The sequence below is a fragment of the Lampetra planeri genome, chromosome 25 (assembly GCF_965212315.1).
Source record: "Lampetra planeri chromosome 25, kcLamPlan1.2.h2, whole genome shotgun sequence".
In the NCBI taxonomy this organism is placed as follows: Eukaryota; Metazoa; Chordata; class Hyperoartia; order Petromyzontiformes; family Petromyzontidae; genus Lampetra; species Lampetra planeri.
The window spans coordinates 9,382,460-9,526,638 of NC_136131.1; the positions used below are offsets into that span (position 1 = coordinate 9,382,460).

General features: G+C 50.9%; 5 protein-coding genes and 2 long non-coding RNA genes across 7 annotated transcripts; 2 read left to right on the forward strand and 5 right to left on the reverse strand.

Moving 5' to 3' along the window:
- Positions 1-466: 466 nt before the first annotated feature.
- On the reverse strand, positions 467-4,896 carry LOC144727533 (uncharacterized). The gene is made up of 2 exons (XR_013587413.1): positions 4,607-4,896; positions 467-1,451 (listed from the first exon to the last, which is right to left on the reverse strand). It is a non-coding gene; the product is annotated as an uncharacterized LOC144727533 (long non-coding RNA).
- Positions 4,897-6,726: 1,830 nt separating this feature from the next.
- On the reverse strand, positions 6,727-19,906 carry UBR7 (ubiquitin protein ligase E3 component n-recognin 7). The gene is made up of 11 exons (XM_078606255.1): positions 19,641-19,906; positions 18,042-18,175; positions 16,401-16,461; positions 15,722-15,817; positions 15,279-15,332; positions 14,558-14,663; positions 13,680-13,795; positions 13,073-13,321; positions 11,333-11,540; positions 9,911-9,972; positions 6,727-9,227 (listed from the first exon to the last, which is right to left on the reverse strand). Exons 1-11 carry the CDS (start codon positions 19,857-19,859, stop codon positions 9,129-9,131), a joined length of 1,404 nt encoding a protein of 467 aa, XP_078462381.1. The 5' UTR covers positions 19,860-19,906; the 3' UTR covers positions 6,727-9,128.
- Positions 19,907-20,764: 858 nt separating this feature from the next.
- On the forward strand, positions 20,765-23,115 carry LOC144727429 (uncharacterized). The gene is made up of 2 exons (XM_078606256.1): positions 20,765-21,017; positions 22,241-23,115. The coding sequence occupies exons 1-2, from the start codon at positions 20,813-20,815 to the stop codon at positions 22,447-22,449; spliced, it is 414 nt and encodes a 137-aa protein (XP_078462382.1). The 5' UTR covers positions 20,765-20,812; the 3' UTR covers positions 22,450-23,115.
- Positions 23,116-23,598: 483 nt separating this feature from the next.
- LOC144727516 (uncharacterized) lies at positions 23,599-35,355 on the reverse strand. The gene is made up of 4 exons (XM_078606391.1): positions 35,344-35,355; positions 34,970-35,066; positions 32,588-33,957; positions 23,599-30,991 (listed from the first exon to the last, which is right to left on the reverse strand). Exons 1-4 carry the CDS (start codon positions 35,353-35,355, stop codon positions 30,911-30,913), a joined length of 1,560 nt encoding a protein of 519 aa, XP_078462517.1. The 3' UTR covers positions 23,599-30,910.
- A 7,225-nt stretch (positions 35,356-42,580) lies between these two features.
- Positions 42,581-43,391, reverse strand: LOC144727430 (uncharacterized). The gene is made up of 2 exons (XR_013587381.1): positions 43,027-43,391; positions 42,581-42,733 (listed from the first exon to the last, which is right to left on the reverse strand). It is a non-coding gene; the product is annotated as an uncharacterized LOC144727430 (long non-coding RNA).
- Positions 43,392-51,745: 8,354 nt separating this feature from the next.
- LOC144727431 (fasciculation and elongation protein zeta-2-like) lies at positions 51,746-98,383 on the reverse strand. Its single transcript, XM_078606258.1, has 9 exons — positions 97,565-98,383; positions 77,607-77,715; positions 70,130-70,246; positions 68,832-68,991; positions 58,284-58,552; positions 56,419-56,499; positions 54,862-54,937; positions 54,358-54,423; positions 51,746-51,818 (listed from the first exon to the last, which is right to left on the reverse strand). The coding sequence occupies exons 1-9, from the start codon at positions 98,254-98,256 to the stop codon at positions 51,802-51,804; spliced, it is 1,587 nt and encodes a 528-aa protein (XP_078462384.1). The 5' UTR covers positions 98,257-98,383; the 3' UTR covers positions 51,746-51,801.
- A 5,592-nt stretch (positions 98,384-103,975) lies between these two features.
- LOC144727432 (retinol dehydrogenase 12-like) lies at positions 103,976-116,073 on the forward strand. The gene is made up of 7 exons (XM_078606259.1): positions 103,976-104,266; positions 107,567-107,685; positions 109,284-109,439; positions 110,952-111,056; positions 111,722-111,934; positions 113,539-113,728; positions 115,385-116,073. The coding sequence occupies exons 1-7, from the start codon at positions 104,193-104,195 to the stop codon at positions 115,485-115,487; spliced, it is 960 nt and encodes a 319-aa protein (XP_078462385.1). The 5' UTR covers positions 103,976-104,192; the 3' UTR covers positions 115,488-116,073.
- Positions 116,074-144,179: the final 28,106 nt, after the last annotated feature.

A 144,179-nucleotide genomic window follows, 5' to 3' on the forward strand; every position in this document is an offset into this window, starting at 1 on the left:
CCTCCGAAACGTCGTGATTTTTATTTTATTTTTATTTTACTTTTATTAATTTAAATAAAAAATGTTTACCTACGTGACTTTACCGAAACACCTAAGAATATCTCCCCTAGATTACCTATAATCATCCTTAAGTGAGTACCCGATCGCGTGTGTGAACATCAGCACTGGGGAGAGAGCGTAATCCTCTATGCCACACCACCCGACTCCCCCCCCCCCCCCCCGTGTTGGCCTTAATAGGCACTCGCGAACTTCAGTATGTGAAAGGCTCAATGGGGGGGTGAACTTTGACCTGGGCTCCCTCCTTTGGGCTGCGACTCGGCCGTTCAGTGTCGACCATCAGCAAGTAGTATCCCCTGGAGCGACGTTGTCATCTTGCAACGGTTGCTTCTCTGATGAATTGCGTCTGCTAAACAAAACAAATCAGTGTAGACGAGTGTGTGATAGCAGTGACAACACACGCGCGCTGTGTCGTGCAAACTGTCAATTTGTTTTTAATGCGGTCACAATTCTGACACATATCAAGCATTTTTTGGGGGGGATCCACAAGGTCCAGACATCGAACATAGAAACATCGGGTTCATCTGCTCCCCACTCGCGTCAACCCACGACTGCCTGCACCTGGGGCACGACAACAACCTCACAAAGCCACATCGCCACCCACACGCAACTCCCGACCATCACGCCGTCACGCTGCGATTAATCCACACACATCATCATCAGCATCATCATCATCATCGCACGTGCCTATTAACCATCACGCAGTCACGCGATGATGCAAACCCCACACGTGTATTCACACTTGCCCCTCTTACTTTGGCAAGAGCATTCGACTTTTGCTGTTCTTGCAACACGACGATGATCCTGGACAACGCGCGGAGATCTGAACACCTCCTCCCATCGACCAACTCGCACTGACCAGCGGGGCGAAGTCTGCTCAAACTACCCCCGTGGCCCACACGGCGCTACTGAGGCCTTCATCCGGCAGTGCATTTGACAAAGGGCTGCACTTTTTCCTTAATTACATCTCGGCCGTGCTAAAGTAACGACCACGTGGAAGAACATTGACACGGACATTATTGTTGCACCCGGCACACCAAATCAAGCATACACCTCGCTACGGCTGCTGCTCGCTAGTCACCTACCCCAGTCTATCCGGAAAAAAAACATCGGTGAGATATGAATGAAGCCTTGGTTAATGTGGTTAATAGGACGCAGTGGCGTGAACTGAACGCTGATGGGGGGTCTCCTCCTCCAAGCTACTGCAACCTCCCCCTCCTCCCCCTCTTCCTCCTCCTCCTCCGTGTCTCTTGACCGGGTCTCCCAGAGGCGTCTTCTCTCTCTCTCTGGGCTTCTCTCTACTCCTTGCCGCGGTAGACGCGCAGGTGCGTTAGAATCCATCCGGACGGGCCCGTGATGGTGAGGACGAACGCGCCCAGCGCCAACACGGTATCCTGCACACGCGCGCAAAGACAAAGATCCCCCCCCACCTCTCAGTGTAGCCTTAACAGACTGTCGGGGCAAGTGCTGTTAGCGAGGAGCAGCACCTATGAAGGCCGACACGGTGGCACACGATGGGGTGGGTGGCCAACAAACACGTTTACACACCGCACCAGGTACTCTTTTGAGATACTCCTTCAATCGGTATGCCCCTCGTATGTGGAGCTCCCGGCCGCGCGGCGCTGATGTTACGTGAGCGCAGACTGAGTGCCCTACATCACACGCCGTTGTCTGTGCAGACTAAACACAAATACAACGGATGCCTGCCGTCCCCCGCCGCGCGCAATGACTCCGCGAGACGCACCGAGCGTGCTACAACATTCTAAATACCGTCCGCGCGGTTCGTGTTGTACGAGTTATCCTATACGGAGCGCTGCAAGTGTCCGTCCGGCACGGTGCGGTGAAAGGCGTCGCTGCAATGCCAGTGCCACGATGCACACGCGGGTGTCGAGGCGATGTGTTGCGCAACGCACGCAGAGACCCTGATGTGAAAATCACACAAATGGATAAAGAGGTGGATACGACATCATCAGTGTGCGAGTGAGTGCCATTTGAAACCATTGGGTAGTTTGACAGCAGCAGTACGACGATGATGATGTGATGATGTGATGGTGCTGTGATGATGATGATGGGGGTGTTTTCACTATTTGTGTGTCGTCGATACGAGTGAGTGCCATTTGAAACCATTGGGTAGTTTGACAGCAGCAGTACGACGATGATGATGTGATGATGTGATGGTGCTGTGATGATGATGATGGGGGTGTTTTCACTATTTGTGTGTCGTCGATACGAGTGAGTGCCATTTGAAACCATTGGGTAGTTTGACAGCAGCAGCACGACGATGATGATGTGATGATGTGATGGTGATGTGATGATGTGATGATGATGATGATGTGATGGTGATGATGATGATGGGGGTGTTTTCACTATCTGTGTATCGTCGATGGTGGTTGTACGTCAGGGGCCCGCGGGCCTCACAATGAAGAACCCTGGGATAAAGAGTTTCCTTCCCACGGGGATGGGGGGGTGGGGGTTTGACCATACTTCACCACGCTGGTCAGTTCGGGTAGGTAAAGAGGCGAGGTGGTGGGGCAGGGGGCGGTCGGAGGGAGAGGAAGACCCGATTTTAAAATCCGATATAATTCGCCGCTGATTTTGGTCATGGTCGGGAATACGGGAATCGAATTTGAATTCGGGTCACCGCCGGGTGTATCTAGCGCAGTGCGCTAACCGCTGCGCCACCCCTCCCCCCGCGCCGACATTATGTAACCTTCAGACGATTACGTCGCTTGAAGTGTCCGCCGCATTTTATGGTGATCTGACTCACGCATTGGCTGGTTACGTGGAACATGCGTTTTGAAACATTTTAACGACATTAAATAGCGGTTCTAGATTTGAAGCTTTCGTGACTGCAATGATTCATATTGTTAGGTTTTTTCGGTAAAGTCACGGAAGTAAAAAAATAATTAATGAAAGTAAAATAAAAAATAAAATAAAAATCACGACGTTTCGGAGGCAACACAAGCTTCCGTCTTCAGGTGGAACCGTCACAGCACGATAGCTGCATTTTACCTACGTGACTTTACACGTAAAAACCTAAGAATAGTAAATAGCGGCTTTAAAAGTTCAGAGTAAAATACGCGAATGAACTCAAACACAACGTACGATTGTGCGGTACAGTCTAGAATAACTGCGCTTCGTTGTGAATTCGCTATTGTGCGTGAGCTGGCAAATGGGTCTGTCTCATCGAGGAAACATCGAGCTGCTGTGCGTAACACGCAGAGCGTGTTGTATCACGGGGCGAGGCGGTGGGTAGAGAGGCGTGTGACGGACGCATTGGTGAACGCACTGCGCCTATCCCTGAACCCGGCCCACCTGAGTTGGAGTCCCGAGCAGGATTACCGACAGTGGGCCAACGAAATCTGCACACCGATATCACCAATCCGCGTGGGCCCAGCGTGGTGAAGTATGGTCAATCGACCCCCACGACTGACTGGCACGGCGAAGGGGAAGCCCTCCATCCAGCAGTGGATGAACGCGCCTCGAGTGTGAGCTGGAGGCGGCCTTTGTTTGCGAGCGCCTATTAATGCCGCAGTTCAAATCGCAGCTACACAACGCGAGAAGGGACAGGGATCCCTCGTGTGAAGTCTGTCGACTGTCGGGGCGGGGTGTGCCTCTCGACGTGTTCACTCCGACACGGGGGCCACTTGCGCGGCTGCGTGGTCGCCGCAATGACCCCGGCGCCGATGTTCGCACACCGAGAAAAGTGCTCGTTTGCTTTTGAGGCTAAGTCTACGTAGAGGGGGGGGAAGGTCCGGTAGCGATTCGCGTGTACCGTGTGTACAACTCGCGGCTGATGTTAGCCCTCCCTGGACGCGAATTCGACTGCGGCTCGCCGGGTTGGTGGCGGAGCAGTGCGCTCGCTACGCTAGGGACCTTCACGACGCGAGCAGCACTCAGTGGCACTCACCTCACCGCGGCGTTTGTGCCAGGCTAGGTGCGCAAAACCAGCTAAGATCCCCCGTGTGGCCTCAACATACTGAAGGTCGGTAGGCACACGATGGGGGTGGGGGGGGGTGGTGACCAGCACCACGCCGGGCCGCCTTTGTCTCCCGAGTGGCGATGTTTTATACACCGCACCAGGTAATCATTTGATGCTGAGTCGACCTAGAGGAGACCCCGGACAGGTTCAGATATTCGTCACTGGTGTTGGTCGTGAGCGGGAACCGAGTTGGTAGCGCAGCGCCTTAACAAAAAAAATAAGGACAAAGATCCCCCGTATAGCCTTCACAGACTGTTGGGGCAAGTGCTGTTAGCGAGCACCTATGAAGTCCGGTACGGCACACGAGGGGGTGGGTGGCCAACACCACGCCCGACCGCCTTTGTCTCCCTAGTGGCGGTTGTGCACTCACCGCACCAGGTACTCATTTGAGGCTGAGTCGACCTAGGGAAGGTCCCAGGACCGGTTGGGATAATCGTCACTGGTGTTGGTCGTGAGTGGGAATCAAACTCGGGCAGCCCGGTTCGTAGCGTAGCGTGGCGCTAACCGCCGCACCTCCGCTCCCAACAGCGCGCTAACATCACACAAACACACACACACAGTACTTACCACAACTCCGATCTTCACCTCTGCGGGTCTCGAATGAATGGCGGCACGGGGGGCCGCGACTCGAGACGGACCCTGCAAAGCTGCCCGGAGCATCGCTCCCTGCGCCCGACGAAGAAGAGCCATGGCCGCGTGAGTGACGCCGACCCTGGGAAGAGGACGCGAACCGTGAGCGTGGAGGGCGAGATGAGGAGGAGCAGGAGGACTAGGAGCTGGGCACAGCGAGTGACAGCGAGCCGGCTTCTGGAGTCACGGAGTCGCTCAGCCACCGAGTCGCGCACTTTGACGCACAGAGTGACGATTGGATGGCCGCTCGGGGCCAATGAGGCTCCGCGCGTGTCGGGGATGGCGGAATATTTGGTTGCGACCCGCAGGATATTTGATAACGAACGATCGAGGTCACTTATGTAACCGTGCAGCGGTGTCTCAAACGAGACTCACGAATGATGACGACGCTGCTGCTGCTGCTGCTGCTTGAGACGATGAGCCTTCTGATGCGGATGACGATACTAATTCCGATGAGGATGTTTTTGATGACAATCGCTGTTGATGCTTTGTAATTGTACGACGGCGATGATGTTTACCCAATTAGAAACGAATGGCTTTGGTCGGTAGCCCAATGACTCCGTGCGCGAGAATGATGGCTTTGGTGGCGACGACCCACGGAATATTAATAATGAATGATGGTCACTTACGTAACCAAGTCTCCAACGAGACTGAACAGGGATGGCGTTCATAAAACTGACGCTGCTGCGGATTTTGATTACTGATGCTTCTGGTGATTACCCACGGCGCTAAGGATACCGACGATGCTACGACTACTTTCGATGACGATTCTCCCGATGACATTTGATGGAGATACCTTCGATTGTTTGCTGACGTTGCTAGAGGCTGCTGGCTGCTGCTGACTTGAACGCAATTACTGTTGGTGTTCGCTAGGGGTCATCGATAGACTCGCGCGAGACGTCTCGCGGACAACAAACACATTCCTGCTGCGGAGGGAGCTGGTAGGAACGTTGGGTTGCTCGGTCAACGGCCAGGGTCAACGGCGGCGTGGTGTATTCCGCAAATATGCCAGACTGTGAGGGCGGGCACAAGCCGGCGTGAGTAGGTTAAACGTTGAGTTTTATAAGGGCACCACGGGGTGACCAGCCCCTCCCCTCCTACTCCCAACCTCTCCACCCAGACCCTCCCCACCCAGCCCCTCACCTCCCCACCCAGCCCCTTCCTCCCCACCCAGCCCCTCCCTCCTCTCTCCACCCAGCCGCACCCCTCCCATTTTTGGATGCACGACGGACAGACGGACACAATAATTCCCTGTGGGCTGGTGTAACCAGGTTCCTACCAGTATAAAAATGTCTACAGCGCTCTTATGCATCCAGCAATGCCGAGACTCGGGTGATGATTGTGACGTATGATTTGTGTTGTTGCCTATGACGTTTATGAGTATGTATTTGCGGATGTTACGACTGCTGCTGCTTCTTCCGATGACCTTGATTTCTGTGACCATCACAGAGGTGCTATAAATTACTCGCGAAACACTAAAGCCATATTGTTTGCTTTCAAATATTATACTTAACAAAAAATGTTATGATTCTTCGGCATTCAATCCAGCTGTACTGCCTTTCATGGAACTTATCCACTCATTATGAATCAATACATCTATATCGTAAAAGCCCGGCGTTCCGTTTATCCGTTAACTAAATCATACCAGCCTTTCAGAAGACCCGATTAAAAAAGTCGTAGAAGGTGGAACCCCCCCACGAGAAGCGGGGTAAGAAGTTGATACAAGGTTTACAACAATTGTAGACCAAACGCCCCCCACCAACTTTTTTCACTCCCCCAAAAATAAAGTTTTGTCAGCATACATACCTACACAGCCGACATACAATCGAGTCCAGATTTATTTTGTAGGAAGGAGCTAGAATAAGGCCACCGAAATACGAGTGTACGAAAAATTATAAATTCCTGTTCCATATGCACATCACAATGAACAGAAAATGACCATTTAACCCCCCCCCCCCCCGCTCACTGTATTCTAAATTATAAAAGCATACAAAAGCAAATAACCAAGTCTGAAATATTGTCACTTGAAAGATAATCAAGGGATAGAAATATTTGACGAGGCGTAACATTTTATTTCAACTGCATGTTAATAACCACGCATTTACAAGAATCATAAGAGGCAACATTTATCTCACTACACATCGGCTCCAACGTAATCATAAATCCAAAGAAGAAAAATGCACGCGAACTCTTAAACACTACTAAAGATAACACTTGTTGTCCTGTTTTAAAAAAAGAAAAACTCTCAAATAACGCAATTAAAACGCATTTACTCACAAACAGAAGCGTGTAGAAAAGTACACAGCGTACGGCAAAAAGCTTTCACACACGCCCGTCGTTACTGGCGAGTGCCTACATTTGACACTCCAATGCCACATCTTTCATGACCACTTTAACTCGACGGGGAATGCCAGCAGCAAGGCTCACCCTACCTATATACATGTCCTTAGACTCTACCATTACAATTAGATTTTTGCAAATTCAATTTGCCTAAAATTCCAGCTCTTGAGAATAAAAAAAAATTGGTTTGACACGTGACCAACACCCTTCCAATGGAATATAATAGTTGTGGTCCTGTTGCGGATGAGGCCTTGAGCAGACTTCAGTTAATTCTGCAACCCCACCCATCAAGTGGCCATTCTCTTACACAAGGTGGTGCATTGGTGTCCCGGGAGAGGTTCAAGAGGGCAAATTTCGTTTTTTTTCTCGCAGGTGAATTTTGCCAAATTTTAAGTGCAGAATATTTTTGTTATAATTATGGATATTTTCGTGCAGTCATTTGTGACCGGGTTGGGGGGACTCACCAACTCTTCTTATGCTTGAGGACCTATTAAAATGACAGGCAACTTAAAGATTGGACTCACACCCAGCACTTCAGCAGTGCCGTTGGCTCAGGTGCCTCTGACGCCCCGAAACCACCTTGGCCACCACTTGGATTCGCGCACAGACTCTTCCCGTGAACACCAGGATAGGGACACGCGCGTCAGTTCTGCGTGCGTGCATTACCGACACAACGTGGGTGGGATGGAGTTGGTCCGTTGGTGCACGTGGCCTACACTAAACTCGCACCGCAGACGCAAAAAAAAGCAATAAACATTTCCGACAAATAAAATTACAAATCGAAAGGGAATATAACGCGATGATAACGGATGCGAGCGTGTGCTGTTGTTGCGCTAACCTACAAGTCTGCGTTCGGGCGATGCAGGTCTCACGATAAACGCTTGTGTCGGTGGATCACATTCCCGTTTGGGAAATGTCACGCCCCTTACAAACCCCGGCGGCTGCTGCGTGGCAGACGACGTGAAAACAACGCGGCCGCGTGAACTTCACGTCCAAAGGTGTGCTGCGACACATTAAAACGCACGTAAACTTTGGACAGGCCAAGCAACTTTGCGGCAAGAGAATCGCGCAGCAATGCAACTGAAGCGGGGGGGTAAACCCTCAACAAAGCTCGTGACAAATATTCAAAACTCGCTTAACTTCTCTACGAATGCGACCTACCTAACGTAGTTGCCGTGAAGGCATCCCTTGAAGCGCATTACGTTGTGAAAAAATGCGATCGCATCGTCGGTGTTATTTACCGACACGCCAACGGCTGAACTGGAACACAACCCTTTCAGTTTGTCAAGCCGAATGATTTTCCCCGCAGCACAAACCGCGTGCGAGATTGAGCGGGGATGTGAAAAAAGAAGCTCCTCTTTCGATGGAAACTACTACCTAATTTGCGGATCGCCATCACTCGCTTATCCTCGCTATACAAATTCACGTTCTGTACTTGTTTTCGACATCACGCAGCAGAAGCACATTCAAGAGCGTAACAGATTAACATTCGCACATGAACATCGTACGGTCGCTGTGAAAAAAAGTAAAAAACTTTAAAATCATCTTAGCGGAAACTCAAGAGAGCGGGCGAAGAGATGAGATATCAGAAATCTTAAGCCTCGTTTCCGTACGGGCGAACGGCAGTGAACATTTTTTTTTACAAAACAACTCCGCAGACTCCTTAATTCGCATCCCAATTTTAGCGGAAGCGCTTCCCCGAACACAGGTAAATGATTCGCGTGCATTTCTTTTGCCCTCCGCACGCCGCGAGCGTCTTCGGGAACTCCCAAGCGAGTGGGCCAAAATATTGGGACACCGCGTGGAACGGCACGCCGCACGACCGGAACGCACGTTGTCGGAGCACCGGCTCTGAGAGAATCGGCCTCCGACGCGTGACACGAGCGGGATGAGCGGAGAAAGTGCTGGCCAGCTGGCTTGCCGGCTTGCTGGTCCGCTTGCCGGTAAGCTCGCCGGCCGCAAAGCCCGCCGGCCGGTCGGTGAGCTTGACGGCCGGTAGGCTCCCCGGCCGGCAAACTTGCCAGCCGGCAAACTAGCCGGCCGGCTGGTTCGCTGGCTGGTTGACTTGCGCGTACGTGAGCGCGGTGACGGTGCGCGCGCCGGGGGCTTAATGGAGTCTTCATTTGCAGTGGTATGCCATGTGGTTGCTCTCGCTCCTCCGTCGCTTGCGAGACTGCATGCTCTGGAAAAACTCCGTGATGTCCTCTTTCTTCACCACCTGAGGGTGCAATGATTGCAGATCAATTAAGCACAGTTGGCTACGAATGGTGCGAAAGAAATTCAACATACAACGTAAAACGAAAGACTTTTTTCCTCCTGATGACGATCGCTTGTGTTGCGATCGAAACGTCGTAGTTTTTTGTTATTTTCTTTGAACCTATCTACGTGACTTTACCGAAAGACCCAAAGAATATGAATTCCTGCAGTCACGAAAACTTTTAAGTCAAGAAAGACACACTTCGGCACGCTCCCAGTGTAGCTGTAACAGGAATGAGGTCGCTCTATCACGAAAAAACCCACCCAAATTACAGCACTTAATTCGGAGGCTATAATCGCTACAAGCCTGCCCCTGTGCGGAATGGCTTCTTGGAAACTCGTGATTACTTGTGGCTTCCAACATCGCCAATAATAAACACGGCGGTTCCCGGTCGCCACTTGAGGAAGGTTGTTCAAGTCCGTCGGGACGAGGCCCCCTTCTGTGGCGGTCGGTGAAGTTGAGCCGCGCCGCGTGTGAACAGCCGAGGCACCACGCTGTGTAGCAGCACACCGAGCTGAACATATTCCTGCTAACGGCGCTTGAATATGTTCGTTTATAAATAAGTTCCTGTAACATTATTCCACGCAGCGGTGCAAATGAGCGTGCATGCAAGCAGGCGAGAAGACGCGCTGGTGGGGCTTTACCTTCCCCTCGTCGGCGAAGTGCTTCAGGTAGTCCATGAGTTCCGTCTTCAGGTCGTTGTACTCTGGAGGTGATAACGCGTCGCAGCCGCGTCAGTCACGGCGTCGCAGCCGCGGACACATCCCCGACGTTTTTCACGACAATCACTACCGCCCTCGTCGTCATCATCATCACAATGACCAATCGGCTGCTGGACGAAGGCGTCGCCATTTCTCACGGTCCTACGACGCAACAATTGTGACGTTCTAACCCGACACGACTGGACCATCTGTGAAAAAAGAGCTTTAAATCTCATCGGATTCCACCCTCCGCCTGCTCGAGAGCCGATTTCATCCCTCCATCTCCGCAGCGGTCGTAACCTGTCGGGTGCCATCGTCCTTTCTAGTGACACACCTTGCAGAAACCCACTTTGTAGTGTTAACAGTAACAACGATGTCTATAATCTGCATGTTCATAAATCTATGCTCCTGTTTCTAGTCTTTCGTGTAATCCTGCCTTGTCTCTCAAAGTGACCAGGCACGGTTACTCGTCAGCTCTAGTTACACTCCAGGGACGCAGAGTGTTAGGTTGTTAAGCCAATAAAATATTACAGGACTACACTGGCAGTGTGGCCTATGTGCTGAATAAACGCAAGCCTATGAAGTATGCTAAACGGAACAAATTTGTATTTTTTATTTTACCGGGTAATGCCCACTGAGCTCTTTTTCAGAAGCGACCTGGCAATCACAAATTATAGCTCAATGAAGCGGTTTATCCTGGGGAAATGTATAGCAGCCAAATACTTTAAACGCGTGACGTTAATTCTAAATGTGAAGGGAAAACCGGAGGACCCAGATAAAAATCCACGCGACCATAAGGAGAAACACGAATACTCCAAATATACAGCAGGCGTCAGGGTCGGGATCGAACCCGCGACCTTGTGGATAACAGGCGAGGTCGTTAACATCTCGCCACCGTGGCGCCCACACACGTTTCGGTTTTAAAAACGAGTTAATCACTTGGCCAATTGACGGGGTGCGGCTGCCCCCCAAGGTTACGTGAAATCCATATTGAGCCCTCAGTAAGGAAGAGGGTTCCCCCCACCCCCATCCGCCGTGCTTTAACAAAAAAACAAGATTAGAACGATCAGAGGGGGGAGCAAGGGTGAAGAGGAGAGGGGCAGGCGGAGGAGGAAAGAGAAGTAAAAGGCGGATGAGGAGCAAGAAGTGGAGGAGGACCAGAAGGAGGAGCAGAAGAAGAGAGAGTGGACGGATGAGGAAGAGGAGCAGCAAAATGACGGAGGAGGTACAAGAGCAGGAGACGAAGATAAGGAGGTGTTGGGAGAAGGAGCAAGAGCGACTGGGAGCAAGGAGCAGTAGCAGGAGGAGAACGTCAGGAGGAGGAGCGAAAGGAGGATTGGGATGAATCCAAGGAGCAGGAGGTACCGCTGATGAGCTCCACTTGCTGCACGCGGTTCATGGTGCCCAGCGCCGCCATGAGGGGGTCCCCGCCCCCCGCGCTCGACCCGGCCGCCCTGCCCCCCCCTCCTCCACCGCCGACGCTGTCCGCCCCGAGCTTCCCGCGCGCCTCGTACGCCTGCACCGTGTCCGCCTCGTCCAGGAGAAAGCGCACGCCCAGCTCGTCGTACATCGCCTGTCGACGACGACGCGCAGTTTAACACGAAAATCAAGTTCGTATTTCGCGGGTGTGCTTTGTCATAATGTAATCTATACATCTTATAGATATAAAACCATCGTGCTGGGAGAATGCGACGGCTCGCGTGAACGTGGTGAGCTCTTCTGTTGACCCGCCGATGCACGAGCGTCGTTCGCACCTCCGTTTAGCGCGGTTGGCGTTCAACACACACGCATACGTGGCCGAGGCCACGTCTTTAACTTTCTTTGTCAATCAAACTACTCCCCACGACGTGAGGGTCATCGGCGGTAGGTGCAGTAGACTTCACAAGGCTGGTTCTGCGCGGGTTGGTAGCCACGTCAGCCCCAAAAGTACTCCAGAAACTCGTTTGTGCATGGAGTGGCCGGATAACCCATAAAGGTGACAGCCCCACCCACTCTATCCCGGCCTCCGTCATCAACCCACCGGCTAAGAAAATACACGATGAATCACACATCCAGCAACGCTTGCCGCGGAGGAATTCTAAAATACCCTTTTTTTTTTATATGGGTTGAGGCAGTAAGTGAACGGAACGGCTGCAACGCAGCGTCCATGACAAATGAATCCGTCAAGTGTCTAATTACAGCACCGCATCCAATGGCAAGAGAAAATAATATAATCTCTCCTGCACATGAGCGATGGTGAGGGTTGGTGCTTGCGCTACGCAAGGCAATATATTAGAGCAAAGCAAAGCAGCTTACAAGGTCCCACCATTCCATCAGGGAACGGTGCAGTAATGTTCTCATACTGTACAAATACCCCCAGAGCCGTACCGGTCAGTTTAACCTGATCCTCAACTGCATTTTATATATATAAATACGCACGCAGATATAAATCCTCGTTTGGAATCAAGGGCACAGTGTGTGCCTATTAAGGATCATATCCAAGTGGTGTTTATTTGTGGAGATATTATAGACGAAGCTGCGCTTATTTTGGCTGCTATGTCCAGCAGCAGAAACAAATAAATGTTTTATTAATTTCTTCTGAACGCTGTGACATATTTTGAGTGAAACGTTTGGACGGCCCAGGTTTGTACATGACACGACATGAACTAATGGAAACTAAACACAGCCCCTTTGTCAATCCACTGCTGGATGAAGGCCTCCCCACGATGGTGAACTGAAAAGAGCAACAGAATTTGTTTAGATATCAACTTCGATGTTAGCCATCACTGGAAATCGAACTTGGGTCATCAGGCGTGGCTCTGTCTATCTTTCAGTCATGGCTCACGGTGCTGCCTCGGGAGCTCCCACCTGCCCTGGTTTTCCCAGCATTGTCCTCTTTTTGAGACGGCTCTCCTGGTAAATGTGTCAGTCTAGCGGTCATTTACAAACTCCCGTTTGCCGTCAATACCGTAATGATAATACACCGCCTCAAGACGATGCATCAACACGAGCTTCTCCCTTCTTCCGCTACCGCGAGATATCCCTCTTTCCATCAAGCGTCCGCGTTTGCCTGTCCATCTCGAGAGGTGGCAACTCCGGCGCTGCCAGGCCACGTTTGGCACTCGCCTTGCACGACGCGCAAGAGCACAGCTTGCAGCGCCACTGCTGCGGCCAGAACGTGGCGGCGGCGCCGCCGGGCGGCTGGCTAGTGGGGACCGCCCCGGCGCGCAGCTCCGACAGCAGGCAGGGGGGACGTCGCTCCGCCGCGCCGGTCCCGTTCTCCCCGGGCGACGGGGCGCCGTCGCGAGACTCCTCCTTCGGCACCGCCGCCGCCGCCTCGCTCTCCTCGTTCCTGTCTTCGTCGCCGGGCGACGGCTGAGCAAAGCGATAGAACGAGCGCCCTCGTAAAGCACAAGAGATGTCGCGACGGGTGTCTGCGCGCGAATACGCGCGCGAGCACGGCCCTTGCTGTCTATCCACTGCCGGACAAGGGTCTCCACTCGCCGTGAGGGTCGTGGGTCGGGGGGGGGGGGTTACGAGACGTTACGTTAGTCTGTGGGCCTCTACGCAATTGTATGGGTTTCATGGTGAGTCAGGCCGGGTCCATCTTATTCACGACACGTGAAAATCCAGTTTATCAATCACAGGCGGCCGAAACCTGAATTCGAACCCAGGTCTCTCAGTTGCTCCGACGGCCGAGCCGCCCGCCCACCTCTGTCCGCACCATCATTACCTTGACGCCGTCTTCGCGGGCGACCCCGCTCGGGGAGGTCACCTCGGCGCTGGACCTGCACGGGGAATCGTCGACGACCAGCGAGCCTTCGTGCTCCTCGTTGACGAGCTTCACCACTGCAGGTCGGGTGGGGCCAAGAGGACGAGAGATCGAGAAGAGAAGGCTGCACGCCGCACTCAATGCGAACACGTCCAATTAGAGTTGATCATCGATTATGCGGCGCGCGATCATTCGGCTTCCAACACTATCCGGCGATCCCGGGGCCTAGCCGGCAAAACCGCTCCAAAGGCCGTAGCCAGTCCAGCAATAAATATCACGTGACAAAAAAAAGTAGCAATGCTTGATGTCAGTGTTAAATATTATATACAATACATACAACTTAAACAATTAAAATACTGCAAGCATATACATCGCCCCATGCAGTCTGGTACAGTAAATACCGTAACTTTTCACAAGATATTTATTTTTTTCTATTTGTATTTTCACTCATGCCAATTTTACATCGCAAACAAATTGCAAACACCTAAAAACATGTCATACAAGTATGTGCACAAGTAAGCTATTTTAATTAATGTGATTATCCAGCGTTTTTGAAAATCCGGCGCCCCATCCCCCCACCAAAGCCGCCGGATAAATCGATGATCGACTGTAAACTGAAAATGTATTAAATGCCACTAAAAATGTACAGGCAGAGTTACGCGGATGTAGGTCTCCCCAAGACGTCGCCATCCTCTCTTTCACCGAGGGTCTCGCAATGCAACGATCCATCTAGTTTCTGCGCGCGAGCCAATCTCGTCACTCCATTTCCGCGCCCCCCCTGCGAGCCCCGGTGCCGCTGCACCGCCCGCACGGTCGGCCCTCGCGAGTGACGGTGTCACCTGCGGACGGGACGGCGTAGGCCCACAGGAAGGAGCAGCGCGCCATGCAGCCCCCGCACACCATCTCGTGGTACTCCACGCTCTCCGGCGCCTCCACGCCCAGGTGCTGGGCGAACACGGAGAGAGGTGCGTCCCGACCAGCAGTTTAAGTTTCGTTTTACGAAACGAACGACGAACGTGTTAAGTCAATGGAGCGTTTTCGAATACGTTAGCCGTTCGTAAATTGAAAACTCATTTATAAAGTGATGAGAAAAATCTAATTTATTTCCGCCCCCCCCTCCCCCGCATCTCCGATTAGCACAGTTGGCTACGTACGGTTCAACATACAAAGACGGCTTTGAATGGACGAAAATCATCAAGCGCGACGATGACTATGCATGTTTTGCCAACGATCTAAGCGTGATTGAACATGTCAGGGCAAATAAGTCTCAAGAAAGAGGCAGAGTAAGATAATTTACTCACATTATTGGAGACTTAGGTACAGTGAGGAAGATCAAACGAGATATTTGGCTTGATAAGTATCCACAAAGTCGACTCGACGAACGAAATCCGCAAAGATTACAAATAGAATTCCACAGGCTGTCGTTGACTTGACCAAGATGAAAAAAACCGATGTATTTTACTAAATGAACACTGATCCCAACACATGTGTGTAGTTCTGTGGTTCATGGAGATGTGGTTAAATGTGCCATGGAGAACAAGGTCTGCATCCTGTACTTACCCGCCCGTGTAACCAGTCCTCGCATATGATGCACTGGATCATTTCATCAGGAGTCTACGTGGACAAAAGGTTCCAACAAAATTTTCACCACAGTTATATTCATGCCTTCGACTAAAAAATGAAATGTTACCGGAACAGGAAATACAAAGAACATACGATTAACCAAACGAGTGAATCACATTTTTTTTTCTTTATAACAACAGTTTGCATTGTCTCCGGGAGTGTGGGGTGTGACAGGGTTGGATGGTATGTTAGCCGACGGTCTGGTCTGTATGAACGCTGGCTGTTTGATTGCTTGGATGATGTGTGTGTGTATATGTTGGTTGATCATTGGAGATGCAGCTACGGCCAGGTTAGGCTGATCCGAGGGAGAATGCCGACCGAGTGAAGGACATCAGTTAGGTCCCGTGAAGAAGATTTGCTACCCTTTTAATCACTCTCACCTTGTCGTCCGGATCAGGGTAGGGCTTCTTGCAGGTGCAGTACAACCCAAAGAAGTTGTGGTTGTATTTGTTACCAGGATTCGATGCCTCTTTGTCCTGTATGCCATTCACAGTTAAAAGCCAAAGCCAAAGAGATCACAAAAATGTTAGCGAAAGCAAAACTTATAACTTGATGATATATATACCCAAATAAAATTCACATGTAATCAATCGCCTGATGAGGGCCGCCCCAGGCATTGCGGGTTATTTGACTATAATTCACCACACTGCTCAGTGTGGGTTGGTGAAGGTAGGAAGCATAGACGTTATATCATAGTACAGTACCACTATGGATTCTGCTGCAGTGCCTTCTGCTGACAACGTAGACCTGCAACAGCCGACAACGCCTGTTTCATACACGGTGGTCACCCATCCACCTCCGATGAGCAAGGTTGGCTACGTACGGTGTGAAAAAAGTTCAACATACACACATGCAATGTCCATGCTTAATGCCGCTTGGTTTCTGACATCCGACAAGATCAGCTACATTCTGTGCGATTTGGTAACAGGAATAGGAATAAAATAACCCATTATTACGCCATCCCAATTTAGGTTTTTGGCTGCGCTAAAATTTGACCGGCATCCACCCACCGGCACTGAAGCAAAAAACACAAGTGCCCCGCAGCACGCTGCAACTTACGGGCAAAAGTTTGCAGGCAACGCCAGGGAATCGAGCGTTGCCGCAGTCACAGCGGAAATTTCTGAAAAACAAAAAGGCACACGTGGCACGGCTCGCCTTACGCACGGCGCGCACACACAGTACAGTAGTGGTGGGGTTAGAAATGTGTTTTTGTTAAACGATGACTGGGCAGGCAAATTGTTAGCCGATGTGCAGTGCACTGCAAAAAAAAAGTAGTTTTCCCATCCCTCCTCCCCCCCCCCCCCGGTACAAAAATCAAGGGACTTTGTTAGCAGCGGTGCACAAGTACAAACCAACAAAAACGTCACCACTTTTGTCAACACCGTAGCCTCATCGCATAAATGCAGAATACAGAGGTGAGCTTCTCACAAAACTCTTTGAGGGTGGGAGCAGTGGTGCAGTGGTTTCTGCCTTCCGCAACGAACCTGGCCTTCATCCAGTAGCAAATTGATCACAGGTGATGATACATGCAGAATTAATCATTATAAAGAGTTTCCATGGATTTGGTGGCTGTCTGCAGTAAACATAACCATGGGATGGAATTCCATGCGATGGAGGCAGAAGCAGAGACGGTGCGAGCCACCCATGAAGTGGAGTCTAACTATGACAATCCCACTCACTGATTTTACAAATCCATTAAAGCTTTCATCCGCATGACCCATGGCCTATCCACTACTGGATGAAGGCCTCCCGATTCCGTCACCATCCCTCAAAGTTCTGCGATGGCACAATCCATCTCACTCCTGCACTTCAACCAAATCGGATCTGAATTTGTATTTATACTGGAGGAATCCGACGAGCTACAAAGCAATTTTTTCACAGATGCCCAGTAAAACTAACCTCCTTGCTCAATCTCTACAGCGTATGTGTGTATGTTGAACTTCTTTCACACTGTACGTAGCCAACCATGCTAAACGGAGGCGCGGTGGCTGCCTGCAATAAAGACAACCGCAGGTCGTCCTATCAGACACACAAACTCTTTTCCTTCTACTGCGAATTACCATCGGTCATGTCTGCCGACCACCATCCCTTCTAGCGATCAGACCCATTCGAGCCCAGTTAACTTTTGTAAAACAATCAATCCCTGTGCTGCTCCTTGGTCTCTGTGTAACTGCAAGCGTGCGTATCTCCCATGTTTCTTTGCACACTTTTCAGTGTTTGTCCCATTTTTTCTATTTGTCAGTATATCGACGTTTTCTAATCCACTGCAGTGCTGCTATCCACGCGTCTCCGATCAACAATAGATCACTCTCCGCCACCGCAGGGTAGGTGAGACGTGATTGCACCGGCGGTGCGGTTCCGTGTGGTGAGCCGAGATGCGGTGTGGTGAGATGTGGTGTGGTGAGATGCGGTGTGGTGAGGTGAGATGCGGTGTGGTGAGATGCGCCGGCGAGGGGCGGTGCGGTGAGGTGAGATGCGGTGCGGTGAGATGCGGTGTGGTGAGGTGCGGTGTGGTTAGGTGCGGTGAGGTGAGATGCGGTGTGGTGAGATGCGGTGCGGTGAGATGCGGTGTGGTGAGGTGCGGTGTGGTGAGATGCGGCACTGAGGGGCCGGCGAGGGGCGGTGCGGTGCGGGCGAGGCGAGGTTGGAGGTGCGGTGCGAGGCGAGGTTAGAGGTGCAGGAGGGTGTGGTGTGGCCCACCTCTTGGTGTAGAGCTCGTACAGGTCGTGACCCTCGTGACACGTGTAGCTGCACGCCAGGCAGATTGCGGCCGGCTCCCCGCCACGTGGCGTGCAGGAGCTGCACGCGTACAGCGCCTGGCGGCTCACGTAGCCCTGGTGAGGAGAAAGGTCAGGGGGCAGGGCGGCCCGTACGGCGATTCGTTCATTCACTCAATCATTCACTCACTCACTCAGTCCAATCATCGTTCATTCGACTGTAAGCCACGTGCGAATTTGGCAAAGCGGGCGGGAATCTCCAAATGTGCATAATACACCTACCCCAATCTGATGTTGTGGCCGAGTAACCCTGTGATCGTCACGTATAGGTCATAAAATACTGGTAGGAACCACCTGGTTCCACCAACCCACAGGGGATTATTGTGTGTCCATCGTGCATCCAAAAATGGGAGGGGTGGGGCTGGGTGGAGAGGGGAGGGTGGGGAGGGGCTGGGTGGGGGGTGGGAGGGGTGGGGCTGGGTGGGGAGGGGCTGGTCACCCCGTGGTGCCCTTATAAAACTCAACGTTTAACTTACTCACGCCGGCTTGTGCCCGCCCTCACAGTCGGGCATATTTGCGGAATACACCACGCCGCCGTTGACCCTGGCCGTTGACCGAGCAACCCAACGTGCCTACCAGGTCCCTCCGCAGGAATGTGTTACCAATTTATTACAATTAGTATCATCACCTTCTCTTGAGAGTGCCCAGCCAGTGGTATAACTCTCCTACGGCGCGAAGGAGTTGGCCGAATGCTGCCCCACGGAGCCGTGTTCCGACTGCTCCCACCACGTCCCAATGACAAAACTTCCTGCTACAAAGTGATAACCATTTTACCGACCTCGGTGTGGTGGTGGTGGTGATGATGATGACTGCGACTGATGACACTGACCGTCGAGGAGACGTTCACAATGAGAAATATTCTTGGCGATTAATGACCGCTTCTGATGATGATGACTATTGTCGATGATGATCCTGCTGCTGATGATAATCCTGCTACTGCTGCTGATGATCCTGTTGCTGATGATGATCCTGCTGCTGATGATGATCCTGCTGCTGATGATGATCCTGCTACTGATGATGATCCTCCTGCTGATGATCCTGCTACTGATGATCCTGCTACTGATGATCCTCCTGCTGCTGATGATGATCCTGCTACTGATGATGATCCTCCTGCTGCTGATGATGATCCTGTTGCTGATGATAATCCTGTTGCTGATGATAATCCTGTTGCTGATGATAATCCTGTTGCTGATGATCCTGCTGCTGATGATGATCCTGCTGCTGATGATATAAAATTCTACTGCGATGTGTAGCCGATGATGACGAGCTGCAGTGGTCGTAATAACATCTGATCATCATCATCATGATCCCGTCCTTTAACCGCTGCATATGACGACCCTACTCATGATCCTCATGCTGCTGATAACGATGATCATCCTGCCGATGATGATGATCGTGCCGATGATGATGATCGTGATGATGATGATGATCGTGGTGATGATGATAATCGTGATGATGATGATGATCGTGATGATGATGATGATCGTGCTGATGATGATGATCGTGCTGATGATGGAGTCACCTTCGCATACGAGCATAGGTCCGAGTCGCTGGCGCCCAGCACCGCATCGGCCTCGCTCTCCAGATCCTCGTTCTGCTGCATCACCTCCATCATGGACAGCACCGCGTCCTCCTCCTCCTCCTCGTCATCCTCCTCCTCCTCCTCATCCACCGCCGGCCGCTTCACATCGTCGCCAGCTTCGTCGAGGCCTCGCTTCGTCCCGCCGCGATTTGCCGCCATTTCTTGTTTTTGTTGAACAACGTCCGGGTCAAAGGGGAAGGCGGGTGGTGGTGGGGGTGGTGCTGGTGGTGGTGGTGCTGGGGGTGGGGGTGCTGGGGGTGGGGGTGCTGGGGGTGGTGGTGCTGGGGGTGGGGTGCTGGGGGTGGTGGTCGTGGGGGTGGTGGTTGTGGGGGTGGTGGTGGGGGTGGTGGGGGTGCTGGGGGTGGGGGTGGTGGTTGTGGTGCTGGGGGTGGGGTGCTGGGGGTGGGGGTGGTGGAGGTGGTTGTGGTGCTGGGGGTGGGGGTGGTGGTCGTGGTGGTGGTGGTTGTGGTGGTGGGGGTGGTGGGGGTGCTGGGGGTGGGGGTGGTCGTTTCCCTTCCCAACCGCCCCCACGCCTGTTACCCCCCATCATCAACAACATCACCATCATCACCATCATCACCAACAACAAAGAATCCACCGTGCAGCCTGTCACAGACTGGAGGGGAGTGAAATCTAGATTTGAAGCTTTCGTGACAGCAAGGATTGATAACTCTTAGGTTTTTTCGGTAAAGTCACGTAGGTAAAAAAAATATTTCTATAATTATTTCTATCATTTTTATTACTTATGAAAAAATATATTTTATTATTTATTTATATTTCCACCTACGTGACTTTACCGAAAAAAACCTAAGAGTATGGGGAGTGATATCAGTGAAATTACAGCAGCAGCAGCAAGAGAGAGCGAGGCGTCTTTAAGCCTCCCCCCCTGAAGCCCGCCCCGCCCGCCCCGCCCGCCCCGCCCGCCCCGCCCGCCCCGCCCGCCCCGCCCACCCAGCCCGCCCCGCCCACCCAGCCCGCCCCGCCCACCCAGCCCGCCCCGCCCACCCAGCCCGCCCCGCCCCGCCCACCCAGCCCGCCCCCGCCCACCCTGCCCGCCCGCTCACCCAGCCCAGCCCCTCCCCCCCGCCCCCGTGAAGCGGTCGTCCCCGACGATGTCGTCTTCGCTGCGGGCCTCGCTGCTGAACCGCGACGGGGAGCGGCGGCGATTCGCGGTGTCCGTGGGGGGCAGCGGCGGCGTGCGGGACTTGACGCGGGCCCTCGAGGCCCTCCGAGAGGAGGTCTCCGAGGCTCTGACCGAACTGGTGGATCAGGAGAAGACTGCGAAGGCTACTGGCGGTGGTGGTGAAGGCTCGGCTGGTAGGAAGAAACAAAGAACACGTGGCTAGTTTGGCGGTGGCGGTGGTGGTGGCAGGTTGCCGTGGGCCCCTTTCGCCTTGCTTAAGTGACCACGTGGATTTGGCTTTGGCCCTCTTGTAGCAAAGCGGCGGCGGTGGTGGGCAAGGCAAAGAGGGCGGAAAATGAATCCCTTGGCTTAGGCCAAGCGATAGGATGTGGAGTGGAAACAATGATATGATGATGCTGTGTGTTGTGTGTGTGTGTTCTGTGTTGTGGAACTGTTGTCAAGCGCACGCCGATCGGCTCAGGCCGTGTACATGCACAGTGTGTGTGTGCGCATAGATGTTGCTGTATCTACGGCTCAAACGAGTTGCTGGTGCTGTGGTGTGCAATTAACATCGCCACCGGGGAGACAAAGGCGGCCGGGCGTGGTGTTGGCCACCCACCCCCATCGTGTTCCACAGTTCCGGCCTTCGTAGGTGCTGCTTCTGGCTAACAGCACTTGCCCCAAGAGTCTACAAGGCTATACGCGGATCTTTGTACACCCACAGTGTGCACCTAGCCTGGCACAAACGCCGTGGTGACGTCACAGTGGCGAACGGCGGCTGGACAAATCGCTTCGTGTTGGTGTGGGGAGCGGTGGCGTAGTGGTTAGCGCACTGAACTACTGCACTTGCTATCGTACACTGTATTACCTCCCGATCTTGTAAATAATCCATTGGGTTCTCGGTTACAGTCCCCTTTTTAATCCACTGCTGGATGAAGGGCCTCCCTGCACGTTGTCGATCGTGGAGATTATTTCACCATGCTCCACGTTCATCACTCAATCGGATGTCACTCGCCACTGATGGTAGCCGTGCTCATGAAGCGAACACGTGGTGCCGGGCTCATCATAGTGCAAGTGCGTTAAAGCACTCCACCAACGCTCCCATCCAATTCGGTTTATTCTTGCCTCGCCTGAAATTGACAAAAAAATAACGTCCACTCTATGCGGAAAGGTTATGGTTAGTTTAGGGTTAGGTTGGGGTTAATTTAGGGTTTAGTTAGGGTTTGATTATGGTTTGGTTAGGGTTCGGTAAGTGTGATGTCAGGGTTATGTTAAGAGTTAGGATATGGTTAGGTTAGGGTTATATTATGGTTCGGTTATAGTTAGGTTAGGGTTGGTTTAGTTTAGCGGATGATGATGATGCTGATGATGAGAGCGCTGTATGAATGTTGAACGAGCTGCTGTCACTGTTTTCTAGGAGAAGAGGCGGATGAGAGCGACGATGACGACGATGACGGTGGTGGTGGTGGTGACAAAGCTCCTGGACAGGGTCAGGCTGGACCGCGTCAGCCTGGGTCTGAGTTCGAGTCCGGGTCGCGTCAAGCGGCGTGCGAGGGAGCCGTGAAGCGAGGGGTGGGACAGCAAGAAACTTCGACGAAGTGTCCCGCGAAAAAGAAGAAGCATTAGGACTTGTCGTTTTTTTCTTCCCGATCATCGGCTCTCCTGGCTCGCCAGTGAGGGCTGTGTGTACATGAATGACTCTTTATTTCTCAATTCAACGGCTGGGTGAGGGCCTCACACCACACTGTGTTCGTCGTGGGGGTTATGTGAACGCACTTCACTACGCTGGTCTTTATGGGTTGGTGAAGATATGGCGGGGGGGGGGGGGGTGTATCCAGGGCCGGTCCAGATATCGCTCACCACTGATGTGAACTCGTGTCAGCCAGGTTCAGAGCACAGAGCGCTTAAAGCTGCTGGCACCACCGCTCCCCGAAAGGGTTATGGAGAAGCAGTGGTTGCAACTCGTCGTTGATTGTTTGCCGTGATGTACGTGCACAAAGAACGGAAAAATCGGCACATCTGTCGATGATATTGCCCTAAAGAAGGAAATTATATAATAGGTGACGTTTTCAGGCGGTGTAATTTTTTTATATATCGCAGAGAAGCCATCGAGATTGAATAGCTAATAACAGTTGCTCTGGCCACTATCCCGCTTGCCTCCAAACATCACCTAATTTAATTTCTGCTTTGTGCGCGCGTCGGCGTTGAAAAGCGATTGAGCAAGTTAAGAGTCGCCGTGTGAGCTGTGTCCGTTTTTATAAATAAAACTCCAGCCCTGGTGTGTTCTCCAAATTATGACTAAGCGTGTTGCGACAACGCGGGGTGTTCGCCGAAGCGGGGAAGCCAGTGACCTACAAACCCCAACCAGTAATCCCTGCAGTCGGCACACTGCAGGGAAATTCAGTACAGTGCGTAATCCAGTCCTTGCCATCCACCACGGCAAGCCTCGGTTCGAATACTGATTTGCAAAATATGAAAGCAGATAACGTATCGTATATATCTGTGTCTCTACATAAACAAATATTATTTAAACAACCATTTGCCCGCACGGCCCTCTGGGAGTTATTCATTTCAGTAGCAAAGATTTTTACTCTCAGAAAGCTGTGGGGCCCATGGATTGTGATGAGAATACTTTCATTTTTTGTGCAGTCAGATATACGAAGGAGACGGAGACTTGGGCCCCAGAGGAGTGCATTCGCCACGCGTTCAATAATCCATAAACCACGCACTCGCACGCATCGTTTGGTTCGTACGAAGGTACGCCGCCCACGAGGCTTTTCGTCAATTTACACTTTTAATCAATCGCGCGTGCTTCGTAACATTGCGTGCACACACACTCTACGCGAGACAGACGCGCGGACAAAGGTGGACGCCTGCTACGGTGGTTAACATACGCGGGGGGTGGGTGACTTTTTAGGCGGACAGGACGACGCGTGTGCGTTTAGGTTCGACGGCGTCACACACATGGAGAGAGTACACGAGCATCACAATCGGCTTGCGTTAACCAGGGGTGGGGGTTTGGGAACCTTTCCCCAACTTGGGAGCCTAACTGAATGTTTCGGTCCCCTGTTGTGGAACCACGTGTTAATAACGCCCATCTTTTTCGGCATTATCCAATAATAAGGTGAAAAAGAATTACCGCCGGGCCTTCGTTTCAACCCGGTTTGTCCGGGTCAGCGACTCCGAATATATTTCTGCACTCGGCACACCACAACCAGTTTACCTCGCGCACTGGCTGAGCCGCTGGTCACGTTCCACATACTGAAAGTTCAGCCGCGACCTTGAAAATGTTCGGTGAGAAATTAAGCCTTGAACAGGGCTCCATTTTACCGCAGTGACAGCAAGGGACTGAATGCGCATAACAAATAAATGCAATGTTGTTGGGGAGCTCAGGAAATATACCCCTCGAGTATCCAATTAGTATGGCTACGATGCCTGCAGTGATGGATACATATTTATGGGCCTTTTTAAATTGGCAGGTCTCGTGCCGCCGCGGGCATTGCTACCTGTCCTGGATTTTTCGGAGTTGTAGCCATCCTGGAAATTTAAAAAAAACTTCCCAGGACATTAAATATCCCGGTCCTTGTAATTTGCACAATTATGGACCACTCCAGACAATGCATTAACGTGTATTCATTCATGGGAGATATTCTTCCCATGGATATGTCCCAGTGTTTTTGTTACCTTGGAGGTGGCAACCCTCGCGGGCAGTGTGAAATGAAATCGTGGGCCAGAGGGTCTTCCCCCCCCCCCTCACCCCTGGTATAAGCGCATCCTGGCATACACGCAGTTCGTTAATGAGCATTCAGAAGCAGCACGTGGTTATTATGGATGTTACGGATAAAACATGTCACTTTTTTATATGCAGGACAAACATACATGCTTCTTTTTGCTCAAATATATATGGGGTAGGTACAGTAACGATTACAGTGTTGATGTGCTGTAGGTAAATGTGTAAATGGATGGGAAGTACGTACGGTGCTTAATTATATCGTGCAGTTTTGGAATGTGAATTTAAGGGTTCGTACAATCGTTATCAGGAATGTAACTTCACCCCTCCCTCTATGCGACTCGATGAATTTCCACAATGTGGTAACGGTTCCATGAAATCATCTTTTTTTTTAAAACATTCAGAATCAGCAGTAGGGAGTGTCGCGCCTCGAGTGGTTTACATGGTTTACGTCAACCAATCACAAGGAACGTAACGGCCTAGGTTAAAGATTGAACGTTGGGAACAACGTTGGGTGAACGTTGGGCGAACGTTGGTTCAATGACATGTCAACGTTGGTCGAACGTTATCATGTTTGCTGGGTAGTGCCGGCTCACCAATGTTGACTCGCAGAGCCACACAGGCACCTCAGAGGTGTTTAAAAATAAAAAAAAATTAAACAGCAACATTGATCGTGTCGCTTCGGTTAATGGGGTTAAGTGCGTCAACCACAGCAAAAAAATATTCACAAAAAAACGATTTGATGTTGCTCTGTCAGCAGTGGCGCACAATTAACAATAACCGCACATTCGTCATGAACACTGTGGCCTTGAGAGGAAAAAAATTAAAATAGGACGACGCGATGTTCTATGAAGGGTCATTAATAATAATAATTAGATGTATAAAGCGCCCTTCAACAATCGTTATCAGGGCACTAGAAACCCGAAACGTCGCCTGTTTCCTTTCAAAGCCACGGTGTTGATTGACGAATGTGCTGACTTTTGTTTGTGTGTGGGTGTGTTCGATAACGGAGCCATCCAAATCGCTACCACAAGCGTCCGCGTCCATGTGAGCGACTCAGAAACCATGGCAAGGTTCGGCCGCGTCCTGGAAATGTTTCGTGGACGGGCAAGCTGCTGTCTTCCCCATGCAAGGTGGCTCGAATGCGCTGCTGCGAATTCCTGTTTAATGACCAGTCCGATTACCCCCTCGTTATAGACGCAGACAAAAGTGTGAGATATACATCTACATATAGATATGTTTCTTTAAAACTTGATTATTGTCTTCTTTGGGTCTTTCGGTAACGCCACGTAGATAGGTTCAAAGAAAATGACAAAAAAAATCTACGACGTTTCGATCGCAACACAAGCAATCGTCATCAGGAAAAGGGGGGTTAGCCTCTAAAGGCAACTGTTTTTATAAAGGTTCACAATGGGCGTGGCCCCAGGGTAACGTAAGTGATGGTCCAGGGCTGCGCCCGTGGTGGGTTGGCTACCACCCACGGTGTGCGAAAGAAATTCAACGTACGCCGCGAATTGACAACCACAGCTTCACCAGACGCTGACCAGCACAGCGGGGACAGCTGGATCCCATTCCCCCAATGTCCCTGCCGGCTGTGAGGAGCAGCTTGCAAAGCTGGGATTGATGGTCACCTCCAGCAGGGCATGGGTCTGGCGCAGAAGTCGCAAACGGGTTTTGATTCCTTACCCGTACCCAGCCGCACCAGGGTCGCAAACGGGTACCCCTACCCGGCCGGGTATGGGTACCCGTACGCTACCCGTACCCTACCCGAAATGAGTGACAAACGGTTACTCACCAGTGACTCACGGCCTACCCGTACCCGGCCGCACCAGGGTCGCAAACGGGTAACCGTACCCGTACCCGGCCGGGTATCAGGCAGGGTACGGGTATCGGGTACCTGGTTGCGACCTCTGGTTTGGCGTAGGGAGCCGGCCGTGTGGCTGGTGGCCACCTCGGGGGGCACCGGCGGGCTGGAGCCGGCGAGTGAATAACGGGGCCGACCACCCACCTGGTGGAGGACGCGTCTCAGATCTGATGCGAGTCACCACAGAGGGCGCGCGTGTTTATTGTTTTTAAACCGGCTGGTTTTTAGTTTTTAGCACGGGGGCAATGCGGAACGAACTTTTCGGGCCGACCCTTGCCCAAATGAGCGAAAGCGATGAAATCTCTGGGCCGTGATATTTAAATTGTGAGTTTTTTTTTTCTTTCTACTGACCGATATTATGGTGAAGTATGGTCAAACCCAGGTGACTGACGGAGCGTGGGCAGGCCTTCATCCAGCAGCGGACTGACAAAAGGCTACGTACATTTCGAAAGTATGGACTTAACAACATTTGTGGTGCCAAATTTGAACTTTTGTAGCCCTTCTATACAATCATTAAAATTGACATCAGTCATCCAGTCACGCGGCAATTTGCGAAACGACGGCCGCCGTGCTTTCATACATTGGGAGCAAAAGCTGCTCTGCCCTTTGCTTAATTAAAACGACGAGCGCTTAATTCATCTCGGCCCTCCCCCCCCGTGTAATCCAGGACAACAACAATAAACAACTTGCATAAAAGGTGTGCGTGTGATGGTGGTGGTGGAAGCAGGCCTGCTCTTAGGAAATTGGTCGAGTCGCAGCGCATGGCGAGCAGTTACACGGTTCTAAAAGCAGTGGCGGGGTTTTTGGTGATTTTCTTTTTACAAAACGTGTTCTGGATTATATACGACCGGTCCTGCGGGAGTGGAGGTCGCTTGAAGGCGGGTTGTTAAAAAAAAAAACTTTGTTAATTATCGTGAAACGCTACAGTGAGCTGGACACGTGCCTCTTGAAAGGATTGGCGTGAATTGCAGGGGGGGGCGGGGGGGGGGGCATTGGGGGTGAGCATGGCAGATGCAAACACGTGGATGCGTAACCACCCCGCCGGTCGCTCCTTTGCGGCTGTGTGTGTGTGGAGGGGGGGGGCAGTGTCAAGCGCATCGTTGCCCTGCTGTGTACGCACACAGCGCAGCGGGGGTGGTCGTCAGGGCGAGTCCCACCTCGGAGAGAGATACGTGCGCGACTTTGTTCACCCACCATTGGAGCCTCATTTGCCAGAAGAAAGAATATGATAATTGGTTTTTTACCCTTTTATCTGGCAACAAAACTGACACCTTTTTTACAAGGAGTCATGTTTGCATTGACCACAATACCTGCAGTCATAATGCAAACAAAAAACACAACTCTGATAATGTATGCGCCTTTAGGCGTCATCTGGTCCAACACCATGTGAGACTAGGCTCTAAGGAAAGCTGTCTCGGGTGTGGACCAATCAATTTCAAGGACAGTGCATACATTATCAGAGTTATGTTTTTTGTTTGCATTATGACCGCAGGTATTGTGGTCAATGCAAACATGACTCCTTGTAAAAAAGGTGTCAGTTTTGTTGCCAGATAAAAGGGTAAAAAAACAATTATCATACTTTGTTCGCGCACGCGAGGCGTCGCGTGTCCTCGTGGGCGCCAGCTGCTTTATGGTCCCAGTCGACTGGGGGGGGGGGGGGTCCCGCGTCACGTGACGATAACGCCTCGACGTCGGTGGCGCTCGCGACCCGAACCTGGCTCGCACCGCCGTGCAGGTGGACTCGGCCTAAAATGAGCACGGCACTTGGTTTCGGCTCCGGCCGTGAACGTCGGACAAGGAGGGAAGACGATTGCGGTCAGCACGGCGTTGGTTCATGTAACCCCCCTCATTCATCCGAGTGCGTGCTGACCTTAATAGGCGATCGCTAACAGCCCTCGCCGCGACGGTCCACGAACAATCGACAGCTCCCTCGCCAGCTCCGCCTCGTCGTGTCAACTTCGTCCGCTGGGCCCTCACCGTCAAACGAGCTGCTGGCCGGCGATTGGCAGGGAGTGTCAGCGGTCGGGCGTCGTCGCGTTAGGAAGTTAAAGACCCAAAACGTGGGGGGGGGGGGCATCATAGAAAGAAGGGATTTACGCCAAGGGTGGCATAGTCGGGTTTTTTATAATCGGGTTTAATTGGCTTTTTATATTAAACCCGATCATCTGAGATTGGGAGAAATCCGGTTTTATTGGTTCTAATTGCAGAACCGCACTTCGCCAACTTCTCAACGATGGGCTTCATCCATTCCAAGCGAAGGAACTCACTGGCGCCCACGATTGTGGAGGAGAAGCTCCTCGTGTTCATCACGACCAACCTGCCCGCCGCATTCTACGACTACCCCGTGCCCGACGGCCCCCCCGAGTACGATGATAGCAGCACCGACGAGGAAGCAGCCTAAGCCTTGGATCAGAGTTTCGTATTCATTAAACCAGGTTTTAATTCCCCGAAATCGGGTTTAATTGTATTAAAGAAAAAACCCGATGCCTGGGTTTTTTGGAAAAATCGGGGTTTTTTGGAAAAATCGGGGTTTTTCCACCCATGATTTACACCTTTGGCTCAAGACCAGCAACGTTGGTGAGAACAATTGCCGTAGGCTGGATCGTCGATACCAATTGGAAGCACGTGATGGTGCAGCAGCCCTGCAATTGCCTGCTCAGGCCCCTGCTGGCTGAAGGGCATCCGCTAGACCTCTAGAGGGAGCTCCAGAGAGCCCCTATGCACCTCTAGAGGGAGCTCCAGAGAGCCCCTATGCACCTCTAGAGGGAGCTCCAGAGAGCCCCTATGCACCTCTAGAGGGAGCTCCAGAGAGCCCCTATGCACCTCTAGAGGGAGCTCTAAGTGAGCCTCTCTGGAGGGTGTTGTGGCCTACTCTTCCACGCTGGACAGTACGTCTGGGGAAGAGGTGGGAGTGGCCACACTTTACCCCACCGCTCGCGATCTGCTGATCGACAGACTGCCAATTGCAGCGGTCTAGTTACAGTCGGGCAGTGGCTGTGTCTGCCACAATAACAGTAATTGTCTTGGCAATTCATGTTCACAATTCTCATTGGGAAACCTCACCCTTATATTAAGGAGCCAAGTGACCTAACCCTGACCCTAAGCCTGACCCCCCACCCCCCCACCACTGGATTCTGCATCCCAAGCCGAGTTGGAAGAGGTGACAAATTCCACATCGGCCTGTTTTTCCTGCTGCAGGTAACACGCTGGGTAGTCTCAAGCGATAATTGGGGATGCAAGAGGTAAGTACGATGAAGAATCAAAGGTGACGCTGGCCGGCTGGCTTAGGTGTCAAAGTGCCGAGCCAATACGGCCGAGATCCTGGGTTTGAACTCGGGTATATGGGCAGTGGCTGATAGCGAGTTCTCAAGCGCAGTTAATTGACCAGTCTCCGTCTGCTCGCCAAACCGCCCCTCCGCCCCCCCCGCCTCCATCACTCTCACTTAGTTTTTTCCACTAAACGTGGACGTGGCAAAATTGCAACCCCGTTCAGAATGTCAAAATACCGCTTCGACTGCGCGTGGGATGGACGCGTGGACGGCAACGGAGAGGCGCGAGACGAATGTGATGCCATCGTCCGGAGCCACTTTGCTGCCACTCTGCTGCCAGGCTTTGATCGCGCCCCTTGCTCAACCTCGCCGTGTGGTGCCCGCGCTTGGGACGCAGTTATTGGGGGAAAGAGCACGGCGATTTTTTTCATGGTCTCCACAACAGTACGATCTGTTAGTATCGATATTAAGAGACGACTATAATTGGACAGCGCGGTTGAGGGGTGGCGCAGTGGTCACCGCGCTGCACTACAAACCCGGCGGGCTCGAGTTCGATTCCCGACCACGGCTAGCATCAAGCGAGCGATATCCGAGCCGGTCCCTCTGGGTTCCCCGCCTCTACCGCGCCACGCGCCGACCCCGGCGTGCCGAGTGTGGAGGGCGCCCACCGAGCGTTTCAGATATCCACCCGCCACCGATGTTAGCCCTGGCCAGGAATCGAACTCTGGGCTGTCTAAATATGGCTTTCAATAACGGATGATTGCGGACACCTGCACTGAGAAAAATCGCAGTATTGCTACGGGGGAAGTCGGGCGGAATTTCAAAATAAACAAATGCGGGATTATCCTGAGAAGCTGCGTGGGCTTTTCAAACTCCACCGTGCAGTGGATGGAAGAAGCCCCTTACAAACCCACGGCCAATGGCGCCTCCCAATTCGTCAATAAACAAGCCGCCCGCACGTGGCATGAAACACCCCGAACCGCGTGCTGGAGACCGCCACTGCCAAGCGCCGTCGGTACGAGGAGTCGCGATGTCGTCAGACGAGTCGTGATATCGTTCGACCAGTCGTGATGTCGTCATGTCGTCAGACGGGTCGTGATGTCGCACGAGTCGTCGTGATGGACGGGTCGCGATGTCTTATGATGTTTTGTGTGGGGGGGGGTTTGGTGAGGGGGTCGGGGTTCCCGTCTTTTGTCCCTTCTTCTCGATCCCCTCTCCCGCGCCTCATCCCAGTCGCTCCCCGAGTCGTTCGGCAATCTTCACCAGCTCGTGCTCCATGGCCTTTAGCTCCAGCAGCTGTTTGCTCTGCCAAGGGGACGTTGCGACAACAACAGAAACATCGCGATCGAGCCACTGCGGATTTACCCCCCCACCCCCTGATTTTCCAGACGTCCCCATCCTCCTTCCCCCCCTCCCCGCGCATCCGATTAGCACGGTTGGCTGCGTACGGTGCGAAAGAAGTCCAACACACGCGTACGTCCATAAACACGACGAAAGCGAACTGTGTGTACGTGAAAGCGAACTGTGTGTACGTGAAAGCGAACTGTGTGTACGTCAAAGCGAACTGTGTGTACGTGAAAGCGAACTGTGTGTACGTGAAAGTGAACTGTGTGTACGTGAAAGCGAACTGTGTGTACGTCAAAGCGAACTGTGTGTACGTGAAAGCGAACTGTGTGTACGTGGAAGCGAACTGTGTGTACGTGAAAGCGAACTGTGTGTACGTGAAAGCGAACTGTGTGTACGTGAAAGCGAACTGTGTGTACGTCAAACTGAATGTGTGTACGTCAAAGCGAACTCTGTGTACATGAAAGCTAACTGTGTGTACGTCAAAGCGAACTGTGTGTACGTGAAAGCGAATTGTGTGTACGTGAAAGCGAACTGTGTGTACGTGAAAGCTAACTGTGTGTACGTGAAACCGAACTGTGTGTACGTGAAAGCGAACTGTGTGTACGTCAAAGCGAACTGTGTGTACGTGAAACCGAACTGTGTGTACGTGAAAGCGAATTGTGTGTACGTGAAAGCGAATTGTGTGTACGTGAAAGAGAGCTGTGTGTACGTCAAAGCGAACTGTGTGTACATGAAAGCTAACTGTGTGTACGTGAAAGCGAACTGTGTGTACGTGAAAGCGAACTGTGTGTACGTGAAAGCGAACTGTGTGTACGTGAAAGAAGCATTGGCAGTGGCCGAGGCTAAGAATTGTTCCGGGGCCTCCGGAAACCTTTCGACAGCTCTGGGCTGAAATTAATTCTCCATAATAGAGGTTTGTTTGGGTTAGATTGCGTAAATATGTAAAAGTGTCGTTAAACCCGCGACCACCCGACACAGCCAACTAGTAAGGGTTGTCACGTAAACAGAACGTGGCCAATTCGTCACTAGTACAGCACTAGTGTATAGTGTAGTGTATAGCGTAGTATACTAGTACAGCACTACCAGTGTGTTGGAGAGCCAAGCCACAACATTTACAATCTGAGCACGACGTTTCGCCAGTAATTACAACCAGCTTCATCAGGCAACAGCCAGATTTGTAGATAAATCCTCCCGTTTCCTTCCTTAGTAACGAATTGGTACGTTCTGTTTACGGAACAAACCTTGCTAATCGGCTGTGTCGGGTGGTGTTAGGTTAACGACACGTTTGTACATTTTTACGCGATCTAACCCAAAAACCTTTCTTCTGTTGTGTACGAACGCGTGGAGACGTGTACGCATCCACGCGTCCCCGTCTCCACGTGTTCTACATGGAGACGGGGCCCATGTGAATCAGCTCGTGTGCAGTTCCCGGGTGAACTTTAGCATCGCACGAAACCTGTGTGACGGTGGCGGTGTGTTGGGGAGACCTCCATCCAGCAGCGGATTGATCACGGTGACGATGACGACAACGACCCGTGTGATTATTGTACTCACGTTCAGCGTGCTGTGCTTGCGGCTCTGGGTGTCCTGGGCCCGCTTGTCGCCTCCCCATTCCTTCCCACCTCCTCGCCCCACCTCCTCCTGCTCCTTCTCCTCGTCGCCCTCTTCCCCATCGCCGCCCTGAGCCGCGTCCTCCACCTCGTCGCCCTTCGCCGCTGCCCGGTGCGCCGCTCCCCACGCAGGCCGCCCCTCCGCGTGGGCCTTCCCTGCCCAGCGGTGGCTGCTGCCGACACCGTCGCCAAACACCTCCTCGCCGCCCACCTGCTCTTCTCCCTCGGCGTCGTCGTCGTCGGTACGATCGTTGTCTTCCTCTTGCTCGCGGGCATCGTCTTCGACCTCGTCGTGGCCGTGCCGGCCGCCCACCTCGCTCTTTCGCGTCTCGTACTCAACCTTCTCGTCGTCTCCGTCGTCGTCGTCGTCTTCGCCGTCGGATTTCCTCTCGGCGAGAGGCTCCCCCTTGTCGGGGTGCCTGCCGCCGTAGTCTCCGCGCCGCCGCTGCTGCTCCTGCTGCTGCTGCTGCTCCTGCTGCTTCTGTCCCAGGCGCTGGCGGATCTGGTCCAGGTACTCCAGCAGCTGCTCGGCCGCGGGGCGGCGGCGGCCGTCGTGCGCCTCCCGCGCCGCGCTCCTCTCGACGCCGCTCGTGCCGTGAGACCCCCGCTGGGGCCTCGTGTCTCCGCGACGCGCCGGCGTCTCCGTGACCTCCTCCTCCACATCCGCGTCCTCCTCCTCCACCTCGTCGTCGTCCACGCCAGTCCCCACGCTCCTCGCCACCTCGTCACCGACGTCGTCCTTGTCCTCGTGGTGTGGGGACCGCTCCTCCTCCTCCTCTTCGTCGCCGGTGCCGGGAGGGCCGTGCATCTGTCCCCGTGGCTCTTCCCCGTTGCTCCACTCGCGGCCGGTGGCCTTCTCGGGGGGAGCCTCTCCGTGGCGCGGCTCCACGCGGACACGGCCCCCGCTCCACTTCGTTCCTCCTCCTCCCGCTCCTCCTGCGCGGCGCTCGGCACTCCCCGGCCCCTTCGTGCGGAACTCCCGTGACTTGCCCACTCCAGATTTGGTCTCGTCATCGCCACCCTCCTCCCTCTTCTCCTTCTCATCATCGTCGTCGTCGTCATTCTCCTGCTGCTGCTGCTGCTTCTTCTTCTTGGCGTCTTTCTTGTCCTTCTCCTCGTGGTCGACTCGTGTCTCTTCATCATCCTCCACCTCCTCCTTCTCCTTCGTCTCCTGCCGCTCCTCGCTCGGCTCGTACTTGGCGCCTGTCGCTGTGGAAGCGGCCCCCGCGTGCTCCGCTGCGGGGCCCCGGCCCGCGATCTCCTCCAGCTGAGACAGGAGGTCGTGCTGGTGGATCAGCGTGGAGATTCGATTGTCTGTCAGGGGGGGGGGGAAACCCAACACAGCCGAAGGACATCGTTCTCGTCACGCCGAGGTGGCGATAGATGGCAATGGTGGCGATGCCCATCGTTGTGGCTGTGATGGTGGTGGTCGTGGTGGTGGTGACGCTGATCACGATGATGATGATCGTCTACAATCGTTATCATGGTGGTGACGGTGCTGATGATAATCTATACATTTAAATATCATGATGACGATGATGTGTCAGTTGTTGTGGTGGTAGTGGCCACTATGACGATATTAATGATGCAGAACAACAATAACAATGAATTCAGTGATTGTGATGGTCGTGTTGATGTTTGTGACGGTGACTGGCGATCGACGTATCTCGTGATGGTGGTGATGATGACAACCCATATTGGCGATATTATGATGCAAGGCCGTAGCCATGGAGTCAACATTGGGGGGGGGGAACAAAACTTCCAGGGGGTCTGGGGGTCGCCCCCCAGAAAAAAAAAAATCTAAATTTGAAAACTCATTTCCTGCCTAAATATTTAAAAAATTCACTAACACACAGGATGGACTTTTTCTTTATTGTTTACAATAATGTCTAATAGTGTATTGTATGACATTGCTCTGTTTTTTGTATTTTTTACCTTTTCTTGTTTCATTGTATGTAATGGCAAAGATTCGGGATTCATAAATTACAACCATCACCACAATAATTTCAACAGAAATCTATTTTATAGCAATATATTGGGGGGGACATTTTGAGCATATTTGAATATTGGGGGGGGGGGGGATGTGTCCCCCCCAATATATACTATCATTACGGCCTTGTTATGATGATGATATTAATCAAGAAAACAACGGAAGTGACCACATGACTCGTGTTGTTAACGACGATCATAAGGACGACACAATCTAATCAATTCTGAGCGCCCGTTGAGATTATCCCCCTGTGGATGAATGTGACGGGGGTCACAGCGCCCGTTGAGATTATCGCGACCCCCTGTGGATGGGGGTGACGGGATTCGCGGTGCTCGCCTCCACGAAGGATCTCCATGCACTCGGCGCTGGCTGCGGGGGGAGGCTGCGCAGGAGACAGCGCTCCCGACAGCACCTCGATGATGCACTTCAGCGCCTGCAGGACGCACGCGCAGACAGACGGACAGACGATCAGACAAATAGACGGACAGACGGACAGACGGGCAGACAGACAAATAGACGGACAGACAGACAGACGGACAGACGGGCAGACAGACAGACAGACAGACAGACAAATAGACGGACAAACAGACGGACAGACGGGTAGACGGACAGACAGACAGACAAATAGACGGACAGACAGACGATCAGACGGACAGACAGACAAATAGACGGACAGATAGACAGACGGGCAGACGGGCAGACAGACGGACAGGCAGAGACATGGTTTTTGCAGGCAGATGCACAGATAGATACATCGATAGAGAGGCAGGCAGGCAGGCAGATGAAGACCGACAGAGAGAGATTGCAAGATAGACATACACACGAATGGAAAGACAGACGAATGGGAAGACAGAGAGATGGTAAGATAGACGGAGAGATGGGATGACAGGCTGGAATACATATAGGCAAACAGATATGCACACACGTGGACTGACAATCGGACAGACTGGCATATTAATTAACAGACAAGCGGACCAGACGATTGGGCAGAGAGTAAAACAGATAAGCACAGAGTGGGAAATACAGTTGTAAAGAGACACAGACAAGCGCTCAGTGCGATTACCAACTCTTGGAAGCTATAAATAGCCCCGCGGTTACAGTGTGGATTTGTCAGGATCAGTACACTCATGTGGCACACCGAGAGCTTTTCACAAAAGCCATAATTTTCATTTGCCAGCGCAATCATTGCACAGCAGGCGGTGGCGGCAGTGACGGGGGCCGCGACCTGTGAGCCACCGCTAAGGATTGGTGGATCATCCAGAGATTTCAGAGACTTCCAGAATGTTTTTTCTCCGGGTCCTCCGGTTTTTCCCTCCACACGCGTTTCGAGCATTTGGCTGCTATGAATTTCCGCGCGATAAGCCACTTGGCTGAGCTATCATTTGTGGCCAGATCGCTTCTGAAATAGAGCTACATAACTCAGTGGGGCCTTACCTGGTAAAATAAAAATAGGTCTGTCGGAAAGACAGCGTCATTCAGACGCTGTCTTTCCGACATACCTGTTCTTCACCTGAGGACGGCTGCTTGCGTTGTGGCCGAAACGTCGTGAGAATTGTATTTTATTATGTTTTATTTTTATTATTTTATTATTTCCCTTCAACGTGACTTCACCGAAAGAACCAAGAAGATGAATCCCTGCAGTCACGAAAGCTTTAAATCGAAAAATAAAAATAGTTTACAAGTTTTTATTTTATTTTGTTTGATCGGCACAGCATCTGAGCTGTGCTGTCCCCTCGTTCTCGTGGTGGGTTCCTCCGGGCACTCTGCTTTCCTCGCAGACGAAGCAAAACCTCTCATTGAAGAGGAATTGGCCGAAACATCCCGATGTTTCGGCCAATTCCAATTGGTCAGATCCTCACGGCTCTCCGAACCTCCGAGCGAAGGCTGCGGGTAAGCCTCCTCATTCTCTGACGTGGGATGCTGTAGACAGTGAGAGTGGGCCTGTCGCTTTTTTCTCAGCCAGCCTGAACGCCTCCTCTTTCAGCCAGGCTCAATGGGGAGGTCTGAACCGTGTACCCAACGCAGCCATTGCAGCTGCATGAGCCACAGTCCTAAACCTCGCCCATTTCCCCTCGGCATCATGGAGGAGTGGGGGACGATGCCAACCCCCCAGCTGCAAGCGACGATGACATTCTCAAATCCACCACGTAGATTCAAACCCACCGCTTCGTCGGACGGGGACAGCTTTCCACTCACGGGCAGGGATGAGGCTGCGAAAACAAGAGGGGGTAAATGTGTTAGGGAAAGGCGTCTATTGTTTCGCGTCTATTGTTTCGCGTTTATTGTCTGGCATCGAACTTTTGCCGTGGGCTCTTCTTGCACTCAATAAAATGACGACTCACAAAGGGAGCTGTGGATAATGGCGCGGAGGGAGTGCACTTACCAACGATAACATCTGGCCAAGCGCGGAGCTCAGCATGCGCAAGGCTTTTTGAATGCGCCTTGACTCGGGGATTATTGTCCCACTCGATGTTTTCCCGAACGCTGCTAAGGAACATGGCTTGGTGTGGGATGCTGCCCATTGGCGTAAGGCACTGCCACACGAGTACAACGCACGCCTGTTTTATAATGATCATATATCGTTGTACCCTATATACCTTAATAATAATAAGAATAAAAAAACCCAAGTGCAGGTTTATTGGAACGGGGCACACAAGTCTGGCGCCCGTGCATCGATGCTGGCCGGGTGCCAAACTCAATCCCTGCACGCAGAGCGTTCCAGACTCTTCCAGCCGAAATGAAGCACAGCCTCGTACACTGAAAACAATGTCACTAGCGTGAAGTATGGTGAAAAGAAAATAATCCCGACGACCGGAACGGCGTGGTGACCCAGTAAACATGCAACGTTGGCCCCAACGTTAGCCCAACGTTAGCCCAACGTTCCATGTTTACTGGAGTATCGCTGTCTGCGTTAAACTGGATCCTACATGCATTTCCATCCGTATATAAATACACAAATGCATGTGTATGCATTGTACGTGTGGACAGGAATATTATGGAGAGGCATAAACACACAAAACGCATCGTGCATATATGTATAGTATTACGACGTGATACACACACACACCTCTGATCCTATGCGTGCATTCACATGTGAAACACATCCGGTGAAAGATACGGAACCCTCGATTGCTTATAGGAGACTGTTGGGGCTGGTGGGCAAGATACAACGCCCGGTTGCCTTGCTCTGCCCAGCGCTTGCGACGCACCACAAAGAGGTGCTCGTTGTTATTGCCGAGTCGACCTAGGGGAGGCGCAAGCCCCTTTTCAGACACCACTCGCCACTGATGTTATCCGTGACCGGGAATAGCACCCAGGGGTCAATGGGGGATCGTAGCCCAAGGCGCTAACGCGTACTCAACAACAGCCGCTCTAACACAGAGACACACATTTGCGCACTGGAGATTACAATACTCGAGTGTTCTAGATTTGAAGCTTTCGTGACTGCAAGGATTCATACTCTTAGTTCTTTCGGTAAAGTCACCATGTAGGTAAAAAAGTGAAATTAATTTTTATTAATTTTAATTTCATTTTTTACCTACGTGGCTTTACCGAAAGAACTAATAGTATAATACACGACGGGTTCGTTGTGTCCACGTTAACGAGCATTGCCTATCTCAGAGGTCGGCAACCCAACGTAACGAGAGGAGCCATTTTTTTAAATAGAATTCGGTACAAAAAACAACAAAAAACCCTCAATATTTCACTGCACTGTGTGGTGAATGCGGGACGGTGCTGCTCCTTAACAGACACTCGTCACGAAGCAGCAGTCCTTAAAGAGCCCCTTGGCCTGTCTCTCTCGCACACACCCTGTGACCATGCTCATGCGGAATCCCCCCAACCTCGTCCGATCTGAGCAGCTAAGCAGGAGCTTGAGCCCCGATGAGGCTTGGAAGGGGTGACCACCAATGCACAAATAGGTTGCCATAGGCGGCTTCGGGGTTCGACGTGGTTGGCGGTACTGCAACCACCACCCCCCCCCCGCCCCCCCATTGTTGTACTGCGCTTCTATGCGTCCACATCAAACGCTCACCGCCTTTCCAAACCCGCGCTGTCCAGGGTGCTGAAATAGGGTCAAGATAATTCCCGACGACCCGCACAGCCGTGCGGACGAAAATCCTCATCCAGCAGTGGATTGACACAATGGCTGTACACGTACATGTCCACATGTCTCACACACACACACACACGTCATTGAAGTGCCTACATCACCCATAGCACAGTACGAACACCCTGTCAATGCATACTCACCGGTGGAAGATAACGCGACCGTCGCTATGAACACGGCGATGAGAGCCATGATTACTGCCATCAGCCGGGAAGACCGCCTCGATGGCGATGTTGATGATGGCGTTACGACGGCGGGTGGTGTGTCTGTGTGCGTGCGCGCGCTGCGGTGATGGTGGCGCCCGCGGAAGCTCCGGATGTGAGCCGGGAGCCCTGAAGATGAGGAGGCGGGAGGGAGCCACGGCTTTTTAAGCGCGCGCGTGAGCGGATGTGCGCATGCGCGATCCCAGAGCCCTTGAGCACCATCATCAGCATCATCATCAGCATCATTCAGTGTGACTGGGCGTGAGCGCTGTGAGATATCGTCGTCGTTATCAGCATCATCAGCAGCGGCATCATCATCAGCATCATCATCAGCATCATTGAGTGTGACTGTGGGCGTGAGCGCTGTTAGATATCGTCGTTATCAGCATCATCATCAGCATCATCAGCATCATCATCATCAGCATCATTCAGTGTGACTGTGGGCGTGAGCGCTGTTAGATATCGTCGTCGTTGTTAGCATCATCATTGTGTGTGACTGCGTGGGCGAATCCAGAGCCCATCAGCATCATCAGCACGGTCCTGTTTGACTGTGGGGGTGAACGCTGCTACATATCATCATCATCGGTATCAACATAAGCAGTCGAACTATGTGTGACAGTACGATGTTCCACATACCATCAGCATCGGCGTCGTCATCATCAGCAGCAGCAGCATCATTATCATGTGTGACTGGAGGCGTGAGCGGTCCCCTATTCCATCATCATCAGCAGGAGGATCGTGTGTGTCTGCGCGTGTGTGCGCTGCCATATAATATCATCAGCGGGATGATGCATGCTCGATTCACGGCCAACACCAGTGAACCGGTCCTGGGCCTCCCCTCGGTCGACTCAGCCTCAAATGAGAACCTGGTGTGGTGTGTAAGCATCGCCACTAAGGAGACAAAGGCGGCCGGACTTCGTGCTGGTCACCCATCCCCTCGCTCACAAAATTGTGTTTAGGCTATACGGGAGATCTGTCTTTGTGGCCCCATATTTCGTTATCATCATGTGTGGGTGTGAGTTTACGTTTTACCACATCCCATCAGCAGCATCGTACGTGGCAACACCATCATGTGATACTATGCGCCCTAAAATATCATCATCATCAGAAGCATGATCATCAATTCGCGTGTTCGCATGTGCGTGTGTATGTGTCTGTATGTGTGTGTGTGTGGGAGCGGTGGTGTAGTGGTTAGCGCGCTGCGCTCCAAACCCGGCCACCCGAGTTCGATTCCCGCTCATGGCCAATACCGGCGACGATTATTTTAACGCATCCTGGGCCTCCCCTAGGTCGACTCAGCCTCAAATGAGTACCTGGTGCGGTGTGTAAACATCGCCACTGGGGAGACAAAGGCGGTCGGGCCTTCATAGGTGCTCGCGAACAGCGCTTGCCCCAACAGTCTGTTATGCTATATAGGGCAAGTGTCTGTATGTTTGTGTGTGTGTGTGCTAGCAACACTCCCCCTTCGAGAGCCGTGTCTTGCTTAATAGGTGCTCGCTAACAGCACTTAGCCCACCTAATAAAGGCTACGTAGGGTAGGGGTGGGAGCGGTGGCGCAGTGGTTAGCGTACTAGGCTACGAATCTGGCTAAGTGTGCTTCCCGGAGGACAGGGCCAGCCAACAATCCGTGGCTCGTGATATGTGAACCGGCCTTTGGCGTCGCCTATGGCGTCGCCTAGATCGACTCGGCCTTAAATAGGCGCAGTACCTGGTGCATTTTTTTTGAGAACGTCAAAGCTGGGGAGACGAAGGCGTGGCGCCGATGAGATCACCAGCCCTCTCACCAAGCGGCTCCCGAGAGGCGCTCGCTCAGCTGACGGTACTTTCCGCAACAATGCAGGAGATGAAGGGGAAGTGGAGGGAGCCGACGTTTGCGTTGTAGTTGGTTCGTGCGAGCGGTGCGCGTCTGGAAGTCACGGCGGGGCTCAGAACCCGTTCAGAATTCAGATCTCACTCGACCCCCGACGCCCGCTGTATATTCGGAGTTTGCATGTTTACTCTGGCCCGTGGTGGCGTGGATTTTTTTTTACCCTGTGCTAGATGAACAACCTCCCCACGCCGTGCGGTCACATGGTTTGGTTTAGTGGTGTTACCGATGGTGGCGATAGTGGGAGTGGTGGCGGAGCGGTTAGCGCTACGCTGCGCTATGAACCCGGCTCACGGCCAACATCAGTGGAGGTTATCTGGACCGGTCCTGGGCCTCCCCTTCAGTCGATTCAGTCTCAGTGGAGTACCTAGTGCGATGTACAACAACATCGCCACTGGGGAGACAAAGGCGGTCGGGCGTGGTGGTTGCCACCCACCCCTTCGTGTGCCGTGCCGGCGTTCATAGGTGCTACTCGCTAACAGCATTTGCCCCAACAGTCTGTGAAGGCTATACGGGAGATCTTTGTCTTTGTTGGTGATTTAGAGATGGTGGTTGTTGTGACGTGGTAGTACAATAATGATGAAGTTGATTCTGATGGTGAAGGTATTGGTGCTGTTGGTAGTGGTTGTAATAACAGTGATGTGATAATGGTGGTCAGTCGACCCGTGGCACCTGGGTCTGCTCCGTGACCTGCCAGCGGGCGTTCGACACTTCACGTGGCCTCAAGGTGCACATGGCCTGGCACAAGCGTCGTGGTGACGTCACCGCCACTTAGTGGCGAATGGCGGTTGTTGTTGTTGGTGGCCCTTTGTTTGGGCAGAGACAAAGTGACAGAAACCATCATCATCAGCATCATCTCTCTTTATTAGATTGCATTCATACACGCAGCCTACCGTTGTAGGCAGCAGAGGGCAGTGTAGTAATAGCCATTGTACTGACCAGCGTGGTGGACAAAAAAGCCCCATCACCTGTACGGCGTGGGCAGGACCACGTGACTCACTTAACCCCCCCCCCCCCGTTACTCTTCACTCCAAACGCCCCCTCCCTTCACCCCCCTAGTAGCCCCACTCACTGACCCCCCCCCCCACCACCCCCAGTAGCCCCCCTATTGACCCCCTCCCTTCACCCCCCTAGTAGCCCCACTCACTGACCCCCCCCCCCCACCACCCCCCAGGAACCCCCCTATTGACCCCCTCCCTTCACCCGCTAGTAGCCCCACTCACTGACCCCCCCCCACCACCCCCCAGTAGCCTCACTCACTGACCCCCCTCCTCTCCCCTTGTCCCCATCCCGACAGTGACCCCCTCCACACACCCCTAGTCCCACCCCCTCGTGACTTCCCTCCCCACCTCCCACCCCACCCAACCCCACCTCCCCCCCCACCTCCCCCCCACCTCCCCCCCCACCCCACCTCCCCCCCCCACCTCCCCCCCACCTCCCCCCCCACCTCCCCCCCCACCTCCCACCCCACCCCACCTCCCCCCCCCCCACCTCCCACCCCACCCCCACCTCCCCCCCCCCACCTCCCCCCCCACCCCACCTCCCCCCCACCTCCCCCCTCACCTCCCCCCCCCACCTCCCCCCCCCACCTCCCCCCCCCCACCCCACCTCCCCCCCACCTCCCCCCCCACCTCCCACCCCACCCCACCTCCCCCCCCCCACCTCCCACCCCACCCCACCTCCCCCCCCCACCTCCCCCCCCACCCCACCTCCCCCCCACCTCCCCCCCCACCTCCCACCCCACCTCCCCCCCACCTCCCCCACCGCCCTCTCCCTTCAGGCCCCCTGCCCCTCCCGGGTCTCCGGGGCTTCTGTGACCGTGGCGGTGCGGGCCGTGCGCCCGTGAGCGCGGCTGTACTCGGCGTAGGAGAGGAGGCCGTCTCCGTCAGAGTCGTCCTCCTGCAGGACCTCGTCCACCATCCCTGTGGGCCGCGAGGGGGCGACACGCCATCAACTCGGTTTAGATACGGACGGTCCTCGAATTACGAACACACTTCGTTCCTGAGACCCGTTCGTAAGTCGAACCGTTCGTAAGTCCGTTCGTAAGTCGGTTCTGTAAGTCGGCACACTTTAAGGACTGCTGCTTCGCGACAGTTATTTATCAAGGACCAGCTCCGTCTCGTATTGACGCCACGCAGTAACGAATCCGATAAAAATATCTCTTCTTCTGATTATCGTTATTTTGGTTGCCGAGCCCTGCAATGGGAGAGCTCACGCTCGTAGACGGCGAGTCGCTCCTCTGGACCCACGGCGCCCAGCGATTCCTGCAGGGTGTCCGCCAGCGCCGACAGCATCTCGAGGCCGTCCAGGAACGAGTTGCCGTCAAAGTCGGTGCATCCTGCGGCACAGTTCAGGCGTCCGTTCGGGGACACAAAACAAGGGCAGGAAGCGCCGCATTCCCTGCAGAAATCTTTTTGGCAACACAAATGTGAAACGGTAAATCTGCGTTCCGGATGTGTGTTGTTAAAGGGGACTATTGGCAAATTGGCCTCCACTAGAGATATACTGGATAGAGCGCTCCCCCCAGCCCACCGTAGTCCAATAGGGTATTTGGCCTACTCTTCCACGCTGGCCACACTTTACCCCCACCACGGCGACATTCCCACCCGACTGCTCTGGTCAATTAATTTATACTGCTGGGTGGACAGAGGCGGCAGGGGTCGGTGGTTGTGGGGAGTAACGATTTAAGAAACTTGCCACCGTGTTTCAACTGCTGCGCCGGGAGAGACGGTGATACATTTCCCATTGGATACTTTCCGGAAGACCTAACAGGGAATGGGCCTGACGACGACACAATCATAAGAAGAGAAAGAAAGTGCACACTACCTGAGCGTATTGGCACAAGACAGAGAGGAAAGTGGAAAGAAATTACGAAATGTGCAGTGGACACCGACGGGACTATCTGCCCATGAATCGTGATGGTGATGATGATGAAAAATATTGTGATGGGCAATGATGAATGATGATGATCGTGATGGTGAAAACTATTGTGATGGTCACAATGAAAAATATTGTGATGGAATGATGAATGATGATGACCGTGATGGTGACGATGAGAAATATAGTGATGATCGTGATGATGATGATCGTGAGGATGATCGTGATGGTGATGATGAAAAATATTGTAATGGTAATGATGAATGATGATGACCGTGATGGTGACGATGAAAAATATAGTGTTGATCGTGATGATGATGATCGTGATGATGATCGTGATGGTGATGATGAAATTTTTTTTTCTGGGGACCTCCCAACTCCCTGGACCTCCCTTAACCGCCACAAATCTCGTGGTGTCAAAAAAAAAAGCCACTTAAAAAACCCAGCGCCACTCACGTGAAATAATAAAACTCTGTTCCGCCTCGCTCATCTTGGACACGTCCACCTCCCCCACGTGTCCCTTCAGCTCCTCCTCCAGGTGACTACAAAACGACGGACGCAGGTGTCGCGCGCACATCGAACGGCACGTGGCACCTTCGTTACCCCTCTCGTCCCAACACCCAGCGCCGCCGTCACATACGTACGCATGAATGCTGAATTTCTTTCGCACCGTACGTAGCCGATCGTGCCACTCGGTAGGTGCGGGGGGGGGGGAAGGACAACAAACTAAACGCACAAACACACGCAAGAAACACTGTTCTAAAATAAATGAGTTTTTAATCTGTCACGAGGAAAGATCAGATGAGAGATTCACGCCGCTATGTTTATGCCTTCACGGAAACCACGGCAGGGGTCGGATTGATTTTCGCCCGCTTTCAGTTCTCCGAATCAGCCTCTCCCTTGTCTTCTCAGATCAGCTGGCCGGAAATCAAAATAACAATGACACTTTTTTTCTTGAAATCAGTAAAAAACAAAAACAACTTTAATATTTCGAGAGCCGCAATGCATACCGTGAATACCAAACTGTCCTTAATGAGCCGAATTCCTCCCCGGATCCGCAGGTTGCAGACCTCCCGTCTTAGATTTTCTCTCCCCATGACCCATGCCGTGTGTTTTTTTCTGTGATGCATAACATCGCCTCGAGTATCCAAGTACAACGGGGCTCTATAAGTGCAATTTATCATCATCACATCATTATTGTTGTAAGTGGGGGCGGTCGCAATTTCTCGTTCGATATTTTTTTCTCCGGAACGCTGCTATGCTGGCTTGGGAGTCGGGGTTATCGGCGTAACGCACTACCCACTACAGTACAAGGTGCACCTCATCAATTAGCGCGAGTAGGTGAGTGGGTGAGCAGATGTGCCAAACACCGCCAAGGGATGCATCTTGACGTCTTGGTGGACGCGACGCGGCACAAACCGTGCCATCATCGGGCTTCAACTGCCCTTCGTGTCGCGCCGGTGCAGTTGCACCGCCTGCACACCCGATGGCCACATCTCACACGCGCTCTTGGCACGATCACAAACTGCCCGTTGACGAGCAAACCACGTGACCTGACTCCCCCAAGATGTTCACAAGACGCTGCTGCTCGCGGTTCACTTACTTGCGGTCGGTGATCGCGGTCTTGTTGTGGAATATGTTGCCGATCAGGAAGCCTTCCCCCCCGCCGGGGGGCACAGGAACGTGATCGTCTCCCCGACACGCGGCCAGCACCACGGCCATCCCCAGGAGGCCCACCAACCCCATGGCCGGCATCGTCCACCTTGAGTAAAGATCCAGTCAAGTTGGGTGCTCAACCCGGTGATTGAAGAGTCTACACCGATGGCTTTGGTAGCCGGTCTCTGGGGCGCAAGCCTCGGGACTTTTGAGTCTCGATCCGCGCCCCACCTGTGGTCTTTCCCACGGTAGCGGGCAGCCAACCAGCTGAACACACAGCGCGAATTTCCCATTTGTTCAGGGAGAGACACAAAACACCTTGGCACGCTGTTGAGCGGCTGGGTGGCCCAGGTATGTACGAGTGTCGGATTGGTACCGCAGAGTTGCCGAGGCCCCGTCAGGGTTCTCGGCACCGGTGATTAAAACCGGAATCTCCAAGTTGGAGGGGCGATGATGGCCTCAGCCCGGCCACCAAACAAAAAAACAAACGCCGATCGCATTAAAATTGAACAAATTCATTGGTGATGCTGTTGCTGCGTTGGCATTGGTGCACTAGCACCAATTAAAACACAACTCCACACATTCGTCAATAATACTGCCTTAAAAACAAGAAAGTAATTGAACTCAGGCAATTAGATTCTACATTTATTTTGGATAAATTCCAGCTCTAAGAATGAAAGAAATATGGTGTTCAATGTCACACGACAAACATTACTCTTGGTGGCAAGGCGAATGATAAAGGGCTGTTCCCGACTGTTGAAACAGGTCACTCAAAGAGATCTCAGCTGTAGCTCTGTGATATTCACTTCCACGGGCTGTTCTCAAATAATACAGGGTCCCTATGGTGACACGATGCCAATAGCACAGTTGAGCTATTCAACTGGGGGAAATTGTTAAATATTTGTTTTTTATTTAAAGAAACCCAGATGATTTGTCGAGTCTTGCTGAATTAGCCCTTCTTGACTTGCCTGATTATCCCAGTTCACAGGGTATGATTGTTTATTTCAACAGGATAGCCTCACCGAGTCTCAAGACAGCTTTGCAGGAGGATTCTGGCCTGGTACGTTTGGCCGTGATAAAAGAGACAATGATTGTTCTCTTTCTCCCTGCTCTGAAGAGCCCCAGTCTATAATTCTACATTACGATGGACTGACAGATGGTTGAACATGTTTTATTTGAATTACTTTCGCGTTGATAAGGGTGTCATTCATAGTACGCTGTGTGTCAACCTGACAAGAATTTACCCACGAAATACATCAAGAGTTTTAACTAACTCTTTTAACGCTCAACTTTTGCTACAATTCAAAGCGTGTGCAGACTAAAGACATCTATAATCAGCACAGCTGTCATTGGCATTTGCCAAGTTATAATCAAATGACGAACACACAACATTCCTAATCACCACAACAGATCTGCGTAGCGTAGGCAGAGCGATGCTCTGAACAAACCCAGAGCACCAATTGGCCCAGTTTTGCACCATTCTTCCGCAAGTTCCACACACGCATCTCATTCCAGTCGGGTCTCTCTCGGCATCGCGTCGCGAGATACCCACGGTGCGCTTCCCCCCCATCCAGACCTGATCCCGCGGCGAGCGAAAGCCCCTGGCTCGTTCGAGAACAAAGATTCACGGCCGTGAAGGTAACGGCGCAGGCGACGGTGTTCTTGGCGGCGGAGACATCGGCACCTCCACTTCGGCACCTCCACTTGGGCTTGCACTCGGCACGGAAGTCGGGGGGACGCGGGAGCAGGGTGGTTGGGCGAGGTTTCGTCAGGGCCAGCTGGGGCCTGCGTCTGATTTGTAAGTTTGACAGCCGCTGATATAAAAAGTTGCTCTCCCGTGGCCGGAAGAAATAAAAACGCGCTTTCCGTCCAGAGCTATCCCGTGCCGCAGCACGCCTGACTCAATGACATATTTATGCGATCTAACCCAGAGCCAGAAAAAAAGAGAAATAGCGAGACACACACAAACTCTAAATATACAGGCATCAGGGTCGGGATCGAACCCACGACCTCCTGCATACCAGGTGAGGTAGTTAACATCTCGCCACTGTGGCACCCACTTCCAATAATCCAAAGTTATTTTTAAACATTCATTTCCGCAACATCAGCGGCAAAACCGTGACGGCCATCTCAAATAGCAACACAGCGCAATCCACAGGCACGCAGCGGAAGACCGGCAGAGGACAAGGCAAATAAAGAATCGCAAACATTGTTTGTTTAGAAGTTGTTACCTTTATCCATCATCGTGGAGTCTGTATCAGCATCATCATCATCATCATCACATGTACACACCTAAGACATGCATCGACATTAATCCGTGGGGAAACTGTGATTTGCATCCAGCAGTTGAGAGGCTTCTATCAGAACATGAAATGGGTACATGGCCAGTGACAAATCACCGGAGGCGAATCATCGCACGCAAACTCTCGCTACTTAAGTTATTGTAACATGGAGAAGGGGGGGGGGAAACGATTGTGTATCAAAGGAACGCAAATGTTTCTTGGCGGCTCAACAGAAGCTCAACAACACGCTGGAGTATTTGTTCGTAGTGGGGTTTTGTAGTAACGATGAACAATATGGGTCGTCGTAAGATTATCCGCATGCCTGTGATTAGGAGTAAACCGTTACAAAGGAGATATATACACAAAGAGCCTTGCTGTACAAGTTTCATAGCTACAAACTGAAAAAAAATTTTTTTTGAAATGTTGGAACTCATGATATGCATTCGCTATACCGAGAGTTAAATTGTACGAGTCGTAGTCATATTGATGGGGCGTTCGCAGACAACGTAGAGTTCAATCGGCAGTGCCTCGGTCATCAAATTTCCATCTCGAATTGCTTTAAAAAAATGGCATGGAGTCGAAAACTCCGCATGTTTACTGCGAGTGGAATTAACGTCTTGATTTGAACATTCCATTCAAGATTCTACAGCCAACGATCGACATGGGAATCCCGGTGCATCCTCCGGACGATCGATTCCACGACATTACTTGCACAAAACATTTTTGGCTGCGACTTCGGTTGAATTCACAGTCGTTTTGAAACGCTGTACCGCGGTTGTATTTTGTATTTTCCCTTCCAAGCGTTAACTTGGTTTGATTGTTTCTCGTCAATTCCAACGCGATAAGATTCACTCCGCCTCAACCCCCCCCGGAGCAACCTGTAACACCTGTTATGCATTGTGCTCACCGATCCGACGACGATGCAGGCTCAACCTGACGAGATCGGGCGATTGGTCACAGGGTGCAAGGTGGGCCCAGCAGAGGGCGGTGCAGCAAAATCCGTTATCGCGCTGCACTTCTGTGCTCCCGCGCCGACCCAGCGCGGGGACGTACGAGCAAATGGTCCCCAGAGGGACGCGCGGTGTGGCAGTGTGGCCACCGATTCAGCAGTTTGATTGACATCAACAGGGCTGCGCGTGCACGCGTGGAAACTTCACTCGGAATCGACACGGACTGATGAGGTGCGAGTGCAAGGTTGGAGGCTTCTGTCCCTCAGGAGCCTCCAGCCTTGCCCGCTGGGGCATCCCGGTCATCGCACCGACTAACTACAAGGAACATCATTATCATCATCGACCACTCACTGATCACGATGCAGCCAAGGGGCTCGTATTCGATCACGGTAAAATGGGCGGGCGAAAACGTTCAAGAGCCCCACAGCGGCATCCTCCAAAGGCCACGCTCGAGGTTGAAGACAATGGTTGTACATCTGTACACGTCAATCGCCCTTTGTCGATCCACTGCTGGATGGGGGTCTCCCCACGCTCGGCGGGTTACGTTGGGGTTAGTTTGATCACGCTTCGCCGCGCTCGTCAGTGTGGGCTGGTGAAGGCGATGTGCTTAGACGTGGGGGCACATAGGTACAGTACAACAATTAATTTTGCTCAACTGCCCTTCGCGGCCTGCGATGTGTCCCCGCGGCTTATGGCGCCGGTTTGACGCAAGGTGGTCGCCCATCCAGGTCCAAGCTACGCAGGCATCAATGGCCGCTTCGCTTACGAGATCCGACGATAAGCAGGTGCATTGCGAGCGCGGTGAGGTGTGTGTGGTCACTTGAACCTCATGACCCGCACGACGCGAGGAGGCTTTTATCTAGCAGTGGATTGACAAAGCGGGAGGCGTACGCACGCAGACGAGAGCTTTAGAGGCCAAGCCGGCTTGCTGGTGGTAATTGTACTCGCATTCGCAAGTCGCGATAAAAATTTATCCTGATGCTGGCATCAAGATAGGGAATGCTCCACTTTTCCACGATGTGAAATCAATGGTCCCGATGTGCGGCATAACCAACCCCCTCCGCCACCACCCATAGAACAATGGCACAACCCCGAGGTGCCATTGGGCCTCCTTACAACCTGGAACGTTCCATGTTTGTGCAGGGGTGGGGGGGGGGTTTGAAGGATACATCCATGTGACTTGAATGGAGAATTGACGATGGAAGGGGCTTGACACGGGCGTAAATGTGAAATCCATTAAATTATTTGGCCCAAAGTGTTTACGTTTTGCCCCATACTAATTTGTACGTGGAAGCTGCTTACAGCACCGTGAATCAAAATGTAAGCATCTCGAATGTTATTAAGTTATTCATTTTTGTTTACCATTATGAAAACATAGGTAAACCATACAAGTTAATACGCTACATGGAATAAATACTGCATTATTATTATTATTATCACAAACCAAAAAAGCTACAAGTCCATCAGGATCTCAGAAGTTGCGTATGCAGTTATTACGTTCATTAATTTATGTACACTTTAAATAGTTCGCTATTAATTTCCTCTTGGGAAAAACAAGGAAAATATATATTTCAGTGCATAACAATGTGCTGTTATTTGCTTTGAGTGTACATTTTCTGAAAGAGCCAAGCATCTTAAACCAGCCACCGAGCGTGAGGAGTAAAACGGTAGCATCGGAAGCACATTCTCGACATCAGATTTTTGCAGATTTGATTTTAGCATTCGTAGAGCAAACCCAACGTAAGAGGGCCCCCCACCCCCATTCCCTTGGACCTCTCTTCCACTGGACAACCGAGCCACGCCAGGGCCCTGCCAAGCCATGCCGAGCGACTGTGGCAAGATGTTAACTACCTCGCTTGGTATGCAGGAGGTCGTGGGTTCCGACTCTGACGCCTGTTGTATATTTGGAGTTTGCATGTTTCTCTCTCTCCCCGTGGTTGCGTGGATTTTTCTCCGGGTCCTCCGCTTCTTCCCTCCACATTTAGACTCAACATGCGTTGGCTGCTAGAAATTTTCACGTGATAAGCCACTTCATTGAGCTATCATTTGTGGCCAGGTCGCTTCTGAAAGAGCTATATAGTTCAGTGGGCCTTAGCTGCTATAATAAAAATTGCTCATCGTTTAAATTTCGATTTAAAGCTTTCGTGACTGCAGGGATTCATATTCTTGGATCTTTCGGCACGTGACTTTACCGAAAGATCCAAGAATATAGCTCATAGTTTAGTAGAGCCAACTCGGGAGGGGCCACGTTATTTTTCCACTGCGGAACCCAAACCGTGCCGCCGACGTCGCAAACGCGTCAGGACGCGTGTCGGTGACGAGGCGACACACCGTGTTGCAGTGGCATCAAGTGACGGCGCACGAAAGGACTGCGTCATCAAATAGAACTCCTGGCCGCGCTTGGGCCCCGAGCCAGATTCAGGTGTCTCGCGAGGCCAGCGTAGCACGGTTTGGTTCCAGTTCGGCTCGGCACGGCAGACAGCCGGTTGAAAACCACCCGTACCGAGTGGGTCTCCTCGCGCTGGCTCGGCTAGCTAATGCCAGTGGAAAAAGAGGTGTTAACAACTGACACACCCTGGTTTGCTACGAATGCAAATGCTCGCTATTACTGCTTTAGGAAATAGATTTTGGTCAGTGCGCAAACGCCACATACTTGATTTTCGAGAAAATTCAGCACGTTGCTTTTTCGTTTTGTTTCCCGCTGCCCATGATCGATGGCGGGTCCAGCATTTCCGGCAGAAGTAGCGGCCTCTCGTTGCGCGCGTGCGCTGGTCGCTAAAGCTTTACAGTTGGGCTGCTTTGCTCCTCAAGACCGGCTCACACCCCGAAGATGTACGTACAGAGACAGCTGATCGCTCGCTCGCTCGGTGGGGTGGCGTGGGGTGGGAGAGAAAGACTCAAGTGGTGATGGAACGTTAAAAGCTCCGGTTCAAACGATATACACATGCCACGCCATTGCACATTGACCCACAAACGCTAGACTACGCACGCTTTACTCGCTACCACTCACGAATAGTGGACACCTAAACGGGGGGGGGCTATGGCACACCGTCCGATCGGCGAGCGTCGCCTCACGAGGTTCCCGTCGCGCGCCTCCTCCCCCCGCTGCGCTGCGGTCCAGCGTTTGTTCCCCATCGCCCGCCTCGTTCTCCTCCTCCTCCTCTTCCTCTTCCTCCTCCTCCTCTCGCTCCCTCCCACCCCCAACCCCCAGCCCCTTGTTCGCTTTTAAGTCGGACAAAGCACTGTGGAAAGGAAGAGGGAAGCGAAGCAAAATGAAAGCGACGAATGCGTGCGGCGCGTGTGCAGCACGAGCACATTCCTGGGAGGCTCAACGGGGGGGACACACACACACACGTGGCGAGCTCGCAGCCCCACCCTCTGCCCCGCCTACCTTTACACAACCCCGCCCACTCAACCCACTATCCCCACCCAGCGAGTGGCTTCCCTCTTGGCCGAAATTGGCCTCGCCTGTTCAGAGGCCCTGCCCACTACCCAGGGAGCCCCGCCCACTACTCGGGCAGCCCTGCCCTGCGCCCATGTCATTAGTCGAGAGCGAGGGCAGGACGTAGAAAATATGGGACAATATCTTGATTTTCGCAAATGCTCTGGGAGACTAGAGCAGCCTTTCTTAAGCCACTGCAACTGTCCAGTCCCGTTGAAACTGGGACATCCTGTGGTTGCTTTACACGTGTGAACATGAAAATAACACATCAGATGAAGACAAGGGCCTCCAGATGGTTCTGCTTGTACAACATTGCAAAGCCAATTAAGATCATTAGGAATGTGTGTGTTCATCGTTTGACAAACGTCATTGCAGCTATGCCAAATGCCGGATAATAAAATGCATTCATGTGCATAATCTAAGCTTGAATCAAACTGACATCTCAAGCGTAAATAGCGTTAAAAGACGACGTTTGCTTGGCAAAGTATACGACCAAACACCGGCTAAAGTCTAAACAGCACGACAAACCCATGACAATGATGCAGTGCGGTTAGCAAAAACGTGGCTCCACCTCCACTCCTCCCCCTACCCAGCCAGCAGAAGCCAAACAACCAATCACATGGCTGCGGACTGAGCTCCGTTACCGGCAAGCCACCGCCGATTGGCTGCTTTACTACGAGAGGGCGGGACTCGGTGGGTAGACGCGTAGGCGACAGGTGGGAAGGTTCGGGTAGAGCCAACAAAGGTCACGTAGGGTCACGTAAGGTCCGGGTCGGGTCAAGTAGGGTCGGGTAGGAATCACTACAAGGAGAGCGCCAGGTAAGGCTACGCAGAGTGGGGTTCGCAGGTCGTGATGCTCGCAGTCCACAACGCGGATACAGTGTTGAAGCCAAGGCAGCCTTCACTCAAGGCTGCCGGGGGGGGGGGGGACATTTAAACAAAATACACTTGTCTTCTTGGTTCTTTCGGTAAAGTCACGTAGAAGGGAAATAATAAAATAATAAAAATAAAACATAATAAAATAAAACATAATAAAATCATTGTTATATAATAATTATTATTTTATTATGTTTTATTTTTATTATTTTATTATTTCCCTCCTACGTGACTTTACCGAAAGAACCAAGAAGATGAATCCCTGCAGTCACGAAAACTTTAAATCGAAAAATACACTTGCATGGTCATGCATCACCCCGGATGCGGTAGCGAGTCAATATGGCATGGTGGCGGAAGGTTTGCTGGTTGGTGCGACAATAGTTGCCACACCATAGCAGCAATCGCTCCACCACCACCACCACCACCGTCTACTCCAGAAGATCAGAAGAGTGAGACATTTGCTTATGCAACGACCAGAGGGGGCAGGACTAATGCTAAAGCAGGGAAGCGAGGCAAAGTGTGCGTCGCGTCCACACGGACGGCTACGCGCAGCACCGCCACCGCTGCGGCCGCAAAGCCCCGGCGACACGTACCGAACTAATCACAGGTAACACAAGTTGCACAACACGGTGGGGGAGGCTAAGCGGCGAAGCTGAGAACAAACCTTGGAATAAAAAATAAAAAGTCCCTTCATACGAGAGCTATGTCGCAAAAACACACCGCACGCACCACACGCACCCACACGCATCACATGCACACACCACACGCACCGCACGCACCGCATGCACACACCACACGCACCGCACGCACCCACACGCCAACAAATGGAAAATCAGAGATGAACACGGCGGAAACATAACAATATGAAGACACGCGTTTTAGTTCAAAGGGAGACGGGACATGGGTGTGACATTTCCGAGAAAAAAAATCTTGGCTGTGAAAATAGCGCCTCCATGGTTACGATTTGCGATGCAAATAAAAGCGATATTTTGGTTAACAACGCGTTTCTCTGGTCCATGCCGCAGTCTGCCAGTCACTTCGTTAACCTTCACGATTCGCAGGTTGCGTTCGGCCCACGGAACGTGACCCAGAGAGCGTTTCGGGATGGGCAGTGTGTGCCGTCTTTCCCCGGCCCACTACCCCCTGAGCCTCACCGGTTTTTTTTTCGTATCTCGGAGCGAGCTGCAAGGCAAGAGTTTTAGCCACAGCTAACGTTAAAGGGGCGCCGTGGTGGCGAGATGTTACCTACCTCGCCTGGTATACAGGGGGTCGTGGGTTTAATCGCGACCTTCAAGTTTTGATATTTGGAGTTTGCAACTCTGTCTCTCCCCGTGGTGGTGTGGATTTTTTGTTCGTGGCTGATAATGCCGACGAGATATACGGGGTGGGGCGCTGTGCGTCGTGTTCCCATCGCCAGATGACTCGCCAACCCCAACCGGTAGTACGCGGTCACCTTATCTCACCTTTGAGGATGTAGTCTGTGAGTAGCGCTGGGACCTTGTCGCTGTCATCCTTCATTGCGTTTAAAACTGGAACGGAAAAGGTTTTTTTTGACGTTAGAGGATTATCGGCCGAGGCGGGAAAAAAATAACCAATGCACTCCCAATATTGACAGCTCAAGTTTCACGGGACGGAAGGCGAACTTCTGCGCTTGCTGACCTCGCCAAAAAGTTTACGGAATACGTTGTGGGATGCGTGTGTGTGCAGAAGCGTTCATCATCAAGCGACCCCGATTTCTGAACATTCTGCAGAAGTTGACGATGCTGGGCTGACAACATCTCGTACGCTCGGTCAGTCAAAACGTGACGTATTCACGCCGATCGATTTGGAATTCAAATAGCGTGACCATAATATGTAATAGAATAATTTTTTCGTTGCATGTACGTACAGAAAACCCATTACGTGCATAAGTAAAGGAAACAAATGAATCCGCGGTGGTGGTGGGGTAGAGTTTGAGAGGGACTCACTCTTGGTGAGGATCTGCAGGTCCTCCACGGACGGGGCACCCATCTTCTTCTCGTAAGGGATGACCGTCGTCAGATACTGGAGGGACGACGACACGGACGTGCAAGACAGAGAGAGAGAGAGAAGTCCTCGTGACCATCGCGGGAGAGCGGACGGCCAGGCCACCGAGCAGGCGGCCCCGGTGGCTCAGAGGACGGAAAGCCGAGCTGCTGGAGAGGCCGGGTTCGAATCCAGGCAACCGCCCGCGATTAAACTGGGTGCTCACTCAATTAGGTTCCGCACTTGAGATGTCACACGTGAGAAATCCGCTTTCCTGCTATGCACTTTGCACGCAGCCTTCGTTCATCAGACTCTCGACTCTTACTTGTCTCTCCATGGGTGACAGAGCACTCTGTTTCTCTGGACCAAGACTGTGGGAAGTGTGTGAGAGTTCCAATGGATTCTCTGTCACGTGTCATGACAATGGATAGCATAATCGGTACAAAATTGTCAATATTTGTAAGAAGAAATGTGAACGGCCGCCAGCTGGCGCCACGCGCCATTCCCAGGGGGAGGTCGGCAATGAAACGGTGGTGGCAGCTTCTTTAGCAGAGGGAGGTTGGCAAAACCTCGGCTAATCCGGACGTCAGGAGAATTATAAATGTCGCTGCTGCAGGCCCGTGGTGCAGCTCGTTCCGTGAGCCACTTGCAAGGAGGAAGGCGTCCGGGTGAAGGAGAGGACACTTCGATGGTCGCCCCCATTACCCCCCTACTGCCCCCCCCCCCCAAGGCTGAATTAACCTTTTTCACTGCGAGCAAAGAGCCGCTCTGGGAGCTGCGCACAAGCCCACGTAATGCGAGGTGGACACTCGTTACAAAGACGTCTGTCCGAGATGAGCGAGTGGGAGGCAAGCTTGTTGAGATTCGACGTGTGGGTATCTCATCGCCCCGGCTACGACCCCCTGTCCGCGAGCCCCCCCCCCCCCTTCCCTGCCCACGCAGGCACGCACTCGTCCGTTGGGATGATTTTGTCGAAACGGGGCGAACGTCAGCATTCAAGTTTATTTCGTTTGTCCAGGTGAGGGACTCAAAGAGGTCAGGATTAGGGTCTCAGTTGCAAGAGTGACTTGAGTCTCCAAAATGACAAGAGCAAAAACAAGGAAAATAAAGTACAGCAATGAAGCAAGTCGATATGAGAGCCAAATCAACACACGTCACAAGGTGAACTGCTTTAGATGGTAGTGGGCGAGCGGTATTGGACGTGTGGTGGTGGGTGAACAGTGTTGGGTGAGCGTTGGTGGGTGAGCGGGAGTGGGTGAGCGTTGGTGAGTGAGCGTTAGTGGGTGAGCGGCATTGGGTGAGCGGTAGTGGGTGAGCGGTAGTGGGTGAGCGGTAGTGGGTGAGCGTTGGTGGGTGAGCGTTGGTGGGTGAGCGGTAGTGGGTGAGCGGTAGTGGGTGAGCGTTGGTGGGTGAGCGTTGGTGGGTGAGCGGTAGTGGGTGAGCGGTGTTGGTTGTGTAGTGGTGGGAAAATGGCAACTGGGCGAGCGGTGGGTGAATGGGAGTGGGTGAGCGGCGGTCACCTGCTTCTCACATCCTCCGTTTCCGAACGTCTGCCTGATGCCGTTCTGGATGACGTTGGAGAGGTTCTCCATGCTGAAACGCTGCAGCGACACAGACAGAGCAATGTGACCCCGGCACGGGAGACCCAGAGACAGAGCGTCTCCTGTGTGTGTGTGGGATGAGGTGTAAACCACGGCTTAAGTTGATTCAAAATTATTTAATTTTCCTCCGGTTAGATCATGTGGGTATGTAAATGAGAGCTATAGCCTCTACCACATCCCGACAGAGGCACGCCAATCAAGTCGCCTCGTAGACAAATGCGCCAACTGATTTGCGTTTCAGAAAAAATGGTATGGAGGGTTTTAGGTTAAATGGACGTGAAACCTACACGATGATCTAACCCCCACTTCCACCCTTCAAAAAATTATTACGAATAATATTGGTCGGTTAAACCGACCGGCCGCTGGTAGACTGCAGTAGGCCTGGAGAGAGGACCGCAGTGGGAGACTCGGCACAGAGCAACTGGACACAACCGCTCAAGGAGGTTCCACGTGTGCTCCGTGTCATTGAGCATGAGGAGCAGTAGTCGTCTCGGCATCACGAGAGATATACTGGATGCAGTGCACCACATGAGAGCCTCTCTGCCCGAGTAAAATTAAAACCCCGAGTATAGAGAGTTGTGGGTTTGTTCATTTTTCATTCAAAGTTAATTTGTAATTTTGATGATAAAAAAAATCAATCTTTGAACAATCCATCTCGTCTAGCTGTCAGAACGTGTACCATTAAATTAATTTCTCATAGGAGCTCCCCTACTGCTTTATGCATGCCAATTTCACAGCCTAGGCAAACATTACTCGGGATTCTAATTCATCTGGTAATTTAATCAAAGCCCAAGCTAATCTTCCCAATGAGATTGGATGGCAACGAGGGGAGCGCGTCAGCGGCGCTGCCAGGCTGCAAACCCTGCCACCCCCCATCACTCCACTATTTTGCCATGTCCTCTTGCTGCCACCTTGCCACACTTCATTGCTGCCACCCGCTAGTTTGCAACACCACCACCTCACTGCCCTGCCAAGCTTAAAATCCTGCCACCCAACTACCTAACAAACCCCACCGTCACGCTGCCATCCCACCACCCACCATCCCAACCTGACCTGCCACCACCTTGTTAAACCTATGACCCTTCACATCTTCATGCCATGCTGGCATGCTTGACACCATCCCAATACCTACCCTCTTGGCACTTCACCACCTTGCCACCCCTTCACTCCTCCACACTGCCTCCCTGCTATCACTTTACTCCCACTTCCCACCCTCATGTCACCCTGCCACGGCATGCTGCTGCTATTCTGGCATCCTACCCCTCTTGCTACATTGCAACCGTGCCACCCCATTAGCCCGCCATTCTCCCGCCTCATCACCCTACTGCCATCCCATCATACCACCAACACCACCAGCCCGCTCCACCCCCTACCTCCACCACACCACCTCACCACCAAAACCAACCATCCGCCACCTCATAGTGCCATCCCACCACCACAAACACAACCCCACCACCACACTGCTACCACCATCGTCATCATGTATGCATGTATGTATATTGAACTTCTTTCACATCGTACGTAGCCAACCGTGCTAACCGAAGGTGTGGGGAACCAACCACCACCCCCCACCACCAATGTCACCCACACCACCACCACCACTGCCACCACTGCACAACTGCCACACCACCACTGCACTACTGCCAACCACCACCACCGCTGCACAACTGCCACACCACCACCACCGCCACACAAGCACCAACCTCCACACCACCACCCTCACCGCCGCTCCAACGCCACACCGCCACCGCCACGGCCACCGCCGTCACGGCGCCACCACTCACCGCGCTGGGCATGCGGGCGCCGGCGCGCTCCGCCCGGCTGTCGCCGGCGACGCTGCGGCGCTTCTTGCGGCGGAGCGACTCGCGGTGCTCCTTCTGCTTGTTCTGCACGTCGATGAGCGCCGAGATGAAGCTGTTGTTCACTTCCTTCTCGAAGTCGAGCTCGTCGCGCCGCGCCAGCTGCGTCACCAGCTCCTCGGAGAAGCTGCGCGCCGCCGACTCCATCTCCTCCAGCAGCTCCGTGAGCCCCGCCATCGACATGCGCTTCAGCCCTGCGGCGCATCGGCGCGCGGCCACCAGTCACTTCGAGTTTACTGACGACGCTTGCCGCCGCCGCTGCTCGCAACAATAAACTAAACTAATTGTTTTATTTTTACCACGTTTGTTTGCATATTTTGCCACAAGTACGTGAGGTTCATGCAGACTTGATGCCTTGCAATAGGTATCTATTTGGTGTTTGAACATCTTAACACCTGCTTCATTGCCAGAAAGTGTAAAGTCTATTCACATGTTATCGTCATTGTCATTGCCCCGCTGCTGCTGCTGCTGTACATTCGCACAGGAGTGTTCAATCCACACCTATTACACAGACACTTACAAACTAAACTCCCCAAAAAATATTTGTATTTTACCAGCTAAGGCCTACTAAGCTATATAGATATTTTTCTAAAGTGACCTGGTCACAAATGATAGCCCAACGAAGTGGCTCAACATGTGTAACTTTACAGCAGCCAAATACTCTAAACGTGTGATGTCGATTCTAAATGTGGAGGGAAAAACCGGAGGACCCGGAGAAAAATCCACACGACCACCGGTAGAACATGCAAACTCCAAATATACAGCAGGCGTCAGGGTCGGGATCGAACTCACGACTTCCTGTATTCCAGGAGAGGGAGTTAACATCTCACCACCGTGGCGCCCCCAACCACTATGCCACCGTTCCCCACAACTGCCACCGCCACCAAAGCCACAACCATCATCGGCACTGCCAAGAAACCAGTAGTAGGTGCTTGCCAAAAAGTTGCTCTTTAAACCGACGGCAATAAAACAGAAATATCGGCTAACGCAAGGCTCATACACGCTTCAGCGTTTTACTCCTGAAAGCCAAGCGCTATCGATTGCCGCCCACATGACAAACGGTGCAAAGCAGCGGCTCTCCCAGAGAGAGACCACAGATGGATCGCGTGACCTTTAATTTGTTAGAAATCTGTTTCCGCATTTTATCTCAATCGCGCCATCGTTATGAGACGACAGCGCAGTCAGCTTTGCAACCCACCAAGTGGTAGAATACGACGCAAGGAAGTGGATATCATCACAAAGTAGCCTCTGGGATGCCTTCGAGTGATGTCTGCTTCACGCAGCAGAGGGCAGCACTCCCCCACCCGCCCAGCTACAGAGTAATTGTCTCGTGAATTATCCATCGCATGACAAGCCAAATTCTCAAGGCAATATTTTGAAGCGCAAGACCAAATTGTGCACGACAGTTTTTTCTTCTTTCTGTGGACTCATTGGTGACCGGGCTGAGACCATCAACACACCACAAATTGAGAACTCGGCTTTAATTTACGGGCTGCTGCCTGGATTGAAATCCAGGATCTCGGCGGACCTCTGACCTCCGAGGAAACCTGGCCACTTCAAGATCGGGTCACTTTTTTTTTTGTTAAACAACAAGACAAGCTGCCTGTCCAAGTGCTTATGGCTCATCTGGATTCAAGAGCCTTCCCCCAGTTTAGACGAATCCCATCTCACTGTTTAGCATTGTAAAGGAATTTGAACGTCTCCAGAGTAAGTGCCAACAGTTATGGGAATTGACCATACTTCACCACGCTGGTCAGTGCGTATTGCAAAAGAGGGTGCGCGCCGATGACAGATCCTGATATGACGCGGCGCTGCTTATCCGTGTCCAGGGATTTAACTTAGGTCACCAGATTCCAAAACTAAAGTGCCACCCATACATCTGTAGCCAGAAAAAGGACAAAGCCAAAGATCCCCTGTATAGCCTTTCATAGACTCGTGGGGTAAGTGCTGTTAGAGAGCACCGAAGAAAGGCTGGCACACAAGGGGGTGAGTGGCCAGCAACCATGCCCAGCTGCCTTTGTCTTCCCGGTGCTGATATTTATACACCTTACCAGTAATTCACGTGAGGCTAAGTCGACCTAGGGGAGGCCCAGCAACGGTTCAGATAATCGTCACTGGGTGTTGGCCATGAGCGGCGATCGAACTCGGGTCGCAGGGTTCAGAGCAGTGCGCCAATCGCTTCACTACTGCTGCCCACAAGCCAGAAACGCAACCGCCCACCCCACAAGGATGCAACCGTAGCAGGGCCCCTGCCGTACCCCGTGTACCCGACCCGACACCACCCTGCCGGTGCAATCTAACATCGATCAATAATGTGACATCCACAGTTACATTCATTGGAGCTGATCACAAAGAACAGTGGGGGGGTAGCAATTCAATTTCATTAACGACGTGATCAAATTATTGGGAGGAACGTAATCGAATTTTTCTACATTTTGAGAGCTGACCGGATGGCTCAGAGGTCAAGAGCATCGAGCTGGCACCACTGATGTCCTGGGTTTGATTCCAGACAGCCATCTGTGATTACACATTTTCGTTCTCAAGTGCGATGAGTTTATGGCCTCAGCCTGATGATGGATGATTGCACATCCACACACACACACACGTAAAAAAACATCACTTACAAATGTGGCTCTGCACTTAATTTGGTTAAGTTCCAGCTCTGAGAATTAAAATATTTGTTTAGCTGTCACGTGACTAACATGACTGTTCGAGGCAGAGTGATAAAATGCTGCCCTTCTAACTGTAGCTCTATGACATCAGCTTCCACGGGGCTCCATTCTCCAACACAAACGGGTGCGATGCTTTGCGAGAGATCCAAATGGTTTTTTACACTGGGATTTAGTTTTTAATATATAAATAGGGAAACAACCCACTGGGGTTAAGGTGGTAGGATCATGGAGTTTAAATCCTCATCGGGGTGGTTGTTTTTTTCACGCTGTCCTTTACGATTTGTGCTGAAACCATCAACTCGCTGCACTTGAAGGCCCCGTTTAATCACAGGCAGCTTTCTCCTGGATTCAAACCCAGGATCTCAGTGTTCTGGACCCCCCCCCCCCAGCCACCTGGCCACCTCGGTGAACTCGGCGCTCTGATCGAGTGACCCATCCCGGCCAATACGGGCACATGCGAGATTGCACGAGTGCAACCAATGGATGAGCACGCTGTGCCGTTGGCCTGGACTCAAAAAGTCAAGGGGCAATTCTGCCCACCCACACTTAACGTTGGGAAAACAAAACCAAATCAACCCTTTCACATCACGTTCCATGCGATGTGTCCCACCCGCTAACAGTTAAGCACCAGTGCTGCAGTCATTTAAAATATAAATAAATAGATTTTGCATTTCATAACCACGTTTTTTTTTAATGCCACAGCCCCATTAGGAGGTAACCTTCAAGGATTTACGTTTTCACTTTGTAAACGGCACTGCGGGTGCATGCCTCCTTCTGCTAATGGGAGACGCGCGAACGTGACCTCTGCCAGGGAGGCGGGGAAGGCTTGCTCACCACAGGCAGACTAACTCATCGGCGGGTGGGTGAGTATTTCTGCCTATTTGCAGTGGTTCATGGCTACGCACACTTTGGCACCTTCCCTCAAAACCGCACGAGTATTCCCTGCCTTCACGAACGCTGCGGGGAAAAAAACACATTGGCCCAGGAAGCGTCTCCTCCGATGGATTATGATGCCATTTTATCATTTAACACGGTCAACCACATCCTTGTCTGCTTACCTAATGTATGTTGTTATGCTTAAGAATTGTGGATTATTTTCACCTGTTTAAATGTTTTTTTTTGTAAAAAATATTATTGCACATGTCTGCTTATGACTAGATCGCGCTGAACGCATCCACACCTGGAAGCGAGCTGGGATCGGACCTGGAAGCTGAAATGATGGGCGACTATCAGTCGTAACAAAATGGGTGTTATCGGCTGTGGGATTACCCGGTGGCTTGCACAGCGAAATCCAAGACTGTACTTGCATTTCGACGTCATCACAACTACGCGCCAGGCCTTCGCCAACCCAAACCGCGTGGTCGAACATCGGCCATGACCGCCAAAGGTGTGGGGATATGCCCTCATCTCTCATCCAGCAACGGATCGGCAAAGACGTGGCACGCCATGTGACACCGTCGGGCGACCGACACCCGAGCGATGCGGTAAAGCCAACGGCCCGCCCGCGCCCATCTCTCTCGCCGCCCACCGCTATGCGCCCCCGAGACGGAGCTCTCCACCGGTTTCCACGGCCGACCCGCGGCGCCCCTCGCGTGCCAAAGCTCAGGAGGAGAAGGCGGTCATTAAAGATTCATCACGCTCCTCCAACCCACGGGCCGCGCCTTCGGCATGGATTATTTAGAGGACAGCGCTCCACGGGGCTGGGTTACGTGCCGCTTCAAGCAGCAGCAGCAGCAGCATGTCCGTACGTGTTACATGCACAGCCCCTTGCTGCTAGACGGGGGGTCCCTACTAGCAGTGGATGGCGGGGAATGCGGACGTGGGGGCAGGCACAGAGTACGGTACGACAATTGATTTTGCTGCGTTGACCTCTTGCTGCCCGCAATGTAGACGCGCGAAGCCAACAACGATCTGCGCCTGGCGGTCGCTCATCCAAGCACCATCCAGGCTCAACCCCTGCTTTGCTTCTGCGAGCCCAGGCGATTCTCGTCTTCAGAGGCAACAACATCGGGCAGCAGCAGCAGCGGCTAAGCCATTTAAAACGCACCATTTGAGATGCGAAGTAAACAAAAGCCCCGTGAAGGAGGCCAGGCGACCCAGAGGTCTAAAGCATCGGAGCTCGCACCTCTGAGCCGCTGCGTTCGAATGCGGGCTCTCAGGTATCGCGAGTTCAGCCCGGTCACCAATAAAACACCCGTTATATCCAATCTGACAAAAAATTCTAGGCCTGAGAAATTAAATGACGTAATTAACTGTAACGCGACTAATTATTTCATAGCAAAGTTGTCTTATGGGAAAAAAGTGTTCTGGCGCTCCCACTGTGTAAAGAATATAAAAAGGCCACCCCTGAATGGTATTTTGGCAGGAGGCCCGTGAATGATGCCTCCCACAGCCGCGCTCCGACTCCCACCGGGGGCCACGCGCCGCTCACTGCGAGGTTTCCAAGGGGCTTCTTTCCGTCTCGTGACACGAAGTCAACAGCACGCCGATTGATAATCGGGAGAAAACTGCAACAGAATATATAACTCTATATTTTTTTGTAACATTTTAAACCCGTGCCGAGTCACACAGGGGTGGAACATTTCCGAGAGGATGTTCCGTCAAGAGACGTACGTACATACGTAGGTTGACCTTCTTTCGCACCGTACGTAGCCAACCGTGCTAATCGGGGGTGCGGGAAAAGACGTGCACTTATCAGAGGTTACAGTTCCCTTTTTAAAGGGTGGCAGAGACAGGCGGGCGAGTGGGCAGGCGGGCGGGCGGGCAGGCAGGCGGGCATTGCTTCTGGACCATTTAATCCACCGCTATCGCAGGCCACGCTAACCAGTCTTGTTTCGAGCAGCGTGGCGGTGAGAAAGGGGTCGCGGGCCGGTCGGCGCGTGGCGGTGGCGCCCGTCCAACCGCAACACAGCCGACAATCGCCCAGCACTCAGGGGCATGGGCCAAGCCAGCTTCTCTTTTAGGGTTGAAAAATACACCGGCGTATTGGTGCCTGCAGTGCAGTACTCGTCTTGGATAGGCTGAGAGGTGGATATGTTGGTAGGTAGGTAGGTTGGCAGGTAGGAGAGTGGATGAAGAGGTAGGTTGGTGGGTTGATAGGTGGACAGGTAAGAAAGTGGATGGATAGATAGGTTTGATAGATAGTTGGGAGGGAAGGCAGTTAGATTGGTAGGTGAGTTGATAGGCGAGTTGATAGGTAGGTGTGGTGGATCTTTTGGTCGGTGGATAAATAGCTTGGTAGACAGGTGGATAGGCATACAAGTCGATACGTGGGTAGGTACTGCATGACTGTTTCATTGTGATGTGAGTATGGCCGTGCGTCTGTGTGTGTGTGCTCAGCGGGCGTTCGACACTTCACGTGGCTTCAAGGTCCACATGGCCTGGCACAAGCGTCGTGGTGACGTCACCGCCACTTAGTGGCGAATGGCGGTTGTTGTTGTTGTGTGCTCTGTTGGTGGGGAACCCAGGCAGATGGGTTAAATCCTCGGCTACGGCTAAAATCAGTGTGATCAGAACTACTCCAGTTGAAAGGAGTACCTGGTACAGTACGCAAACTTCGGCACTGGGGAGACAAAGGAGGCTATGCGTGGCGCCGGCCACATCATCCCCTTGTGCACCGTGGGTGCTCGCTAACAGCACCCTGGCCGGTCTGGTCACGGCTACATGAAGGGAATCTCCGTCTCCATTTGCGCAGAACGCAACGGCGGATTCCGTCCCCTGACATCTGCGTTACAGTCGTCGTCACCGCGCAGTGAACGCACAGTTCGAGATACAAAAAGAAACGCGCACACACTACAATACGTAACTCCACAGCCTGCCGGGAATGGAAGCAATAGAGAACGAGTGCGTGTGTGCGTGTGAGGTTTGCGCGCCTAAGCCGTTAACGTTTGCGAAAACCGGGGGGCGAGTTGGACATATATATAACAATAATCTGTATCGCACGGAGAAAGAATTTAGTGCCGTCGGGGTAGAAATTGAGAAATCATTACGGCCGGCCGATTTAATCACGCGTGCCGGCAAGACGCGTACAAAATAATGGGGAGCGACACATATCCTAAAAAAAATAGGGGAAGGCAACGTAAACACCGTGCGCTGGAATGAGACTTCGTCGCTTCGAGCCCCGTCGAAATGTCGAGACTCGTCGCGACGACGGAGACGGGAGGGGAGGTGGTAAAAAAAACAACGGGGGAGAGCCGGGGAGGGACAGAACAGACGAGTCGGCTCATGCATTATTCACGACCGCAACCGCTCAGAAATAGTAAAAAAATGAAATAAATTCTGCTTCTCCGCCGATGCTTACAACAACCGCACGCACCCACCCACCGCAGAAACGCCGCGACCCCCAAAATCCCCGCCGAAGCACAGCGTAGGGCCTCCCTCCCATGACAAGGCCCCCAGCATGGCAGCTGCTCCCCCACACCCCGTTCCACCGCGGAGAGCGGCCGCCTCTTTGTAAATGGAATCGTGAAGAGATTACGGCCACCCGGATGTTTTGATTAAAGAGCTTCCGAAACAGCAACACACACGCACGCAAGCGTACACGTGATACGGGGTATAATAAACAATAACCGAATGTAATGCGATTGTTTTAACAGGCTGAGAAGATAAACAATTGAAATATTACATTTTAACAACACATTCATCGCACACACACACAAACAAGACAAAGATCCCCCGTATAGCTTTAACAGACTCTTTTTGCAAGTGCTGTTAGCGAGCACCTATAAAGGCCGGCACGGCACACGAGGGGGTCGGTGTGCCAGCACCACGCCCGGCCGCCTTTGTCTCCCCAGTGGCGATGTGTACACATCGCACCATGTAGTCCGTAGAGGCTGAGCCGACATAAGGGAGGCCCAGAACTGGTTCAGATCATCGATACTGGTGTTGGCTGTGAGCGGGAATCCAACTCGGGTCGCCGGGTTTATAGCCCAGTGTGCTAGCTGATGCGCCACCGCTCCCCATAAAAAACACACACACACGCCAAAACACACAATCATATTCGTCTCCATTTCAGCGGTCAACAGACAAGGTGCAGCTTGTACCATTACAGGCTGCTGCTGCTGCTGTGGTTGGTGTAATGAGTGTAACAACGGCCCTCGTTTCCATGCAAGCATGCATACATGCATGCTATTAGCCGCCACCGGCTTTCATGCAAATAAACGAACGCACGATGGATAGCATGAGCTGGGGAGTGCGCCGCAATTATTATAATAACCTCGCATTCCGGGATGGCGTTGGGGAGGATGGCGGTGGTGGTGGGGTGGGGGGGGAAAGGAGGACACACACAGGCACATCTTTACAACCTCGCCGCTATCGAGCATGCACATTTCCAATGCGGGGGGGAGGGCGTGGGGGGGGGGGCGGGCACGCCGACGGCATTGTTTCAGGGCCGGCTTTCTTTGTCCAACATGCACGACTGCCATGGGCAGCCGTGCATGTTGAGTCCCGTAGCACAGACAGGGGTGGGAGGCCACGTCCTCCTTACCAAGGGCCACGTAGCCAATGTGCTTTTCCTGCTCAAGCGAGCATCCAGACATTGGGTGGTGCTCATCCCCACCCTCGCTGGCTACGGGCCCTGCAGAGCCTCATTCCTATGGTGTGGGGGTGCATCTAGCCCAGGGGTCGACAACCTGACGCTATTTATTAAGCACCACCACCACCACCGTCTCGTAATCACGTGCATTGCGGCTCTTGAAATTAGTTAGTTTTTTTTTTACAGAATTTGAACAACAAAAAAAGGGCTCGTCTTGTTATCTTTATTTCCGAACACCTGGTCTAGTCATAGGACACAACCACTGCAGACTTGCCGACAAGGTGGGTACTCGTTTTACTGGCCCTGAAGGGATGATGGGCTGCGTCAACCAAGGCCAAATAGGATTTTTAAATAGATTTGGCGAACCACACATGAAATCATACATAAATAGGGCTTGAGCATGCTAAACTTGGAAAACACAATTTTTTAGGTTGAAAAAATTCCCCTCCAGCATCCAACTAGTGCGGCTAACATGCTCACAGTGACGGACAAAGAGCTGTCCGGTTGCCAGTTCAAAGTGGTGGGTTTCGTGTGGGCGTGGGCCGTATGGAACTAAGCCCCACTCCTGTCTTAGCGGATCAACGGGGCACCTGGGCCAGCGGTGGGGGGGGGAGGGGGAAATCCCCAAAACAAGAGTGAAGCGCCGTCCACCACGGGAGGTGTGAGACATCTCCCGCCGCGTGCGGGCGACAGGGACGCGCTCAATCGCTGGCGAGAATGGGAAGCGTGTGGCGGCGGTGGGTGGAAGATGGACGCGGCAAAGTGTTCGGTGACATTACCTGGCGGCACAGCTGCGGTTGCAAGAGTGCAAGGGGCACGCGGACAGACAGGACAAGAGGAGACAAGACAGCTAAATTAAAAACGGGCGACAGACAGCAAGGAAGCGGCACGCTCGACAAAAACGAAGAGGACATCCACCGCGAAGATGGAGCGATGAAACCATCCCGTGCGCAGATGCCGGGTGGATTGTGACATCGCGGGACCGCGAGAGACTGCGACGGCTTTACGGAACCATTCACCCAGCAGTGGTCTGATCGTGGCCGCTGACGACGAAAATGACCACGAACAGCTGCAATGGACACAGCGGCGGCACTAAAACGGCGACGCCGCACGAAGTGGGCTGGGTTGGCGGTGCGTTCGCGCTGCGTGAACGTGCGAACGCACAGCCACTTTGCCGCGTTCTCCGACGGCCGAACTGAAGGACGCAAACCGGGAAAGGAGACTGCTGCAACTGGCCCTCTAACCCCGTCTACGCGTGCAAAGCCTGCATTGCTCGACACCGGACACGTCCACTTTGGGGGGTGAAGTTGCGGGCGGCTTTCTTTGTCACTGTAAAGTTCTCAGAATGTTTTGTTATTATTCCTACTGATACGACGATTGCTTAGCCAGGAAAGCCTCACCGAGTCTCCCGGCTAGCAGGATCCAGACATTTTTTTTTGCAGTGAAGGAGGGGAGATGATTGCTATGTACATTGCAAGTGAGTAATCTGCTTTTATTTTTCAAATTTGGAAAATTCGAACCATGAATTGAGCACCCATGCAAAGAAAATGCAATGATTCTTATAGCATGAAGCTATTAAGTATAAACAAAACATCGTCAAAACCTGGCAGGGCTTTTGGAGATGGATGCATTTATCCAGCAGAGGAAGATAACCACTTGCTCTTCGCAAGCCATTGAGAGATGAGGATGCAGGGTTTACGTTGTTGTTGTCGCTGGTCGTCTGGAGTAGCACGTGACCGGTGCAGCCACAGACATAGCAAGGGGTATACTGGATGTGGTGTGCTGGGTGAGGATGTACCTATACATAAAAAGTGACTAGCGTGGTGAAGTATGACGAACAAGCCCCATGACCCACACGGCGTAGGTGTTGTCTCATCCAGCAGCGGAACGAATAAAGGGCTGTACATGTATGTGACGGTTGTGGCAAAGGTTATCGTGCAATAATTAACTTGCTCATATAAAAGTCCAGATGACGATGGTGCCGATGGTGGCCATGACGATGAAACTGGCCATGACGATGAAACTGGCGATGACGATTGTGATCGCGACAGCGATTGTGATGTAGACAATGTCGGTGGCGATGATGATGACAGTGACGATGACGACATTGACGACGATGATGGCGACGATAATGGCAGCGATGGTGTCGTGCGGCGCAACGCGCTCGGAGACACTCAGAAGCTAAGCAGGATGGAGCATGGGGAGAGCACGCTTGTGGTGTGTGTGGGTGACCACCACGCAGTAAACACGGGCGTGGGAAATACGCACGGTCCTGGCAGGAGTTGTTGGTGCTCGATCGCTTCAGGGCGTTGATCTCCTGCGAGAGCAGAGAAAGGCGGTCGGACTGCGTGGGGGTCTCCTCCTCCTCCTCCTCCTCGCCGTCCGGAGACTCCTGCATCATCATCATCTCCTCGATCTCCTCGATCACCTGCGGACGCGAGAGATGTACGTCACCACTGGTCGCGCGAGAGTCCCCATCGCCGTCGCGCGAACCCAGCGGTGGAGGTGGGGGGGGAGCTCCTCTTTACTGAGGTGTCGAACGGGACTTTGAAAATACCTTTGGCGGGGGACACACGTTAGCACACGCGCCTGAACGCTACGTCACTGCCAAGAGAGGCCCTTGCAGTGACAGAAGTGATTTGAGCGTGATACGATAAGGAACACACGGCGTTGCCATGTTGAAGATAAATTGCCCTTTAGCACCCGATTATCGCGGCTAAGATGCTTGCAGTGGCTGCCTTGGGTAAGTCCCTTTGTGAATCCCATAGCGCAGGGGGTGGTGGAAGCTCGTCCTTACCGAGGGCCGAATAGGAATTTCAAAGCGGAGGGCCTCATACGGCCACGGGCCGGCCGTATGACGCGAGCGACGTCACGGGCCGCATCCAGCCTGCGGGTTGAAGGTTTCCCTACCCCTGTGTTAACCTTAGAGGAGTGCCGGTCGCCCCTCCCCAGCGCGTCATGAATGGAACGCACTGGCGGAGGAGAGGGGAAGTTAAGCGGGCCCTCTCCATCTATTTCGCCTGTGTTGACTACTTAAAAGGATAATGACACAAAGGTCTACCTCCCGAGGGTGAGTGCATAATGTAGGCGTTTGTGTGAGTGCTTGCGCGTGTGCATCTGCCTGTGAATGTGTTGGATGCATATATGCATGAATTAGTATGTTCTTGCATGTGCACGCGTATGCGGGAACGTGTGCCTGTCTGCGTGTGATGTTTGCATGTGGTGTTTGTGGGGAGCGGCGGCATAGTGGTTAGCGCACTGGCTACGAACCCGGTGGCCTAAGTTTGATCCCCGGCCATGACAAACAGCAGTGGTGATTATCTGATCCGATGCCGGGTCTCCCACGACTTAGCCTAAAATGAGTACCTGGAGTGGTGTGTAAACATCAACACCGGGGAGACAAAAGGCGGCCCCCGGATGTGATACCTGGCCACACCACACCCTTGTAAGGCAGTGCTGGCCTTGATTACGTGCTCGCTAGCAGCACTTGCATTGCGTTCAAGGCTACGCGGGCGGCCACTGTGCGTGCGAATGTGAGCGAACGCGTGCGCGAGAGGGTCGCCCACCTGTTCGGCAGTGAAGATGGGCTCATCGTTGATGCACGACACGATGATGGAGTGCATGTCCAGCTGTTCTCGGAGTTCCTCATCATCCGACAGGTCGAGTGTAATGCCCTCGGGCTCCTGCCAATCACACGCAACGCAATTCAATCAATCATCATCATCATCGTTATCTCCACGTTCTTCTTCGTGCGGCATACCAATCGCCCTAGGCCTCCCACCCACCCTCGCCAACCCGCGCTGAGACGAGCACGGTGAGGTATGGTCAATTTAAAAGTGTCGCAACTGACACGATGTAGGGAGGCCTTCATCCAGCAGTGGCATGACAAGTAATGACATACGACCCGTTTAAATTATTCATCTTGATTGGCAATCCACTCCATTGTCCTCAACAGCAAGTCCTAGGACGTGCCTATAATGGTGCAGGGAAATTAGGGTAATCATCAAAGTAATGTCAGTGATGGGCAAATGATTTAATTATAAATGAGCTCAGAGCGGGTTCAATGAAGCTTCTTGTACGCAAAGCGGCGATTGTGGTATTCGCGCGCTTATCTGCAAATCACTGCCTGCCGCTCAGCCGACGAAATGGGCTTCAGTCACACCTTTATCAATCATATCATCCCCTATCACGACCTGCCAGACTCTTCAGTGTCATACTGTTAAGTAACATTTCACCCACTGAACCATGTGATATAGAAATAGCATTTACCAGCTAAGACCCACTGAGCAATCGAGTTTTTTTTTAAAGCGACTATTCACGTAGATATTTATAGCAGCCAAATACTGTGAAACAGTAACAGCCCAATTTACGTCTCCCACTTTTAAGTCTTTGCGCAAATTCGTCGTCACTTTATCATCAACACCGCTACCCGACTTGCGTCGCCTCAACCCACACACTCACATCGCTGACGGCATCATCCGTCCTTTCTCGCTGTCAGCCTTCGCTTTTACCGCCACCACCGCCACCACCGCCACCACCACCACCACCACAACCACCCACTACGACTCTGAAAGTTGCTTTGATTGACGTCCTTTCGATAGTCGTCGCCGCACCTTTCAGGAACGCATCCCCGACGCAAACCGGGGCATGACGACCGTAAACACTTGGAAACTACAATGAGCACGGTTGGCTATGTACGGTACAAAAGGAGTTCAACGTACATACATACATTTCGATTTAAAGCTTTCGTGACTGCAGGGATTCATCTTCTTGGTTCTTTCGGTAAAGTCACGTAGAAGGGAAATAATAAAATAATAAAAATACAACATAATAAAATAAATAAACAATCATAATAAAATATAAAAATATACAATAAAATGTATATCTTATTTTATTATGTTTTATTTCCCTTCTACATGACTTTACCGAAAGAACCAAGAAGACGTACATACATACTCCGGCAGTGGTATAAGAACACAGGATAGCGAGATTTGGGAGAGCGGGGGCGCAATAGTTTGCGCTATGAGCCCAACAACCCGCGTTCGAATCCTGGTCACAGCTAGTGTCTGTATGGAGTGATATCTGAAACGGTCCTGAGCTGGTCCTTGACTCGCCCACACTGACCATCGTGGTTACATTTGGTAAAATAACCGCCCATTACCTCTTGATACGGAGAGGCCTTCATCCAGCAGTGAATTGACCAAGGGTTTAACTTATCATTATTATTATATTCATTATTATTATATTCATTATTATTATATTCATTATTATTATATTCATTATTATTATATTCATTATTATTATATTCATTATTATTATATTCATTATTATTATTTGATGCGGGAACATTGAGTAGTATCCGAGCCAGTTTAAATCGCGCAGCACTCCAGGATCAGGGCTCACGACGATGTCATCGCAGCGTAAACACGCCGATGGACCGACGATATCAGCGCTCTGCTACTCGTACGGCTGCAGTTACAATTCTCACAACATCCATTCATTCATCCGTTCATTCATTTGCTCATTCATGTATTCATTCTCACAAAGCCAAGGCTGTCGCCCCACCCATCGCCTCAGCCCAACAGCCAATAGCGTGCGTGTTGCCATGGCAGCCCGCTGAGTACCGTTGCCGTGGGAACGCACGCCAGTTTGGTTTGAGGAGCGACGGAGGGGCAGCCCGATGGAGGGGGGTTAGAGGGGTGGGAGACTGGGGGGTGTTGGGGGGGGTCGGTGCCCCCCAGGGATGCAGCTGCAGCAGCTGAGGGATTCTGTGCACACCGGCGCGTATTCCACGCACGTACAGACAGCCTTGTGATGAATTTTTTTCTAAATTTTTTGCAACATTTTTTTTGCTCGCCCCCCCCGCGCCCCCACTTTAAATTTATCCCCAAATGCGGTTTCCACGTCGTTGTCACAAGGCGAACGATCCGCTCACGGATCACCATTGCTACTTTCCCACTTGGAAGTTCTGATTTCACCACCACGTAGGAACGAACGCGATGCAATGAGGTGGACTAATCCCAATGAGCATTTGAACTCACGGCCTTGCCACCTTGAACACGGGGGGGGGTGTTATTATTTTTTTCAAGAATATTACTCGTAACTTGTACCCAGGTTAATCTCGATTGTGCTACTGGTGTCGTTACGAGCGCCAAAGATCCATTGGGACCTCTCGCACAGAGCGGTCCAACCCTTTGTGCTACAAGAACGGTCCACAGAAGCGGATATAGCAGAGGTACCCCCCTGTGATGCCTTTAAATGATCTCTGATCCACACACAGTAGGGAGCAGCTCTTTTCCACCCCTCTGCATTAACACGCATGCATGTTCTTCGTATGACAGTCTTCACGACATTTTATGTTCTGAGAGCTGGGACGTCGCTCTGAGAATCCCAATGCTGAAAAATAGCCTTGAGACTCGGCAAGGTTTTGCTGATTAACTGAACATCATTATTATCGATTGTTTTCATACCCGGCTACAGACGTGTCACGGTCATGCTGCGGAAAATTTGCTGCGACAGCACTACCACAGCCGAGCTACGAATACGAGGTCCAGCAAACATTATCTCGACCTCGGCAATCAAAAACGTCGTCCAGATTAAATAAAAATCTGTCTCCACTTTCAATCTCTCGTCCCTCAATTGTACCAGCAACGCCCAAGTTCGCCAAGCCCTCTTGTCCCAACGCACGTCCTAGCGACCGGCAGACGGAATATGACGTTGCAGAGCAGCGGGCTTCCAAACGGCGAAAAACAATGATGTCATGATTCAATAGCTGCTAGTTATTTCCGAGAATATTCCCAATGGCTCTCCGCCGATATTCTACGAGGTGGGCGTCACGGGGGCAGATAGGCGCCACTACTACTCATCGCCACGCGTGGCCGTAAAATGGGCGAAGTAAAAAAAAAATGTAAACAAGAACGTTGCCGTCGTCACCGCGATGCGTCTGGCTAGGGGATTATGGCTGCGCGGGATGAGATCATCGTTGGGTAGCCGCCTTCGCCGGCAGCGGCGTGGCATCCGCCCGAGCGCGAAAGCCCGTAACGACCGGCTCGCCGGCCCCGCGCTGGCAGGGGGAACTCAAAAATAAATAGGAGCGCGACGCCGGCGAGGAGGCCTCTTGGCTCGTTCGCGCACGCGCTACCTAGCGCACGGGCCGCGGGTCTCGAGTCAACGTCGGCGGCACCCGGCGGCGTTGCGGGGAGCGCTCCGCACGTCGGTGTGATCACGGTTAAACGAGCTCGTGCAAAATACGAGGAGGGGGACGCTGTAGAGGAAGAGAGAGCGGGAGAGGGTGGAGCGATTTTTGCTTGCCGACGTCCAGGAAGAGAGTAACGCCAGGTTGGTGTGCAGCCTCGACACAACGCGACACTCGGTTGTATTCATGGTGACCTACCAAGTCCAGAATCAAACAATATTCCAATGACATCAAACGCGAGATGGAGATAGTCTGCTGCCCATTGCTATAGACTCCCCACAGTCGCAGCTAACACAATGCACGCGACACAATCAATCGGATTTCGTTTTAAAAACACCCAGGACAGTCTCCCCGTACGTATGTATGTTGAACTTCTTTGGCACCGTATGTAGCCGACCGTGCTAATTGGAAGTGCCTGCGACACTTGGTTCCCGCATGCAGGCAAGGTATTGAAGTGCCTGACACGGCCCACGACGTGATAATCATATTGTAAGTGGCCACATGAGGCCCACCACTTAGAAACAATATTAAATCCGTCCGCGCAAGCAGCATCTTAGCCGCACTAATCGGGTACTCGGGAGGAATATTTTCGACTTGGCAACACTATGTGTAGAATTCCGGCTGTCACTGCTGCCACTGCCTCTTGCAGTGGACATAAGTAACTGAGCAACTGAGGTTTGTGTGTTAATGTATGACAAAGGTATTTTAAAGTCCTACTTGGTCCTCAAGAGTAAGGATTCATCACCTCTCATGTTGATGTTCCAAGTAGGCTTCACCCAACTGTGCTACTGCTTTGACGTAAAAAATTCGTACATTTTAAAACAAGCGCATGCAAACGATCAAGCTCTCCTCCCAATGATTCTTCTTCTTCTTTCGTATGGCGGGGGAGTTGATCAGCAATGTTTGTAAGCGTCGAGTTGGCCACGTCGGGGGTCGGTGGGCCAGCGGACGGCTTCAGGAGTACCCTGGTGAATATCATGAACGCTGCCGGTGAACGATCGAAACGGGCAGCATGGCGTACCGTGGTCCGCGGTTTGAGACCGGCGATCGCAGTCGCACCGTGGACTATTCGCAAGAGTCCACCGGCGTAAGAGACAGCTGCGACGCCGTGCAGATTGCCGCGGTAAGTGCCGATTATAAGGCGGTCATTGGCGCAAGAGGCAGGTGAGGGTGGTTTCGATCGGCGGTGCACGAGATTGGGCTCTCGAGCCCACCACACGCGCCCTCACACTCCTCCCGGTTGCAAACGAACAAGGGGCGATCGCGAGACGCTGACCGAGCGTGACAAGTGACAACTCGCATGGAATCTCGCGTCCCAACGAGGAGTCTGTCTGGTTGGGAGACCACGGTGCGTGCGCACGCGTGGGATGGAAACGCGGCTGACCCGGCGCACGCACGCGCGCACGCACATTGCACGGCACCGAAGCGCTCGTTAAAGCGCACGGAGTTTGTGTGGCGGTCACACGGCCGGGCGGTCGCGCGTTTGCCATTTATTTTTTGCGGGAGGGTTTGCGGAATAAGAGAAGGCCACGTGTGCCAGCGTTGCGGTTCAAATTTGCCAAGTTTGAAAATCGCATGGAAATGACCTAATTTGCAAATTAGATAAAAACCACACAGCAACATTACACACTCCAAGCAGACTATACTGTGAAACAGTGGCTACAAGATAGCCTTGCGTTATACGAATGGGGTGAATACAAAATGCACTAACTATTCACTCGTCATTATTATAATAAGACATTCTTCCTTAAATGGAGAGGCCATTTTAGTTTTTTTATTTCAGCACCTTTACATTGCAGTGGCCTGAATAAGAAAACTGACAAAGCTTTTAAATGACCGCACAATGACTAAGCAAGTCATGTGAAGGTAACGCCGTACGCTTTATTATGAATGCGTTTATTCGTCAAGATACAAAACTAAATTTGACTATGGAGAAAATTAGTGATAATACTCAGTGTGGCTTTTAAATATGTTGATTCAAGTATTGTTCTAAAAGTCCATTGTACGCGGTACAATAGTCACGGAGTGACCCCCTTTCCACGAAGAAAGGCTTACGTTAATCAAAATATCAAGTGCACATTTAAAAAAGATTGCATTACCATTATATTGTTCCTTTCACAGAATCTAATTTAACACCGCAGCCTTGCAGCGCAATTCGCTAAACATGTTTGTATAATTACCACATTATTTAATTCCATTATGTCTATTCATGTCTAAGCGAAGACAAGACTAAAATCAATTAAAATAATTGTTTTGTTTCCAACACAGCGACCTGCCTATCAAGACGTACTGAGAATTCCTCAGCCCGACTACCACGGCAGCCTCAAAAGAATTTGTTCGTCTTACTTCTTTAAAAGAGCCACACAGTGAAGAGTGCATGCATGCGATCGGCGGTAGGGTGGCGATGAATACAAATAACTTGCATCCAAAAAATTAATCCCAGCACTCGAAGGGTTCCCCTCTCCGTGTCGGTCATGCGAGTCGCGTTACCATACTTCACCGATACCAAACGCCACTTATGTTGGCTCGGGTTGGGAAATAAAAACCAGACCATTGGCTTCATAGCAAAGTGTCCCAAACCATTGCACCACCGCTCAACCCTTAAAACGCACGGATTTTTGTTCTAAACGATCCATCAAGCACAGCCGGGTAGAGAGCAACGCAGAGAGTTGTGTGCTACAGCGTACGGTTTTGTGGTTGTGATGTACAGCCCCTCCGACGTGTGTCCAGTTGCGATCAGGTGAGAAACAGAGCCATTTAACCTACTTAGCAACGAGGCTCCCAGCACGTTGAGCGAAACGTCGGACATCGTGCCGAACAACACGCGGTAACCACCCAAACACGCGTCGGAGAGCCATATGGAGAGTTTGTACAACATAAGGGTCACGGTGGCTTAGACATACTATCTATCTCGCGTGCCATTCGATGGCCGTGACACGGACCAACGCACAACAGCTCTCTTGTAGTGCTCTCGCCGCGTGGCCTTTATAGTCCGGGTTCGAGCGGACGGAACAGCGGCGTACATTGTGTCCGCCGGAGGGACAGGACTTGCCCGCGGCCGCCGACTGCTAAGGCGGCAGCGTGGGAGGTCCGGGTTTTTAGGAGACGTCACCACCAGCGACCTTCAGATCGAGAGGTCGGAGCGATTGCTCCCGGACCGGCGCTTCTAAAACGTTTTCCAAACGTAGATCCGGTTTTATTTTATTTTGCTGTGGCTGAACAACTCCCCGACTGGTCGCCGTGCTGTTGACCGACTGCTTTGTGGTGTTAGTCCATGAGCCAGAGCAGAAATTGGTAGCACTGGATGTCGAAAAACGTTAGTAGCACTAATTAATTCATATGGCCAATGAGAGGGAATTATTTGACGACCCACTCGTTTCAAGTCGTTATCACAAAATTCACCATCAACGGCCACATAAAGAAATTGGAATTAATAAAGTTGTGCCACCTCATGTGGTTCCTATAATTGAAATATCTGGTCTGGGCTCATCGCCCCCACCCCCCATCTCACCGTGAGATGGGGGGTGGGGGCGATGGCAATGAGCTACAGATGCCGTACCCTTGAGATTCAAAGAGATTTGAGCACAAGTAACTTTGACAACAGACGGGACTTAAATGTTATTGCATGTGCACGATTAAACGTGTGTTGTCATATTTATTTGTTATCAGCCCGAGTCATGATACGCTCGAGTGACAAATGGGACATCCATCGGCATCCTGACCTACAACTTGAGAAATGCTGCTCTTCAACATTTTCCTGGTATTATCATTCTCCTGCTGTTCAGGCTATACGGGGGACCTTTGTCTTTGTGTGGGGGTAAAAAAAATCACGCTGGTGGGGGACGTACGAAGCGCTCCTTCATGTTGAGTGTTGGGATCTGCAGAGTCCGTGCGTGAGATGAGCTCCAGTCCACCGGCATCACGTTTCCAAAATTATCCGTCACCGCATTCCAGATCCTGGCAACGAGAAAACAGACGGTCAGTGAGAATACATCATCTCTCTATCGCTCCCTTTCCATCACCCACGCCAACCGCCCTGGATGGCAAGATTGTATGCGACAGACCACACTTTGGTACATTTGAAGGAGGGGCCACATCTTGTGAAGGACGACGTTTTCCAAAATCAAACATTCGCTCCGTCTGACTACAGTTTGAAGATTTCGCACCTGATAGAGAATTAAAAGTGACAATAAGGTTTGCAATTGCTGCATTCTCGTGGGGTTACTTGCAAACAACTTTTCTCCTTATTCTCACGTGCCGATCTATCTACGTGGCTTCACCGAAAGACCCAAAGAATATGAATTCCTGCAGTCACGAAAGCTTTAAGTCAATGTCCCCCTCTGCTGCTGCCCACAAGGCAGTCGCACAGAAGCTAAGGCATGATGTATGCACGGTGGTGGTTGGCCATCCAAATGCTATCCAGGTACAAAAAATCCTGCTGAGCTTGCACGACCTCATTACTAATAATTTACTTTGCTGGTTTACCCAGGAAAACCTCACCGAGTCTCAAGACTCCTTTCCAGAAAAGTCCTGCCACCCTTTCACAGTAGGGGGGGGGGGGGGGCGATGACTGCCGTGTAGATTCCAATCGAGTAACTTGAAGGCAATCTTTCGCACTTGGCCAATTTGGACCACGAAGCTTGCACACAATGGCCTACTCTTGTTTTTGACATCAGAGGAGACCCTTTTGACGACTTTGCCTGCGAAGCGGACGACGCCTATTTTAAAGATGTTAAGACACACTGCAGCGTCAACCAGGGCGGCCGCTGCATTCGAACCTTTGCGACAAGATCTGAGAGATCGAGTGCACTCCTGGACGATTCGGACACAGGAGCGGGCTACTTGGACACTACCGCGGCTTGCGTGTTCTCTTTCTACGCACCCCCTTCGTTTGGATTCGAGATTAAATTGTCCATTTGCAGTGCTTCTGAAAAAAAGGAGAAAATGTCATTCACATTCGCCCGAGCACTTGCATACCACAATCTTTTTTCTCTTTCTCACCCGCACCACTGCATGAAGAATTTTCACAAATGCAAAATTTTTCTTGTCATACTATCGGCACTCATACGGACAATTTTGTATTGCATAATTCAAATGCTTTATGAATTTAAATTGCTTTCTCCCAAACTAATGCCGTCACTACTGCCAATTCTTTCCGGTGGGAAATGGATGCTTTCTTTTTTTTAAAGGCCAGGCTGCTTTCTTTGAATTTTGTTTTGGTTCAGTTTTTTTAGCAGTAAAAGACCACGTGATATTTGCGGAGGGTGGCTCAGTGGCAGGAGGTGATGGTAATTGCGATTTAACATTCCGTGAATGAATATGCCTCCTAAATCCAAAACTTAAAATACTGACACTTTTCTTATTGTGGTTAAGTTGTAATAAACCCACTGCGGCAATTGTATTACTTTCATAGAAATTCAGAGGATAGTTTATTGTTTAAAGCCTTCCGGGGCATTCATCCTTACAATGAGAAAGGATTGCTATGCAGAGGATAATCCGATTAGGGTGCCTCCAATCATTATCATCATCAGCCACGGTTAATCCACTGCTGAATGATGAAGTCCTCTCCAAACGTGGTGAAGTAGAGTAAAAAAAACACCCACAAATTATATGGTGTGGAGAGGCCATCAACCAACAATGGATTGGCACAAGATTTGTTATCGATTTATTTATTACTTATATTATGAAGTCTCCGGTATTGGCTCAGCATTCTCAGAATTATACAATGTCTCGCTCTGTGTAGAAACATCCAATCACAATTTCAACGAAATATATTGTATTCAGCTGAAATCTCTGTGGGCTAGGATGAAGCATGGGCAATCATTACACTGCTTTTATAATGAAGTAAACCCTTGACTATACACACACACACGTTCTGAAAAAAAGCGAATTGATTTGTATTGATACACAGCTGGATGAAGGCCTCCATGCCATGCAGCCCAGTTGACTATAATTCTCTGCGCTGGTCAGCAGGGTTGCTGATTGCACAGAGCACAGATGGGAAAGTGTGGAAGTACAGCACAAAAACAGATTTTTCTCCACTGCTTTCTACTTCCCACAGCATAGAATTCCCGCCGCAGCCAATAACAAACTGTGATGCATGGTAGTCACCAAAATCCAGCTAAGCATTAGGAGTGATTTGGCTATTTGATACTGGCAGTTCCATACATAACCTGCTTTAACAATTCACCATAGCTGAGTAACGCACAGCCCCTTGTCAGTCCAATGCTGAACGAAGGGCTTCCCACGCCCTGTTGATCGTGGGTGTTGTTTGACTATACTTCGCCACGCTGGTCAGTGTGGGTTCGTGAACAAAGATGCAATCATCGAAGCAGCAATAACGTAACAGTGCATTACTGCGCATGTATACACTGCGTGTCAGCAAGGACTGTAACAGGGTTTCAGGGCGCACAATCATTACATTTGTCAGATGTAGAATGCAGTGTACGCCAAGCCACTGTCGACGGGCAATCAGCCTCCAAAACAAAGCGCTATTCCCCTACACACGTCATGAAAAATACATCCGCTGATGCTCCTACCCGAGTAACTGCTGCGCATTTTGGAGGAAGAATCCAAGACAGCGGCTCAGCATTGCTAATACGGCAACGGTGCAAACTAACGCTCATTATGATATACTTGTATATACGTGTACAGTGTACATTACTGGCGAAATAACAAATGGATCGAAAAAATACGGACATTGACAAAGAGAGTGGAGGGAAACGCTGAAAGGCGCGCAAAGAAGGGCGAAGAAGAGACACACCCTTAGAGGCACAGGAATGTCAAAACGCACGGATTAGGGGACCACTTGCAAAAGTTCCAGATATAATTATTGACCGTCAAGAAAAGTAAGTGGGCTTGGGCCAGGTCGAGACTAACGACGGCGCGGGAGAGGAGGTAACGCGATCCCAGGAGGATCAGTTTGACACGTGGGCTTTCGCGACCAGGCGGATGTCCGCTGTGGAGAGATGGAGTGACGGAATCAGCTCGTGTGGAAGTGCAGGATTTTTGCGGTACAAAGTCACGAGAGATGGCGACTCAGGGAGGCCTGCATTCAGCAGAGGATTAATCATTAGATGTCAAGGAAAGGGAAAATGGGGGATGCATGTTAATTAATTGTGGAGCATAATGTGAACCTTTTTTTTATATATAGAAACGAACATCGTGCCTTTTTTTATTTTAGCGTAGAGACGCAAACAAAATAGTTTATTGCAGGAAGCTGCAATCTCCCCCCCTCATCATTCACCAATCTCTAGTGTCAGAATCCACGCACCGGCTGATTTGGTTATCGGCCTGTCAGTGCATAATACCGAACGTAACATATCGTCACACAGCCTGTGCTGTCCCACCCACATTCACCGACATAAAACTGTCTCACTCAACCTGCGTTAACAATTTACGGCGCCTTTCTGTCGATCCGTGCGTGTTGGTGAAGGCGGGGATGAAGAGACGACGGAGTGGCACGTTGTCGTCGCCCACCCAAGCGATGTCCAGCCTCTAGCCTGCTTAGCTTCTGGCATCTGACGAGATGAGCATGTTCCGGATGATTTAGTCATACGGGGTGATGAAACTCAGACCAGTTTAACACGTCGGCTTTCGCGACCAATATCATCTATAACACAGTTTTTTTTTGGGTTAGATCGCGTAAATATATAAATGTGTCGTTAAACCCGCCACCACCCGACACGGCCAACTAGTAAGGGTTGTCACATAAACAGAACGTGGCCAATTCGTCACTAGTACAGCAGACCCGTGTGTTAGAGAGCCAAGCCACAACATTGACATTCTGAGCACGACGTTTCGCCAGTAATTACAACTAGCTTCATGGCGACAGCTGTCCCTTGCCTACAAGGGCCCCTAAGCATATGGATATGGAAGCATAGCAGTATAGATATATATTTTTTGCATTGCTCGCAATGGAGTCCCGTGGCCGATAACACCTATTACGCATTTGGCCAGCAACTTTCAAGCACTATCCAGGCTCAACCAAGCTCGGCTTCCGAGACCCGACTCGATTCCAGGGGGTGGTTTGGTCACGCGCACGCACCACCGAGACTCGTGAAACAACAAGCGTCCACCGCAACACTCCAGCGTCACTCCGTGGGGACTCCGTGGGGACTTCGTGGACCACGGCTTCCCGTCGCACGACCCACGCAAGGTGCACGTATGTGCGTTGAACTTCTTTCACACCGTACGTCGCCAACCATGCCGAGTGGAGGTGCCGTTCAAGGACAACAAACTGAACACAAAATTAGTTTTCCAATCTAGATTTAAAAGCAGCTTCCTAACATATGCCCATACGCGATCAGCTCAGGCCCCCCCTCCACTTACAGATCACCAAGCCGCCTACGAATATCCGTCTCCGCTTGTCAAGCGTAACAACAAAGTGGCAGCCACGGCTGAGGGCAGCCCCCGCGCCCCCACCCCCAACACCCGAGAGGATGCCCACCACGGAGACGGAGGCAATGAAATCATCGTCCCTTATCCATCACACCCTCCAAGAGCGCCGTTTGTCTCTGACCGCTTGCCGTTCAGAAGGACGTGCGTGCGAGGTGCATCGCTCCGTCGCCGGGCTGCGAGATGGTGATGGCCTGGGGTGGGGGGGCCTTCATCCAGCAGTGGATAGATCATGACTGACGACGATGATGATGATAACCAAGACGATGGGCCACGGAGATGCCCTGCACTTATATTCCACACCCCCGCCGTTTTAATTGCCTTCTCGTTTGCATGCAATGACTGTGATGATCAAGCCTCTCACTGGGTTTAACAATGTGTAGGGTTAAAGCAGGGGGTATTTAATGCGCTAATTACCCTCGTACTACTGGGCTGTTAGCAACAGAGGTCCGTTAAGCAACGCTCGTTTTGGTCTGGCCGCCCGCCACGCAACTAGGCGGAGATTTTTTTTATTAAAATGTATAATGCGCATTCCATCCTAAGATCCCAACGCGCTCCAGTTTCCTCCCATGTATTTATAAACACATTAATTGGCTTAAAACATCTTACTATATAGAGGACTGCAGAACTTGGATAATTATTCAGCTCACCACCTGGCTGCTGCTTTCCAGCTTGTCTGTGCTTTCTTAGCGATTATGAGATGCGATTTGCATTAACTATAGCTATATGAAACTAAACATGATAATTATTATAATTCTGCAAAGTGGTCAAGATCTTTTTTTGCCACTAAAGGTAAAAAAACAACAATCCTGTTATGCTTACCTGGAGCCATTTACATTTGTAATTGTGCAATTCGTAATGAATTCCAAACACAATGCGATTGTACTTTCAGATCACAATGCTCAAGGCAATTAAAATAAACGACAATTCAGCCGATATTTCCCACAAATTATTTTAATATTGTGCCATGGGCATCATGGCCTCAAATGAACCGTCAATTCACAAAGCTCGCAGAGCAACAGCGCTGTGTGCATCGGAGAGGATTTTTCACAGGACTTTTCCCAAGAATGCTTTCACCTGGCCTATGTATTCTTTGCACAGTAGTGGTCGCACTCTCCTACACACTCCGCTCTGAGATTTCGTTTGTTTATTGTTTTTGTGCAGTCATTGGTTGACCAAGTTGGGACCATTAAAACCCACTATGCTTGAGAACCCATTTTAATTATGGGCAGCTGCAAACCGGATTCTAACCTAGGAGCCCAGCATTGCCAACTAATGTGTTCCGACCTTCGAGCAATCCAGCAACTTTAATTATTTTTTCATGAACATGTTACCGAAACAATTAATCAATTACAGCCTTGCGCTAATTTGGCCAAGTGGGAACCTTCCTAAATGTCAGCACAGCACTTGGTTAATCCGACATGGACACCACATGGCCCATCCGTACCCCCAGCTGTGCAATGTCCGAATAAGCCTCCTCGAACACGCTCGCAGCCCTGTCAACGCAGCGGCCAAATTATGACCAAATATATAGAGTCAGCAACTTCTCGAGACACAGGCAGCGAGACAGCGGGGGGGGGGCACGGTCGATGCACGAGATGGTCTGGTTTTTCATCCTGCCCATCCGTTTGGTTGCAGCGCCTGCTTGCATTGTGTCCTGGGGTTTACGGTCGGAGCGTTTTTGGCAGGAGGCAGGAATATCGCGCTTTACCGGGCGATTGCCCAGCATTCCGCGCACGTACAAAAAAGACAAAGATCCCCTCGGATATCAATTTCAAGCTTTTGGGGCTGTTAGCAAAGGGCTGTTAGCGAGCGCATATTGAGGAGCATAAGGGGGGTATAATGTGGCCAGCATTACGTCTAGCCACCTTTGTCTCCCCAGTCCTGATGTTTTCACACTGCACCAGGTACTCATTTAAACCCGTGTTGAACTACAAGAGGCACACAACACCGATTCAGATGTTCGCTACACCATGTCGTCAATGCGCTAACCCCTACACTAATGCTCCCTACATTCAGCGTGCACAAAGACAAATATCCCCCGTATAGCCTTAATAGACTGTTGGGGCAAGTGCTGTTAGCGAGCACCTTTGAAGGCCGGAACGGCATACGAGAAGGTGGGTGGCCAGCACCACGCCCGACCGCCTTTGTCTCCCTAGTGGCAATGTTTACACACCGCACTAGATATTCATTTGAGGCTGAGTCGACCTAGGGGAGGCCCGGGACCGGTTCAGATAATCATCACTGGTGTTGGCCGTGAGCGGGAATCGAACTCGTGTCGCCGGGTTCATAGCGCAGCGCGCTAACCGCTACACGACCGCTCCCCACACACACGCGCACACGCGCGCGTGCTCAGGACTGTCCCCCGCCCAAACGCCCGCCCGCCCATCCATCCCTTCCTTCCGCCGTCAGGCTGTGCAGAATTATTTATCGTCGCCCTCTGTGTACAAGCCGTGCCGTAGAAAAGGCCACGCACCCCGAGCAAGCTGTAGAGGCTTTCCTGAAGCTCTGCTGACCTTAACGCAGAAGCCATCTTGGAGATCTAATCACGATAGGAATTGCTTTTGCTAAATGGGCAATGTTAATACATTTCTCACATATACCGCATTGTGGAGTTACATGCTTTGCCAGTAAATAAAAAAAACTGCATGCAAATACTAGAAATATCATTTAGTGCAATTTATATTAGTTCACAGTGTATTTGTTTTATTTTCACACCTGCACTTTAGTGTATGTATGCTTTGAATGCTTTATGATATTTTCTGCTGTGAATGCACAAGAGATGCGCTCACCCAGTCAGCTCCCACATGGTTCGAAAAAAACCCCCAAAACACAACATGTTCAGTACTGTACTAATGAACCTGGAGACCCGAGTTTAATTCCCAGCCACAGCTAACATCAGACATCCGAGTTGGCCCTGGACACCGTTGCCTCCACAGGCGCGTACTGACCAGCACGTTGAAGGAATGGGGCAAATAACTCCCACGGCCGGCACGGCATGGGGCAGGAGCCCTCATCCAGCAGTGGATTGCCAAAAAGGGGCCATAGATACAGATGCATCATTAGCAACACGAGGAGGATGATAAGCTCTCATAGGTGCAGGTCAACATTTACAAGTATTGGAAAGGAAACGTCACCGTGCATGCGAGTGTACGCTGTATGACATTCCAAGAAACGGGGTAAAAAAAAAACGTTCTGAAGACCTATATTGCGGCTTGCTACATCCAATCGGGTTATAGCTGGCAAAAGCCGTGCCACGTTGTGTCAATAGTTCTGGTTTTAAACATAATAATCCCGCAGTCAGTGAGTGGCACGCGACGCTACAATTATGTACGCGCGCGCAAAGGCGCTGAACGAATGCGATAATTCCTATTTATGCCTCCGAATTCTACAACCCTTTATCAGCGACATCCGAGAGCGCACGGCACGTGTTTTGCCGCGCGCTAATTAAGGATGCGTGCTCTTTTTAAAATATTTATAATCGCTCAGCGGTGGCAATATGGACTGCAGGCAGCGCCAATGTTCATCACCCGCAGCCTCAACCTCCTGCCACCCCCCACCACCACCACCATCCCTTATCATGGAGCCCCCCACTCCCCCCGTGCCCCCCCCCCCAGCTCTGCAGGCCAGAAAGCCACACAGCTGAATAACAAAACGTGTGTGTGATTCTGCATTGCCAGGGGAACACAGGCGGAAATAACAACAACAAAACTCGAAACACATTTGTCAATTTCATTGCTCTGAAAGGGAAACAAATATTTATACATAATAGTTGGCATTTCCGGCAAGGGAGAGCCATCACTGGAATATGAATCGGCAAATGCGCAAGTTTGAACTTCGCGTTTGTGTGTACGAGTGGTGCTTCCAAAGTAGCGCATGATATATTTTATTCCCACGATAAATGTTTAACCGAATGGCCAGATCCAATTCGAGACATTCACGGATGTGAATGTTGTGAACATTGGTCTACATCCTTCTCTGCTCACCTCCGCCAACGTGGAAACCAGGGCCCTCATTCCATCACGGCGAACGGATCCCATCAAGCACCGCGTAGACATTTGTGAACGGCGACACGACGTGACGCCGCCGCCGCTGACTGCCACAAACAGTGGTGTCATTTTCATGATGTTTCACACGTAGACCGTCTTGAAATTACTATTACGATGCTTGTTCACTTAGCAGAGCAGCACTGTGTCTCATGGCTTTCTCAGGAGCGTCCTGCCAAGTATTTCTTTTGTCACAGTAGGGGGCGATGATTGCTATATATAATCCCAAACGAGTAATTTTCGGTGTAATTTTTCACATAGGAGCAAATTTGGGCCATGACGCAGACACACCATGGCCTCATCTTGCGAATCACGGGATATTGAACGCGCATTGCGAAGCACATGGCATGTCATTCGACTGTTAACATACACGCAGAAATAACCAGGTCGGCTGCAGGATTCGACACGACGTACCTCTGCAAAAAGCGGCGAATGCCCTGGCGCTCGTCCACATCACCACAGTGAAGGGATGAAGAACAGCCCAACATCTGAGTGTGCCCAATCTGGTTTGCGTGGCGGGTGGGGGCAGCATGGTCTACTCGAACTGTGCAATAGCCTCTGGTGCCCTCTGGCCCACGAGCGGCTTTTGGTCTGTGGCGGGAGGGCTTCTGGCAGCCGACAATTGTTCACGACGTGCATGACGTTTCCAGCGAATGACGATTTAACATTTTGTCGCAGTTAAAAATTTGGATGAATGTAGTGTGTACATTCCACTGCATCTGGAGCTGCTGCATGGAATAATCAGGCCATGCACATCACAGGGACGAAAGGAATGTGTTTTAGGCGAGGTACGATTTGAATCGCTTAGGCCAAGCAAGGTGATAACTTTGCCAAGGGTTTTAAATTCCCATTAATGTCAAATTAAGTTGGGCTCTGATGCATTTCACGACGCTTAAAATAAAAAAAATTCAGGGATGGGGATTTGCGATCCCATTATGCCCCGCAAGAGCTCACAACCGTTACAATAAATAATTATCTTCCAACTACCTGGTTATGAAGAGAAGTTAGTGTGCCCGTTTCAGTAGCTAACTCTGTGGGCTTGAGCAGGATTCCGTCGCTAGAAGGGATCGCAGCCGGTGGCTGAAGACTCACGGCGGAGTGGCAGCCAAAGAAGGGAACGCGGCCGAGAGATACGTCCACGATGGAGATGGAGCGATGAGCCCAGCGATGTTTCTTTCCTTCCATTTTCGAGAACACGCAGGGCGTAAAGAGTGCGCGTGGTTTTTAAGTTGACTTCAACGGCAGCCGTCTTTGCACTCCTACCATGTAATCCTGCCTAATGTGCCAGATTATTGCATTATAAAGCAATACCCACTGAGCAGTGAACACACGTTAATGTCGGGAAAAACGCAGCCTTCGCGGGCCCTTAAGTAGGTTACGTAAATTAATTGTAAGTAGTGTACTTTTGGAGGGCTCAGAGAACATGGCCTTGGGCACTTTACTCTCTTATGCTTCCGTTTGGATTGCTGCGGACACTGAAGGCTGTGCAGTTTTGTCCCATTATGACAGGTCGCTCGGAAGTTCTCCATCTGATGAAAGACTCGCTACCGCAAGCAGAACACTTGTGTTTTGGTTGAGGTTTTTAAAACGATTCTGCGCACAGCACCGCCAGCAACGCATGACCAATCATAGCATCTGCAGATTTCGAGCGTCAGTGATGATGGCCAAAGTGACGACTGTAATTGTGATGACGACCAAAATTGCAAGAATTCACCCGATTTTACCGACTGGATTGTCATTAAATCGTCGTCAAACTAGAAATGCTCTTGCGATGGAGACGTAAATTTACCAGAATAAAAAAATTCACAGTCCTTATTTCTGTATCTTAATGGATGCCAGGCCTCTTCACACTGTTGGCCACGGGCGTTGTTTGACTATGTATTGCCAACGCTTTGAAAATCACCGACTGAAATGTGGCGGACAGGGCTCGCCACGATACGGACACGTGAAAGAGAGCTTCAGGGCTCGTTGGAATTCTCCGAAATGAACAAAGGAGGTCAAAATGCACATCGACGCTACTGAACATCTCGCCGCCCTTGCAGAGGAAGATCGGTCACGGTGGACGTATTAAAACCGCAGGAGTGGCTGTGAACCATGGAGGACCTCACCAGAGCTAAAGACCGGGTCACAACATCATCATCATCTTGGGGCAGATAACGGACAAACATACGAGAGTGGTGGCACGGCACGAGCAGGAGGTGGGGCAGGGGGGGGAGTGCCTATTGGTGAAGGGAGCGTTCCCAGATCTTTTGAGACGTCACTTGCCACTGACATTAAATGTGGTCGGGAATTTAGACCCGAGTTTCCAAGTTCAGGGGACAGTGCGCTAAACCGCTGCGCCACAATTGCACGAAAAAAAGTTGATAAGCATACTGAAACACAAAGATTCCTGTTTTCGCTTTTTAGAGCATAGGGGGCAGGTACTGTCAGTGAGAACGTCGACGAATTGTCACGATTCGGAGTTTCACAATTCAATTCAATAATTGGTTTAAGTCAAACAATCATTGTCTTAAACAGAGTGGTTAAATGCAGCACCTCAAGTAGTCGGTAGGTACTTCAGAGTTGTGGACAAGTCGAGTCGGGAAGGCTGCCCAATGACTCTGCCCAAAACATTTGAAGGGCTGTGCATCTCTGCCTCCCGAGCAGTGGCCTTTTACTGGTAGGAACCTCCTGGTTACACCAGCCCACAGGGGATTATTGTGTCCGTCCGTCCGTCGTGCAGGGAGGGGCTGGGTGGGGAGGGGCTGGGTGGGGAGGTTGGGGCTGGGTGGGGGGTGGGAGGGGTGGGGCTGGGTGGGGAGGGGCTGGTCACCCCGTGGTGCCCTTATAAAACTCAATGTTTAACCTACTCACGCCGGCTTGTGCCCACCCTCACAGTCGGGCATATTTGCGGAATACACCACGCCGCCGTTGACCCTGGCCATTGACCGAGCAACCCAACGTTCCTACCAGCTCCCTCCGCAGGAATGTGTTAAATGTGCTGTACAATCACACGCACCCACCCACAGCTTAGGACACAATCTAGCAATCACGTACGATCTCAGCCTCCTTAATTACAGCTAAAAGTGTGCGCTTACAGCTTCTTTAACAGCGAGTCAAATAAGCAGTGCAATTAAGAGTTGTGCACATGAAGGCAGTTAAAAACAAACCGTGGCACTCTTATCAACTCCATGGTTAAAGCAAGCAGCGCGGTGGTGATGCCCTCATTTGGCGGGCTAATATACTTGGCGTGGTAATTACAATCGTGGGCTTCTGTGCATTCTTTAAAACTAGTGAGGGTGGCTCAGCATGTAAAACGAGCCAAGGAGAAGGAAATTAACACAAACTAAACTGGCCACTAACCCCCCCCACCCCCCAAAATTGCCACATTACGACAAGCGGCGAGGAGAGCCCCAGTCCACGAGCGTGGCATCACCTCCTGCACATCCAGGTGGAGCTCACGAGACCCAATTGAATCTTGTCTCTTCACATTGCGGTGGGACCCTTCACAAGCTCTCCGTCAAAAAAATATAATCTATTTTGCGCTCTCACCGTGAACCCGTGGGAACCAAATAACAAACACATTCAGGTGTCCGCTTCACCGTCGTTGAGGTCACGCTCTGCTGATGAGACACAGACATTGAAGCCAGTTCAATTTCCTGGCTTTACAGAAATGCCTTTGGAAAACATTGCTCTGTATAGGCCGATTTGGACAAAAGGCGGCAGTACTCAAACGTTGCAAGTACTGTACTTATAATTTCGGAAGAATGATGAAATCAGTATATGGTTACATTTCGAGTTCAAATCCTGGTTGTGGGTTAACTCAGCCCATAATCCCCCAGGGTCGATAAAATAGGTTCCCACTTCACGGGTAGATCAACAGATGTCCTATGGATAGACTCATCCCTGCCATAGGAACGTGACATTTCCACCACTGAATTAGGGCTGTGAACGGGAGATGAACACCGCTACTGTGCTCATTTGAACAGGAAATCACGAGGATTTTTTGTATTTATTTACAAACTTCACGAAACAGTTATTATACATTTGTTGGTGGAGGAATGGTCACCTGTCTGATTTATTTACGTTCATCGCTCAAGTGTTTCGTTCCCGCCCCTGAGTTAAACGGACCCCGCTGGTGTCCGCTAATGAGGACAGCAGGCGGCGGACAGCTTGGCATGCCTCCACCGGTTCTCGCGCACGCCCATACGATGTGGAACACAATGTCTGCGGAAGTACATTTATTATTTGAATCCCGCAGTTGCTTAGTGACAAAGGTCACGTATCGCATGGCGTGGCTCACGAAGGCGCCGCTTGCCTTCGCAGGCTCCCGTCGCTGCTGCAGCTGCGAATGCGTCCAAGCGTCCTCTTGTAAATGCAACTTTTTGGCAACCACCGAATGTTGGTGGTGGCTTTAAGCACGAGGCAAGCAATGTTTCGCTGATTAAAGCCGCTTATTTATACTCGTTAAAACACGCATTAGATCGTGGGTGCGCGAATCGAAAATGTATTGTTTATGCAAATTACACGCTAATATCAGAAGCAGCTGTCACCCGTGGTGTAACGGGTCGCACGCGAGAATGGCGAACCAGAGGTCGCCGGTTCGATTCGAAATCCCGGAGGTGGCAGATGAAACAATGGTGCACGTTTCTTAAATTACCCCCCACTCCCCCTTCTCAATGCCCCCCCCCACCTCACCCCCACCGAGCAATGTAAACGTATCCTAAGCGCTTTTGAGATGAAATTTGCATGCACGACGTTATATCAAAACCTAACATTGAACCTAACTGCAGCCACAACTCATGGAATTTCTTCGAATTGCAGTGATTGGAAGGGCGACTCATTGCATGCCTACCTAATGATGTTCATAGCATGTGCTTCCACGTCGTTAAAAAAGCAGCTCCTTAATTAGAATGGGAATTAAACTGTGCTCATTGAATGCACGAAAAAGCTGAAAGATTTGAAAAGCCGTGCTGGGTTTGACACACGAAACATAGCATCGAGTACAGTCGTTTTGATGCCATTACTAACGGCCGGTAATCACCGTCACTGATGGGCCAATTTAAACCTTTTGTCCGCTTCCCAGAATCATTTCAATTGCTTTTTCGATTTTAATTAAATTGAAACATTGCACAACGGTGCTCCACTGCCATCAACTTGCCCTGGAAGTGCGCTCGTTATTTTCCCATCGTACTAATTTATCTTGAGCACCCACCTTTGCAGGTTTCTTTTTGAAATTCTTCAATGACTCATAATAAGACTGGAAACAGGAAGGCTTCTTCGCAATTCTGGCAAGTCGCCTGATGAAGCTGGTTGCAATCGCCAGTGAAAACGTCGTACTCAAATTGTAAATGTCGTGGGTTTACTCTCCAACACACCGGTGTGCTGAAGGACTAATTAAATAATTAACGGGACAAACCTTACTGATTGGCTGTGTCGGGTGGTGGTGGGTTAACGACACATTTATATTTATGCGATCAAACCCAAAAACCTTTATTATGAATATGATTGGTCGCAAAAGCCTACGTGTTAAATTCTTAAATAACTGCTTGCAATTTTCATTGGTTGTGGTCAAGGCGATGTCACAGTTAATCATGAGATAGTTAACAAGTGCACCATTCTCACATGTATCCCTTTTACTGCCCCAACACGAACTGCGGGAAAACATCTTCAAATGTCGCCGTGAGTAACTCTGGCGAAATCCTCTTCTGATTTTGTCGCTTTCTTCTACAATCTCAGTGTAGCCGTTGCATTTTGTGTACAAGACGGCCGCTGATCCGAAACTAACAACAGAGTGGAAGCTAAGGGAGAGAACACGTCACAAAGAATACGTCCATCGCGGAGACAGAGCGATGGAATGGTATGGCAACGGCACGGGAAGACCTTCCTCCAGCAGTATCTAGATCATGGCCGACGATAACGATGACGATATTGTTCCATTGTGGCTGGCGAAGGTCAGCCAGTGTATGGTAACACGCGCAGAATCACCGCCGCACACAACATTTTTATCCCCGGGGAAGGCGTCATGGGTGTACGTCATTTCTCCGCCCAAGCCTCGCACACAGGATTATTCGACTCTTTTTTTAAATCAATCTACGCATCCCTTGATGTGTAGAGCTCATTACGGCGCCGTTGGTTATGCTCCGCAGCACTGGCCATTCTTTGCGCCGAGAGAGCATCATGACAACATTAGCGGAAGCGTACATGATGTACCCTGGTGTGCATCGCCTCCTCCAAGGCTACATCTAATGCATAAGTTGTGCCGTGCCAAACCCCTGCACGATCTCGTTAGAGCTCGGAAGCGCAGCAGGGCTGGGCTTGGGCAATGCTTGGATGGGTGACCACCATGCACACGCAGGTTGTTGTCATAGGTGGAGGGCTACGAGATTGGCAGTGCAGCAAGATACATTATTGTACTGTTCTATTACGGACCACATATACGATCCGCGCCGTCAACAACCAGCACTGATCAGCGTGGGGAAGTACGATGAGCCATCACCCCACGACTAACACTGCACAAGGAGGCCTTCATCATGCCGTGGATTGATCGTGGCATCTGCTGCTTCTACTGCAGCTGCTTGATTATGATGATAATGACATGAACCAGACAAGTCATGTCTCTCTGTTATGTCCCCATATCCCACTGGGAAAGGAAGAGCAATGCAAACCGGGCTGGATGGTAATCAGCACACACTGCCGGGAAAATTAAATAAGATATTGATTGGCGCGATATTCATACGGCGCCTGCAATATATAAGCCGCGAGGCTTGCGTTTTTCGATCGATGCGATCTCAACATCCCTGTGTTAATATTTAAGTAGGTGCAGCAAGGTGCAGTCATGCAGACCGGCACACCGTCAATTGACGCATGCGCTCCAGTGACGTACCTGCGCCATCAAACACAGAAAATAAATTAGATGCTCGTTTTCTTGCTGCAACCACACAAAACGCACGTACATAAATAACATCGTGACAAGCTATGCTACGGAACATATAAATTCCATAAATGCCCCTTGCACACAAAATAAGTCAATTCATGCGCTGGTGACTAAAATAACTGGAGTGCAAGAAGCACTACCTTTGCTGGTATAACCAAGGCCGCCCAGTGGCAGAGGTGAAAGGGGCAATGTGCTCTGGGTTTTGCACAAAAGAAGGCCCCACAATGGGCCTGTGGATGCTGGAATAAGGGGACCCCATGTGGCGTTCTGCCCTCGGCTTCCAAGGAACCTTTTAGTGACCCACAGGCGTAACTATAATATATCTAACCGAATTTCTAAACCTGTTTACAATACAATAATCTATATGTTTTTGTAAACAAATTTGAGTGAGCTGGAAACCTGGTAAAAGAAGGCACGTGTGTTTAAGCGATAGACAATTTTCATGCTCCATTGTATAGGAAACATCGATCATTCATTGCATAAAATGTGTGGTCACTTTTCAAGTGCAAGTAGGGTGCCCACTTGCCGTTGCAGACAAAACAGAGAATATATTCAATTGCTCATTTTCCTTATGGCATGCTCCAAATTAAGGCCTATTTAACGGTCCATCATCAACCATGATACTTCCACTGCTGGATGAAGGCCTCAACCAAGCCATCGTAATTTCTCACGATCCTGCGAATAGTTATAACAAAATGGTCACTTTGATCAGTGTTACAATTACGGATAATAAAATGATAATGGTTACATAAGCTTCATATCCAACGTTGTAACTGTTGTTTTATGCCTTAAAACATTATGTTGGGTAAAATGTAAAGGTGCAGCCTTGTAATTTCTTGCTTATGCCCCTGCATGGGTGAAGGGCCTCCAATACTGAGAGCTCGAGAAAATTCCTGTGTAGGATAATGTGGCCTACGACTAATATTCGGTGAAAAGATCCATAATTTACCCCACCACATGGGGCCTGCCATTCCTCTTCTTCTTTCGAATGGCTGATGTAGATGCAAAGCACCAACTACAATTTCACATTCTTCCACTGGAAGGGTGATTCAATAATCTTGCTCTCATTGTTTCAACTGCCACACCCGGGAGATTGAATCGAACCAACGAAAGTGCTGTGTTGCGTGGCAGCGGCCGAAGGTTAGTTCGACAACATTTCCTAAAAATAGACCCTGCTCCTAATTCGATGACTTGATTTATGTACAAATTAAAACTCAATGAAACCACCGTTGCATGGTCCAATGTAATTTGTGTGATTGCACAATTCATGATGTCCAATGGCTCACATACATGAATTGCTGTTTCCTAATAGCCCTATACACATAATGTAAGTGGCAGCATCTTAATTTTTCCGGAGGCAAGAGTGGACATTATTATTATTAGCTACTGTTGTGTATGAAATGTACAGTGGAAAGGTCATGGGTGAATTAATAATTTTCAATACAGACAAATCACCACGTTAACAATAACATGGAGAAGGAATGATCCCACTACAGATGTGGGACCAACCACAATTGTAAATGTGCAATTCTTAATTGCAATCAAAATGCAATGGTAATTTCAGCTAACACCGCTCCTGTAATTGTATTTCTAATTGACACCATTTCTGCTGCAATATAACTGTAATATTAATTTTCGATTTAAAGCTTTCGTGACTGCAGGGATTCATCTTCTTGGTTCTTCCGGTAAAGTCACGTAGAATGGAAATAATAAAATAAAACATAATAAAATAATTCTCACGACGTTTCGGCCACAACGCAAGCAGCCGTCCTCAGGTGGACTCTGTCTTCTCGACAGACCTGCTCTCCACCTGAGGACGGCTGCTTGCGTTGTGGCCGAAACGTCGTGAGAATTATTTTATTATGTTTTATTTTTATTATTTTATTATTTCCATTCTACGTGACTTTAACCAAGAAGATGTAATATGAATGTGCAACCCTCCGTCAGCCCACTGCTGGATGAAGTCGTCCATATGCTGTTCAGTCACTGGGGGTGTGTTTCAACATACTCCACCATGCTGGTCACTGTGGATTGGTGAAGACAGCCGGGTAAGAATCGAACTCAAGTTGCCAGGTTCAAAGCAGAATGAGCTAACCACAGTGCCATCATTTCACTTCTACAACAAAAACAAAAAATTCTCCTCCCTTAGCATCAACAGATGCACTATTTGGGAAATAAAATAACGATGTTAATATATTTGGCCCATTCTACAGTGAGATTTGATTGGTAAAAGACGGCGCAACTTTTTGATCCCGGGTGAACTTTCACAACCGTTTAATGCAAATAAAGAAACACTTAATCCAGCAAAAAGTAACTTAAAAAGTCAATGGATGACAACCCAAATAAATATCCAGTACTATGCAAACATTTTGACAGGTAGCGTCCTCCAGACAGGCATCTGGCAGTCCGTGGCATGGGAGGTATGGAAGAGTTTATCCCTGACGAAGGCTCATCAGCAAGCCACGCCCAGCTAAAGACTGCAATAGAACAGCCATATTGTTGACATTTGATCATTATGAGCCAAGATCTATATCCATAGCTACTATCAATCTAGCTGCTGCACACGAGCTGATTTCATTGCTCCACCTCCACGTTAGAACGTCCTCGTGAGTGTACTCCCTCGTGTGGCTGCCGATCAGTCGTGAGCCTCGACCATGCTGTCATTTATAATACACTTTATTTACATATTTGGGAAAGCAACACTGATGAGTATTCAAGTTCAAGTATAGGGCGTAACGTTCTATTCCCGGCCCACGGCTACCGTCAGTGGCGAATGACGTCTAAACCCGCCCCAGGCCACCAGCTTTCACCAACCTTGAGCTGACCAGCGTAGTGAAGTGTGTAGTTGAATATTTTAAAAAGAACGGTACGGTGTTGGGAAGCATTCGTCTCGAAGTAGATTTACAAGACTATCAATTATTATTGTTGTAATAATACAGATATCTACCACCACCTCCTCCACCAGCACCACCACCACCCCACGACCATCAATCACCACCAAATATCCCCCGAATAGCCTTAAACAGAATGTTGGGGCAAGTGCTGTTAGTGAGTAACACCTATGAAGGCCGCCACAGCACACGAGGTGGGTGGCCAGCACCACGCCCGGCCGCCTTTGTCTCCCCAGTGCTGATATATTACACACCGCATCAGGTACACATTTGAGGCTGAGTCGACCCTGGAGAGGCCCATGACGGGTTCAGGTAAACGTCATTGCTGTTTGCCGTAATCAGGAATCGAACCCGGGTTGGCAAGCTCGTAGGGCAACGCGCTAATCGCTACACTACCGCTCCCCTACAATTACCACCACCACCACCAATACCAACATCCCCCGACCTCCACCATTACCACCAACACCTCCATCACTACATCCAACAACCTCCTCCACCAACACTACCACCACGTCCACCATCAACATCAACCCCGTTACCTCCTCCACCACAATCTCCACCAATACCATAATCACCTCCTCCACCAACACCATCACTACCACCACCAACATCGTTTCCTCCACCAACATCTCCACAAATACCATCATCACCACCATCACCTCTGCCAACAACCTCCTCGACCAACACTATCACGATCACCACGTCCACCATCAACACCGTTTCCTCCACCAAAACCATCATCACCTCCACCAACACCTCCATCACGACCACCAACACCTCCTCCAACAACACCATCACTACCACCACGTCCACCATCAACACCGTTTCCTCCACCAAAACCATCATCACCTCCACCAACACCTCCATCACGACCACCAACACCTCCTCCAACAACACCATCACTACCACCACGTCCACCATCAACACCGTTTCCTCCACCAAAACCATCATCACCTCCACCAACACCTCCATCACGACCACCACGTCCACCATCAACATCGTTTCCTCCTCCTCCACCAATACCATCATCACCAACACCACCCTCACCAACACCTCCATCACGACCACCAACACCATCACTACCACCACGTCCACCATCAACATCGTTCCTCCTCCTCCACCACCACCAATACCATCATCACCAACACCTCCATCACTACCACCACGTCCACCATCAACATCGTTCCTCCTCCTCCACCACCACCATCATTACCATCACCTCAGCCAACACCACCCTCACCAACACCTCCATCACGACCACCAACACCATCACTACCACCTCGTCCACCATCAACATCGTTTCCTCCACCACCAATACAATCACCACCACCACCACCACCTCCACCACGACCACCAACACCATCACTACCATCTCGTCCACCATCAACATCGTTTCCTCCTCCTCCACCACCACCAATACCATTCATTACCACCACCACCATTCATCACCAACACCACCCTCACCAACACCTCCATCACGACCATCTCGTCCACCATCAACATCGTTTCCTCCTCCACCACCACCACCCGTGTGCTCCACGTGGGGGTATACTCACTCATCGTCCTTGAGCTTCAAGCCCTGCTCGGCGAGCGGCACGACGGGTGCGATGTAGCCCGTGTCCGTGTCGAAGTTGCGGAAACACACAGTCAGCTTCTCGTCAAAGTCGTTCACCAGGTCCTCCATGGACTTGAAGCTCACGATCTCGCCCGAGAAGCTCTCCAGGTCGGCGAAGTCTTCCAAATTATCGGTGGACGACGCCGCCAATGCCTTCGCGGCCGATGTGGTGGTGTTGGTGGTGGCGGTGATTTTGGCGATGTTGTTGGTGGCATTGGCGGCGGTGCTGATGGTGTTGGACGTGGCGATGTGGCCGCTGTTGCTGCCGCCGATGTTGTTGGTGGTAATTGCACTGGAGATATTATACGAAGACGAAGTAGACGTCAACATTCTAACGGTGACATCTCCAAACACCTCGGACGCATGAGCAGCAGCCGCAGCAGCAACAGCGGCTGCCGGACTAAATGACGATGATGTCGGAGGAAGATGTTGAGGTGGTGGTGGTGGTGGTGGCTGCGGCTGGTGATGATGAAGATGAGGGGATGAGGGTGTCACGTTGAGATCCGAATTCCACGGTTCAGCCTTGGGCTCGCAGCCTCTCGCAGGAGACATGCGGAGCTCATAAAGATCTTGCCAATCTTCGTCGAAGTGGGCGAGCGGCGCGGCCATGTTACGAGCTTCCTCCTTCATCATCCCCCGAGTTTTGTGATTAATTTGCCGGCTACAATTGTGATGATGATGATGATTATTATATGCGACAATTCAAATCCGCTTGCCGCTGCTGCTCAACGCCGACCCCACCAATACTGCGACGCCCCTATGCAGAGCAGTAATGCGATCCTATCTTCCGGAAGACGTGCTCGCGTTTGTAAACATCTTCCGGAATACGTAGAAACCCCCCCCACCACCAACCCTCCTCCACCCCATTGAGTGGTGCATCTTCCGGAAGAGGAAGATTTACATTTTATTTTACTATTTTTATTTTGGGTTCTTTTTTGCTTTTATTATTTTCAATTTATTATTCTTTTTTTTATTTTATTCTTTTATTTTCTATCTACGTGACTTTACCGAAATAACCAAGAATATGATTAGGAAGATTAATCCTATTGTGTTCCCCCCCTCCCACCCCCTTTATGAACTCTGCCCACCGCTTCTGGAAGACACCGCGCGGCCACTGCCGAGATTCTCGCTCGCCGATTGGTCACAGGAACGCAATGGGTGGGGGGGGGCCTTGGCGGGGGATGTTGGGGGGGGCATGGGGGGTGGGCCTTGGGGAGGGGGTGTTAGGGGGGGGGGGCTTGGGGTGGGGTTGGGGGGCCTTGGTGGGGGATTGGGGGTGTTGACGTCACCACGCAATGTATACGGGGCGGCGGCCAATCGCGTTGAGCATTACGTCATTGTTTTGATTCGACCACGTGTTACAGCTGTGCACAAAGTTAAAGGCAACCTTGCGTGTTGTAATTCAAATATAATGTATTTAATGGTGATATATATTTCGTAATTTTTTTTTAAAGATCGTCTACTACTCGCGTAACTGTTCATACGCCAATTTAAAGACTGCTTATCGGAATACATTTTTCAAAAATGTAATTCTCATCATCCCCCACGCTGTTAATGGAGCGCAGTCTCCAACTCGTTCGTTCTCCACTCTTATCTCTCGACTGCACACTTTCATTTACGTTCTGTAGAATAGGGACAATTGCCAGCAACGTCGCCTATTGTATATTTACGTTGGAGTTTTTGTTATATGCTGTACTTGTGCTGTAGTATAATGTATTTGAGCGGCCCTTTTGTCGACCAACTTGCTGTGTTTTGGTGCAAAAAACACATTCCTGCGGAGGGAGCTGGTAGGAACGTTGGGTTGCTCGGTCAATGGCCAGGGTCAACGGCGGCGTGGTGTATTCGGCAAATATGCCCGACTGTGAGGGCGGGCACAAGCCGGCGTGAGTAGGTTAAACGTTGAGTTTTATAAGGGCACCACGGGGTGACCAGCCCCTCCCCAACCAGCCCCACCCCTCCCACCCCCCACCCAGCCCCACCCCTCCCACCCCCCACCCAGCCCCACCCTCCCCACCCAGCCCAGCCCCTCCCACCCCCACCCAGCCCAGCCCCTCCCTGCACAACGGACACAATAATCCCCTGTGGGCTGGTGTAACCAGGAGGTTCCTACCAGTATAAGATATCTCCCTAGCTTGTACGCAGGAGGGCATGGGTTCGATCCCGGACCCTGGCGATACCTGTTGTGTAGTTGAACGTGGCGTGTTCTCTCCTCGTGCTGGTCTCGTGGGTTTGTATCCACATCTGGAAACACGCCTCTACAGTATGTGGCTGCGACGATAAATTGCTGCACGTGATGGATGATAAGCCACTTCGATGAGCTACCTGAAAAAGAGCTAATAGCTCATTGGGAATTACTTGCTAAATGAAATAGTTTAGTTTTCCCCAAATGGTTTCTTGTATCATGTCATGAGACAAATAATCCACATTTTGAATACATAATTAGAAGCAAAACAAATCATACTCTTTGGTTCTTTCGGTAAAGTCACGTAGGTGAAAGTTTAAATAATAATAATAATGAAAAAAAATGAAAATAACTAAATAAAATCACGACGTTTCAGAAGCAACACAAGCCTCCATCATCAGGTCGGACAGCCACAGCAAGAAATACGTCGTGATTTAATTTAGTTTTCACTTTTTATTATTATTTATATTTTCACCTACGTGACTTTACTGAAAGAACCAAAGAGTATGGATCCTTGCAGTCACGAAAACTTCAAATAAAAAAAATCACCCAAATACAACTGTGGGGCAACACAACAGTGGCACACATTGTGAACTCATGTCCACTGCGAACTTATGGGTCGCTGTGTGAGTCTGTGTCTCATGTTCACCGTGTGAGTCTCTGTGTCTTGTGTTCACTGTGAGCGTTCACTCGTGCCCAGCATCCAGCAGCTGGATTTACACATCTTATACATACCAACGACAAAGACTCCATTTGATTATCTCTACATAGAAGGGTTCTACCTGCATCTTGGAGAATAACCAACAGTGGCAGAGCAGAAGTCCATTTCTGAGAGCACTATTCACCGCTAGAATTTATCCCTAATTAGGTGCAGAAGCAAAATGTGACAATTGATCGGTGTCGTCGTTGGTGACTGGGCATAGACGGTCAACTTACTTCATGTCGGACGCCGCGGTGGCGGGGAGATGTTAACTACCTCGCCTGGATATAGGAGGTCGTGGGTTCAATCGCGACCTTGACGCCTGTATATTTGGAGTTTGCATGTTTCTCTCCCCGTGGAAGCGTGGGATTTTTCTCCGGGTCCTCCTGTTTTTCCCTCCACATTTAGAATCAACATGCGTTTAGATTATTTGGCTGCTGTACATTTCCATATGATAAGCCACTTTGTTGGGCTATCATTTGTGGCCAGGTTGCTTCTGAAAAAGAGCTGGTAAAATACATAAAAATATAGTTTAGTTTACACTTGAGAACCCAATGTTTTCATACGCAGCTGCCTGGATTTGACCCCAGATATTCAAGGGTTCCAGCTCAGCGCTCTGACCTCTGACCTCAGAGGGACCAGGCCACCTCTGTTATTCAGGGGATTGTTAAATGACTTAACAGTTTGAAATAACGAGAAACAGCGACACCTGCAGGTCTTGTGAGTAAATGAGTCAGTTTAACCCCTCCCCTCCCGAATACAGTAAGCAAACTGTGTATGGCACGCTGCACTATGACCCAGGATTGTTTAAGTTTGTTTCCTAGCCACGGCCATAATGAACCACCGGCTCAGCCTCCCAAATGACTAGAGCATTTGATTAAATTACAATTCTGGGCGATACCCCCACTAAAACAAAACAATAAGAGGTTGGCATTAGAGAAATACACATTTTTATTCCAATGCATCGACATGTCTCCCACCAAAGCGTACCCTTTTTAAATGTTATTTTTTTCTGTTTTATTGCTCTGCTGTAAGACGTGAAGCCGTCACGTTCACAACACTCGATGATCACTTGTTGGGAGGACCAGTAAGAGCACAACACTGCCGCTGTTCACACAACATCCACCCACTACTACTGACATCGCACATAATGCTTCTCACTGTATTGCCATTGCAGGCAGCGATGATGACTGTAGATCTCAATTGACTTCAGACCAGGAGGATATATTTCGAAGGAAGAACAATAATCGATTATCTGGCTTCACCACCCGCATGTGAAATTGAAGTTGTTGTTCTGCATCTACATCAACCATACGAAAGAAGAAGCCTCAACAATTATACTACTGTAATGATACAGATTGCAAATTGCAACGCGCACAACTCGGTTTTCTCAATGGGCTTCACTTGGGAAGTAAACTTATTCATTCTTTTTATTTGTTTCTTTCGGTTAAGTCACGTCTAAAGATATAATAATAAATTAAATTAAATAATAGAATACGACGTTTCGATTGCAACACAAGCAATCATCATCAGGTATAATGAAATAGCGACATAAAATCTAACCAGAAAACTATAGACAGACATATTAGCAGACAGATATCACCAAGATACATAGCGAGAGCAACACAGGTAACAGAGAGGGGTGATCGTCTCTGTGGGGTGGCCTTAAATAGACAGAGGGGGGGCGGAGGCAGAGAGAGGGAGGAGGGTTAGAGAAAAAATTAGCATATCAATGAGTGGTCAACAGACGTGGTGCTGCGAATGCGATGGCACGGCAAGCAAGCCTGAAAATCAGGAGAAGGACACACTAAAATTAAATAACCTAGTAAAATATCGAAATGTAATGTAATACAACACAGAGGGTCGGTCAACACACAATTAACGCATAGCCTGGTTGATTACGTATTTCAAAGATTGCTAAGTTAGAATTTAAGTGTGAACAATCTAAAGAGAGGACACAGGCAGAGAAAACAAGTCGCCAGAGAGAGAGAAAAAAGATAAGCTTAAAACTTCCCCGTAGAAGTGGTTCAATCTTAATTTTAGAACTTTCGTGACTGCAGGAATTATTATTTGTTTCTTTCGGTTAAGTCACGTCTAAAGATAAAATAATAAATTAAATTAAATAATAGAATACGACGTTTCGATTGCAACACAAGCAATCATCATCAGGTATAATGAAATAGCGACATAAAATCTAACCAGAAAACTATAGACAGACATATTAGCAGACAGATATCACCAAGATACATAGCGAGAGCAACACAGGTAACAGAGAGGGGTGATCGTCTCTGTGGGGTGGCATGATGATTGCTTGTGTTGCAATCGAAACGTCGTATTCTATTATTTAATTTAATTTATTATTTTATCTTTAGACGTGACTTAACCGAAAGAAACAAATAATAATTCCTGCAGTCACGAAAGTTCTAAAATTAAGATTGAACCACTTCTACGGGAAGTTTTAAGCTTATCTTTTTTCTCTCTCTCTGGCGACTTGTTTTCTCTGCCTGTGTCCTCTCTTTAGATTGTTCACACTTAAATTCTAACTTAGCAATCTTTGAAATACGTAATCAACCAGGCTATGCGCTAATTGTGTGTTGACCGACCCTCTGTGTTGTATTACATTACATTTCGATATTTTACTAGGTTATTTAATTTTAGTGTGTCCTTCTCCTGATTTTCAGGCTTGCTTGCCGTGCCATCGCATTCGCAGCACCACGTCTGTTGACCACTCATTGATATGCTAATTTTTTCTCTAACCCTCCTCCCTCTCTCTGCCTCCGCCGACCCCCCCTCTGTCTATTTAACGCCACCCCACAGAGACGATCACCCCTCTCTGTTACCTGTGCTGCTCTCGCTATGTATCTTGGTGATATCTGTCTGCTAATATGTCTGTCTATAGTTTTCTGGTTAGATTTTATGTCGCTATTTCATTATACCTGATGATGATTGCTTGTGTTGCAATCGAAACGTCGCATTCTATTATTTAATTTAATTTATTATTTTATCTTTAAACGTGACTTAACCGAAAGAAACAAATAATAATTCCTGCAGTCACGAAAGTTCTAAAATTAAGATTATTCATTCTTCTGAGAAGCAAATCGGCGACCCATCAACCATCGCCACACTGCCGACACCTTCCTGACACCAGCGGCAGGGAGAGAAGGGGAGAGAAGGAGACTGCGAGAAGGGCTGCGTACAGAACGAGAGAGAGAGCGAGAGAGTGAGCGAGAGGGGGGGGGGTAACATAAAAGCAAAGTTATTTTAAAAAAATTACGAAATGATGAACGAAGCAAAGTGCCGACTACACCGAGACATCTTCTTGTTTCCACTGATCGTAAATAAAGGGGAGAGAATGAGAGGAGAGAGAGAGCTCTGGATTCAGCAGGACCGACCCCCTTGCAACCCACCGGTGTTTCAGCTCATTTCCGCATTCTGCGCGATTGCGAAAGGCAATTGCCTCTCGCCTTGACACACGCAATGCCCCCCCCCACCAACACGCACACACCCCGAGTGAGTTGGGACATTTATCCGCCCTGTACTTGGGGAGTTTGAGCTGTTCAAACAAAACCACCACCACCCCCCCCAACACACTCGGACACACAACTCACAAATACCGCGCGCGCCTCGGAATAACTGGAAGAGAATCATCCTCCGCGTCCCCCCGTCCACCACCGCCACTCTGCAACGATGGACGCGTGGACAATTGTGTACGCCACAGTGCCATCGATTCTGCTTCTCGCGTTCCTCGGCCCTCGCATACGGTAAGGGCTCTTGCAACCAACGCGTTCACCACTTCACTCGTCGCCTGTTCCACGCGGCACGCGCGCGCATCGTGGGATCGATCCACCCCTCGACGATGAACGCGTCCTGCCGTCCCGCGGCTGCGGTGTCAGTCATCACCTGTTGGCTCGGCCATGCTTCTTCACCAGACAGGGGGAGGGGGGGGGTGTTAGCAGAACTCATTCGGATGCCACCAGACGGCTCAAGGTGGTGTAGGGACACTGGGACGCGGCGTGGTGGCGCAAACCACTGCGCCACCGCTCCCCCACGCTGCTGCTGCTCACCGCTCACCGCGGTTCCAATTTTACATCGAAATAAATGCGTCCATGTTCGAGCGAGCAAGGCTTTTTCGAGCGTGGATTCGCATTCGACTTGGTGCATTCGTCAACGCATCGCGAGTGGGGGAGGCGGAGTCGGTGGTGCCGTGGTTATCGCTGCGTCGCCACGAGCGCCTGCCTAGGCCGTGAGTGCAGGTCGTGCAGGCGATGAACGTGAAGGATGTTTTGTCATTCGACTACGCTTCAACCACGCGGGCAGCATGTGCTTTTTCGCAAGGCTGACATCCACCAACCAAATGGATTTTCTCTGCCTGGCAGCAGCCTGCGTAGCGAATCCGCTTAGCGCGGTGGCCGGTCCCATCCACGCACGGCGCAGACTCAAAACCCCCCTTGGCGTGGTTTTCCGCATTTGCCACGAGATCGGGCGAATTGCGAAGGGGCCTTTTTCTCTCTCCCTCGGGCACTTTAACAGCACGTACAGAATGCAACGTCACGGCCGCATGACCATTCACTCGTAAACTAACGAATCTATCACACACTGCTTTCAACACTTGCTATATAATTCGGGCAATAGGTGACAAGCCCTGCCCTTTAGTCAATCCACTGCTGGATGCATGCCTTCTCCCCCCCCACCTCTCCCCGCCGCAAGCTTTCAGAGATTAGCACGGTCGGCTACGTACGGTGCGAAAGAAGTTCAACGTACATCTTATCTTCTCTATATATAACAGGCAAAGTTGTGGGTATGTGTGTCTGTTCAAAATGTTTAGCGTACTTCCCGACATGCAACAAACTTGAAATTTGCCATGTGGGTACTTTCCAGACTGTACACCATGCACAAATGATAAAAATACACTTTTGTTTTTTTGGGGGGGAAGGGGGGGAGCTCAATAATGCAGATATTTTTTGCACGGCAAGTGACTTGTGAGGTCAAATCTGTCACGTGACCCGCGCGTGTGGAAGCGTCACGCATTGCAGTGTAGCGGTTAGCGCGCTGCGCTACGAACCTAGCGACCCGAGTTCGATTCCCGCTCACGGCCACCACCGGTGACGATTATTTGAACCGGTCCTGGGCCTCTCCTAGGTCGACTCAGCCTCAAACGAGTAACTGGTGTGGTGTGTGAACATCGCCACTGGGGAGACAAAGGCGGTCGGGCGTGGTGAATCCAAGGCCCGGGCGAAGCCGGGTAGTAAAGCTAGTCCATGATATACTAACATACACACGTGAAGATTGTTTGACCATATCTCTCATCATGCTGGCCTGTGCGCGGGACGACGATCAGATCCGATTGCTCGCCACTGATGTTCGCCGTTGGCCACGATTCAAATTCTGGTTGCCGGGTGCATTTCAGGGCACACACACACGCCACCAAAATGGGTCTTTATCCAGCAGTTGATTGACAAAAGGCTGAATAATTATGACAGTATATTACAGAGTCAGCGAAGAGTTCCAGGAAGACTGCGTGTGACAGTTTTATGAGTCGGGTCGGTGAGAGAGCGGTAAGAAACTCAGGCCTTCTCACACACAACACAAGGAGTACAGACATATCTGCACACATTCCATCAGCCACACGGAATTCGAATTCTGGTAGCGGATCATTTCAGCAGCAGCAGCATTGTGGTTCAACACAAGCAACAACAGAAACCCCCAAACTCTGGACCGGTTTTGACATTCAGCGTCTCATGAGAAACAAGGACACTGGGGAAAAAAAGCTCAAACTCTGCACCGATTTTGACATTCGGTGTCTCATGAGAAACAATGACATTGCGTTTTCATCATCATCAGGCAGCCAGCAGGCGACATGGGAGGTAGCGCCGTTCGCCCAGCTTGTAGAAATCATCGCGACCCCCTGCTCGGTGATGCAATCCTGGTTAAACAAGCGAAACCGCACGAATAAACACACCGACAGGCCTTTGACCGAATCGCTAGGAATGTGCTAGATCTTCAGAGCCATGGAGCACCGATTGAGCCTCGGATGGGCCTGGATGGTGGTCGACCGCCGTGCACGGTGACAGGTTGTCATAGGCTGCTACGGGCGCTACGAGTGATGGGCCACAGGAGTAGAGTGCGCACAAACATCCATTGTTGTACTCTACTTCTGTGCCCACCCACGTCTAATGCTCCCTGCCGTCAAAACCTGTACTGACCGCAATGGCGTGGTGCTGGCTTATCAGCCAGCACCACTTTATTGACAGCCAGCACCACTTTATTGACAAAAAGGGCTGGACGTGTCAGTAAGTCAATCTCACATGGCAATTTGTCACGCTAATCGTACGTAGCTTGAGTCCCAGGGTTAATATTCAAGCCACCAGCGTCTGAACTGGGCCTCTCAAATGTAGTGCAATGATGGTCTAAACCAGGTCACCGATGAGTATGGCCAAGTAAGTCCCATGATCCCCCCCCCGCCCCCGGTGTGGAGAGGCCCTCACCCAGAAGTGCATGTCCAGGCATAATTATGATTTGGACGTTCGTGGCTCAGTGGTAGAGGGAGCGAGCGGCTTGCGTATCGGAAGGTCGCGAGTTGGAGTCCCACTTGGTGTCAATAAGAAAAAATGGACACCACTTTTTGTGGATGTCAACTGCGGTTGGCCTATGGATAGACTCATTCCCTTCTAGATTTGAAGCTTTCGTGACTGCAAGGAATCATATTCTTAGGTTTTTTTGGTAAAGTCACGTAGGTAAAACATCAAAATTAATGAAAATAAAATAAAATAAAAACAAAAATTAGCTGCAGTTAATTCGGTTGTGACGGTCCCACCTGATGACGGAGACTTGTGTTGCCTCCGAAACGTCGTGATTTTTGTTTTTATTTTATTTTAATTTCATTAATTTTGATGTTTTACCTACGTGACTTTACCGAAAAAACCTAAGAATAAGACTCATTCCCATCGGTAGGAATGAGGAGTTTGCAGCAAAAGCAGCAGGGCTGTGAGTGGGAGATGAGAAAATCACTCTGACCTTTGCCTTTAAATTGTAACTGTAAAGCTGTCTCATTTGTCTTTCAGGCGCTACTTTTCAGGTGGCATTTGCACCAGCAAGGCTCAACTCAACGGCAAGACGGTGATCATAACCGGCGCCAACACTGGCATTGGCAAAGAAACCGCCCTTGATCTGGCCAAACGAGGTGGGGAATACTTCATAGTTTTTTCTCGAACGTAGTTCATTCTTAGCTCATTCTGAGTTCTCCATTGGAAGATTGTCCGGATTGTAAATTAACGATGCTTGTTCTAGTCCGGTCCATGGTGCCTTGTAGTCGCATGGCTCAGGATACGTTGCAGAATATATTGGTATGCCCAAAGAACAGCAGCATTTTCAGGGGATGAAAGTGGTTGAAAAATATATTCATCTGGATTGACATTGGTCAGCAAATTTTTATTTTCTAATATTAACAATGGTAATGTTGTTAGTAAGTTCATGGAACACATTTAATTCTAGTTTTTCGTGAAACATATGTGATATCCCATTGACAGTGGTGCGTTAGCGCAAATAACAACACCTCAACACGTTCTTCAAAGCTATAAAGAAGAGCCATTTCCAAAACTTTGCCTATCATGCAATTTTTATATTTCCTTTTAAGGACAGTGTTTTCGACCAATGTGTTGAGTTATAGTTGAGTTTTATTTGTATATGTTTTTAAAGTGATTTTGAAGTGATGTGTTTTCTGGAAATAAAACAAACTTTGATACTGGCCAAAAAAAGGTCTCGTGTTAATATAAATCGTTTAACACGTAGACTTTCGCGACAAATATCATCCATAATACAGGTTTTTTTTGGGTTAGATCGCGTAAAAAAAAGTGTGCCGTTAAACCCGCCACCACCCGAAGCAGCCAATGAGTAAGGTTTGTCACGGAAACAGAACGTACCGATTCGTAACTAGTACAGCACACCGGTGTGTCGGCGAGCAAATACACAACATTTACAATCTGAGTACGACGTTTTGCCAGTAATTACAACTAGCTTCATCAGGCGGACAGCCAAAATAGTAACAAATTGGCATGTTCTGTTGACGTGACAAACCTTACTAATTGGCTGTGTTGGGTGGTTGGGGGTTTAACGACGCATTTATATTTACGCGATCTAACCCAAAAAATACAACCGACATTATGAATGATATTGGTTGCGAAAGCCTATGCGTTAAACTGATTTGTTTCTGTATTGTTTGATGTTATAACGTTCTGACATGCCCCGATCAGACATCTGTGAAAAATATCTTTATAGCTCGTCAGATGACTCCAGTATAAATAAATATTCTGATTCTGATAGATCACAATGTCCCTTGAGTACAGACACCACCCGTACACCTGTTTAACTTTGGTTATTTCGGTAAAGTCACGTAGGTATAAATTAAAATAAATTAAATCACAACGTTTCGGGCGCAACACAAGCATCCGTTATCAGGTGGGATAACCACAGCAAGAAACAATTGCTGTGGTTGTCCCACCTGATGACGGATGCTTGTGTTGCGCCCGAAACGTCGTGATTTAATTTATTTTATTTTATACCTACGTGACTTTACCGAAAGAACCAAAGAGTATGGATCCCTGCAGTCACGAAAACTTCAAATCTAAATTGACCCGTACACTCGTTTAACTCTGCCGATGGCTGGCTCGCTCGCTCGCTCGCTCGCCTCGCTGGCTCTCTGGACCGCCGGCTCGAGTGCCGGCGCTCCGCCGCGCCGCTTGCATACTCACTCACGCTCGCTCGCACGCGCACGTCGGCCAGGTGCGCGCGTCATCCTGGCGTGCCGCGACGTGGAAAAGGGCAACGTGGTGGCGGTCGGCATCCGCGTGGAGACGCACAACCCGCAGGTGCTCGTGCGCAAGCTGGACCTGTCCAGCGTCGCCTCCATCCGCGAGTTTGCCGAGCGCATCAACAAAGGTCGGTCAGTCGGTCGCTTTCTCGGCCCATGGCGGTCAAGTGAAAAATGTCGCGGTGGTTTTTTACGCTCGAGCCAGCGTTGAGCCACGCACAGCTCATCTCCTCTTTACACTGCCCTGAGCCAGTGGTGTAATTTCCCATATTCGTACGGCGGAGGGCAGTCTTTCCAGAGGACGGTGTTCTTCATTGCAAGACCCACGGGCCACTGGCGGTCCCTGGTGGCTTTTAGTGCAGCCGCTAACGTGCGGCCCCCCCGACAATACACAAATGTGAATCATTTTGTCTTGCAGGCGGTGTGACGGCCCTCGCACTGATGTTTTACCCTCTGAAAATTAGTGAAGAACACTGCCATGGGACAACCACCGTTGAGTTGCCTGGGAAATGGCAGCACTCATTTTATTGATACCAGAGGGATGGCTGAGTCACAAGCCAATCCGGGTTTGAATTCGTAACCTTCAGACTGCAAGCCCCTTGCTCTACCACTGAGCATCCCGGCCGGTTCTATGGGAAGAGACCTTAGCTCTGGTCGTTCATGATACCCATGTCTGAGATGCTGAATCAGCGCTGCTGAGTTTTTTGTTTAGTCCACGGGTGATTAAACAAGGCACTCGAATAGAGTTAGGCGAATGGTCTCAATTCAGTTATCAATCGTCGTTTCCATCGCCATGATCAATCCAATGCTGGATGACGGCCTCCACAATCCGTCGCCACCTGTCACGGGCCTGCCTTGCAACGATCCATCTGGAACCTGCACATGGGCTGACCATGTGCAGGTTCCAGATGTGTGTTCCGTTTCCAGTGATTTTATTGTGCCCTTCATTTGGCTCAATTCCAGCTCTGAGACTGACAAATAATCGGTTGGACCGTCATATAATGAACGTTACTCCCTGTGGTAAAGCAGGTGGAAAACACATTCCTGCGGAGGGAGCTGGTAGGAACGTTGGGTTGCTCGGTCAATGACCAGGGTCAACGGCGGCGTGGTGTATTCCGCAAATATGGCCGACTGTGAGGGCGGGCACAAGCCGGCGTGAGTAGGTTAAACGTTGAGTTTTATAAGGGCACCACGGGGTGACCAGCCCCTCCCCACCCAGCCCTACCCCTCCCACTCCCCACCCTCCCCACCACCCAGCCCCTCCCCACCCTCCTCACCCAGCCCCTCCACACCCTCCCCTCCCCACCCTCCCCTTCCCACCCATCCCCTCCCTGCACGATGGGCACAATAATCCCCTGTGGGCTGGTGTAACCAGGAGGTTCCTACCAGTAATATCTACCCCTTTACCATGTGAAGCAGAGATCACGTGAACGACCTTCAGAATTAACTCTGTGTTGTCCACTTCGCAGGGCCATTCTCCAAACGCAAATAGTTGCACAGCTCTCAAGAGATGTTTCCGAATGGATTCTCAATCTCACGCCACGACACCGATGAATTAAATTGGCGAAACAAAAACTTTTGAAAAATATACAACTCGCACAGTGTGCCTGATGCTGTTGTTCCTTTTTTTTGTCCTGCAGAGGAGGAGAAGCTGAACATTCTGATCAACAACGCGGGCGTGATGACATGCCCCTTCTCCAAGACCGCCGAGGGGTTTGAGATGCAGTTTGGGGTGAACCACCTGGGTAAGGTGCCGTCTCTCCGCCAGCCCCTGGCTCCGGCACAGCCTCTGCTTGCCCAAACCTCATTCGCTATGTCCGGCACGTTTCGGAACGAATGGCTGGGATTTTTTCTTTTTACGTAATTTATTTTCATTCCAGACCTTGCAATTGAGTTTTATGCAAGTTGTGTTTAATTGTATGTGTTTGTTGAACTTCTTTCGCACCGGAGGTAGCCAACCGCGGTAATCTGAGGTGCAAAAATTGAACCATGCTTTGAAAAATTATGAATGAGTCTTCACATTCAAGAGATCTTCCTGCCTACAAAACAACCTACCTACTACCTGAAAAATAACCTATCCACCCACCCACCTACCTACCAAATCACCTACAAACCTACACATCCACAAATCCACCCCCCTTCTTACCTACCTACCTATCAAATAACCCATCCACCCACACACAACATGCACCTACTACTCATCCACCCAACCATCCCCCTACCTGCCCACCCACCTACCTACCTACCTACCACCAACTTACCTCCCTATCAAATCACGCATGCACCCACCTATCCACCCAGCTACTACCTGCCCACACACTGACCCGCCCCCCACCGCGCGAACCAAACCACCCAGCCGTCTCGATCGACCCATGCGCTTGTCTCCTATGTTGGCGTGTGCCCTGCGTAGGTCACTTCCTGCTGACTCACCTCCTGGAGGACCTCATTAAGCGCTCGGCGCCCGCGCGCATCATCAACGTGTCCTCCCTCGCACACGCTTACGGCAGCATCCACTTCGAGGACCCCAACTACGAGCGGCGCTCCTACAGCCGGCACGGCGCCTACTGCCAGAGCAAGCTGGCCAACGTGATGTTCACCCGCGAGCACGCCCGGCGCCTCAAAGGTACCTCCGCCGCCTTGTGTAGCTACCTGCCTGCCTACAGAGGCGCTCACTTGCCCACCCAAGTGCCCGTCCACCCGTCTACCCACATGCCTACCCGCCTATCGAACTACCTACCTACCTACATCTCCACACGTACCACACCTAAGCACCTACCCAACGATGTCCCCACCCACCTAACAACGCACCCACACGCACCCATGCATGCACCCACCAATACACCCACTTATTCAATAATGTACTCGCCTACCCACGCACGCATGCACGCACACAGCTGCCCATCCACCCACCCACCCATCCACCTATACACCTATTCATTTGGCATTACCACAACAACAGCCACCATTTACCAAAAAGCGGCAGTGACGTCACCACGGCATTTGTGCCAGGCTAGTCGCCCTTTGAGGCCACTTGTAGTGTCAAAGTTCCGCTGCTAGTAGGAGGTCACAAGACAGACCCAGGTGTTATGGGTTGACTGAGACGACTCGCAGATGCGCACCACCTTCACTCCCCAGTGTGCCAACTTGACGGTATTCCGCTCGCTGTTGTGACTATCACTCCTCCGCATTCCGTTGGAGGGCAACTGCCTCCACCTACCCAGCAGCGTCCTTCACGAGCCTCCTCCGTACACAACTCCTACACTCAGCCACGACACCCACTCACCCAGCTGGACACATTCCCAACAACGTACGTATTGTTGTCTGTACGAATACATATACTATACAGACAGTGCGTGTGTGGAGACAGTGCGGGTGCAGGAACAGTACGTGGCCTAGTGGTCACGAGGGGTAATTACGGAGGGGGAACCATCTGGGAAGTTCGGGAACAGGCTAGAGGGTTCTAAAAAGGGGGCGTCGTCGGGGGCGGAGTGAGGGCCACGCCGGGAATAAAAGGAGGTGAGAGGCGACGTTGGGGGCTGCCGTGGGTCGACTGTCTCCACGCCATCCTGTCTCCACGCCGTAGCTGTCTTTGCGTCGTCGCCGCTTGCGTGCCATTCCTGGCACAAGTTATCTGCCTGTCATCCTTGAACAAGTTATCTGCGTGAAGCGCCCTTAAATAAGAAATAAAGAAACCTCTGCAGTTTGGGTCGTCCGAGAATCATTACACATGTGTAGAGGAGTAAAATGGGGACGTGACGTCAGGTGTGCCGTTCAGTGCGATGACGTCACGTCTCCTAGGGTACTTAAGGGAGACCCCGTGACATAAACGGGGTCACTGTGGGAACGGGTAGAGTAAGCAGGGTGAAGAGGGAACCAGGGGTAGAGAGAGGGGATCGAATGGTGAGTCTGGGGAGAAGCCGGTGGTAGCCGTAGAGGTGCTTCTCTCTCCGCTCGGTGGAGTCGGCAGAGTCCACGATCCGACACGAGAGAGAGAGAGACCGGAGCTAGCCGGCAGGGACCCGGACTCAGAGTAGGATCCTTAGCCCCTGGGAGTTGTGTATCCCTGTGTGTTATTGTTAAGCTTTAATAAACCCTCGGCGAAAGCCCATAACACTACCTCCGTCTCCGAGTGCGTCCGTGGGAGCTTCTCTACACGTGTATACAACACGCGTTGAAGCGTCTCATCGTAGCTGCCCGCCGCTGTCTCCGCTCGCGCTCCTCCGCCAGGCACAGGCGTGACGGTCAACTCGCTGCACCCCGGCTCGGTGATGACCGACCTGCAGCGCCACGTGGGCGTGGTGCACGCCATGCAGCGCATCCTGTGGCCGATGAGCAAGTCCCCTGCGCAGGGCGCCCAGACCAGCATCCACTGCGCCGTGGCCGAGGAGCTCGCCAACGTCACCGGCATCTACTTCAGGTGTGTGTGTGTGTTGGTGTGTTTTTCTTTTTTCTTTCGCCGGTTGGAAACATTTAGGCTGGCCTGCCTACGATCCATCCTGGGTTTATCCAGGCTGGATTGTGTGAGGAGCTCACAAATCCTTGAAAGATCTGGGCAAAGTCCCATCGGTGAGCTCCTCCGGCAGGCAAGGCTGCGTTGGCTGGGTCATGTAGCCCGCATGCCCAGCCACCGCATGTCTAAACAGCTTTTGTTCGGCCGGATCGAGGGGGCTAAACGGTCGCGGCACGGGCTAGAGAAGAGATGGAGTGATGTGGTACAAGAGGACGTGGAGCTGAGTGGACTTGCCGATGACTGGTACCAGCGGTGTCAAGATCGGCCTCTGTGGAGGAGGCTCGTGAAGGACGCTACTGGGCAGTTGGAGGCAGTCGCCCTCCAACAACAACGGAGGGCGGAGGAGCGACGCTCACAACGAGCGGAGCGCCGGGTGGCTAAAGCACAGAAAGTTGGTACAGTAGGGGGCACAGGTGGTGCATCAGCCAGTCATCTCGGTCATCTCGGTCAGTCGACCCGTGGCACCTGCTGGGTCTGCCCCGTGACCTCCTGCCAGCGGGCGTTCGACACTTCACGTGGCCTCAAGGTGCACTTGGCCTGGCACAAGCGTCGTGGTGACGTCACCGCCACTTAGTGGCGAATGGCGGTTGTTGTTGTTGTTGAAGTGTGTGTCTGGCACAAACGCTGTGGTGACTTCACTGGCACTTCATGGCGAATGGTGATTGTTGTGCGTGTACGTGTGTGTGGTGGTAAGTGCACCGTGTTGAAAACCCGGCAGGGGCCCCGAGTTTGATTCCTGGTTACGACCAACATCAGCGCAGATTTAAGAGAGCTACCTCTTGAGACCCCTTCTCCAGGTGACGTCTGGTCCACACATTAGTCGGCAGCACTCACCCAGCTGCTCTGCACATGAGAGCAGTGTTCAGTGCATGGCAGGCAAACCGACACTTTAATTCCCAGAGGATACTTTAGATTTGGAGTTTTTTCGTGACTGCAGGGATCCATACTCTTTGGTTCTTTCGGTAAAGTCACGTAGGTTAAAAGAAAACAAATAAATGAAATCACGACGTTTCGGAGGCAACACCAGCTTCCGTCTTCAGGTGAAACCGTCACAGCAAAAATTACTGTATCAATTACTGTATCACTTGAAATTACTGTATCAATTACTGTATCACGTGATACACTAATTTTGCTGTGACGGTTCCACCTGAAGACGGCAGCTTGTGTTGCCTCCGAAACGTCGTGAATTAATTTATTTGTTTTCTTTTAACACACGTGACTTTACCGAAAAAAACAAAGAGTATGGATCCCAGAGGATACTTTAATATGCCCGCACCTCCATTTAGCACGGTTGGCTACGTACGGTGCGAAAGATGTTCTGCATGCATACATACAGGTGGAATGTAGCCAATTTAAGCGCAGCACCATATCAAATGTGATGGGTGTTTTTGTGCATCCATTGGTGAAACGTCAACCTCGCCGCACTCGAGAACCTTCTCTTGACGACAGACGGCGGCCGAAACGTCGATTCGGATCCCAGCGTCTCAGCGGTGCCGCTTGAACTCTTGACCTCTGAGCCACCCCGGGCACCTCCCAACGTTGTCCGTGTTGCTTCCGTTCCAGCGACTGTGCCCCGAAGAACGTGTCGTCCCTGGCAAGCGACGACGCCGCTGCCCAGAAGCTGTGGACCCTCAGCTGCAAGCTGCTGGGGATCAAGTGGAACTAGGCAGGGGGCTCGTACTGATTCTCCCGTTTTAAATCGGGTTCTACCCTGCCGGTAGATGTGTAATGAGAGAACGCCATCCAGTGGGTGTAACTGGGTACAGGCACTATTATGTAATCAGCATCCAATCCTAAGAGGGAATAACATCTTGGTCAAAAGTGACGGGCGGAGTCGAGAGAGATGCTTCGGGATCCATCGGGAAGGTTCCACGAGGGGGGCGTGGCTAGAGGTGGAGCTTAGCTCCACCGGGGAAAATATAAGTAGAGGCAGGGGAGGACTCGTGGTCGGTGTGGGGAGCCTGGGGTCCGTATAGGCCTCGGCAAGGTAAGGTAATTGTACCCTTTTTACTGGGTAAAAGGGTAAAGGTAAAGGGTAAAGGTGTCGACATGCCAAGGGGTAAGGGTAAAGGGTAGGGTAAAATTTAGGCTCGTTGCTTTTTACCTTTTACCTTACCTGCTAAAGGGTAAAAGGTAGGGTAGAGTGATTGTATTGAGGTAAGGTAAAAGGTAGGGTAAAAGGTAGGCTCGTTGCTTTTTACCTTTTACCTTACCTGCTAAAGAGTAAAAGGTAGGGTAGAGTGATTGTATTGTGGTAAGGTTAAAGGTAGGGTAAAGGTAGGCTCGTTGCTTTTTACCTTTTACCTTACCTGCTAAAGGGTAAAAAGTAGGGTAGAGTGATTGTATTTTGGTAGGGTAAAGGTAGGCTCGTTGTTTTTACACTTTTACCTTACCTTGCCGAGGCCTAGGTCCGGACTGCGTCGCTGCTCGTCGATTCCTCTCTTCACCATCGACCACGTGACGGGTTCCCCAGTGAAGCTCGCCTCTTCTCCCCGGCACGCCGCCAGACAACGGCGAGACCGGGGGGGGCGGGGGGGTGGGAGCGAACCTCGCTGGTGAATCGGAGAGAGACGCCTCGTCCATGGCGTCGTGAGAAGGGAAATGACCCGCAGAGGGGAGGAGAGGAGCTGTGCAGTACTACAGTTAATAAAGAAGCACTCTTGCAACTCTCGTCGTGGAAGTCGTTTATTACGGATACATTGAGTCACGTGTGTAAGAATCAGGGGGTGGGATTTAGTTTGCGCTCTGCTGCATAGCTTGAAGGCATTGATGCCTCAGCTCTCTCTCTCTCTCTGTCAATCCGTCGTCTTTATCGGAGAGGCCACTATAAATCTCCAATCCGCTTGAGGCTTTCGTGCAATGATGTGTTGCTACTAGGGCGGTGGTTCTCAACCTGTTTGTTATTGCAGCCCCTCAATCAAGACCAGGGTCCTCATGCCCCCCCCCCTCACCCCACTCGTGCGCTTGAACATCTCTATCGGTGTCTTGTGTCAGGCACGTGTTGCACGTTGTGAATCAGCGGCGCCGATGTTCCCCGCGCGAGATTCGACACTTTTCCTGCACGGTGTCCATGCCGCAGCCTGCCCCACCACTTCCCCCCCACTCCACCCTGGAAGGCTTTCCTCCAAGTTGAGAACCGCTGTCTTGTGGACTTCTCCAAGCCTGCAAGAGCGAGGTGGGCTCACAAGAGGGCAGTACAGAGCCCCTAGCAGACAGCCAGAAGCCTCCTGCCAAGGCGCCAGAGGTCTTAAACGGGTTTTGATTCCTTACCCGGCTACCCGTACCCGGCCGCACCAGGGTCGCAAACGGGTACCCGTACCCTACCCGATACCCGGCTACCCGTACCCGGCCGGGTAGGGTACGGGTACCCGATTGCGACCTCTGGGATGAAGCCATGTTGCAGGCGTGGGTGGGTTGATTCTAGGAACTTGAATTGTGAGAAGAGACAAGACTTTGGGAAATGAGTGACAAACGGTGACTCGCCAGTGACTCACGGCCTACCCGTACCCGGCCGCACCAGGGTCACAAACGGGTACCCGTACCCAGCCGGGTACGGGTACCCAGCCGGGTACGGGTAGCCGGGTATCGGGTAGGGTACGGGTATCGGGTACCCGGTTGCGACCTCTGCAGGGCCCTCAGTGTCTCGTAACAGCAGAGCCGCTGCAGCCAATTCCGTTTACCTGTCGAGGCAGCACCATCCAATGTCAATCGGGGCGCCGCGGTGGGGAGAAGTTATCTCCCCCTTGCCTTTGTACGCAGGAGGTTGTGGGTTCGATCCTGAACCCTGTTGTATCTTTGGAGTCCGTGTGATATCTCCCTCCCCCCGTGATGATTGCGTCGATTGTTCTCCGCGTTCCTCCGCATTGAGAATGAACTCGCGTTGATATGATTTGGCTGCCACTATAAATTCCCACGTGATGATGATGATGATATCAGCCACTTTCTGTAAGCTATCTGAAACGAGCTAATAGCTCAGTGGGCTTTACATTGTACAATTAAATTGATAAATATCACCACCAACAGTGATCTATCCACAGCCTGATAAAGTCGTTGCCACAATCTTGTGAAGCAAGTCAATTTTACCACCTGCTCACGACCTGATTTTGTCACTCCACCTACTTATAGAATGCAAGGTCGACATTTTTACCTTTTAAGTTTCATATTGGTTACAAGAAAGGACATTAAAGAGTGTGGTCATAAGTCAACATGTCAGCTCAAACTTAACCTTGAGCCAGTGGTGGACATTCCACATTTCTGTGGCAGGAGAGAGCTCCTCTTTAGGACAAGATTACTGCAGCCCAAGGCTACAACACGTGGTATTGCCAGGTGGTCGCAAATTCAAGCATTATCCCGGCTCAGGCCTGCTCGGCTTCTCACGAGATTGGCGATCGATGTTCGTGTATGGAAATAATATTTTAAAGGTGACCAAATAATCTCTATTAAACAATGATATCGAAGAGGAAAGACCTTCATGTAGCTGTAGGTCGGTGTGGTCTGGTAACCGCTGTTTCAGGCACCCACCCTAACCATGACGATAGCACCCACGTATAAAACGGCAAGGGGAATTGGACTATGCAACACGCACTACCGCCATGCTCAACGTTAAGTTGTTTATTCTGAACACATTTCATTTACAGCATGCATGTATTTGTTTGCAAATGACCCACTATCAGAATATACGCGTGGTTTATCCAAACCTAGCTAGAGGTGTCGAAACATTATACATCAACAGCTTTTCGCGCACATGCTGATAATCTCTCCGATGCTCCAGAAACTAGTTTCCAAGGAAACTGGCAGCTTGCGGAACAAAACGTCACAGACATCGTGCCGATCAACAACACAGTTGGGGGTGGGGAGCCAATCGGTTTCACAACAATTAGAGGACATTTTACGTTCCGCGGAGTCGCGGATCATCGTCGGATTTAAACAACAGCTGTTTCCGTCAACTTTCCTAAACCGAGCAGCGGTAGTGGGTTGGGATTTTTTTTTTCTTCAAGACGGCTCGTTTCTGATTAAACTTGTCTCTGAGCTACGGGAGCGGTGTTCCGAATAAACGTGATTCCTCTCGAAGGCGCGTGCCTGTGTTTTCCCTTCCATCGCCGTTGTCGCATTCGGTGACCCGCAGCTCACGCAGCCCCTGCTGCGGTGGGTCGTCTGTTCTGCTACAACATTCGCAAAAAAATTATTGACACTACCTGCAGGTCTGACTCGTATGGCGGAAAAGCATAAACGTCCAAAAATTACGCATCAGTTTTTGAAACCCAACAAAGTCAAGAAAGTTGCAGGTGCAAACGATCTCGCATCGCGTGTAGCTAGCTACTCCATGCGGAGAGACACGGGGACACACAGGGAGACATGGGGACACACGTGGAGATACAGACACGGGTAGACACGGGGAGACACTAGGATACACGGGGAGACATGGGGGCACGGGGAGAGACGTGAAGACAAGACACGCGAGACTTGGAGACACGCGGGGAATCAGCGGCCCATGGAGAAACGCTCAGACACATTGCTGCTGCATGAGGACACATGGGGGTACACGGACACACGGGGGTACACGGACACACGGGGAGAAATTGGGACACTTCTAATGTACGTAACTACTGCACGGCAGGCTCTCACACAGCCTGACTAGCACGCGTTTGTCTATTAATGTCAATGAACTATCTCAAGCACAACCGAGAATCACTATTAATTATGTGTGTTGAGACATACATAGGCCAATATTAACGATGGCTTTTAAGCAGAGAAGGCTACCCGGGTCTCAATGTTGTCTTCAAGAGTTATCCTGCATTGGGTTGATAGGCCAATTCCATGGATGTTTGGTATGTGGGAGGAAACTAGTGACATCTCACATCCAAGATGTTTTTGAGTGCCACGCAGGCGAGATGTTAACTACCTCGCCTGGTATACAGGATGTTGTGGGTTCGATCCCGACCCTGATGCCTGCTGCTGTATATTTGGAGTTTGCATTTTCTCCCTGCAGTCGCGTGGAATTTTTCTCTGTGTCCCTCCACATTTCGAATCAACACGCATTAAGATAATTTGGCTACTATAAATTTCCACATGATAAGCCACTTCGTTCAGCTATCATTTGTGGGCCAGGTCACTTCTGAAGGAAGAGCTATAGAACTCAGTGGGCCTTGCCTGATAAAATAAAAAAAAAGTTTAGTTTAAACTAAAATCTTGAGATGGATTCTAAAATCCATCGCTCGACTCACCATCTGGCCAACGCGCAGCCCCAGCCTACAACAACAGCTCTCGTCAGTTGCCTGCAAGTCTGCCATCCAAGTATCTAGCCAGGCTCAACACAGGTTAGCTTCTCAGGCGTGCCAAGAGATCAGGTGCACTAAAGTTGATTTGGACGTTGGTCAATTATGATTCGTGGAGGGGGGTGGGAGGGTGGGCGGGAGTTATTGCAAGTGTATTGAACTGCATTGTGAACCCCAGTGACCCGAGTTTGATTCCTCTCAACAAAGTAGTGCGGGATTTAGCAACCCAAAAAAATTAACCCGTAAAAACAAAGTTTTTCACTATAAATCCTTTATATGCGTGTTCAATGGGCCACAACCCAGCCCACATTGGTCTTTGAAACGGGCGGCTAGAGTCCTCTCGTCCTCTGGCTTGAGATGGCTGCCACCTATGGGTCAGATGATTGCCTGCCACCATTAAGCAATTGGTAATTAAATATATAACATTTTTACCTAAAAAGTGTTAAATTTTCCAAAAAAAAAATTTCACGAAAATAAATTGTCACGCACAACGAGTCTGTGTGCAAAATGTCAACTCGATTGGATCACGGGAAGTGGGTTAAAAAACGACCGGAAGATTTGCACGGTCGTAAGCGCGCAAACAAGCAAGCAAGTGAACTTAATATAAAGGATTTAAAAAAGATGACGGACTGAGTCCACACCTGACCGAGATCTGAACACGATTGTGGTTGTCGCATGCTCTACTCGCTGAATGCCACTCAGGCAGAATGTACACAGCCCTTTTTTAGCCAATCCACTGCTCGATGAGGGCCTCCCCATGCCGTGTGGGTCGCAGGCGAGGGTAACTTGACCATACTTGACCACGCTGGTCAGTCCCGGATTAAAGACAATGTGGGATCATATAAATACAGTACAACCGTGTTTCGTTTTTGCTCCACTGCCCACGACGTAGCACATCCGCGCAGCCGTCCAATGACAACCGTCCCATCGGACTACCAAAGGCTCAAGCCCGCTTAGCTCCTGCGGTGGGTCTGAGTTGATCGCGGGTGCATTCCGGGTGATTGGGCCATAGACCGCGGCTGCCACGCTGCGTCTGCATTAGCGGAGAGCGGGCCGCACCAATTGACGACGTCGCATTTCGTGTATTTATGACAGCCGGTTGGGCATCACGCCACGTCTCGTGGGCAAAGCGCCACGTCGTGCGCTGCGGGTTAGTGGAGTTTGAGCAGAGTGGCGCGTCCCGTAATCTAATTTGACGAGATTTTTGCATTTAGGGCGAAATTGCACATGCGCGTGCCAAAAAAAACCAACAATAAAGCAAAAAAAAAGCGCCCGCGTATAATGAAGTCCGGTCGTAAATTGGAATGGTATGGAGAAATAAAAAAATTGAGATGCGATAAAACAAACAGAAAAAACAATTCCAGCTGATTTGTCGCGATTATTCATTCGTGACGTGCGCGCCCCGGGACCTCCTGGCACGGTGGTGAACGTGGAGGTGATATCACCTGGCGCTACGCCAAGTGGTCAAACAGGCGGCGGGGCAGCTGAGCAAGCATATCGTGGGGCAGTGACCCTACCAGATAGAAGGGCAGTCACTCCATCAGACAGAAGGGCGGCCATTCTGACAGATGGCCATCTGAGCAGACAGCTGGGCGGCAATCTAGCCAGATTGAAGGGTAATCGCGTAGTTAAGCTGGTTAGGCATGTAACAGCCACACTTTGGGAGAGATTCTAAGTCATTCAGCAAGGCAAGTGCCTTAGCCAGACAAACGCAGAGCATCGCCACCGACCTTAGCCACAGCGAGGATTTGAACTGAGTTCTACGGTTTCATAGGGCAATGCAATAAACTCCTATGTGCCACCACTCCCCCTGCTCTTGGTTTATTACCGCACTAACCGCAGACGGAGAGTGTAATTAATCTCGTGCCGTGTTTCTGGACTGCACCAAATGGACACCATGGTCTTCGCTGAGCGCGATGGCCTTTTAACACCCGGCGGCATTTGTTCAACAGGCCACAACTCTGCTGATGAGACTTGTAGAAGTTTGAAACGGTTCCAAAGTTTCTGCTGGTTGAGTAAATTCTCAATTTTTTCCACTGCCACCAAGCTCAGGATCTCTCTTTCCACAGACATCCGTGCTGTCGACCCCATTGCTCCTATTCAAGTCCAGGCTCAATACCTTCTTCACATTTACCCCTGCCTACAACTGACTGCCTCTTTTTCGATTTAAAGCTTTCGTGACTGCAGGGATTCATCTTCTTTGTTTTTTCGGTAAAGTCACGTAGAAGGGAAATAATAAAATAATAAAAATATATTTTTGAATGCTTTATTTTTATTATTTTATTATTTTCCTTCTACGTGACTTTACCGAAATAACCAAGAAGATGACTGCCTCTTTCTCTGTCGATAAAATAAATATGCCCCCTGTTTCCGTACAAGCGTATTTAGACGCTGTGTACATCCCCATTGGTTTGCACCGTCTCACACAGAGACCCATAGATTCGTACAGATACTCATAGACTCGCAGAAAGACCCAGAGGCTCGAATCAGGAACCGATTGACCTACACAGAGACCCATAAGCTCACACAGAGACCAATAAGACTCGCACGGAGACTCAACAGGGAAATTGACATCGCGACATTTGTAATGTCTTCTTGGTTCTTTCAGTAAAGTCACGTAGAAGGGAAATAATAAAAGAATAAAAATAAAACATAATAAAATACAATTCTCACGACGTTTCGGCCACAACGCAAGCAGCCGTCCTCAGGTGAAGAACAGGTCTGTCGGAAAGACAGACCTGCAGTCACGAAAGCTTAAAATCGAAATTTGTAATGTCGTGAAAATTAATATCGTATTGTATCGTGGAAAATTTAGATCGCATGCAGACACCCATCCAACGGTAGAACTCTGCTCCACGGAAGCGCGACTCACAAACTCCTTGTCGTATCTCCACCACCACACGGACCAGGATCGCCACTGCCGTCTGGAACGCGGCTGTCTTTTAAAATCCTTCATATTAAGTTCACTTGCTTGCGCGCTTACGACCGTGCAAATCTTTCGGTAGTTTTTTAACCCACTTCCCGTGATCCAATCGAGCTGACATTTTGCACACAGACTCGTTGTGCGTGACAATTTCTTTTCGTGAAAAAAATTTTCCCAAAATTTAACACTTTTTAGGAATTTTTTTTTTATATTTAATTACCAATTGCTTAATGGTGGCAGGCAATCATCTGACCCATAGGTGGCAGCCATCTCAAGCCAGAGGACAAGAGGACTCTAGCCGCCCGTTTCAAAGACCAATGTGGGCTGGGTTGTGGCCCATTGAACACGCATATAAAGGATTTATAGTGATAAACTTTGTTTTTACGGGTTAATTTTTTCATTGTCTCGATACTGGCAAAAAGGTCCCGTAGATAGAACTGCTCAACCCGAGCTGTTCATACTTTGAGACTTGCATTGTCTTCGTACTGTTCGCCTTTCGGCGTTGTTCTCTGGACTAACGCTGGTGGTGAGGCAAGGCCATGAAGAAGGATGTCTCTGGTGTGTAGGCCCAATCAGTTTCAAAGACAATGCCATATATGATCAGAGTTTGTTTTGTTTGCATGATTTTCCACAAGTACGTGTGGTTAATGCAGACTTGATGCCTTGCAATAGGTGTCAACTTGGTGTTTGAACATCTTAACACCTGTTCTATTGCCAGAAAGAGTAAAACCTATTCTTATTTTTCATCGTCATCATCCCGCTGCTACCGCTGTACATTCGCATGGGAGCGCTCAATCCACACAGACTTCTCAAAGACACTTAAAAACTAATCTACAATTTATTTTTCGATTTCAAGCTTTCGTGACTGCAGGGATTCATCTTCTTGGTTCTTTCGGTAAAGTCACGTAGAAGGGAAATAATAAAGTAATAAAAATACAAATAAAACACAATTAAATCATTTCTTTTATTTTACCAAGTAAGGCCCACTGAGCTCTTTCGCTCTTTTTCAGAAGCGACCTTGCGACAAACGATAGCTCAACGAAGTGACTTATCACGTGGAAATTTATAGCGGTCAAAATAACTCTCAGCGCATGTTTCTAAAAGTGGAGGTCGAAAAACCGGAGGACCCGGAGAGAAATCCACGCGACCACGGAGAGACACGCAAACTCCAAATATAGAGGCCTCAAGGTCGGGATGGAACCCACGACCTCCTGTATACCAGGTGAGGTAGTAAACATCTCGCCATGTAACTTAAAGGCCCCATCTCCTGCCTCTCTAGAGGAGAATAAGTTTGGCTCCGCACCTCACAGGGTCACGGTGAATGTATGTCCGTGAAATATTTTTCTGCGTCGTTATTTTGTATTGTTTTCATTACTCTTTCACCCCACGCTAACGGAGAATTGCTTGACGACATAACAGATTGGTGCCAGAACGATGTATGCATGTTGAACTTCTTTCGCACCGGACCTAGCTAGGGTGACTGTGCCTCTACTTGAGCATATTGGCACAAGGCAGATGAAAGTGGAAACAAATAACGAGATGTATAAGTGGACACCTACGGGCCATCTGTCCCATGGTGCGTGACGATGACGACGACACCACGACCCTTTCCCCCCAACACTCGAGGTAATTTCACGAGGTTCACAGATTGCGTTTCATTGCACAGTTTCCCCGTGACCACAGTGACAAAATTACGCAGCCGCAATTGCGTCCCGTGGCACGGCACTTTTGAGTAACGTCCGCTCTGCATGGGGGAAGGAAAATGTGCAAGCAGCTGAAATTGAACGGGAGAATAGTCCCAGAGTTTGGCGATGCACAACTCCCGTGCAAACATTGTATTGCTATTATTAAGCTTGCGTGAGTGATGGCAAACGTAAAAAAAATATAAATGATCTGGGTCGGTAAGAAGGTCAATTATGTTTTATTTTATTATTTGTATTGTTTCCATTCTACGTGACTTTACCGAAAGAACCAAGAAGATGAATCCCTGCAGTCACGAACGCTTTAAATCGAAATTTAAGGTCAATTAGGATGTGAAAGCAGATGTCTGAAAGTGCGTATGGTCCAGTGCAGCTGTTGCCAAAACTTACGGGCAGATTCAGAATCGCGATTCATCCCGGGGGAATCCTATGAGCTGTGAAGCGCTTTTCCCCGCATGCACGCCCGCTACTTTCGCGGATGTCTAGTTGGGAACCGTGGGCCACTGTCTGCTCGACCCTTGTTCACAGACCACCAACCGCAATAATCATAATGCGATTTTGAACGCGCTGCACAATATTTCACGGACGTGATCGACCGTGACCTCTGAGGCGCTAGAGTCAAGCTCAGTGTCATTCTAAATCCAGGCGTAAATTGAGGTGGGGCCTTAAAGAGGGCGCCTTTACGGTAGAGGCGGCGTCTTTAAGTGTCTCTTAGAAGTCGGTATAGATGTTACGCTGTGGGGGGCGATGACGATGGTAGTGCTGATGATGATGGAAGTGGTGATGATGATGATGGCGGTGGTCGTGATGATCGTGGTAGTGGTGATGATGATGGTGGCGGCGATGATTATGACGGTGGTGGTTGTGAATTGTGATGGTGGTGGTGATGATGGTGGTCGTGATGATCGTGGTAGTGGTGATGATGGTGGCGGTGGTGATTATGACGGTGGTGGTGGTGGTGATGATGACGGTGGTGGTGGTGATAATGATGGTGGTGGTGATGATGGTGGTGGTCGTGATGATCGTAGTAGTGGTGATGATGATGGTGGCGGTGATGATTATGATGGTGGTTATGGTGGTGGTGATGGTGGTGGTGATGACGATGACGGTGGTGGTGATGATGATGGTAGTGATTATGACGGTAGTGGTGGTGATGGTGATGATGGCCGCATTCCAGACGGCTGGGGCTGCCACATAGTAACCACACCGTGCACCAATAACATTTCTCTCAAAATTAAAACCACTCTAAAACACAAAGGGGAAGGGGGGGGGGGGTGTTGTAAATCGTTAATGTAAAAGGCGTGAAAACGAATAACTTGCTTTTTATTGACCAATCTAAATAGTTGCGTAGTTACAATGGGCAGCTACAAAAAAAGTCATGGCATTTCAAATAAACAACAGGTAAATAATCCGTATCGTGTCCGCGACGACCACAATTCGAGGAACCACCGCTCGAAAGAATTCTGGCAGCGAGGAGTCACAACCGCCGAGAGGACAAATGCGAACGTGCAGAGCAGCACCTTTAACAACAAATATAAAGTAATATTAAAAACAAACTTTAAAAAAAACACGCTTTAATGAAATGTACTATTAATGGCAGAACTCGACGACTCCAGGAAGTGGCCCCGAAGCTTGCCATAACGTAAGGGCCCGTGGCCAATTACAGCCAACGTCAGTTGAACGTGGACAATTAGACCCAAGCGGAAACATAACATGTAAAAAAGAATGTAAAAAAATACGTTTTCTTTTATTTGTTATGATAGAATATAGTATTGTCATCAGTATAACACAAGTATACCAAGTTTGCAGTCGATAGCACATTGGGAAGTGTGTTAAAATTCATATACAAGATTTGAGGATACAACAACGACGCCAACAGACAGAGTGAGTTCATAGAAAGCGTGTAAAAATAATGTTAAAAAATATCTTTTTCATTTTTTATGATAGAATATAGTATTGTCATCAGTATGCCATAAGTATACCAAGTTTGCATTCGATACCACATTGGGAAGTGGGTTAAAATTGAGTTACAAGATTTGAGGATACGACAACAACAACAGACAGAGTGAGTTCATAGAAAGCGTGTAAATAAAATAAAACACAACACAGATAGACGGCCAAGTCTCTAGTACGTCTGGTAACATTCACAATGAGCTAGCAACCTGCACGGACTTCCCGACACCGCTCCCTCCTCCATCGTAAACCCACGGCCGACACCTTCGACGCGGCTTTGCGTTGGGTTTATTCGTTTTCTACTTGAAAGTCGTCACTTTTACACAGGCGTCTTACACAACGCGAGCACGTGAACACACAAATACAGCAAATACAGACAAAGATCCCCCATGTAGCCTTCACATAATGTAGAGGCAAGTGCTGTTAGCGAGCAGCACCTATGAAGACCGGCACTGCAAACGAGGGGTGAGGGAGGGGGTCCAACATTGCGCCCGATCGCCTTTGTATCCCCAGTGGCGATGTCTACACATTCCACCAGGTACTTACTCATTTTGAGGCTGAGTGGACCTAGGGGAGGGGCCCAGGACCGGTTCACTTCACTGGTGTTGGCCGTGAGCGGGAATCGAACTCGGGTCCCCCGGGTTTCATAGTGCAGCGCGCTAACCGCTACACCACCGCTCCCCCATAAACACACAGACACACACACAGACATACACACACACACCAACAGACACACACACCAACAGACACAGACATACACACACACACAGACAAACACACACACACCAACAGACAGACACACACACCAACAGACACACACAGACACACACACACCAACAGACACAGACATACACACACACGCCAACAGACATACACACCAACAGACAGACATACACACACACACCAACACACACACACCAAACAGACACACACACCAACAGACACACACACACCAACAGACACACACACCAACAGACACACACACCAACAGACACACACACAAACAGACACACACACCAACAGACACACACACACACCAACAAACACACACACATACACACACACAACCAAACAGACACGCGTACAAATCTACCGCGACGTTGCGTGACAAGACGCCGGGCAGGAGACTGTTTGGGTTGCATTGCTCAATAACCCAGAGTCCTCGTCGCCTGGAGACCTGCGCAGTAAAACAGCCACTTGGGCTCGCTCTTGGCCAAGCGTGGACACTTTACAACCCAGCGGTCATCACGGGCTGATCAGGGGTTGTTGGTTTATGATGCGACTCTATTCGCGATTCGGGCCAGACTTGAGGTTGTAAAACAAAGAAGGCGGCAATAACAACCGGAACGAGCAGGCCTTCTCTATAGAATGGTTCACCCTTTGTAGTTTTTGCCAACGTGAGATGCTATTTTTTTTTCTGAGAGGGGGGAGAGGGTGCAGGTGAAGGGGTTGGCATGGCCCCCCCACCCACCCCGTGTGTAAGGGTTTAAGCTGGACGTCTGTGAAAAAGAGCTTCATTGCTCATCGGATTCCTCCAGCACAAATAATGATTCTGATGCTAAAACTGGGAACCCCCTTCTCGCTCACCCGCCTCCTAATCCTGCTCCTTGTTGTGGGAACCAGCGCCCGGGCCTCTCATCCAGACCCTGTAGGTCCCAGCGCTCGGGCCTCTCATCCAGACCCTGTAGGTCCCAGCGCCCGGGCCTCTCATCCAGACTCTGTAGGTCCCAACGCCCGGCTCCTCATCCAGCCCCTGTAGGTCCCAGCGCCCGGCTCCTCATCCAGACCCTGTAGGTCCCAGCGCCCGGGCCTCTCATCCAGACTCTGTAGGTCCCAACGCCCGGCTCCTCATCCAGCCCCTGTAGGTCCCAGCGCCCGGCTCCTCATCCAGACCCTGTAGGTCCCAGCGCCCGGGCCTCTCATCCAGACCCTGTATGTCCCAGCGCCCGGCCTCTCATCCAGACCCTGTAGGTCCCAGCGCCCGGGCCTCTCATCCAGACCCTGTAGGTCCCAGCGCCCGGCCTCTCATCCAGACCCTGTAGGTCCCAGCGCCCGGCTCCTCATCCAGACTCTGTAGGTCCCAACGCCCGGCCTCTCATCCAGACCCTGTAGGTCCCAGCGCCCGGCTCCTCATCCAGCCCCTGTAGGTCCCAACGCCTGGGCCTCTCATCCAGACTCTGTAGGTCCCAGCGCCCGGCCTCTCATCCAGACTCTGTAGGTCCCAGCGCCCGGCTCCTCATCCAGACCCTGTAGGTCCCAGCGCCCGGGCCTCTCATCCAGACCCTGTAGGTCCCAACGCCCGGGCCTCTCATCCAGACTCTGTAGGTCCCAACGCCCGGGCCTCTCATCCAGACCCTGTAGGTCCCAACGCCCGGCTCTTCATCCAGACCCTGTAGGTCCCAGCGCCCGGCTCCTCATCCAGACCCTGTAGGTCCCAGCGCCCGGGCCTCTCATCCAGACCCTGTAGGTCCCAACGCCCGGGCCTCTCATCCAGACTCTGTAGGTCCCAACGCCCGGCTCTTCATCCAGACCCTGTAGGTCCCAGCGCCTGGGCCTCTCATCCAGACCCTGTAGGTCCCAGCGCCCGGGCCTCTCATCCAGACTCTGTAGGTCCCAGCGCCTGGGCCTCTCATCCAGACCCTGTAGGTCCCAGCGCCCGGGCCTCTCATCCAGACCCTGTAGGTCCCAACGCCCGGGCCTCTCATCCAGACCCTGTAGGTCCCAGCGCCTGGGCCTCTCATCCAGACCCTGTAGGTCCCAACGCCCGGGCCTCTCATCCAGACCCTGTAGGTCCCAGCGCCTGGGCCTCTCATCCAGACCCTGTAGGTCCCAACGCCCGGGCCTCTCATCCAGACCCTGTAGGTCCCAGCGCCCGGGCCTCTCATCCAGACCCTGTAGGTCCCAGCGCCCGGGCCTCTCATCCAGACCCTGTAGGTCCCAGCGCCCGGGCCTCTCATCCAGACCCTGTAGGTCCCAGCGCCCGGGCCTCTCATCCAGACCCTGTGGGTCCGGTCGTGTGCAGGAAGAATAACGTCCTGAACTTGCGGGGAAACGGTGAGAAAAATCTTTCAGGTGCCCGTTTTTAAAAATTAAAATGTACACAACCGGCGGGGTGGTTGGGTTCGCGCTTTCCCACGCGCATTCTGCCACGAGATTTGTCGTCGCTTAACCGTGGAAACGAATCGTTTTTAACTCCCACAACTTGAATTTGGGCAAATGCAGTGCAAACCCAATGCATAGACATTTGTCTTTGCTTTGTGTTTATACGCGGTGTGTTGTGACCGCCATCAACTCGCTTGAAATCCGGTTTTAAATACTGGTCCCATTGAAGACACTAAAACCCCAATGGGTGAAACTAAAGGTTCAACTATCTTTATTATTTTACTCGGTAAGGTACACTGAGCTATATAGCTCTTTTCCAGAAGCGACCTGTCCACAAATGATTGCTCAACGAAGTGGCTTATCATTTGGTTGCGTTTTGCAGCCAAATACTCGAAACGCGTGTTCATTCTCAATGTGGAGGGGGGAAAAACGGAGGACCCGGAGAAAAATCCACGCGACCGCCGGGAGAAACACGCAAACTCCAAATATACAACAGCAGGCATCAGGGTCGGGATCAAACCCACGACCTCCTGTCTACCAGGCGAGGTAGTTAGCGTCTCACCACCGCGGCGCCCCACCAAGGAGCCTTATCAAGAATTCAAAGACTATCAGGAGAAACACCTTGAGCCAGTCTGAATGGCTGCCTTGTCTTTTTCTTTTGTGCAATCCTAGACGTTCCCAATCTCGCAATCCAAGCTCCCTGATAGAGACCTCAGACCCCCCCCCCCACTCGCCCCCCCCCCCCCTATAACAAACAGCACGTGTTCGCTGACCTTTGGACAAACTCTGAACTCTGCCACCATAATTCACTCCGTCTCGCGTTTTACACGTAGGGATCTATGAAAGTGACACCCATAAAGGTCAGCGCGAGTTATTACAAATAAACCCCGTGCCACGATTCCAAGCCGATATTTTGTCACCGGCAGTTGTGCAACAGCGTGGCTTTGACCGGGTTTTCATGTTTTTTGACACTCATCAGCGAGCCATAGCTGGCACCATTACGTACGCGTGCGTGTGTGAGGTCATCATCGGCATCTGCGGAGCAGTGGCGCAGTGGTTAGCGAGGTGCCCTCCGAACTTGGCATACTCGAGTTCGATTGCCGCACACGGCAAACATCGGTGACGAATGTCTGAACCTGTTCTGGGCCTCTCCTAGGTCGACTCAGTCTTAAATGAGTACCTGGTGCGATGTGTATGTATCAGCATTGGGGAGACAAATGTGGCCGGGCGTGGTGCTGGCCACCGACCCCCTTGTGCACCGTGCCGGCCTTCATTGGTGCTCGCCAACAGCGCTTGCCCCATGAGTATGTTAAAGGAAGAGATCTCGGTCTCTCTGTCTTTAGTCATCATCATCATCAGTCATGAGCAATCCACTGCTGGATGAAGGCCTCCCCAAGCCGTCACCATCTCTCACAGTCCTGCGGTGTAATAAGTCACCTTGTGTGTGACGTCAGTAGCACGGCTCGGCTCGGCTCTTGCAGTGCAAAAAAGACAACAACAACACGGCGCCTCCTGAGCCACGATGGCCCTGGCGTGGCTCGGATGTGGCAGTCAAAAAAGGTTAGGGGCCGTCCATAAATGATGTCACGTGATTTTGGACGATTTTTGATGCCCCCCCCCCTTGTCACACGGCGTCACAAAAAGTCAGACCCCCCTCAAATATGACGTCACGAAGCTCTGCCCCCCCCCCCAAACCATATTTCCATTTTGAAAAAAAAACATGCTTCAAATCGCTTTAAACTCTTGTCATTGCAGTGCGTATTTAATGTGGCGCTGCACTCTGATGTTGTAGGAGAAAACATTTATTAAAAAGTCTATTTAATTAAGTAGAATGTGTTGTCTATATTTATTTAAAGTTGCGCATTTTGATGTGACGTCGCATTTCTCACCCCCCCCCCCTCGTCACGCATCGTCACAAATGTCTGACCCCCCCCCCCTAGGAGCGTGACGTCATTTATGGACGGCCCCTTATGGAATATGTGAAGGTCACCACTGGCATTCGAAATGTATTTCTATGAAAGGATATGGCATCTTAACTGGACCCAAAGAATGACCAGGAAGTAATCAAAAGGTTGCACATAGAAGAAGACAACCTGATGATGCAGGCAAGTGATGAGAAGTAAACCAGCACTATTTGGACATATATGTAGGATGGACAATAACAGCAGGGCCGGATTAAGATGTTGTAGGCCCCTGGGCTACAAGTACTGTGAGGCACCCAGTAATATTTTCTGAAGGAAAACAAAGTTAAAGAAAAAGAACATTTATGTTACAAGGCTAACGGGGCTATCTGTCCACGGATCGTAATAATAATTATAAAAATGTATAATGCGCATTTCATCCTGGGATCAAATAAAATTCAGCATTCACAAATTAAATAATTTTCACTTCATCTCTGGAGGCCCCTCCAGCTGGCGAATGCCCCTGGGTTGCGGCCCCTAAAGCCCCCGTGCCTTAATCCGGCCCTGAACAACAGAGAAGTAAAAAAGCGTGTCATTCGGAAAATGGAAGAAACCGAAAAGAGAGGAAGACCTAACAGAGAATGGCTTGAGGACGACAAGAGAGATTGGTGCCAGACACATGTGTGCACTACGTGAGCGTATTGGCACAAGACAGAGAGGAAAGTGGACACAAATAATGAAACGTGCAGTGGACACCTACGGGACTATCTGTCCACGGATCGTAATAATAATTATAAAAAATGTTAATGCGCATTTCATCCTGGGATCCCAATGTATGGAAAGCATGAAACAAAAACAGAACCAGGGCAACCGACAAACTAAAGAGGGAAGGCCACTTCAACGAGATGGGGTTTCAAAGCAGACTTAAATATATCTACCGACTCCGATTTCCTGATTTCAAGTGGCAAAGCGCTCCGTAGCTTGGGTGCCACGCTAATAAAAGCCCGATCGCCAAAAGAGCGCAATGAAGACCTGGGAGTGCTGAAAAGTTGGAGATCAGAAGATCTTCAGCACCTTGATGGAATATATAAATGTATTAGTTCCTTCAACCGATGTGGGGTGAGCCCTTTTAATGAATTATAGGTTAATAGCAATATCTTAAAATCCACTCGGAAGTTGACCGGTAGCCAATGAAGAGAAGAGGATTGGTGTAATGTGTACGTGTAAGCAGTCTATCAGCTACATTCTAAACAAGCTGCAGTCTTACCCAATGCTTTGCTCGGTATCCCAACCAGTAAGGCGTTGGAGAAGTCGAGTCGGGGTAATGACGACGACGACGACGATGATGATGGAAAGACACCACTCTGTTTGGTACTCGGACTGGTGAGCATGGAGCTCGGCCGTTGGTGTGATACGTCTCTGCAAATACCGAAATAAAATAAATCCACTTCTTCTTTCGTACGGCTGATGTGGAGGCAGAGCAACAAATACAACTTCAACTTCAGGCGGTCAAGCCCAGAACGACCGCGTCACTAGTAGCTAAAGCCACTGTAACATCGAGACATCCCTCCGCAAGATCGTGCCCAGCAGTGACGATGACAAAGTCAAAGAGAGGGAAAGAGAGAGGGTGAGAGAGTCAACTGCTCACTCACTGCTGTCTTGTGTACCGGGTCATCTCACTCAATTAACAGATGCAATGCATTCCTCAGATTATAAAGACGCCCCGGGAAAGAAGACTCGTTCAAAACGTGTGCTTTGTTTTTCGACTGCAGTCACGAAAGCTTTAAATCGAAATTTAACCGCCTCTACGGGGAGGGATTCCACATAACTACTTCCCTTCTACGTGACTTTACCGAAAGAACCAAGAAGGTGTGCTTTGTTATCAATACACACGGTTGTACAATTCATTTGGTCACACACGCCACAAACCACACACACGCTGGATAATACAATCTGTCCTGGAGAATATGGTAAGTTTCACCAGAAGTACACGTGGGACTGTTTGAAGTTGTCGCAACATCAACAGTGGATGTATAAGGCGGCCTACGGTGGCGCGATGTTTACTCCCTCGCCTGGTATACAGGAGGTCGTGTGTTCGATCCCGACCCTGACGCCTGCTGCTGTATATTTGTAGTTTGCATGACTCTCTCCGTGGTCGCGTAGATTTTTCTCCGGCTTCTCCGGTTTTTCCCCTGCACATTTAGAATCAACGACACTCGTTTAGAGTATTTGGCTGCTATGAATGTCCACGTGACGAGCCACTTCGTTGAGCGACCATTTGTGGCCAGGTCGCTTCTGAAAAAGAGCGATATAGCTCAGTGGGTCTTACCTGTTAAAACTAAAAAAAACACCTGTGCTCACTTTAAGCACGTGACATGTACCTGGCTCCCACAGAGGGAAACAAATGCACTGATGACGTTGCAGCGCTGGAACGCCACAAAAAGGTCAACAACATTCCCTTCAGATGGTAGAAACGTGGGGTTAAATTAAACCTCGCGTATGGACGGACAGGGCAGAGTTGACAGTCGTTCTTTCTGCGAAGGAGATTGCTCGGTTAAGTGCCACGAGCGATGATGTGCCTATAGCAGCGTGAAACAAAACGAAGGTAAGACGTAGAAGTAACATCAAGACTATTCAAGGCCCTCACGTTGTTCGATCATATCTGATTTGATTAATAAACGGTGGCGAGTAATAGCTGGCCCGGTCCTGAACCTCTCATCGTGTGCTTGTGTGAGAGAGATCGAGTGGGGAGCGGTGATGTTGTGGTTGGCGCACCACGTTACGAAATCCGGCGACCCCAAGGCTAACTGGTCCTGGGCCTCCCCTAGGTCGACTCAGCCTCAAATGAGTACATAGTGCGGTAGGTAAACTTCGCCACGTGTTTGTGGCCACCCACCCGCTCTTGTTCCACACAGTGCCCGGCCTTCATAGCTGCTACTCGCTAACAGCACTTGGCCCCAACAGTCTATGAAAAAGGCTACACGGGGGATCTTTGTCTTGATGGGGAGGGAGGGAGAGGAGGTGGGGGGAGGCATGGTCGTTTGTTTGTCTTTTACAGCAGGCTGTATCGAGGGAGTTGATGGTGTGTTGGCGAGAAGTTGCGCCGCTGATAAGGAGGAGGCCGTGTTGGAGCTCTCGAAGCATGTCGCTTTTCAACGAGAGCGGTGTCCACTGGCCCCTTATCTCGCTCAGCGTGAGTGTCTCGCAGTAACCCCAGCGGCGGCCTCTGTGGCGTAATGCAAAGGCTGGAGGGGGCAGGGGGGACGGACGGCAGGAGGTGGTGCCATTTCACAATGATCGTCATCATCATCATCATCTGCCATGGTCAGGGGTCAGCAAACTGCGGCTCCGAAGACGCGTGCGGCTCTTGAAGGACTGCTTCGTGACGTCGTTCACGTTGCATTGCGGCTCTTGTAAATATCGAGGGAGTTTTTGTTGTTGTTGTTGTTGTTATCACCGAATTCGTAAACACAAAAATGTCTCTAATTGATAATAGTTTTTTTTACCCTTTTATCTGGCAACAAAACTGACACCTTTTTTTACAAGGAGTCATGTTTGTATTGACCACAATACCTGCAGTCGGAATGCAAACAAAAAACATAACTCTGATAATGTATACATTATCAGAGTTGTGTTTTTTGTAATGTATACAGCCCAGGCTGCGGAATTTATTCCACCCAGGGGATCGGAGCGTCGACGAGGAGAGGGCCCCGTCGACCACGCAGCTTAGGCCGCGTCGATAAGTTTGCGGCTAAAGGAGGGGACCGGGGGGCATTTGTTCGCCGATTTGAGGCGGCGTACACTTCATTTAGAATGGACGGAGCACGAGGCACTGAAGGCTCTCCCCACGGCCCTTAGCGACGACCCTTTGATTATTTATTCCTCCGTACCGGCAGAGAAAAAGAACACCTTGCAATCCGCATATCGAGAGAAGCTGAGATTTTTGACCCGCCATCCAGTGCAAAAAGACGATTTCAAAACCTTCGGCGGGAAGAAGGGGAATCGGCCTTGGCCTACAGATGCACTCTCATGGGCCTTGCACAGGCTGCTTTCCCGCGCCTGAAAGCGGGGGCCCTGGACTTCATGGTTGCTGACCATATGTTAGTGCTGGCACAGGCCTACACAATAGTTTTGCCAGTCACTGATGAGGACAAGCAGACCTCCTTGTGGATTGCGAAGGGCATAAGATCCCAAAAGGAGGTGATGAGTCCACAACGTGTGGTTGTGCAAATAGCAGACCCATCAACCCATCAAGAACTGGAGGGGGTTCAGAGAAATTGGAATGTGGGAGAAGACACCGAAACATAAATGGATGTGGGGCTGCCCGGGGAGGAGATGTGGGCGGCTGTGAGGGGGGCATACTGGGGACCGGTCCAGAGGACTCGTTGTTGGATGCCCTAGCATCTAGCCGGGCCCGGGACCCGGTGACCTGCCACGAATATGGCCACACGAGCCCCTGATGCTGCCCCACCGGGGCTGCCCTCACGCCAACGGCCGCTCTCTGGTTATATCTGGCCTTGTACCCATCTCCAGCACGTTGACGGTTCCCTGTTTGCTGGGGACAGACTTTTTGAACCAGCTCCCTATACATGTTTTGACGGACCAATGGTCCATCGACACGCCTTAGCAGGAGCGGAAACCATCCTATGTCGCCACCAATTTTTTTGCAAGTTTTGAACCCGGCAACCACACCTGTCACTATGGATGGAGGAACGGTTTTGGCACATGTGCGGCCCATGCCAGCAGAGGGCGGAGAAGTGCAGGCAGGAATAATGATGGATGAAAACAATCCTGCGAGCGAGGAGGCTATATGCCTTGGCTGGAAGCCATCATATCGCAGGATCCAAACTTGTCCGAGCCACAGCGTCAGGCGCTTCGGACATTGTTACAAGACTTTGAGGACATTTTTAATAAGGGACCAAACGATTTAGGTCACACTAATTTAATGTCACGTAGAGACGGGAAACGTGCCGCCAATCCGCCAAAATTCATACCGCATGGGTCCGGTCGAGAAAGTTCGCGTACAAAATGCGATCGATGAGATGTTAAGAGCCGATATCGTCCTGGTGAAAAAGCCAGATGGTTCATTGCGGTTTTGTGTCGACTTATGTCGACGAAATAAGATCACAATGGCGGATGCTTTTCCGCTACCGCGGATTGACGATTCCTTGGACGCCTCAGCGGGAGCCAAATATTTTCTACATTGGATCTATCATCGGGATTTTGGCAGCTACCGCTGGATGAGGATTTAAAACACAAAACTACCTTCAGGAAACTGGAGGGGTTATTTCATTTCAACTGTCTTCCCATGGGATTACAAATGGCCCCACCTACATTCCAACGGCTCATGGAGCTGGTATGGGACATTTGCCTGCTATATTTGGACGTCGTAATTGTGTTCGGACGATTTTTGCAGTAACACTTAAACCGGTTGAGGCTGCTTTTCTCACGTATCAGAAAATCACATTAAAAACTCAAGCCTTCTAAATGCCACCTCGCACGGCCCTCCATCAAATATTTAGGGCACATAGTGCAACGGGGGTAGCTACTGATCCAGAAAAGACGCGGTGTGTTAAGGAATGGCCGACCCCTGTATCCGTGCCGGATGTGCGAAGATGTATTGGCTTTCATCTTCGCTGTGTTTCCGACAGACCTGTTCTTCACCTGAGGACGGCTGCTTGCGTTCTGGCCGAAACGTCGTGAGAATTATTTTATTATGTTTTATTTGTATTATTTTATTATTTCCCTTCTACGTGATTTTACCGAAAGAACCAAGAAGATGAATCCCTGCAGTCACGAAAGCTTTAAATCGACATGTATAGGCTTCGTTTCATATTACTGCAGATTCGTACAGGATTTCTTGGCCATCGCAAAACCCCTACACGCACTTACAGCTAATGGGCAGAAATTCCAGTGGGGTACAGAAGAGGACAGGGCTTTTTAAAATACGGAGGTGCCACTGTTGGCATATCTAGATTTTGCATTGCCCTTCACGCTGGATTGGGGCCATCCTGTCCCAGGTGCAGTCGGGCAGGGAGGTGGTGATAGCATGTGGCAGCCGGGTACTATCATCGGCCGCACAACGCGACTGCGTACCGAGGAGATAGCTCCTGGCCATCGTGCATTTTGTACGGCAATTCCGCTCATACCTGTACGGACGAAAATTTGCAGTGTGGACTGACCGTGCAGCACTACAATACTCATTACGTACGATCAACCCTCTGGTCAAATGGCCAGGTGGATTAAGAGGCTACAATAATTCTCCTATGAGGTGGTCCATAGGAAGCGGTTGCGCCACACCAATGCAGATGCTTTATCGCGTCTGCCTGAGGCAGGTACGTGTGCCTGTGCTAAGGGCTCGCCCAGGTGTACACCACTCTCACCTGACGCGGCGTGAAAGCAAACCAGAGCCTCTCTGGGCGATCGCGATTTAGGACTGGATCAAGAGGAATGGCGTCGATTACGAGGGTAAGATGAGACACTTGACCACATTCGCACCAAAACTAAATCCAGCCCAGAACTGGATAGGCCTTCAACAGCTTCGACATTCGTAGCTTACGAAGTGCTGTTAATGCGTTGGGAGATCAACACACAGTCCTACTGTGTCGTCGTGCCAACCTCCATACGTACAGCGTTGGTAGCGGAGATGCATGGCCACCGCCTCCTGCATTTGGGGAAACTGAAAACACTTTCCACTATTAAAAAACATTATTTCTGGTCGGGCATGATGGCAGATATTTGCACATTGACGGCCTCATACGTAGAATGCGCACGGCGGAAACCGCCAGCACACCCGGTGAAAGTTCCCCTACCTCGTACCGACAGAGGTCACACATATCTGTTAGTAGGAGTCGAATATTTCACGCGATGGCCGGTAGCATGGCCCCTGGCAGATGAAACCGCTTAGTCAATTGCAGAAGCTTTTGTTCGGGGATATGTTATGGACGAATGTGCCGCTGACAAACTTCTAATAGACCAGGGTCGACATTTTCCCTCGAAACTGATACAGGAAGTGTGCGAGAACCTTGGCACTAAGACAGTTGCGCACTTCACCATACCACCCACAAACCGATGGGATGGTGGAACAACTAAATCACACCATCACTTCCATGCTATGTCAGGTAGTCAATGAGACTCAATCGGACTGGGACTAACGCATAGGCGGGGTCCTGGCAGCATACTGGTTAGCGCCACACGCGTCGACGGGATACTCCCCGTTTTATTTGTTTTGTAGGGAGCCTGACCCTCCCATCGAGTGCCAGCTTTTTGACCTCCCAGCTGGGGCTACAAAATGGCCAATAGCGGAGTGACGGGTCATGCAGCTGCGGGAGACGGTGAGGGAGGCGGCACAAGCTGCGGCGGCTTCCGCCCGTTCTGCGAATGAACGGGCTGGGCAAAAGGGAGTGACGCACCTGCCTTTCAAAGTGGGAGATAGCGTGCGGCCACACTGCCCACAGGTCCCCTTGGGGACCTCGCTCAAACTGCACCGTCCGTGGCAGGGCCCTGTAAAGGTGGTGGAAATCCTCAGGCCCCGATGTGTACGGGTCCAATTGGTACACCGGCGATGGTTATGTGCACCCTGCCCGTCTAAAGCCAGACCGGTCGAAGCCTTCCACGGATGCACCACTCCACTCGGAAGAACACTCACTACACTCACCAAAAACCGGGTTACCGCGAACGCCTACACCTTCACCCCTTCGCTCACCTTCTTCATCGCTGCCGAGGCCCGGGAAGTCTCTTGCCGCGACGATCCAGCCTCGAGAAGGTTGCCGTCCTTCCCCAGGGCCGTCCTTGACCAAGGAGGGGAAGCAACATCTGACCAAGCCGCAGCTACACGGCGCGATGCTGCCGCGGTAATAGACAACTACCGCGTGCGAGACCACGGGACCGCAGATGGTAAAAAAACGACGCTGTCGTTTTTCGCATGTCGCGGTTTAGGGGGGAGGGGGGGGTCCGATTGACCCCTTGTGTGCACCGTCTTGTCTTACGGTTTGCTGCTGTCTTAAATTATGTTATGTATACACACGCATTCCACACTTACACAGAGTTCAGGACTCTGGTTGAGTCGAAGTTGCTTGTTTGTTGACTAACAAAAGTGATTTTTTTTCTCTCTATCGTCAGGGTTACCCTGAATCCCACGGATTTGCACGGATTGTGTTTAGTCGAGGACGACTTTTTCTTCAGAGGGTCTGGGGGTGGGTGGGTGATGTAGAGCTGATACTTACGGGATCCGAGGGTATAAAAACTCGCTCGATCTTATGGAACAGTATGAGGATGACGTCACAAGGAGAGAGAGGTGACGTCATCGGGAGAGGCGGGGCGATCGGGGCGCTTCCGGGTGAGGAAGGGAACAGGGCGGACGCGTGCGACGTGAGCCCGCGGGGAGAATTACATAAAAGTGTCGACCCTCGCACTTGACCTGTTGGGCTCACACAACAACAACCGCCATTCGACACTAAGTGGCGGTGACGTCACCACGACGCTTGTGCCAGGCCACGTGCACCTTGAGGCCACGTGAAGTGTCGAACGCCCGCTGGCAGGAGGTCACGGGGCAGACCCAGGTGCCACGGGTCGACTGACCGAGATGACCGAGATGACTGGCTGAGATGACTGGCTGATGCACCACCTGTGCCCCCTACTGTGCGAACTTGCTTTGCTTTAGCCACCTGGCGCTCCGCTCGTTGTTGTGAGCGTTGCTCCTCCGCCCTCCGTTGTTGTTGGAGGGTGACTGCCTCCAACTGCCCAGTAGCATCCTTCACGAGCCTCCTCCACAGAGGCCGATCTTGACACCGCTGGTACCAGTCATCGGCAAGTCCACTCAGCTCCACGTCCTCCTGTACCACATCACTCCATCTCTTCTCTAGCCCGTGCCGCGCCCGTTTAGCCCCCTCGATCCGGCCGAACAAAAGCTGTTTAGCCTTGCCTGCCGGAGGAGCTCACCGATGGGACTTTGCCCAGATCTTTCAAGGATTTGTGAGCTCCTCACACAATCCAGCCTGGTTAAACCCAGGATGGATCGTAGGCAGGCCAGCCTAAATGTTTCCAACCGGCGAAGATGTTCCATTAGGGGGGTCCACGTTTCGCAAGCGTAGAGAAGGGAGGGAATGACTGACACACACAGACACACAGAGAGAGACATCTGCGTGTAGTCCTTATTCTCTCACCCACGTGCTCTCCCCAGCGGGCTTCTGGGCGTGAACTCCGAGCGTGCCCGTCCGTCGGGCGCTTCTTGTGTTGGTCACGTGCCCTTCCCCATTGTTCCCGTTGTCATCGGCGCAGCTGCCGCGACCAATCGCCACCGCGAACCAGAAACAATGGCAAGGAGGGGCTAACAGCTCCCCCCACCCTCCACCCTTCGCCGTGTTGATGCGCGACCCCTTATCTCGTGACCTGTCTTAAAGAGACGGTCACGGGGTCGCGCGCAACGCCGATAAGGGGCGCTCTTGACGTGGGCGTTGTTCGCACGCGAGCACGCGCACGCACGCGAGCACGCGCACGCACGCGCGCGCGCGTGTGCATGGCGAGAGTTATGTGGGAGTGTTGGGCCAGTGTGTGTGTGTAAACATCGTGGTGAGCGGTGGTGCAGCGGTTAGCGCGCTGCGCTGCACGAGCCCGGCGTGCCCGGAGTTCGATATCCGCTCGCGGACAAGAACAGTGGCGAATATCTGAACCGGTCCTGGGCCTCCCCTAGGTCGACTCGGCCTCAAATATTCCGCACCTCCGATTAGCACGGGTTGGCTCCGACAAGGGAGACAAAGGCGGTCGGGCGTGGTGCTGGCCACCCACCCCCTCGTGTGCCGTGCGGGCCTTCATAGGTGCTCGCGAACAGCACTTGCCCCCAAAAGTCTGTTAAGGCTAAAAGGGTATAAACATCGCCACTAGAGAGACAAAGGCGGCTGGACGTGGTCGCAATGTGTCCTGGCGTTTGGACCACCCTGTACATTACTTTGTCCCCTCGTGTGTTCTGCATGCGATTAACGTGAATGCACCCTCTACGGCTCAGTAACACGTTCCTGTGGCCAGGGTCAACGGCGGCGTGGTGTATTCCGCAAATATGGCCGACTGTGAGGGCGGGCACAAGCCGGCGTGAGTAGGTTAAACGTTGAGTTTTATAAGGGCACCACGGGTGACCAGCGCTTCCCCACCCAGCCCCACCCCTCCCCTCCCCACCCTCCCCACCCAGCCCCTTCCCACCATCCCCTCCCAGCCCCTCCCCTCCCCACCCAGCCCCTCCCTGCACGACGGACGGACGGACACAATAATCCCCTGTGGGCTGGTGTAACCAGGAGGTTCCTACCAGTATAAGGAGGAGTCTCCAGTGATCTCATAGATGCAAACAATCCCCAACGCACAGTTCTTTACCCTCGCCGCAAGACACACACACACAAAGTCAATGCGTGTGTAATAATTATCAGAGCATGTTTTTTGCATGTTTTGCCACAAGTACTGTGTGGTTCGTGCAGACTTGCTGCCTTACAAAATGTATATTTTTGTTGTTTTAACATCTTAACACCTGTTTAATCATTGCCAGAAATGGTCAAACCTTTTCTTATTTTTTCAACACTCACTCACGGAAGTCGATTTTCTGTTTGAAAAAATATTTTATTTATTTCAGTGATGCCCGCATGGAGTTTCATTCAACAAACACAACATTTACACAGCGTCGCCGCGGTCTCTCGGAGCGCTGGAGGTGCACAGCGCCGAGCTCTGGAGAGTTCCTGATGCTGCACGGAGCTTCGTTTTGGCACGGGCCCTGGTGTGGTAAGGAAGGAAAGGGCCGTGTCCCGGTGGCAGTTATACCGCCTGCACACTCCACCACAGATGTTGTCGCCACTGTTCACCCGTTGGGACGCGTGGCGGCTCTTGCTGAGTGACGCACGCGCGAGTGCGAAGTGTGAGACTGTGAGTATGTGTGAGGCTGTGTGAGTGTGTGAGAGACTGTGTGTGTGTGTGACTGTGTGTAAGACTGTGTGTGTGTGTGAGACTGTGTGTGTGTGAGAGACTGTGTGTGTGTGAGACTGTGTGTGAGACTGTGTGTGTGTGTGAGACTGTGTGTGTGTCTGAGAGACTGTGTGTGTGTGTGACTGTGTGTGTGTGGCTGTGTGTGTCAGACTGTGTGTGTGTGTGAGGCTGTGTGTGTGAGACTGTGTGTGTGTGGCTGTGTGTGTGTGTGAGTGTGAGACTGCGTGTGAGACTGTGTGTGTGAGAGTGTGTGTGAGGTTGTGTGTGTGTGAGACTGCGTGTGTGTGTGTGAGACTGTGCCCCAACAGTCTGTACAGGCTATACGGGGGATCTTTGTCTTCGTGTGTACGATGCGTATCTTTGGTGAGAAGTGCAAATGAACGCGCGCGCGCGCACAGAGAGAGACACTTGCGGCTTGGATTGAAGCGGCAACATTCGCGAAGAAATCGGCCCACCGAGCGGATGGCGGCGATGGCTCCTCATTGTGACTACGATCAGACAATGATGACGACACCGATAATAATAATAATAATAACGACGAGAATAACAACGACGATGATAATGATGAAACAATTATAGTGTCGTGTTCGTTCGACGATGATTGTACGAAGACGACGGACGCCAATCTTGATCATTTAAACAAACAACAACAACAACAACCACACGGATCACGACGCCACCAACGATAACGACAGTGACCGATGATGACGATGATCATGACGATGACATTGACAATGATCAGCAATCGTCATCGTGGGCGCTTCCGATTGTTGTTGTTGTTGTTGTTGTTGTTGCTGCTGCCCCCTTGCACGTGCTCGAGCAGGAGGAGGCTGTCACGTGGCTCTGTGGCTACGCCGGGGCTGACGTCCACACTCACAGCGCAACGTCAACGACACACGCGGACGGCGCAGTCACTCAACCATCATTCTCACGTCTTGTGCATCTGGCGCTCTTAACTGCGCAACAACAAAAAAGCGCGTTCGCTCAATCAATGTTGACGGGTCGCTGGGACTCCCCCCCCCCCCCCCGCTTAGTTCGATGCGCGTGAACCCCAGCAGCTGGGTGCCTTGTGCGCGCGCACGCACGCACGCGCGCGCACGTGCGCGCGCCGCCGCCGCCGTGTTGAAGTGGCATCAGCACACCGACAGCCGTAGGACGATTTCATCGGTGCCCTTCATAGAAACACAGCGACGGCGCGGCGCCAGAGAGTTAGAGAGTTAGAGAGAGAGAGACCCTCTCACCCGCCGCCACGGCCCCGGGACACAACTCTCGCACCCTTTTGAATGGCTTCTGGTTTCCTAACCCGACTAGCCCAGCTCTTCGCTGCCAGCATGCCCCCCCCCACCCCCCACCCCACCCCTCCACTAGCTCCCCCGCCCCGGCCCCCCAATTATATTCCACAGTTATGCTGCAATCGGGCGTCGCGCCTCGACGATGAGACGCAATGACATTCAGTTTGGAACTCTTGAGCGGCGAGCAATGCACTCCGCTGTGCTGCAGAGAACGGTCTCTGCCACACTCCACCTCACCCCCGCCATCACC

Coding starts and splice junctions, on each gene's coding strand:
- LOC144727429 (XM_078606256.1), top strand. CDS start 20,813: ATGTCGTCTTCGCTGCGGGCCTCGCTGCTGAACCGCGACGGGGAGCGG. Junction 21,018..22,240: donor TGGTGGTGAAGGCTCGGCTG/GTAGGAAGAAAC, acceptor ACTGTTTTCTAG/GAGAAGAGGCGGATGAGAGC.
- LOC144727432 (XM_078606259.1), top strand. CDS start 104,193: ATGGACGCGTGGACAATTGTGTACGCCACAGTGCCATCGATTCTGCTT. Junction 104,267..107,566: donor TTCCTCGGCCCTCGCATACG/GTAAGGGCTCTT, acceptor TTTGTCTTTCAG/GCGCTACTTTTCAGGTGGCA. Junction 107,686..109,283: donor CCTTGATCTGGCCAAACGAG/GTGGGGAATACT, acceptor CACGTCGGCCAG/GTGCGCGCGTCATCCTGGCG.
- UBR7 (XM_078606255.1), bottom strand. CDS start 19,859: ATGGCGGCAAATCGCGGCGGGACGAAGCGAGGCCTCGACGAAGCTGGC. Junction 16,462..18,041: donor TACGAGCTCTACACCAAGAG/GTGGGCCACACC, acceptor TTTGTTTTTCAG/AAATTTCCGCTGTGACTGCG. Junction 15,818..16,400: donor TTGCCTGCAAACTTTTGCCC/GTAAGTTGCAGC, acceptor AATGGCATACAG/GACAAAGAGGCATCGAATCC.
- LOC144727516 (XM_078606391.1), bottom strand. Junction 33,958..34,969: donor CATGGAGATCCTTCGTGGAG/GCGAGCACCGCG, acceptor CCCCCCTGACAG/ACAATCGAATCTCCACGCTG. Junction 30,992..32,587: donor GCAAGCACAGCACGCTGAAC/GTGAGTACAATA, acceptor TCCCCTTGGCAG/AGCAAACAGCTGCTGGAGCT.
- LOC144727431 (XM_078606258.1), bottom strand. CDS start 98,256: ATGATGAAGGAGGAAGCTCGTAACATGGCCGCGCCGCTCGCCCACTTC. Junction 70,247..77,606: donor TCAACATGAAGGAGCGCTTC/GTACGTCCCCCA, acceptor TGTGATTGGCAG/GAGCCCGAGGGCATTACACT. Junction 54,424..54,861: donor CCTGCAGATCCTCACCAAGA/GTGAGTCCCTCT, acceptor TTTCCGTTCCAG/TTTTAAACGCAATGAAGGAT.